General features: G+C 49.2%; 1 protein-coding gene across 2 annotated transcripts; it reads left to right on the top strand.

Moving 5' to 3' along the window:
* Nucleotides 1–8,810: 8,810 nt before the first annotated feature.
* Nucleotides 8,811–113,599, top strand: UCK2 (uridine-cytidine kinase 2). 2 transcript variants are annotated; one of them, XR_007148195.1, is made up of 10 exons: nucleotides 8,811–9,225; nucleotides 72,605–72,764; nucleotides 73,554–73,650; nucleotides 77,265–77,407; nucleotides 83,219–83,316; nucleotides 85,418–85,466; nucleotides 87,136–87,513; nucleotides 94,530–94,537; nucleotides 97,664–97,667; nucleotides 113,589–113,599. XR_007148195.1 is itself a non-coding variant. In XM_047840713.1 (7 exons), the coding sequence occupies exons 1-7, from the start codon at nucleotides 9,127–9,129 to the stop codon at nucleotides 87,273–87,275; spliced, it is 786 nt and encodes a 261-aa protein (XP_047696669.1). In that variant the 5' UTR covers nucleotides 8,811–9,126; the 3' UTR covers nucleotides 87,276–90,834. The 2 variants fall into 2 exon arrangements, 1 of the variants encoding a protein (XP_047696669.1); XM_047840713.1 differs by lacking the exons at nucleotides 94,530–94,537; nucleotides 97,664–97,667; nucleotides 113,589–113,599 and having other exon boundaries at nucleotides 87,136–90,834.
* The last annotated feature ends 8,297 nt before the right edge of the window (nucleotides 113,600–121,896 follow it).

Here is a 121,896-nt window from a genome sequence, read left to right as displayed (position 1 = left end):
CAGAGCATGAACGGGGGAGGGGCAGAGAGAGAGGGAGACACAGAATCGGAAACAGGCTCCAGGCTCTGAGCCATCAGCCCAGAGCCTGATGCGGGGCTCGAACTCACGGACCGCGAGATCGTGACCTGGCTGAAGTCGGACGCTTAACCGACTGGGCCACCCAGGCGCCCCTTAACGTTTATTTAAATTGGGGGGGGGGTGCAGAGAGAGAGAGAGAGGGAGAGAGTCCCAAGCAGGCTCTGTGCTAACAGCACAGAGCTTGATGCTGTGCTCTGTTTCACGACCGTGAAATCATGACCTGAGCAAAATCAAGAGTCAGATGCTTAACTGACTGAGCCCCCCAGGGGCCCCTAATTTTCCATTTTTTTGGTAATACGTTGCCAGATGTTAGTGGTAAAGCTGTGCTGCTCTCATAAAATGATGAGTTGTGCAGTGTTCCATCTTTTTCTCCTGTCTGGAAGAGTCTGTGTAATCTTGGTATTAACTCTCCCTTGAATGTTTGGTAGAATTCACTGGTGAAAGTGTCAGAGCCCAGAATCTTATTTCACTGTGTTTTATTTCACTGGGAAGTTTTCGGTTTTGCAAGAGGTGTCAGAGCCCATTTGGTGCAGGGGGCAAAGCCCCACGCCCTCGGCCAGCAGTGAGTGGCGGACTTAGTGAGGCACAGATAGGGGAGATTCTTGCTTGAGGATGAGAGGTTCTGGTTCAGAACACGCGGCGAAGCAGTCGGCAATCTAACTGGGGGATCCTGGAAGTGAGAGACGCCCACAAGGGCTGGGAGGAGCTCCTCACACATTTTTGGCTAAGTAGGATACTACACATGGGTGGAGGGGACCTCCGAGACCTGGGAGTCCAGGGAAAGGCAAAAGACAGGGGAGTCTTGAGAACTGGCTGGATCTTTGAATTCATTCCCCAATAGATAATTCAACAATTCAAGTTGGATATTTCCATACTTCGCTCTCGGTATGTGGTGGTCGGGAGAAGTCCTCGAAGATCTCTACCTACAAAGAACATAATCGACGCTGGCTAATGTGCCCTGAAATATGTTGTTGCATTTGCTCCCCGGCCACGCTTCCCCCCAGGCTAGTCCCAGCCGGTGGCTATGTGTCATCGGAATACGAAGGCAGGTCCGTTCCTAGAAGTTATGGGGTTCCTCTGGTCGCTAACAACTTTGACTTAAGGACTCACGACAGCTTGGCTGAGCCTTTCTTCGTCTGCATGGTAGTCTAGGATGCTTCTGCCCAACGTTCTTTGTCTCTGTACCTCTGCCATACTCAGGCTCAGGCCCGTGCTGCAGTCCAAACGACCTCTCTCTCAGGCTTTTCCAGCCCCTTCCTATTTCCTCCCGCAGCCATTTCCCCTAATGATTGTACATTTACTCCTAGTGGGATGTGCTTCGTCGAGGGCCCAGATGAGCACAAATGGTATCAAAAGTGGTCCACGAAATTGGTGGTCAGATGGGGTATTGGGGTCTGGCTCATCTACTGCCCAGCAGATGAGGAGGACGCTGGGAAGTGGGACGTGGCACCAGGTGGTGGCTCCGTTCTTTTCATAGTGAGGTTAAAGTGAGGTAAAGATTCCCCTGGTGGTGACCTGGGACAATGTCCCTGGAGAGGCGAAGGCTGTGGCAGGTGCGATGTTTCAGGCCTTTCAGAAAGACGGGGGACCAGTGCCCGCACAGACAGTGGTGTTGGCTTGTTGCTACTACATCTTAGTGATACTCTGCTGTTAGCAAGCAGTCAGGGGTTCTGTGTGAGAGTCAGAGGCCTCTGGTGGCTTCCAAAGAGGCCCTGATCTCTTGCAGAAGCAGGGCAGGCACGTTTCAGGAACAGGCAGAAATACTAATTGTTAGAGTCTCAGGGTTCCATCACTGTTTGCGTTGGTCAGCCAAGGCAGGAGGGTTGGGAATGTTAGAGCCCGAGGATCTACACAGTGGCCTGTGTAGCCACTGGACCCCTGTACCCTCCATACTCACAGAGGTGGCCCATATTCCCTAAGAAGAGCTAACACTTCTGAGATGCTCTCCTCTGAGGCTGCCCTCACCCCGACTTCATCTCCTGGCCACCAGACTGATAACGGGGGTTATGTAAGGCCTGAGTAAATTATACTCAAAATTCTCCTTGTGTGCATGTGTGGGCACGTGTCTTCCTGGGGAATCCATTGCTGTTGTTAGTTTTTTTTTAGTCTGTGACTAAAAATATTTCTGAAACACTAGCCCTTCCTCCCTTTAAGCCCGAAGCCTCCTTCCCACCAGGAACGGCTGTAATTTCATTACAAAGCAGAACTGAACTAATTTCCTCTCCTAATGACCCAGGGAAAGTTCACTTTGACATACCAAAATAACTTTATAGGAAAATACCACTTGAACCCTGAGCTAAGACTAATCGGCTGGACCTGCCAATCTCATTTGGCCTCCGGTTGGCACTTCGGCCCAGGATCTCAAGGACAGTCAAACTTGCCATCCTTGGCCACCAGACTAAATGTAGGTACTCCTCTGAGGCAGTTGCCATCAGCTATACCAATCGTCTCCTTCTCTTCTCGACAGTCACCTGGGCTGGGACCGGGATGAAGCAAGGAAGGCGCTTAGGGTCAACGCATAAGGAGGGGCTCCTTTTCAAGGCTCACCCTACACGTGCACTCGCTCCGTCTGACAGTCGGAGCCCCCTTACATCTTGCACCCTAGGGGGCTCCTCTCTCAACCCCTAGTCCCACCCCTGTACATCACCAACTACAGTGCATCGCTTACGGTGTGATGGAAAGGGCATTAGCCCCGGAGTGAAGGAGGGGGGACGAGTAGGTTGTTTGCAGAGAAGATGGCCCAGAGCTGACTGGGGGAAGTGAGGGAAGTCATTGCAGAAAAGTGGGAGAGCAAGAATTTAGTCTGGAGACAGGAAAAGAAGCGAAGGGTCAGACGCAGGTCTGGGAAAAGCCCTGTGAACAAAATGAAGCTAAATGTTTTAGGGGGCGCCTGGGTGGCTCAGTCGGTTATGCATCCAACTCTTGATTTTGGCTTGGGTCATGATCTCCTGGTTCCTGAGTTGGAGCCCTGAGTCAGGCTCTGCACTGACAGTGTGGAGCCTGCTTGGGATTCTCTCTCTCTCTCTCTCTCTCTCTCTCTCTGCCCCTCCCCCCTCAAAATAAATAAACTTTTAAAAAAAAGGCTTAGAATACGGAGAGTGAACAAAATGAAGTTGCCAGGAGCTTGCTCATATTGGGAGCCAGTAAGTTCTGGGAGAGACGACTAAACTTCTGGTTATACCCCAGTCTTACTTTCATACAATCATGCTGGAAAATATATCCTGGTTGGGGACAGGAGAGAAAATCAGAAAATCTCTATAGAGTGAAAATCTATATGTTAATCTTTTCAAAGTCTGGGAAGGCTTCTTAGGACATATGGGATTTCTGTAGTTGGGCCAGCTGAAATATAAAAGCCCTGGTGTGACAACTGTCTTTGTGGGGTAAAGCTGTATGCACAAAAGTCAATATGTTCAGTTAAACAACATTAACAACATTTGCATTTATGTAACATTTTATAGGTTACAAAGTCTTTTGACACCTTCTTTTTAATTCACAGTCTCTCTGTGCCTTTGCCCATTTCTGTCCCCAATTCCTAAAAATCTCCTTCTTCTCCTAGCCTGCTTGTTGAAACCTGGTTTTTGAAACGGCTTTATTGAGATATAATCTGCATACAATTCATGAAGGTAAGAACAAGTTCAGTGGTTCTTACGATTTTCAAAGCTGTGCAGCCATCAAGACAGTCGATTTTAGAACATTTATCTAAAAAGAAATCCTGGAGATGCCTGGGTGGCTCTGTCGGTAAGAGCATTTGACTCGATCTCAGGGTCTTGAGTTCAAGCCTCATTTGAGCCGGGAGCCTATTTAAAATGAAGAAAGAAAGAAGAAGGAATCCTGTACTCCTTCAGCAGCCACTCCCTGTTTGCTTTCTAACCTCCCCGGCTGTAGGCAACCACCAATCTCCTTTCTGTCTCTGCCCGTTTGCCTGTTCTAGATATTTTAAGTTTTACCTTAAAGGGACCTGGGGGATTAGGAATTCTTATCTCTGGAACTCCTAATCCCTAAGTGGTGGGACTTCTGTAATAAGAGCTGTGATTGAAGGGGAGGGAAATGGTATTTATTTAACAACTACTACATGCCGGTATATAGTCTTTATTTTCACAACCATCCTACAAACCACGTATCATTTAACAGTTGAAGAACCTGAAGTCCATAGAAGTTAAGTAACTTGCCATAGCTTACAAAGTAGTAGCAAAGCAAGGATGTAAACCTTGCTTTTCCAACTGGAGTCCATTGCCTTCTTTCCCCAGATCAGTAATTCTCAAACTTTGGTGGGTGGGTTCTGGAGACACCTGGAAGGCTTATCAAACACAGATTAATGGGCTCCACCCACAGAGTTTTGGATTCTTTTTTTTTAAATGTTTATTTATTTATTTTTGAGAGTGGAGAGGGGAGGAGAGAGAGGGAGTCAGAGAATCCCAAGCAGGCTCCACACTGTCAGCACAGAGCCTGATGTGGGTCTTGAACTCCCCAGTTGTGAGATCATGACCTGAGCCAAAACCTAGAATCAGACGCTTAACCAACTGAGCCACCCAGGCACCCCTGGATTCTTCACTTCTGGGATGGGGCCCAAGCTTTTGCCTTCCCTGATGCTGCGGATGCTGGGGTTTGGGACTATGCTGTATAACACACTGCCAACAGTATCTGAGAATGTGATTAACATCATAGAGCTAGACGTAAGGAGCTTTAATATCATCTGACCAGCATTTCAAAACAGTGCTTATGATCTGTCCAAGCAATTGCTGATGATAAAAGGCCACACGGGCCACCAAAATGTTTCAGAGACAAGCTAAAGTCTGTTGACATTTTTTTTTTTTTTTTCCTGGTTTGGAAATGTGATAGTTTCCATGGTTTGTGAAGCACCTAGAAGTAGAACTTTCCAGATGGAGACAAAATGTAGCGTTCCTTGTCTAGTTCAGAACTACAGCTACTTAGAGAGCAGGCAGGCAGACAGAGGACTGGGAACGGCCGTGTCTCCTTTTGTTCCTTGGCCACAGCTGCAATTGCACACTCATGCTGACTTTGTCCCCGTATGTTAACTAGGCCAGAACTTGATCAGACTGAAATCTGTACAGAAAGTAAAATTATCACAGATACCGAGAAAAATGGATTTCCTTGAATCTGTTCTAACTCCGGATTTTATTGAACATGTTTGATTTTTTTTTTTTTCCTTTAGTGCGAGGGGAAGGAGGAAGGTTGGAAATCACTTAGCTCAGAATCTGCAGTGGAATTGCTACAGTAGACTCAAACATGATTTGAACATCCCTAGCTGTGGGATTTGGTGACTGGGCTCCTGAGGGAGGATGACACAGCATAGGGAATGGCACGGACAGCCTGCCTTGCTTTATAGAGAGCAGAGATACAAAGTCCTTGTCGAGGTCACCGGTGCTGAGAATACTCTTAATGTAAATGGACTTGGGTGACTTCCTTACGTGGAGGTAAGGCAGCCCTAGGGAAAGAAGAGAGTGAAAATGGGAGAGCAGAGTGCAGCTGGATGTCCTTGCTAATTAGGCCTTACCTTTATATAGACAGCTTTTGTTTTTTTTTCAGAGCACTTTCATGTATATTCACGTATGCACGGAAGTCAAATTATGAAACAAGGTACAGCAGGGGCGCCTGGCCGGTTTGGTATAGCATGTGGCTTTTGCTCTTAGGGTTGTGTGTTCGAGTCCCACGTTGAAGGTAGAAATCACATACAAAAATAAAATCTCTCTCTTTTTTTTTCCATGAGCAGGGGAGCACCAGAGAGGGGGAGAGAGAATCCCAAGCAGGCTCCACGCTGTCAGCGCAATACCCCATGAGGGGCTTGAACTCATGAACTGTGAGATCATGGCCTGAGCTGAAATCAAGAGTTGGATGCTTAACTGACTGAGCCACCCAGGCGCCCCCGCCCCCAAATAAAACCTTTAGACAAGGTGCAGATAAGTGTAATGAATTAGCTCAATCAATGAGTTGGTTGGACTAGTTAATAGATGCACATACGAGACTACATGTAGACAGTTGCTTGGAATGCCAGGAAAAGAAAACATTTGGAAATAAGACTGGGAACCGTGTAAATACCATCGAGGGAACACCACCTTTCATTCCAAAACGGTGGGAGAGAAGTTTACTCCTTGGTACTTTTACCTCCTCCGCATTCTTCATTTGTTGATTCAATACATTCAACATGTATCGAGTGCTTCTTACCTGCCTGTCATTCTGCCCAGTGGGCCTTGGGAATGTAGAAATGAGACGTGGTGTTTCTTCCTTTATTCAACAAATATTTATTAAGGTCCTACAGGTGCCAGAAACTGTTTTAGGTGCTAGGGATATAGCAATTAAAAGAAAAAAAAAAAAAAGCAATGTACAAATGTACAAATCATTTTCCAGTAAGTGTAAAGGCAAACTAACAAGGTAAAGGCAACCCAAGTGCAACAATAAAAATGTGCTGGCTAGAGGGATGGGCACATGGCTAGTGTGATAGAGCAAGTGTAGTGCAATGTTCGTGGTGGAGTCTAGATGGTGGTTCCGTCAGTGTTTAAAACATTTAAACTCTTGGGGCGCCTGGGGGCTCAGTCGGTTCAGTGGCCGACTTTGGCTCAGGTCATGATCTCGCGGTCCGTGAGTTCAAGCCCCGCGTCGGGCTCTGTGCTGACAGCTCGGAGCCTGGAGCCTGTTTCAGATTCTGTGTCTCCCTCTCTCTGACCCTCCCCCGTTCATGCTCTGTCTCTCTCTGTCTCAAAAATAAATAAACGTTAAAAAAAAAAATTAAAAAAAAAACATTTAAACTCTATGTGTTGAAATTTTTGTAAGGAAATATCATGGGAAAAAAAGGCTATAGAAATAAGGAAAGTGGGCGGGGGCAGCGACTGGGTGGCTCAGTCGGTTGAGCGTCTGCCTTTGTTTCAGGTCACGATCTCACAGTTTGTGGGTTCGAGCCCCGCATGGGGCTCTGTGCTGTCAGTGCAGAGCCCGCTTCAGATCCTCTGTTCCCTTCTCTGTCTGCCCTCCGCCCCCCCGAAAGTAACTGAAACAATGAAATAAGGAAGGTGGAGATTTGGGGAAAATTCATAGAGGATGTAACATTCTTTCGCCCTCTTCTTTCCCTAGTTACCTAATATCCCCTTAGCCCTGGGTCCGTCAGGTTTTCCAAGTCCCATTGGGCTTCATCTTGGGCTATAAAGAACTCTGCAAAAGTCTTTGAAGACTGTGAGATCTCCTTAGTGGAGAAAAGCCTTTGGGGCCACGAGGCCGACTCCTGAATCAGCTAAAACCCACCCACCCCACAGCCACGTGGTAAGGCAGGCTCCTTCCTGCCAACCTCTCCTAAAGGCCTGCCTCTACCTACCCAGGTAGCCTACTTCCTCCATGTTAGTCTCCTGTGGGAGCGTCTGTGGGAGTTTGGTTTTGGATGGTGACATGAATATTTCAAAAGCGAAAAAAGACCATTTGTGCTTTCTAATACGCTTAATTTTCTCTAGCAAATTTTCTCGAAGTAATTCCAGAGTTGAGGTACTTTATGAAGTTTGAAACGAATGCTATCGACCTAAGCTGTCTTTTGGACTGTGGGAGCCCATCAGCTCATGGGTTGGAAGCTACTGGAGGAGTCCTACCGCTCCCCCGCTGCACCGCAACAAAAGTTCCCTTTCAGGCTTCAGCCTTGTAGGGCCCTCTCCCAACTCTTACGTGGGGCCTAGACTGTGCCAGCTGCTATTCTAAGAACTTTAAATACAACAATTCACTGAGTACAACAATCCCAGGGCGGAGTTGTCATTATTATTCCCATATAACAGATGAGGACACTGAGGCACAGGGAGATTATGTGACCTGCTCATGGAACTAGGTGTGAATGCAGAAATCTGCCTCCAGAGGTGGGGGCGGCTGTGAATCACCAGAAAATACTCCCTTTCTAATCAAGTGACTAATTGCCCACCTCTGAAAACCCAGCTCACTGAAAAGTATTAACTGGTCAAAATGACATTCATTACTATTCTAATGTTTTCATAAATCCTAACTCCGCAGGAACCTCAGTATTTGTGATTTCAGACTGGTTTGAAAGGGCCTTGCATTTTGGAGGGAGGGTGCCCTTCATTTAACCCCGTCCCATTACCCTTCTCTGGGGAGAAAGACTCTCGGGAGTCTCTTACTAAGGAGGATGGTGTTTCCAAGAGAAGAAATATTTAGAGCTAGCCGCTGACATATTTTGGCAAACGGGAGGGGGAAATTTTTTCATCTGGGGAAAACACAAGTTTTTAGCCTGAATAATGGGCAAACGACATTAACTCTTTGTTTCATCTTTTTATTTTATTTTATTTTTAAAATTTACCTCCAAATTAGGATAGAGTGCAACAATGATTTCAGGAGTGGAGTCCTTAATGCCCCTTCCCCAAGTAGCCCATCCCCCCTCCCACAACCCCTCCAGTAACCCTCCGTTTGTTCTCCATATTTAAGAGTCTCTTCGGTTTTGTCCCCAGTCTTCGCTTCCTCTTAACCTCCCGTGCTCGTTGGGATTTTGCTTCCCAAGCCCGGGGCGTTGCCAGTCCCCCCATTACCCGATCTGCCCTTGTAGCTCTTCGCCCCCCTTTGAAATAGACGGAGCACACCCCATGAAAGCGCCGGGCGCGTGTGTCCTGTCCCTCGGTCCGCCGGAGGTCGTCGGGGAAAGGGTTAACCGGGCAGCGGGGCGGGGGGAGGAGGGCCGGCCTCACACCTCTCCGGGAGACCTCGGGCGGCGGCGGCGGCGGCGGCGGCGGCGGGGCCCGGGAGGGGCGGAGGCTGGGGCTGGCCGCCTCGCCGCCTCCGCCTCGGCGAATAGCAGCGCGCTGCCCGCCCGGATTGGAGCAGCAGCATCACGCTGACCTCCGCCTGGGCTGTAAACCGAGCCGGCCGCTGCGGGCAGAGGCAGGCTCTCGGCGCCTCCGGGAAAGGCAGCCCCACGGCCGAGCTCCGCGCGGCTCGCAGGGACCCGGGCAGCGCCCCAGCCGCGGCTGCGGGGAGCGGGGGAGCCCGACGCGGGCGCGGGCGGGGAGCGTGCGTCCGTCGGCAGCAGCGGGAGGAGGGGCGGCGCCAGCCATGGCCGGGGACAGCGAGCAGACCCTGCAGAACCACCAGCAGCCCAACGGCGGCGAGCCCTTCCTGATCGGCGTCAGCGGGGGCACGGCCAGCGGCAAGGTACGGGGGGTCGCGGCGCCGCGCTCCCGGGCCCGGGCCGGGCGGCGGCGCATGTGGCGCGGCCGCGGGCCGTGTCAGTTGCTGCAGCCACCGCGTGGCCCGCGCGCCTCCGCTCCTGGCCGCGCTCCAGCGCCCAGTGTCTCCCCCCCCTCCCCACCCCCGCCTCTGCGCGGACTGCGGGCGGGGATTCCGGTCATCGCGGTCCCCCGGGGTACGCCGGCCACGGGTCGCAGGGCTGGCGCGCGCCCGCTCGCTCTTTTTCTCCGCTGCGGTAACTCGTGGCCGGGCTCCTAGGGGGAACGGGCAGAGAAAGCGGAGGCTTATTGTTTTGCGAGTCCGACGGTGGGGGGCGGGGGGAGAGGGCTTTAAGCGGGGTCGCCGGGGAGCCCCCGACGCGCCCCCTCCCCCAAGCCCCGCCTGGGGGTGGGGTGGGGTGGGGGAACTCGCCCCGCGGCGCAGCGCGGGCCGCGAGGGCGGGGCGAGCCGGGAAGCCCGACCTGGAGGGCTGCGGGAACGCGCGAGGCGGCGTCCCGGGGAGGGGAGCTCGTGTCGGGCTGGGGACTGCGGGGGTTTCTTGGGGGGAAAATCCTGAGCGCCAACTAGGTGCGGTGACATGGACCAAATGACAATACGGGCTTCCGTATGGCCAGGAGCAGAAACGTGGCCGGTTTCAATGAGAAAGTTGTTCTGGCTCCGCGCGTGCTCCTCGGTTGCAGGGGCTTTAGCGTCGTGGGCGCACGGAAGGGGGTCAGTCCTAGGGGCGTCCGACCCCCCTCAGGAGCCCGTCTTTGTTTTATCAGCCAAGCAAGAAAAAACGAGAGAAATGCTTTTTTAGCTTTACCCCGGGCCTTTCCTGCAGGTGGAGAAGGGTGGAGACCTCGCAGATGTTTCTTTCTTCGCTCCCCTTTACTGCATTTAAGATGTGGGTACTTGTTTCCTCGGCGTTTAGCAAGCTCCCATTGCGTTGGGAGCATGGGCTCCTCCTGGCGAGCCTGCGAGCCGTGGGCTGTGCGCGCCGCGTTTGGCGAGGTGGGATGCTGCCTCCCAGGGCCGGGGAGAGCGGAGCGGGGAGGCTGGTTGGCGCCATGAGGAGGGAGACACGAGGCTCTCGCGCCCCAGCCGACTCCTCCCGAGCCCCTCCTCCATTTTGGCTCCACGTTTTCCCCTCCGGGTCCCCGCGGGGGCCCAGACCCGGCAGCTGGCGCTGGGAAACTTATTTATTGATGGAGTTCATCTTGTCTCTCGCTCCCAGGGCGAGGAATCGGGCAGCTTTGAGGTCCCCAAAGTGGATGTGGCATTTGCCCCCCGGCCGAATGCGTTTTCAGGCTGCTAAATGTTCTCTGCCAGCGCTGTTGCTGGTTCTTAGAAGCAAAGGTAGAGGCCAAGCCCTTTCAGGAAGGTTTCCCTGTTCTTTTAGGATTATTCGTGCCCCCCTCTTTTGTGTAGCCTACGCCTGTTGCATGGGGCCTTTTTGTTGTTGATGGCTGCATTCCCAGCGCTCCTTCCTATATAGCACATTTCTGGCACGTAGCTCGCCCCAATCATTAACCTGAGGTTCAGTCCTCCTGGGAGGAGGGAGACTTAAACTGGCAGATGAGTGTGGCATTTAGAAACCATGTCCTTGGTAATCATCTAAATGATACCGTCACTCCAAACGTGGAAGCAGACCCTGGGCGGTGAAATAACTCCATTCTCCTTATTTTTGTGTCCATCGGTCATCACCTGGTCTCAATTGATACTCCCCGTAAGTCGTGTTACTTTTTTTTTTTTTTAATTTTGTTTAACATCTATTCATTTTTGAAAGGCAGAGACAGAGCGCGAATGGGGGAGAGGCAGAGAGAGAGCGAGACACAGAAACAGAAGTAGGCTCCAGGCTCCGAGCTCCGAGCTGTCAGCACAGAACCGGACGCGGGGCCCGAACTCACAGACCGCGAGATAATGACCTGAGCTGAAGTTGGCCATTTAACCGACTGAGCCACCCAGGCGCCCCAGTCGTGATACTTCTGTAATGTGTCCAATGGGAACTAGTAGTGAACCCGGCTCCTGGGGTTCTCATGGAGGAGGAAGATTTTAGCAACTCCGAAGAAGGAGTCTTCAAAACCAGGTTCTTGTATTTCCTCTGAAAGGACAGGTCTAGAGAGAACAAGAAGTCACACTGGAAGGGGAAAAAAAAGGAAACAGTGTAAAGCATATTGTACATCTTGGGCATTAATAAATACTGTGTCATTGTTTAAGAATATTATATCATTGTTTTGTTATTTAAAGATTTTTTTTTAACACCCATTTATTATTGAGAGACAAAAGGAGACAGAGCATGAGCAGGGGAGGGGCAGAGAGAGAGAGAGAGAGGGGGACACAGAATCCGAAGCAGGCTCAGCACAGAGCCCATGGGGCTCGAACTCACAAACCGCGAGATCATGACCTGAGTCGAAGTCGGATGCTTAACCACTGAGCCACCCAGGCACCCGTTATTTTAAAAAGCCCAAAGGAGCACTGAACTTCTGTAATTCCATATAGTAGTTCGTTTGCTGGGATTATATCTTGATTCTCTTATTCCAGGCCTTAGTGCCTTTCCTGAAAGAAATTCAGAGTATTTTTTTTAGAGGATGTGCAGCACCAACAGGCTGGACCTCCTTTGGAAGTCTGAAATCTGCACATAGTTGTGCAAGAGGATCTGGAAGCAAGATTGGTCCTCCGCTTCCTCGGGTATTTATTATGTGTCTGTTAAAAGGATTTGGGAAAGGCAAAGGGTCTCAGAACATCATCAAAAATGACAGTTTAGAGCCAGGAGGAACCTCAGAGTCCAGTCCCTGGAGCCCAACACTTAGTCTCATCACTTCTAGAATAGAAAAATGTATCCATGTGATGTACTTAGCGGCAGACCCAGTTCTGGACTGATGCTGGTTGATCCCCGCTGTTGCCTCGTTAAGAAAGAATTGACTGAGGACGAAGAGTAAGACTAAGGTGGGGGGGGTGGGGTGGGGTGGGAAACACATGTTTACAACCTTCGCCTTGGAAAGGGGCTGCGGGGAAATGGCCGTGGACTGGTTTCCAAAGGGAAATGGAAAGGCAGATTGCTCTGTACTCTTGGCCCAGCCCTGTAGGTCTTGGTTGTTCCCCCCTCCTGCACCCCTCCTTTATAAGAAACATCAACTCCCTGTTCAGCTTCTCTTGAGGGCTCAGATTTGTCTCTGTTGTGGCCGCCCTAAGTACAAAAATTGTGTCTCAGACTAAGTTATTTTGGTTGTACAAGGCAAAAAAAAAAAAAAACAAAAAAAAAACAAGTGATTGCAGTTCCATCTATCACACTTTTTAGTTTGTTTTATAAATGACGACGAATCAGAACTTGCGAGTAAGCTTTGCCAGGCTGACATGGTGAGTCATTGTTAAAGACTCACGGTAAAATTGTGGTGGGTTGAGGAGGTTATTCTGACCTATGTTACCCAGATTCTCCTGCTTTCCTCCGAAAGGACAGGTCTAGATGAGCAAGAAGTCACACAGGAAGAGGGGAAAAAAAAAAAAAGCCTCAACTTCTCTGCCCACATATATGTCCCTGACCGTAGATGCCATTCTGTCTTTTTTCAGTGGTTTCTTCCTTGACCAATTAAAGTCGCTTCTCAATGGCCGCCATCAGAGTGGGCTTCTTTGCCTATAGCTCTGATTATGTCACTCTCCTTTTTGGAAATCGTGGACTACTCTCCGTTGCCCAGACTACTGGTCAAATATTTCAGCCTAGTGCAGATCCCCTAATGTGGTCCCAGACTCTCTTTTTCCCCTCTTCTCCCCCAGCCACGTGCACAGACAGACACACGCACGGAACCTCTTTCACTTAAACTTTTGCTTAGGATCTTCTCTGGAATGGCCTCTAATCCTTTTAAGCCTTCAGTTCTGTAAATAACTTCCTCCAGGGGACTTTGTTATTCATTTCCTTAATCAGAATTGTTTTTTTTTTGTCTCCCGAGCTTCCATAGTCTTACCGACATTTTGCCTTGGCGGCTGGCTGTTTGTTGACTGCTTGTTGACTGCCTCCCCCACTGCACTAGAAGTTCTGTGAGAGCATCTCGAGTAGTTGGGCCTTCACGTCCCCGTCAGTGTTTAGTACGGTGCTGCTGTTTGGTGTTAGGTGTTCATTGAGCTGCGTTACGCAGACCAAGACTTGTAATTATCCTTTGTTATTTGATTCATAAGACTATTTGAATTAGGATCTGGAGCCACAGTTGAAACCACGTTTACCTCTGTGATGCATGTTGTAACGACCAAACTCTAAAAAAAGCTCCCTGAACCCTAATGCATTGGTATTGCTTAACCAGAGCCTAGCATTTATTTAGTATGCACTAAATAAGTATTTGTTGAATGAAGGTCATTTTGCAGAATACCGTATTAAGTGCTTCTTTTGTTGTTTGTTTATTTTTGAGAGAGAGAGAGAGCACATTCATGTAAGTGGGGGAAGGGGCAGAGAGAGAGGGGGACAGCGGAGAGCCCGATGTGGGGCTCGAACTGGCGAACGGTGAGATCATGACCTGCCTGAGCCGAGGTCAGACGCGCCACGGATTGAGCCACCCAGCCACCCCTGTATTAAGTGCTTTCGAGGAGAAGTTGGGATGTGAGGATATGTGAGAGAAAGTCTATCAGTATTTTGCAGTTGAATGTTGCTTAAACCACTTTTACAATGAAGCCAGATTCTCTTTTTCTTGTTTTGTTTTTTTAAGATTTTATTCATTTCTTTTTTTTTTTCAGCGTGTTTTTATTTTTTTTTTATTTTTTTTTTATTTTTGGGACAGAGAGAGACAGAGCATGAACGGGGGAGGGGCAGAGAGAGAGGGAGACACAGAATCGGAAACAGGCTCCAGGCTCCAAGCCATCCGCCCAGAGCCCGACGCGGGACTCGAACTCACGGACCGCGAGATCATGACCTGGCTGAAGTGGGACGCTTAACCGACTGCGCCACCCAGGCGCCCCCTCATTTCTTAAAGTAACCTCTACTGCGAACGTGGGGCTGAAACCTACAAGCCGAGGTCGAGTGCTGCACCGGCTGAGCCAGCCTGGTGCCCCGCCCCCGCCCAAGCCAGTTCATCTGTAAAGCATTTGATTTGCTCTCCATTTGAAGTCAGGCAGGCGGCTGTCTTCCCTGTTGATGGGAAACAAGGGAAGACATGAGGTTAGGAGAGTTTTTGACTTGACTGACGGTGGCTAGTAAGGGACACAGCTTGGATCGGAGTCCGGATTTCCCCTTTCCTAGATCCGTGTCTGTTCTGAGCTATCTTCCTAAGCAGCAAGGAGGTTGGTCTGACTGTGTGTGAGTAACACAGACCAAGAGGGCAAACGGCAGTGCCCTCAGAGGTCTGGGCTGTCACCTCCCCTTAGCTCGACCATGACTCATCTGCTTTTGGAGCATCTGGAATGTGCCGTGGGGCCTGCATCCCCTTGATTCCATCACCCTGTTCCTGGACCCTTCAGCGCCTGTGCCCCTCCCACTGGGCTGCTCACTCCGCACCCTCCCTTCTGTTAGGTTCTCCCAGAATTCCGGGGACTGGGTTGGTCCCACTGGCTTTCTCAGAGCTGGCACTGTGTGCGTTGTGCCGCCCCAAACTGCTGCCGTGGCCATCAACGAACGCCTGGCGCAATGTGGCTCTGCTGGCCTCCTGCCCCTCTCCCCTTTGCTCTCTGTGTTGCAGCCACACAGGCTGCACCCCACCCCTGGCTTTCCCTCTGCCCGCTGACGTTGTTGGTTGTGCCAGCGCCCACCACGGAGCCCGGTAGAGGAAAGGAGACCTAGCAGGTCTTGAGGGCTCCTGTGTGTTCCTCTCGTGCCGCCTGCCCGTTGTCCCCAGCTGTGCCTGTGTGGTCAGCTGCCTTCCTTTTCCTTCCTTGCTTGAATGTCTTTGAAGTGTGGCTTCTGATGCACACTCTCTGTGGTCACCTGACTCCGGCTGGCTCGGTGGCCCTTGCTGAGATCTTTTGCCTGATGTCCTTGTTTCTTTGTTGGGTGTTGCTTTCACAAAGTTCTGTGCTGGGGACAGATTGTGTTGGGAAGTTTCCCTGTTGAGGACCTGGTCTTTGTTGCTGGTGGGGTCTGAGACGGTGCTGTTGGACTACTCAAGATCTCTGAGGTCTTTTAGGTGTGGGTCTCCGTGTTTTAAGCCAGTGGAAAAGCTTGGAGGGGGTACCCTGTGTGTGTGTGTGTGTGTGTGTGTGTGTGTGTGTGCACGCGCGCACGCGTTCAGGTGTGTTTTCGTGTCCATTAAACCACTATTTAAAAATTTATTTTATTTTATTCATTTTTTATTTAATTTTAATTTTTATTCTTTACTTTTTTTTAACATTTTATTTATTTTCGAGAGAGAGAGACAGAGTGCGAGCAGAGGAGGGGCAGAGAGAGAGGGAGACATGGAATCCGAAGCAGGCTCCGGGCTATGAGCTGTCAGCACAGAGCCCAACATGGGGCTCAAACCCACAAACTGTGAGATAGTGACCTGAGCTGAAGTCCGATGCTTAACTGACCGGGCCACCCTGGCGCCCCTATTTTTTTTTTTTTTTAAATTTTAATTAATATCATCAAATCACTTTTATCAGTAAGCCAGCTTACTAAAGCATTTGACCATCTCTTTTTCATGATGTATCGTGTATATGTATATATGAATTACATGAACATAATCTCTATAAAACACAAAAATAAGAGCTATAAAACAAAAATGATATAAAGAGTTAAAATGATGGTTTCTTTATTTTTCATTTTTTTAAATGTTTATTTTTGGGGGGGGGAGAGAGAGAGAGAGAGAGAGAGAGAGAGAGAGAGAGAGAGAGAGACAGAGCATGAGCAGGGGAGGGGCAGAGAGAAAGGGAGACACAGAATCTGAGGCAGGCTCCAGGCTCTGAGCTGTCAGCACAGAGCCCGACACATGGCTAGAACCCATGAACTGTGAGATCATGACCTGAGCCAAAGTTGAGTGCTTAACCGACTGAGCCACCCAGGCGCCCCAAAACGATGGTTTCTTTAAAGGTATGAAACCTTTTGATTTTACTAAGATATTTTTTATTTGTGACTAAAGAGTGTTTTATTTTTAAAAATCTTGTTTCACACGTGGTGACTCATGGATGTTGGATGATCTTGGTGATATTAGTCTTGGTGACTACAAGGCTGAATGAAGGTTTGGTTCTAAGTTTAGTCTTTTGAATGCTGATTAAAAGACCATCCTATTTGAAAAAGTTACCTCCTTCAAAGATCCAAGAACAAGAAAGTCCCCGTTTGCAGTGTTTACCAAATCACAATAGTCCCCTCCCCCAAAACCCAACGAGAAAATTTTCACCTTTGTGCATCAGCTGTTTTTGCAAACCAAGGTGCTTCATTAACTAGTTGAATTCAAACTCCACTGAAAATCCTTACCTGGAGTATTTTACAAGTTCTTACAAGTTTCTGTTTACAGGTGCACACATAGTTTTTGGCAACAGTGTTGCTTAACAGTGGAAACATTTTCGAATCTCTTTACCAGATAATTGGATCGTTTACTTTTAATAGATGTATTTCTTTGCCTTCAATCCTACATAAAACAAGTCCAAGTTTATTTTTGAAAGAGCAGGATTTCTAAATGAACAAGTAACTGCAAAGATCGCATGAAAATGATAAGACAGGAGTGTCTAAAAGACCAGAGAAAAGGTGTAACAGCTGTCAGGTGTTGACAGAAAGTAACTAATCAGTGGGGCACTTGGGTGGCTCAGTGGCCATCCAGCCCTGTGTTGAGCTGCCAGCAGGAGCCTGCTTGGGATTCGTTCTCTCTCCGTCTCTGTCCCTCTCCCTTCCCCTCTGCCCCTCCCCTGCCCATGTGCAGGCTCACTCTCTCCCTCTCTCTCCAAAAAAACAAAAACAAAACCAAAAACAAACCAAACTAATGGGTGTTCAGGTCACATGCATGCAAGAGTTAAGCGAACATGAAAGTTCATACAGAGAAAGCCAAAGTAGTTACAATAAAAAAATTACCATCAATAGGCTACTTAACATAATAACCTGAAAAGTCTGAAGAATCCTAGAAAGCATTGAACCTTTGGGCCTCTCCTAAGCAGTAATTGGATTACATGGGGGGGGGGGGGCAGGGGCATTGGTTCTAAAATGGATCACGCATGCTTTGAGAATTTTGAATGATGATAGGAGACAGTAAGGCAAAAAAAAAAAAAATAAATATCAGTTTGCTTTGTTACCTGGCTATTAAAAATGGTCTTTCCATAGTGTAAGAAAAAAAGTAGTTATTTCCGCATGGTCACAGCCTATGAAACCGCAGGAGAAGTGTCTAGAGTGTCTCTGAACCTCCCGATACTTCCTGTAGTAACCTTGAGTACCCTGTGGAGCAGGTGGCCTGCAGTTTTATTCCTGCCCCATGTGGTCCCCCACCTCATAGAAGGTTCTGCCACATGCCCTTTGTGTGACTTGTAGAAACGGTATCCTAGGACTTGTATAAGACGCGGTAGAAGCATAAGAGTTTTATGTGTGCAGGTGAAGTAGGGTTGTGCTGCTTTAGTGCTTTAATCGGCGTGTGAGTATGCCATCTTGTCTGAAATGTTGGCCTTTCCCCACCTTAGCTGAAGGGCCATTCTGTCCTGTCTCAACACACACCCCCTGCCTGTCCTCTAGGAAGCCGCGGGTTCTGCAGGTGTCGCCAGGAATGCCTCCTTCCCCAACAGTGGAGGGTGAGCCCTGTCTGCCTTGTGCGGGTTGGTGGGTCTCAGGCTATAGAGAGAGAGCTTGTAGCATGCAATGCTAAGAGCCCTGACTTGTGATTGGGACTCTGGTCTTCAAACATGTTTGCATCCTTAACTGCTATGAGAAGCTTTGGAGAATTCTTTATCCCATTGCATCTATATATTTTTAAATTTATTTATTTCTTTTGAGAAATAGAGAGAGAGAGCGAGAGAGCGTGAGCAGGGGAGGGGCAGAGAGAGAATCCCAAGCAGGCTCCATACTGTCAGCACAGAGCCCAATGTGGAGCTCGATCTCATGAACCTCGAGATTCTGACGTAAGCCAAAATCAGGAGTCGGCTGCTTCACCGACTGAACCACCCAGGCTCTCCTCCCGCTGCTTATTTTTTGACACCAGTTTTCTTTCATCATGAGTAAAGAGTAGCAAAGGATGTATTTCTGATGTATTGTAAATAGTGACATTCTAAAATTTCTGATGTTATAAATATTGACATTCTGAAATAATAATTGTTTCGTTCTTTAAAGTGTATCTAGTGGGCTTCTAAATACTGGAGTAATTTGGCCTATTGTCATCCATTAAAAATATAGATGAATAAGCTCATATTCGAGTCGGAAAGCTTCATTTTTTTTTTTCTCCTTGAAATTATTTCAGTTCCACTTTTCCCACAAAATGTTAACTTAATTTCATCTATTTTTATTCTTAAATCTTTTATTGATCATTCTATCATCTTTTTTAATGTTTATTTTTGAGAGAGAGTGCACGTGTGTGCGTATGCACACATGGGGGAGGGGCAGAGACAGACGGAAACACAGAATCGGAAGCAGGCTCCGGGCTCTGAGCCATCGGCACAGAGCCCGACGCGGGGCTCGAACTCACAAGCGGTGAGATCATGACCTGAGCCGAAGTTGGACACTCAACCCACTGAGCCACCCAGGCACCCCGATTATTCTGTCATCCTTATGCGACAAAATGTATGTGCACACTGGAAGGTTTTTTCTATTCTTAGAAATCTCAGCATTAATTTCTTTCAGATTATGTTACTGTGGTTATTGTCATAAGTTAATCAGAACAAGTAGATACCCACTTTGATACATACTTAAGCGAAAAAGGTAGAATTTTGTTGGAAAGCAACTCGATGGTTATAGCCTGTATCGGGGTGGGTTATTACTGTTTAAGGCTACAATAAGATTTTTCTCTTGTATAGATAGAAACTTTGAGAAGTGCTGTTGACATAACTAGATGGGAATGGAAAGGCTTTTGTTCTATCAAGGTCGCTCAGTTTTTACATTCCAAAGTATGTGTCAGAATCCAATGTATTTAAAAAAAATTTTTTTTATATTTATGCATTTTTGACAGAGAGAGAGAGAGAGAGACCCAGAATCTGAAACAGGCTCCAGGCTCTGAGCCGTCAGCACAGAGCCCGACGCGGGGCTCGAACTCACGGACCGCGAGATCGTGACCTGAGCTGAAGTCGGCTGCTCAGCCGACTGAGCTACCCAGGCGCCCCAGAATCCAGTGTAGTTTTATGAGTCAACCAGCTTGCCATTCACCTCCTTTAATTTTGTCAAAGACAGAAAACTGGAGACCTTCAGACTTGTAAAAGGACTTATTACCCAATCATCAGACCATTCATTTTTCGGTATCGGCACTCGTATTTCATGTTGCCCCTTTGTTTGGCCACTGATTTAGGGATTGTGGGTTCCAGCCCAGCTTTGCCAGTTGCTTACTGGGTATCTGGATTTTCATCTACAGGAAAGGCTCTCCTTTCATCCCTTAACATCTTTCAATTCTGTAGCTAGCCTCGAGTGTTCTTGAATTGTTCTCTCACAACTGGTCACACTTACCAAGTACTTCTCCCACCCACACCTGCATAATGTGGTTGGCATTTGTGACCTTCTGGGGTGGGGGGGGGAGTCCTGAGAAACTGGTATTCCCTGCCACTTGCCAACATTCACTTCAACTGGGTATTAACTGGGTTTCCCGTAGATCCTGTGACCCTGTATCTTGCTCTCATAGATGTTGTTGCTTTTCCTAGCATCCCTCCCTCCCGGTACCTTCCTCTTCCTTACCTGGCTAACCCCTGCTCATCTTTCTGTAGGCGTCCTGTCATGGTCTTTCTTGGGAAGTCCTCTCAGGCATGATTGAGTGTCCCTCCTCTGTGTTGCTAAAGCATCAGTCATAGGATGTCCCCCATTCTGTGTTGCCCTTGCTCATTTAAGTCTGTCTTCCTCTCTCCACTGCTGTCTCAGGGACTGTTTCTCCTCACTGTCGCCTGAGGCTCACACACGGGCTAAAACTAAAACCAGTCTAGGTAGGTTCTCCGTACATATTTGTTGAATAGGCAAATATTAAGGGCCTCTTTTTCACAATCCTTGACATTTTCGCTTGGGATCTCAACAGGAACCTCAGTATGGCCAACGTTTAACTCCCGATCTTCCCCTCACATGGGTTCAGCCTGCAGCTCTTCTGCATCTCAGCTGATGACAGCCTTCCTCCTTGTGGTTGCTCTGACCTAAACCGTGGAGTCATTCTGGACTACCATCTTTCATTTGCACCCAGTCCGTTAAGAAATCTTGTTGGCCCTACCATTAAAGCGTGTCCTCAGTCTGCCCCTGTGCACCTCCACCGCTTCCCTCCGGGTCCAAGCCACCAACGTCTTGGGGTTGGGCCATTGCAGTAGTATCCTAGCCCCTCTCCCTGTCCGGCCTCTGTCCTTGTGCATTCCGTTCTCGTGGCGGCCAGTGATCCCGTCCAAGTAGAAGGCTGGATGATAATTTCCCTGCTCTGCTTAGAACCCCGAAGTAGCTTCCCATTTCACTCGCAGTAGAAGCCACAGTCCTTGCAGAGACCCGCAAGTCCCCAAGATGGGCTCTGCACTGGCTGTTCTTTCTGCCAGGGTAGCACTTCTCTCAGAGATCAGCGTGGTTAGCTCTCTCACCTCCTCATGGTCCCGTTGTTTAAAACTGCACCCTGTAGGCACTCAGTTACAGAAAAACCTTGGTTGGCGAGCATAGCTCGTTCCAGAAGCATGCTTGGCATCCAAAGCACTCATCTATCAAGGCGAATTTCAAGAACCGCTGGCTCAGCGGTGATCATGTGATGTTCGGCGTCACAAATGACAAGACCCCGCTTGTTTCTCAAGTTAAACTTTGGTAGAAATGATTGCTTGTCGGGGCGCCTGGGTGGCGCAGTCGGTTAAGCGTCCGACCTCAGCCAGGTCACGATCTCACAGTCCGTGAGTTCGAGCCCCGCGTCGGGCTCTGGGCTGATGGCTCAGAGCCTGGAGCCTGTTTCCGATTCTGGGTCTCCCTCTCTCTCTGCCCCTCCCCCGTTCATGCTCTGTCTCTCTCTGTCCCCAAAAAAATAATAAAATAAACGTTGAAAAAAAAAAATTAAAAAAAATGATTGCTTGCCTTGGGGAACACTCCCAGAGCAAGTTATAATCCAAGGTTTTACTGTACTTTTTGGATAAATGGTTGAAGAATTCATTACGTGTTTGCTAGGTTGCCTCGTCTAATACTAGTTTTCAGCATTTAAACCTGGTTGCTTTGGCTTTTGCTGGGAGATGTGGATAGTTGTTCCTTGACTGTTCGCATTTGTCCTTCCTTGTGAGGTCCCTTTACCTGGGTAGGATGATGACTAGTACCTTGTCCGTCACAGAGCTCAGTGTAGGGGTACAGGCTAGATGGCTTAGGTGCCTGTTTACGGGTGCATTTTTATTTATTGTTTTAAACTTTGTTTTGAGAGACAGAGTGGGGGAGAGGGACGGAGGGAGAGAGAGAGAATCCCAAGCTGGCTGCACGTTATCAGTGCAGAGCAGGACGTGGGGCTCGAACCCACAAACCGTGAGATCGTGACCTGAGCCGAAACCAAGAGTTGGACGCTAAATCGGCTGAGCCGCCCAGGGGCCTGATTTTGAATTTTTTTTTTTTTTTTTTAATTTAAAGTCTATTTGCTTTGAGATAGAGTGGGGGAGGGGCAGAGAGAGACTCAAGCTGGCTCTGCACCAGCGACGTGGAGCAGACCTGGGGCTCGAAGGGGCTCGAACTCCCGAACCGCGAGATCCTGACCTGAACTGAAGCCAACAGTCAAGACTCTTAAGCAACTGAGCCACCGAGGCGGCCTCAATGGTGCATTTTTAAAAAATACCAAATCAGCTGGAGGGTAACCTTCACATCTTGTCAGATTCTTATTAGGAATGACACCTTATTTTGTTTGAGTCGATGCTTGTGGATGTGAACTGGGTCTTTATTTTAACTCGAGAAATGCTGGAAGAGTAGCTCTTTGAAGCCAAAGTGGTTATCTTCCCTATCTTAGGGGGAGACCGAGCCATCGTCTTCGGAGAAAAGCTGTCTTGGCTTTGGGCAGCCTGCGTTAGTCTGAATAACCGGCCTTTTGTAGCTTGGATTGGAGCCAGGAAAGTGCTGAGCAGAGCTTTGGGTGAGGGCATGTCAGCCTTTTGGCTTCTGAGTTTAGTGTGGCTTGTAGGGAACCCGATGCATCCTTGTCGAGACGTAGAGAGTTGACACGGCACAGCCGCCTTCCAAAGCTGTCGTCCCTTTGGGATTATGGATGTTCTTTCATCAACACAGATGCTATATAATTATATGTATTATAAACTTTAGTTTCTGCTGTACAACAGCAGTGTTAAGATCTGAGATGCTTATAGATACTTTTTTAATGTTTTAAGTCTACTTATTTCTTTGAGAGCGAGAACGACAGAACCAGTGGGGGAGGGGCAGAGAGAGAGAGAGAGAGAGAGAGAGAGAGAGAGAGAGGGACAAGGATCCAAAGCAGGCTCTGCGCTGACAGCAGGGAGCCCGACGTGGAGCTCGAACTTAAGAGCTGTGAGATCGTGACCTGAGCTAAAGTCAGATGTTTAACTGGCTGAGCCACCCAGGTGCCCCATGAGATGCCTGTATTTAAAACGTTTTCTTTTTTTGATAAAAGAACCACAAACCCTGTAGACTGGACTAGTTATGGTCTTTACTGCTGAGGTAAATTCATGATAGGATTGGTCATGAGAAGTAGTTCTGAGCAGGAATAGAACTCAGAACCCAGGGCATATATCCAGGGGGCTAGGGGTGGCCCTGCCTCGTTTGTGTGGCTCGTGGGTTGGCATCTCTGACGACAGGTGCCTAGGAATCAGTGGACAGTTATTGAAGCAGCTATGGAATGACTGTCCTTTGTCTTTGTGGGGGTTTCTGAGGTGTTTCTTTTTTTTTCTTAAGGTTTATTTTTGAGAGAGAGAGAGAGACAGAGTGCAAACAGGGGAGGGGCAGAGAGAGAGGGAACCACGGAATCCGAAGCAGGCTCCAGGCTCCGAGCTGTCAGCACACAGCCCAACGTGGAGCCCGAACTCATGAGCCTTGGTGATGACCTGAGCCGAAGTTGGAGGCTTAACTGACTGAGCCACCCAGGTGTCCCTAGGGCGTGTTTCTATTGTGTGGCATATTGGTCGTCTGAGAAACTTTCTTCGTGAGTTGAATTTGGTGAGGAGATTGGCCAAGGGCCCTGCTGTTTAGGGTGAGGCATATCTCCTGAGGACCTGTTGATTTTTCTACTGAGGCAAAACATACTATTTTGACTAGTCAGTGGCTTTATTTTTCTCCGCTTCCTTGGTAGAGAGGGTAAATATTTGAAAACAGAATGAACAGAATAGCATTTGACACATAGTATTAAACACTGAGAGGCGGTGAATACTCTTGAATACTCTCAGTGAATACTCTCTTTAAGCAAGAGAGGCCTCTTCTGGAAGAAAAGGCAAGCAGGGGGTGCTTTCCTTGGCTGACTTTGAAGGACACAGCTGAGTGCACGCGGGATTGGCCCTTTGGTCTCTAGAAGCTATGATCAGGAGAGGTCATGCTTGAGGTGGAAAAGCTTGCATTTCTAGACATTTCTAGACATTTCTGGACATTTCTGGACATTTCTGGATGTGTCCTCTAAGAAGACCTAAATCCCAGGCCTGCCCTGAGGCTCCTTTTACAGGTCTTAGTGGGGATTAAAGTCTTTACGGTTGATAGACTCGAGGCTTTATGAGGTCTCTTCTTCAAGCAAGGATTGGAGCGCAGCTCCCTGGTTTCTTCTGGAAAGTGCTTTCCCGCTGCAAGGCCAGACAGCTTCGTGGGGTGCAACAGACACAGCCATGCTCATGTTAACATCCCAGCTCAACCACTCCTCATCTGTGTCTTCTGAACCCGTTTGTACATCTGGGAAGAGCAGGTTATGTCTGCTTTGGAGGATTGCTGGTAGGATGTGAGGAGAAAATGCACGCAGGGGGGGTTATCCGTGGCGGCGTTTCTGCAGCGGCCGGAACCCGTGACTCGTGCCCTGTGCTGCTGTCTGCCCACTTCCAACCAGCCCAGCTTCCTGGACGTGTGAGCCCGATGTGTCCAGGTGTGGTGGCACGGATGGCGATGGGGCCAGTTTGATTTCCATTTACTGATGTGATGTGATTTGCTTCCCTGCGGATCAGGTTCCCCAAAGGGTCAGATGCTGGCCACTCCCTCCCGCAGGCCACCTTTCAGTCATCCTGTTCTCTCGTTGCCGCAGGCCTCAGTGGTCCTTTCCTGCCGTTGTCAAGTTGGACCTCTTCTTGAAAAGATTTGGGCGGACTTGTCTCACAATGGGTGGTTACAGGGGAAGAAAAAGCAGCTTACTGACATTCCTTTTAAAAACTCTTCTAGGGGTGCCTGCGTGGCTCAGTCGGTTAAGCGACCGACCCTTGGTTTCCGCTCAGGTCATGATCTCATGGTTTGTGAGTTTGAGCCCCGTGTCGGGTTCTGGAATGACAGTGGGGAGCCTGCTTGGGATTCTCTCTCTCTCTCTGCCCCTCACCCACTCATGCTCTCTCTCTCTCAAAATAAATTAATAAACTTAAGGAAAAAAAACCCCCTTCTATTTAAAAATAGAACCCGTGGGGGGCCTCTGGGTGGCTCAGTCAGTTAAGCATCCGACTTGGGCTCAGGTCATGACCTCACGGTTCGTGAGTTCGAGCCCCGCATCGGGCTCTGTGCTGACAGCTCGGAGCCTGGAGCCTGCTTCGGATGCTGTGTCTCCCTCTCTCTCTGCCCCTCCCCTGCTCGCGCTCCGTCTCCCTCTCAAAAGTAAACATTAAGAAAAAGTAACAACGAAAAGAAGAACCCGTGGGAAAGCATACACGTTTTGTATGGCTCAGTGGACCCACCCGTGGAGATCCCCACCGAGTCAAGGAGCAGCATGCGACCAGCACATTGTCAGCCTCCCTACCTCTTCCGTCAGCGATTTGATGACTTTAGTAGAGACAAGGCATGTTGTATAGCTGGCGGGTTACCAAGACTTGTGTGGCTCTGGGAACTTGGTCTTGCGTAGAAGATACGTCGTCAAAAACATTTCAGCCCTCGTGTGTCTAGCAAAATCCTACCGCTCCTCAGATCCAGATCACAACTGTCTCCCAAAGCATGTACCCTTGTCTACCCCCGAGAGAGCAGGTCACGTCTTCCGTTCATTTCCTTCATCCAGCAAACGCTCGCTGGTTCCTTACAAAGTGCCAGGCACTCCGGCAGGTGCTGGGAACGTAAGAGTGCGTTAGAAAAAGCCCTTGACCTCACGGAGCTGACGCGTCTAGGTCTGACTCATCTCTGCTAACCCAGTGCCTCGCATAGTCCTTTAATAAATGCCTGCCAGACCAAACGAAATTTCCTTTTCTTTCCTTTTTTTTTTTTAATATGAAATTTATTGTCAAATTGGTTTCCATACAACACCCAGTGCTCATCCCAACAGGTGCCCTCCTCAATGCCCATCACCCACCCTCTTCTCCCTCCCACCCCCCATCAACCCTCAGTTTGTTCTCAGTTTTTAAAAAAAATTTTTTTTTTTAATGTTTATTTATTTTTGAGACAGAGAGACAAAGCATGAACGGGGGAGGGTCAGAGAGAGGGAGACACAGAATCCGAAACAGGCTCCAGGCTCTGAGCTGTCAGCACAGAGCTCGGCGCGGGGCTCGAACTCACGGACCGCGAGATCATGACCTGAGCCGAAGTCGGCCGCTTAACTGACTGAGCCACCCAGGCGCCCCATTTTGTTCTCAGTTTTTAAGAGTCTCTTATGGTTTGGCTCTCTCCCTCTCTCTTTATTTATTTATTTATTTAAAAAAAAAAAAAATTTTTTTTTTTTCAAACGTTTATTTATTTTTGGGACAGAGAGGCAGAGCATGAATGGGGGAGGGGCAGAGAGAGAGGGAGACACAGAATCGGAAGCAGGCTCCAGGCTCTGAGCCATCAGCCCAGAGCCCGACGTGGGGCTCGAACTCCCGGACCGGGAGATCGTGACCTGGCTGAAGTCGGACGCTTAACCGACTGCGCCACCCAGGCGCCCCTCTCTTTATTTATTTTTTTCCTTCCCCTCCCCCATGGTCTTCTGGTAAGTTTCTTAGGATCCACATAAGAGTGAAAACATACGGTATCTGTCTTTCTCTGGATGACTTATTTCACTTAGCATAACACTCTCCAGTTCCATCCACGTTGCTACAAAAGGCCATATTTCATTCTTTCTCATTGCCAAGTAGTATTCCATTGTGTATATAAACCACAATTTCTTTATACATTCATCAGTTGATGGACATTTAGGCTCCTTCCATAATTTGGCTATAAACTGCTATAAGTGCTGCTATAAACATTGGGGTACAAGTGCCCCTATGCATCAGCACTCCTGCATCCCTTGGGTAAATTCCTAGCAGTGCTATTGCTGGATATAGGGTAGATCTATTTTTAATTTTTTGAGGAACCTCCACACTGTTTACCAGAGCGGCTGCACCAGTTTGCTTTCCCATCCTTTACTTTCCTGTAGCATTCACGCTCCTCTATCGTGGTCGGCTGGCGGGTCTCCGATTTCTGGATTCCAGGACCCTGGAACGCAGGCCGTCCACCTTTGCATCCTTAGCCTTGTGCAGAGAAAGGACTTCATGCCGATTATTGAAGGCGTGACAAGTGGCATGTAAGTGGGGGGAGTCAGTAAATGCTGTCAGAGGTCAAAAGGAGTTGGAACGTGTTAACGGGCTAGGGTTAAGCTCTTCTTGCCAAAGTCACCCGTAGTCCCCAAGTCCTCTTAAAGCTACTGATCCTTTATCTTGCTTTCCTGTAACATTTGACAAGGACCATTTCTTCCAGGGAACCTTGTTTCACTGCCCTTGGCTGGCTTCCCACCTCTCTCGCTATTATTTCTCAGCCAACTGCCTGGGTTCCTTTCTACCCGTGAATGCGTCCTGCCTCAGGACCCCCTGCTTGGACCCGTGGTCCTCGCCCTCTCTGTCTCTGTATCCTCTGTTTGGCAGTGACTCCCAGGTTATTTCCTGTCCTGAGTCCTTTCCTGGGCTCCTTCCCCATTCATTCAGCAGTAAGAGGCGACCTCACTTGGTGCCATCCACAGACCTGCACTTCTGTGTTTTCTGTGCACACGAAGGCACGGGACAGAAACCCCGCGTCACCTCTGCCACGGTCCAGGTAGCGCTCCCGTGTCCTCGCTCATCCAGCCGGCCCCCCGGAGGGTCCGATCAGTTTTACTTTGTCCTGAAATTACCTTCTCCTCCCTGCATCCATCATTTCTTGCCTGGATAACTCTCCAGTGGCCGGTTTCCCAGCTGCCCATCTGGACCTTTTCCAAAACATTCTCCACATTGCTGTTGGAGCAATCTTTTAGGGGAAGAAAAATGCGGCTGTGATCAAGTCTGTCGCTCCCCTAACATTCTTTGGTGGTTCTCCTTTCATCTTCAGGCTTGTCGTCCACACTGCCTCCCCCCGGAGCCGGCCAGCGTAGTCCCTCCAGCCTTCCTTCCTGCCGCCCTCCATATGCCATCCTGTCCCTTCGCAAACTCATTGTCTGCTCCTTCCTGTTCCCAGATCTCAGAGCACTCACTTCCATTCCTCTGGACGTGTTGCTGCTTCTGCTCCCCATGTTGTCACCTCGTCTTTTGTCTGGTCACTTCAAAGCCCGAGGAGGTGTCTGTCAGTCCCCTGCAGTCTGAACTGAGGCTTCTGTCCTATGTCTTCCTCCCTCCAGCACCCCGTGTTGCTGTCCACTGCCTGTCTTTCCAGTAGACTGTGGGTTTTAAGAGCAGTGATTTCTCTCTGTACCCAGGGTGCTTAGAAGATCACAGGTGCCGGGGCACCGGGGTGGCTCAGCTGGTTGAGCCTCCAGCTCTTGACTTCGGCTCAGGTCATGATCTCATGGTTCGTGAGCTCAAGCCCCAAATCAGGCTCTGTGCCGACAGTGCAGAGCCTGCTTGGGATTCTCTTTCTCTCTCTCTCTGTCTCTCTCTTTCTCTCTTTCTCTCTCTCTTTCTCTCTTTCTCTCTTTCTCTCTCTCTTTCTCTCTTTCTCTCTCTCTTTCTCTCCCCCCCCCCTTCTCCCACTCATATTCTTTCCCTCTCAAAATAAAAATACTTTAAAAAAAAAGAAGAAAATCATAGGTGCTCAAAGATACTGGAGGGAGTGTAAAGGAGGTATTTTTCTTGCTACGAGTGTGGGATTGGGTTACATATGGGGTTCATCTGGCCTATTTATTTATTTATTTATTTATTTATTAACATGTATTTATTTTTGAGAGACTGAGGCACAGCGTGAGCAGGGGAGGGGCAGAGAGAGAGGGAGACACAGAACCTGAAGCAGCCTCCAGGCTCTGAGCCGTCAGCACAGAGCCCGACGCGGGGCTCGAACCCACAAACCGCGAGATGATGACCTGAGCTGAAGTCAGATGCTTAACCGACTGAGCCACCCGGGCGCCCTGTCATCTGGCTTCTTTGTTTTCTTTCATCTGAATTTGAGATCTGAAAAGTTAACCTCACATGTATAGTTCCGGGCTGACAATGCTCCCCATCTCCATGGTGGTTGCTCTGCACAGAGCTGAACGTTAGGCTAGTGTTGGTGAGAAGTGTTCGTGCAGGAGGCACACTTGTTTACATCGGGAACAGTTTGCCCTCTGTCCTTCCTGCCCTGTGAGTTGGGCCCGGGGAGTGTGTAGGTGTGTGGATGGTGAAGGGGGTAGGCATGGCCGGAGGGATGGTAGACGGTCACTGTTGCTTTGGAACACAGGACCAGTGCAGAAAACTTTGACCTTGTGAGATTAAAAACTGTTAGGTCATGTGGACGGTTCTTGTAAATTAAGTGTGGAAAAGCCAGCTTTAAATGGACCCTGCGTTTATATCAACAACCACATTGCTATTGAGCTCTCGGCAAATGTTTGAATTGAGGTGTTTTGAGGGGTGGCACAGATTTTTAATGTATTAAAAATAACTTTTATCATGCTTTACCATGTTTTCCAGACGGATACATGCTCTTGCAAAACACTAACATAATACTGGTGGAGCCCCTCTGCATTCCACTGCCTTATTTTATTTTCTTGTTATCATTTAATGACATCTTTATACCTATGTGTGTGTGTTTTAATGTTTATCTATTTTTGAGAGAGCGAGACAGAGTGTGAGCAGGGGAGGGGCAGAGAGAGAGGGAGACACAGAATCCGAAGCAGGCTCCAGGCTCCAAGCTGTCAGCACAGAGCCCAACGTGGGGCTTCAACCCATGAACCACGAGATCATAACCTGAGCATAAATCGGATGCTTAACCGACTGAGCCACCCAGGCGCCCCTGTATGTGTGTCTATTATCCATTTCCTTTCAAAATCTGTCCAGTGTCCAGATGAGGAAATCGCAGCCTAGAGAAGCGAAGGAACTGTCCCAGATGCCGATAGTACTAAGCCGTGGGGCTGGAATTTAGACTCCAGCCACGTCGCTGGAGTCCGCGCTGCTCTACTGAGCGTGTGCATAAACTTGCGTCACTGATCCTTGCTACAACCTGCTTGTTTTCCCCAACCAAAAGCTCTTTCTTTTCAGTTACAGACATGCACTGATACATAGATGTAGTGCCTCTTACATAAATGTTGCTCCTTTGGGAAACATATTTTTCTTTTCTCCACGACTCCCTGGGGGCCATGTCCCTTGAGGTAGGACCTTACCTATTTTTTGTCTTAGCAGGGGAGGGGCAGAAGGAGAGAGAGAATCTTAAGCAGGCTTCATGCTCAGTGCCAAGCTCGTTGTGGAGCCCAACACGGGGCTTGATCTCACACGGCCAGGATCCTGACCAGAGCTGAAATCAAGCATCCGACACTCAACCGACTGAGCCACCCATCACCCCAGGGTGTGACATTATCTTAACTTTGCAACAATGAACAGGATCTGAAGTCCTGGTTTATATGAGCTAAATGTCGGTGTCCTTGAGCTCTGGGAAGTATGGCAGCCGCATCAGCAGGATCCTGAGGACAAGGATGCTCTTGCAGACGGCTGCTGCCATGTCTCCGCAGTCGATTTTTACTGCTAGACATCATCCCCGTAAAGAAAGTTCGTGTTGGGGCGCCTGGGTGGCGCAGTCGGTTAAGCGTCCGACTTCAGCCAGGTCACGATCTCGCAGTCCGTGAGTTCGAGCCCCGCGTCAGGCTCTGGGCTGATGGCTCAGAGCCTGGAGCCTGTTTCCGATTCTGTGTCTCCCTCTCTCTCTGCCCCTCCCCCGTTCATGCTCTGTCTCTCTCTGTCCAAAAATAAATAAACGTTGAAAAAAAAAAATTTAAAAAAAAAAAAAAAAGAAAGTTCGTGTCACTGAATTCTAAGCATATGCCTTATTTGGAGTTTTGAGCACCCTGGTTACGGACTGGTCTTTTCCTGGTTCCCGTAATTGGGCTGATGAGAAAAAAGACTGATTAAATTTTGGGGCGATATTTTATAGTAATATTTGGAAGGTGGCGAAGTCTTGTCTTTCCTTCTCTTCCCCTCCAGTGGGGGCGCAGGGTTTTCCTGCAGGGCAGGGCTCCTTAGATAAGCCTGGGGTCCACGGATGGGCTTCAGAAGGGCCATCAATCTCTTAAAAATGTGTGCAGAATTTTGTCAAGAGTGCACATTTTGCTGGGACAGCATTCCATCCTGGAAGTGAGCGTGAGACATCAAAGAGCAGAGAGCCCTCTTTGAGGTAAATATTAACACACTCTCAGTCTCAGGCTGCAAGAGTCCTGGAAGCTGGTTTGACTGAGAGATTAGATCTCTTTTTGTCCTGTCCCAGAGAGGGCAGTTTGGACTTTTCTTCATGAAGGCACAGGGGTTCTTGCTAATAGTGGACTTACGGGCTCAGCCTGTTACAGGGGGCACCTATTCAATTTAAATAGTCACCTTCTGGTGCAGCAACACCATTATGCTTGCTTTTGGCCCCATCTGAGCCTTCTGTCATGTACACTGGAAATTGTTCTCACCCTCATGGGTAATTGGCCGTACTTATTTCCTTTTGTTTGTCGTCGCTTATGTATTTGTTTGGGGGGTAGGGGTGGGGCAGAGACAGGGAGAGAGAGAATCCCAGGCAGGCTTCACACTGTCAGCAGGAGCCCGAGGCAGGGCTCGAACTCAACGTGAGATCATGACCTGAGCTGAAGTCGGATTCTTAACTGAGCTACCCCGGCGCCCCTGGCCATTCTTATTTCCAAATGCTGCTGCTTACGTGCAAGTACGCGATTAAAAACCTAACCTGCGTATTATTACTTTGGGAGAAGTTTACCAAAGTATATAGTATAAAAAGAGAATATTGCCTCAGCTCTACCCTTGGGCAGGTCACTTGCTCTGTGCCTCATTTTCCTCATCTGTAAGATGGGTACAAAATAGTGCCTGCCTCTCAGAGGTTGTAAGGATTTCATGAAGTAGTACAGAGAAGGCAACTGAAATGCTGTCCGGTAAATGGGAAACAGCCAATAAGTGTTAGTTCTTACGAAGATGAAGGTGATGAGGACAGTTAGGACTATTACACCTGCTGTGAGGTCTGTAGCCAGAACCTGCAGGCCCCCTCCTTCATCCCAGCCCATTTTTTTCAGAGACAGCCACTTTGTTTCTTTTTTTTTTCTTTTTTTATTAAATTTTTTTTTTTCAACGTTTATTTATTTTTGGGACAGAGAGAGACAGAGCATGAACGGGGGAGGGGCAGAGAGAGAGGGAGACACAGAATCGGAAACAGGCTCCAGGCTCTGAGTCATCAGCCCAGAGCCCGACGCGGGGCTCGAACTCACGGACCGTGAGATCGTGACCTGGCTGAAGTCGGACGCTTAACCGACTGCGCCACCCAGGCGCGCCTCTTTTTTTCTAATTTTTAAGTGTTTGATTGATTGATTGATTGATTGAGAGAGAGGGAGAGCTGGGGAGGGGCCGAGAGAGACAAGGAGAGAGAAATCTCAAGCAGGCTCTACACTGTCAGTGCAGAGCCCGATGTGGGGCTTGAACTCACAGAACTGTGAGATTATGATCTGAGCTGAAACCAAGAGTCAGATGCTTAACCTGCTGAGCCACGCAGGTGCCCCAGAGACAGCCACATTCAGCCCTTTTGTTCTTTTCTACTTTTATTTGTCTCCATATTTCAAAAAATCACATTTATATGGTATTATTCTGATTTCCCCCTCTCAATATCGGCATTCCTTATTGACTTCCTATTGTAGGTCATTAGGTTTTAACTGGCACTTTCCCCTTCCCCACATGTCTCTTCTTCTATTATAATTGTATCAAGTTCAGTTAGAGTGACATTTACTGATTTACATTATTATCATCATATAAACGTCGTTCACAGCTGAGTCATGGAATCGAGTGTGGGATTGCTGGGCCTTATCAAACATTTGAACTGCAGTTCTGAATGGAAGAAAAATAGAACGGGAAATTGTTGATTTGCCTTTACTTATGAGTGAAGTTAAAGTTTGCCATGTGGCTGCTGTCTTTTTAGGCTTATTTTGTGACCTGCCCATTTTTCTCCTTTGATGTTTGGTTTCACCTCATTCATTTGGATAACCATTCTAGAATCTTATAAAGAATTGGTAGGAGTTAGCAGAACCCGGGTGGCTCATTTGGTTGGGTGTTGACTTCAGCTCGGGTCATGATCTTGTGGTTTGTGGGTTCAAGCCCCGAGTTGGGCTCTGTGCTGACAGCTCAGCCTGGAGCTTGCTTCGGGTTCTGTGTCTCCCTCTCTCTCTGCCCCTCCCCTGCACACTCTGTCTCTCTCTCTCTCTCAAAAATAAATAAACATTAAAATAAATAAACATTAAAAAAATATCTTTTTAATTTATTTTTTTTTTATTTTTTTTAATTTTTTTTTCAACGTTTATTTATTTTTGGGACAGAGAGAGACAGAGCATGAACGGGGGAGGGGCAGAGAGAGAGGGAGACACAGAATCGGAAACAGGCTCCAGGCTCTGAGCCATCAGCCCAGAGCCCGACGCGGGGCTCGAACTCACGGACTGCGAGATCGTGACCTGGCTGAAGTCGGACGCTTAACCGACTGCGCCACCCAGGCGCCCCTCTTTTTAATTTTTAAGAAAGAAGAATTGGTAGGAGTTAAACTTCTAGAAGAAACGTTGCAGTTTAAATAGACGGGGAGTTTGGAGTAGACATGGGTGGTCCTTGGGGCACCTGGTGGCTCAGTCTGTTGAGTGCCTGAGTCTGGATTTGCACTCAGGTCATGATCCCAGGGTGGTTAGGATCAAGCCCCACATCAGGCTCCGCACTGAGTGTAAAGCCTGCTTGAGATTCTTCCTCCCTCTTTCTCTCCCCCCCACCAAACCCCTCCCCCCACTCGTGTGCCCTCTTTCTCTCTGTCTAAAAATTTTAAAAAATGCAAAAAAGAAACGCATGAGCCTTAGGTCTCGATACCAGCTGCCCCTCACGTCCTTACCCTTAGGCTGATGTCAGCTGAGGCTAGAAAGCCTTAGCCACACGGTGGGTCATAGGAAGGCGCAGTGATGGGACTGTCTCGGCCGATATGGAACAAAATAAGCCCAGTGTGGGAAAAGGCAGGTGAATGCAGTTATGACAAGTCAGTCAGAATAATAGGGAAGGACAGAATCTTAAAAGTGCCCTCAGCAGAAGGGCCGGGCAGATTCTCACCGTTGGAATGTCAATATTGATTTACTTTTACTTGGTGCGGTTTGCCAGAGTGGGGGAGGGGCAGAGGGTAAGGAAAAAGAGAATGAAGGTTTGGCTCTTCTGTGTGCTTTACCCATGAGCCCAGTGGAGGAGGTCGGGTGGCCTGCCCTGAGAGTCCCAAGGAGAGGCGAAGCCTTGTGCCTACGCAGTGCCTGGCAAACCGGTGGGTTTTGGCTCCGGGAGGAAGTGGGGGGCACCCGGAACCAAGCAGAGTTTCTCTCTGGAGCCACACTGCCGGCACTCACGTGGTAGTTAGTGCTGGAGTGAACGTGGTCTGGGACTTTCTGGCCGCGGAGATTTCGAGGAAAAGGGGCCGGGCAGAGCGGTGGGGTGGGTGGTGCAGAAGGGAGAGGAGAAAGCCAATGCCCGGGGACTAATTGTACATAGTTTTAAACAAAGTGATAAGAGGAAAATGAGGTTAACTTTGGGCGTAAAAATAGTTCCTTTTCCCGTCTTTGGCTCTAAAATTTTGTGTTGGGTGTTCGGGGCCAGTTTATATAGGGCGGTGGTGGTGAGGGAATCTGGAATCTTTTGTGAAAACTGGAAAACCTAGTTTTAGACAGGAAGTGTCCCTTGGAATTAGTAGCAGAGTTTTTTTGTTAACTCCTTTCTTTCTTTCTTTCTTTCTTTCTTTCTTTCTTTCTTTCTTTCTTTCTTTTTTTCGAGTTTATTTATTTTGAGAGAGAGAGAGAGGGAAGGAGGGGCAGAGAGAGAGGGACAGAGGGAATCCCAAGCAGGCTCTGCACCCTCAGGGCAGAGGCCGATGTGGGGCTCGAACTCACGAACCCGTGAGGTCGTGACCTAAGCTGAAACCGAGAGTCGGTCGCTTAACCGACTGAGCCACCCGGGCGCCCCACGGAGAGTTTCCTTGCTCCAGGTACTTTTTCTTCCCTTTCTATTCTTGGCGTGGTGTCTAAACCCCACACATCCATCCAGCCTCTGCCAGGTTTTGTTCAATAGTTACTAGAGCCATCCGCGTCTGCAGCTTGGTCATCTTCTGTATAAAGTAAGCGTGATTAACAAGCACCCATGACTCAGAGAGATTGACTGGATTAGCAGGTAAGCGATGTGACGAGGGCGGCCCAGAAATGCTAGGAAGGGCAGGGAACCTGAGATCTCTCCACGTCCCAGAACAGTTACGTGGTGTTTACCAGGCTTACGTCCGAGTGATGTCATGGAAGCTTTTCCTCCTTCCCTCCACGCCCTGTGTCTCCGTCTGGAGTATTTCACACCCGGGGACGAGCGAGTTACCTTCCTGGGAGCTCTTCTTCATCAGTACAGGAGCCCAAGGCTCTGTGTAAACGGGGCTTTGGGAATGTCTGTTTATGGGAGTGGTGGTACTTAGTTAACTTGAACATAGAGGTTTCATCTTTTAAAGTTTCTTCCTCAACAGTCTCAGAATCTTGGGTTCCGAACCTCCACGAGCCTGCCCAGCCGGGTCCCGTGGTCTCTGGGGAAGTGCGAGAAAGCGAAGGCCCCTTTCCCTTCCGCCTTCATTTTGGCCCCCAGGGAGAGCTGGGAGGCAGTGGATTCTGGAATGGTTTTGCCTTGGCGGGCAATGGCAGGCTTGAGCACCTGTGCCCTCGCACACAAAAAGACTGGGCTCGGCCTCCGCACCAGCTAGGGGCTGGGGAACAGCTGCGGTCCGGTCAGGATGTTCATTAACTGTATTCAGGTGATTCCATGCAGCTTGCTATGGGGAAGGTAAGCTCTGGCTTCTCTGGTTTCTCTCCAGGACCTGGTCACTGGAAGAATACGAGAACTGACAGGTAGTGTGAGCCCCCATTGCTAACCTGACTGGGGCAGTTGTGTACTTGCGGGGTGGGGGGCAGAATCCCAAGCAGGCTCCACACCACCAGTGCAGAGCCCGATGTGGGGCTCGAACCCACAGAACCGCAAGATCAGACCTGAGCCGAGATCAAGAGTCGGATGCTTAACTGACTGAGCCACCCAGGCGCCCCTTAAAGATTTTATTTTTAAGCAATCTCTACACCCAATGTGGGCCTTGAACCCATAACTCCAAGATCAAGAGTCGCACTCAGTCAGCCAGGAGCCTCGGTCTTTTTTTTGTTTTTAATTTAGTGTATTTTTTGAATCTCTTTAGATTAAAAAAGAAATCTGTCTTTCCCTATGTTTATGTTGATTTTGGTTCTGCCTTTCACGCTGAAGCAGCTCTCCATTTAGCTTTTACTACACCACATCTTTCCTAGCCTGTAAATAATACCTTATTTTCTTTACTCCAGTTATCAAACTCTTTCCTCTGTGCTTCTGTTTTTCCTGCAGGTCCCCGACGCGTACTAAACCCTACTTTAAGAGAACATAATTAAAGGGGCGCCGGGGTGGCTCGGTCGGTTAAGTGTCAACTTTGGCTCAGGTCACGATCTTGAGGTTTGTGAGTTCAAGCCCCACGTCAGGTTCTGTACCAATGGCTCAGAGCCTGGAGCCTGCTTCAGATTCTGGGTCTCCCTCTCTCTCTTTCTGCCCCTCCCCTGCTCATACACTCTCACTCTCTCTCTCTCTCTCTCTCTCTCTCTCTCTCTCTCTCTCTCTCAAAAATACACAAACCTAGGGGCACCTGGGTGGCGCAGTCGGTTAAGCGTCCGACTTCAGCCAGGTCACGATCTCGCGGTCCGTGAGTTCGAGCCCCGCGTCGGGGCTCTGGGCTGATGGCTCGGAGCCTGGAGCCTGTTTCCGATTCTGTGTCTCCCTCTCTCTCTGCCCCTCCCCCGTTCATGCTCTGTCTCTCTCTGTCCCAAAAATAAAAATAAAAAAAAAAAGTTGAAAAAAAAATACACAAACCTAAACGAAAAAGGGAGAACATAATTAAGATTTTAACTGGGTGTGAAAAGTTAGATAAGTTCTCTTCCGAAGGTGTGTTAAAGAACAAGAGTTTAACCAAGTGAGTCTGAAGATCTCCGTGGCTTTATTACGTGATTCGTGAATCAGGCTGCCTCCCTTCTAGCAAGTCGAGGGGAGTTCCAAGGAGTAGTACACAAAATGGGAGGTTTTTTTTTTTTTTAATGTATATTTATTTTTGAGAGAGAGGGAGAGAGGGTATGTGTGCACAGGTGGGGGAGGGGCAGAGAGAGAGGGAGACACAGAATCCGAAGCAGGCTCCAGGCTCAGAGCTGTCAGCACAGAGCCCGATGCGGGGCTCGAACCCACAAACTGTGAGATCGTGACCTGAGCCAAAGTCAGATGCTTACCTGCCTGAGCCACCCAGGCATCCCCAAATGGAAGGGTTTCATAGGAAGGAGGGAAGGCAATGGAGTTATTAGCAAGACAAGAGAAAATATGGCTCCAGGCAAGGTCACCTTCTTTTAGGAGCAGGACTGGGGGTCTTATTAGGTGGGTGACTTCAGCTTCCTTTGGGGGGTGGAGAGGGCGCATGAGACACATTCCCTCGTTGGCACTTACCAGAAAATTCCCGACTGCCAGGTTAAGACTCCATTTCTGGAGAAGGCTGCAACTGTGGTTAGGTTAGGCCTTCAGCGTGGTTCGGTGGCTTGGCCTGGCCCAAGTGACACCGTTTTGGGCCTGCGGTTTTCTTTTTAACAGGTGTTACTAATAATTGGCGAAATACCTTGAACACATGGACACTGAAAAGAGGACAGAATCTGTAGAGTATCGCTCTGGGGATGATGGGGATTGCCATTTTTTCCAGGAAGCGGTGCGGAATGTGTGGAGCCTGTTTTGAACTGTTCTCCCTTGGTTGGATGGGCATTTGTAAGACACATGAAAAGGACGTTCTTTATCTCTGGAATGACGTAGATTGTAACTGGCAGGGTCCAGCTTAGCGCTCCTTAGGACTTCTTTCCGGAAGCAGTAGACCGTACCGTGTGAAGGTTGGTTGCCATGAGTCAGGCTTCCTGAATTCCTTGTCCAAATTTCTAGTCCTTGTCCAAATCTCCATGTATTTTGCAGCCGAGATGTCCCCACATCAGGCTCTCATATACAGCAGCAGACCTACATCCTTGGCGTCTTGTTTCAGAACACGGTTCAACAGACCCAGACCCCACCGTGCCTAGGTGCTGTCACTTACCCGTTCAGACCCTTCCCACTCCCTGCATCTTCCATGGCAAGCCTCTGCCCTGACTGGGGCCCACGTCGCCTCTGTCAGCTGAACTTCGTGTCGATGTCAGAACACGCGGGGCAGTAGGACCCGTGCTGTTTGGACCTTGCTTTGGGGCGCGTGCTGAAAGCCCGTCGTGTGCAGAAGCAGGAGCCACCTGTGACGTAGAACATGGGGGCTTCCGGGACAGCTGGTGGGTGCAGAGGTGAGGGTGGAGGGCCCGCGCGGCGTCCCAGAGCTAGCCCGGGGAGGGGGGACGCCGTGTCCTTGTCCCGGCCGGCACGGGGCACCGGCAGGAGTCACGGTAGAGGGGTCGGCACACCGTGCGTCCGTTCCCGCTCAGACTCTGGGTGTGCCCTAGTGTAAGTGGTCTCACCTCCACGATCTCTGATCCTTTCTGGAAAGCGCAAGAAGGTGTCTGCGGCACCTGGGTGTTGAGAGCGTGAAATGTGAAAATAGGTACGAAAATGGCTTTTTCAGTTTATTTTAGTTTTTAAGCTTATTTATTTATTTTGCGAGAGAGAGAGAGAGAGAGAGAGAGAGAGAGAGAGAGAAAGCGAGGGAGAGAAAGAACCAACAGGGGAAGTGCAGACAGAGAGGGGGACAGAGGATCGGAACGGGCTCTGTGCTGACAGGCGGGATGGCAGCAAGCCTGATGTGGGGCTTGAACTCGCAAACCTTGAGATGACCCATGACCTGATCCCAAGTCAGACACTTAACAGACTGAGCCACCCGGGCGCCCTGGTATGAGAATGTGGTGACCGGGAAAGAAGGATCCCTCGGAAAGCGGTGTCTGTGTGACCTACGGAGGGTATTGTGCCTTTCGTGTTCTAAACAATATGTTACAATATGTGACATGTTCCAAACAGTGTGTTACATATTCTCTAACATGTGTAGCCATTTCCACTTACAGTAGGTGATAAAACCAAGGCTTCAGAATGAAGCGTTTTAAGGCATGCTCACACAGCTAGCAGGTGACAAAGCCACTTCTCAATCTCCCGTTTGAAACCTGGTTTCTCCTAAGCTGATTGGGGTCCACTGACGTAGTAGGCACCTTATGTTTAATGCATTCAGCTATTCCGCAAATATTAAGTGCCTGTTGTATCCCTAATACTGGACAGTTTAGGTATCAGGTGAGTTTTGTTGGTTGTTTTTATGTATTTTTCCCCCCTTAAATAACTTGTAATGAGCTGATTTAAAGACTTGGAAACAAATCTTCTTCTTTTCAACCACTCCACCCACAAGTCTTAGCGTTAATTTCTTAGTTGACATTCTTGTGTGTATTTATTTATCTTGCAGCTGGCCAGAGGGGGTGTCTCTTAGGGAAAGAGACTTGGAATGACTTCAGTGAGCAAACGAGGAGTTGTGACATGTATCAGCTTGCTTGTCTTCAGTCGGCCCGCTGGCGACTTAACCGTTAACCTTCCAAACTCCAGCTTTGGCCTCCTCTGGCGGGAGCCGGAAGGCTTTAATAGATAAATCAATCGGAAACCACTCCCGGAGTCAAATGTCACTCCTTCAGCAGTCGCAGGTGTCAGCGGGGACCAGTATTCGGAGCCTGAGAATTAAGGATGTATGTATACTGAATACAGCTCTCAGAGGCTCTGGGGCTTTCTTTTTAACGTTTGGTCCTGTGTTGATGCAGACGAGACTCAGAAGCCAGTCATACACGTGTCATGGCTTCATTCTCCGCAGACGGGACATTTTCGGGGCTTGGGAAAGCATTTGGACTCAGAGCTAGTGGTTACCAGACCTCTCTGTCACACCTGCTTTCTCAGGGATCCCGAGGTCAACCGCAGTCATGGGAAGTAGGTGGTCTTGTTCGTCTCCCGTCCTTGAATACACCGTAGAATCAAGGTCGGGAATGACAGTGTCTTTCTTAAGCACACTTGGCACTTGGCCCCTGTTCTCTCGGAGCCCCCTGGCTACGAAGCTGATGAGCTAATGAGGCTCCTTCGGAACAGTAGGCAAACTGCGGTCCGAGGTACCACCCGCGTCACTAAGTGATCTGGCAAACCCAGAGTGCCCGTTACATCCCTAGAACTTGGTGCACTGAGACGAGGAAGGCCACAGGGGAGGACAGATAAAGGATAGGAGCGGTGGCTGGGCAGTTGAGTAAACTTGGCGTGACTCGTAGTGCAGTGCATGTCGGGAACGCCCGGCCGGAGACAGAATTGCAGGGGTGAGTAGCTGGAGAAGGCAGGCAGGTGACTGCGGTGATGCCTGAACTGGGGGTCGGAGGGATGAGCAGGAGGTAGCCAGGTTGGGGAGGCGGTGGGGACGTTCCGGGCGGAACCGGAGAGCTGGGGAGAGTAGCGCGTGGTCCCAGCCGGTTGGTAGCAGGGGTGAGAGGCAGGGTCAGCGCGACAGGCCCGTGTGCCCAGCCGAGGTGTTTGAATGATGCCCTGCTGCGGCACCACGTGTCCCTCACCTGCTGCCCTGGCCGTCATCTGACTGTCATTCTGTCCCCCCCACCCGCCCCCAGCTTCCTTTCTCCAGTCCACCTCTTAGCTTCTGCCTTAGGCAGTCCCTGTTGGCCTCGGCATTAAAGGGTTAGGGGCCACCACCAGGCCAGCCCTGTCTCCCGGGAGCGCTTTCCCTCTGCCTCCGCTGGAGGGATTGAGAGGGTGGTCCAGAGGAACTCCGAGGGTCTTGGCGTCTAGAATGAGCACTGTGAGGAAGCGAGGGAGGTGAGCGTGGTATAGGAGGACTGGAGAAAAGTGGTCGGTTCTTCCAGATGGTTACAAAAACTCTCGAGTTGGGATAGATCTATCCAGGTTTGTGTGTGAGGCACCACCAGCATTTATGGAACGTTGAGCCACTTTGCAAGATGCACATACAGATCAACACGTGCCCATTCGCTTGTGCCCCGAGGTGTTAGGCATTTGGCCTTCTGTTTCAGGGGATGGAATGGAGGCTCAGAGAGGCTAAGTAACCTGCTCAAGGTTGCTCAGCCAGTGACGGGTGGAGGCCAGGATTTGCACGTGGGTCCGTCCAGTTCTTCCTGCAGTCTGCTACTGCCTTGGGTGTCACGCAGCAAGTGACTGTGGTTCCCTGTCTGCCCCCTTGGCCGGCAGCCTTGCCTACATTAGCTCGATTTTGCGGACGGATGAACAGACAAGCAGCCAGCTGCTCTGATAGGTCTGGGGACTTGTCCCTGGGGAGACTGGCCAAGTCCGAGAAGGTGATATGAGGCTTTGCAGCAGAAGTGTCTGGACATGTCACAGGACCTGCCGAGTCAGCAGTTCCCGTGCTGACTCCCTGCCTGGTGCTCGGCCCTCAGCCCAGGAGAGGACCACCTGTATGCAGGAGGGAGCTTTCCGGACAGAGACTTTGCACCTGTGCTGTAGGAATGTTCCTCCCCTCCCCTTCTCCCCTTCTCTCCCCTTCTCTCCCCTTCTTTTTCCTCCCTTCCCTCCCCTCTCCTTCCCTTCCCTCCTCTCCCCTCCCCTCCTCTCCCCTTCCCTCCCCTTCTCTCCCCCTCCCCTCCCCTTCCCTTCCCTCCTCTCCCTTTCCCTCCTCTCCCCTCCCCTCTCCCTCCCTTCCCTTCTCTCCCCTTCTCTCCCCTTCCCTCCCCTTCCCTCCCCTTCTCTCCCCCTCCCCTCCCCTCTCCTCCCTTTCCCTCCTCTTCCCTCCCCTTCCCTCCCCTTCTCTCCCCTTCCCTCCCCTTCTCTCCCCCTCCCCTCCCCTTCTCTTCCCCTCCCCTCCCCATCTCTTCCCCTCCCCTCCCCTCTCCTTCCCTTCCCTCCTCTCCCTTTCCCTCCTCTTCCCTTCCCTTCCTTCCCCTTCTCTCCCCTTCTCTCCCCTTCCCTCCCTTCTGTTCTCTTCCCTTCCCTCCCCTCTCCTTCCCATCCTTTCTCTCCCCTTCCCTCCCTCCCCTTCCTTCCCTCCTCTCCCCTCCCCTCTCCCTCCCTTCCCTCCTCTCCCCTTCCCTCCCCTTCTCTCCCCCTTCCCTCCCCTCCCTCCCCTCCCCTTCCCAGAGAAGTTGTTCACAGAGGCCAAGCCAGGGACTCTTCTGTAAGAACAGATGAGTGACCAATGAGGTAAGGGTGACCTAGGCATTCCATCTGTGTTCAAAGCAACAAAGGTTACTGTGGGACCTGGTGCTGTTTTATGTTGATTAGTCAATTAAAAGGCCTGCTTTATTAAAACATTTTTTTTAATGTTTATTTATTTTTGAGAAAAAAGAGAGAGACAGAGTGTGAGCAGGGGAGGGGCAGGGAGAGAGGGAGACCCAGAATCTGAAGCTGGCTCCAGGCTCCGAGCTGTCAGCACAGAGCCTGACACCGGGCTCAAACTCACGAACTGTGAGCTCATGACCTGAGCTGAAGTCGGACGCTTCACTGACTGAACCACCTAGGCACCCATCCTTATTTTTTTAATGTGTATTTATTTTTGAGAGAGAGAGAGAGAGAGAGAGAGAGAGAGAGTGAGAGTGTGTGTGTGAGTGGATGGGAGGGCCAGAGAGAGAGAGAGAATCCGAAGCAGGCTCTGTGCTGTCAGTGCAAAGCCCGACGCAGGGCTCGAACCTGTGAACCTCGAGATTATGGCCTGAGCTGAAGTCGGATGCTTCACCGACTGAGCCACGCAGGTGCCTGGTGTTGTTTTCTATACCCATCTGTCTGAGGCCTTCCGGGACTGTTTGGTTAGCACAGTGAGTATTGAAAGGGTCGGGTAAGCCATGAATCAAATTCTCCAGGCCAGCATCTGCTGGATAAGTTCTGCCGGGATTATTTCTGTTGCTACGACATTTTTTTTTTTTTTTTTTTTTTTTTTGAGAGAGAGAGAGACAGAGCATGAGTGTGGGAGGGGCGGGGGGGGGGGGGGAAGACACAGAACCTGAAGCAGGCTCCAGGCCCTGAGCTGTCAGCACAGAGCCCGACACGGGGCTCGAACTCGTGAACTGCGAGATCATGACCCGAGCCAAAGTCAGACGCCCAACTGACTGAGGCATCCAGGTGCCCCAACTACGACATGTTTAATAAGTGTGTGTTTTGAAGGAGGAATGAAATAAAGCAGCTCACCGAGTTCGGACACAGGGAAGGTCTTCGTAAAAGGGCCTTCTTCATGTGTACTTGGAGCATCCTGGGACAGGTGTTCTGGGGGGGGCCGTCCCCCCCTGCTGAGGAGGCTGCTGGCAGTTTGAGAGTGGAGGTTGACACCAGCGGCTGTCCTGGAATTTGCGGGATGTCTAGGGAGAGGCCCTTAGCTGTCACTCTCCTCCTGTGTTGGAGACTCGCGGCCCCCATCCTTGGATTGGTTATGCTCAACTGCCCTCTGCTGTGGTCTCTTTTTTTTTTTTTTTTCAACGTTTATTTATTTTTGGGACAGAGAGAGACAGATGAACGGGGGAGGGGCAGAGAGAGAGGGAGACACAGAATCGGAAACAGGCTCCAGGCTCCGAGCCATCAGCCCAGAGCCTGACGCGGGGCTCGAACTCACGGACCGCGAGATCGTGACCTGGCTGAAGTCGGACGTTTAACCGACTGAGCCACCCAGGCGCCCCTGCTGTGGTCTCTTATTGCCATCCATGTTACATGTGTCCCAGCTCTCAGTCAGTCAGTCGTCTCTCCTCCCATCAGGGAGAGTCAGGTCCCATCTCTGAGCCCTCCCCTGCACTTCAGACCTAAACAGCACCCCGTTGACTGGATCAACTGGATTAAAAGTGAAAGTGAAATTCCCAAATAGAATTTGTGTCAACAACAGGCAGTAAAAGCGGATGAGCTTTGGTTTATTGACCATTTCCTATGTACCTGTAAGCTAGGTGTCCCCTACCTGGCCATCTTATGAAGAAACTTAGACCAAAGGAGGTTAACTCCTTGGCTCAAGGTCGCCTAGCCACATCTGGATGCAAACGCACATGTGTGTAACTGGAGCCTAATTTCTCTTCATCATGCTGTCCTGCCTCCGGGGGCGTAATACGAATTTCATGATCCCGCTTTTATAATGTCAGTAAGTTGTGTTACGTTTTCAGTAAACCGATAATTACCGGGTGGCCCTTGGGGAACAGAAGGAGCGGGGTTGAGGCCCTCATCACTCTTTATTCTCTAGTGACTGCCCCTTGAAGGTCGTTGCTGATTGGAAGGAAAGTCCTACTTACTCCGTTAGCCTTGACAGACATCCTTTAGTAAAGTAATACCTGAATGAGACGTTAGAGTCCCCTGCCCTGTGCCCTCCTGCAGTCTCTTTCTCTCCATTGCTGCTCCCTCCTGAGTGGTGTCAGAGAAGAAATCCCACGAAGCTAAGCCCTTCACCTGCTCTGGAATGTCCTGCTACGTCTCGGGAAGAGTGAACTTGCCCTTGCTAAGGTAGCGTCCATATCAGAAAATGTCCCTGGGGCTGTCTTCTGACCACGAGGTCCCCAGAGTAAACCACTCCCCCCCCCCCCATCCCCCTGGACCTCAAGCCACATGTTTCAGATAAGCCTCCTTTACGTCCTGACCCCCTGGAAGGCCTCGTTTTAGAGACAGATGATTGAAAAGGATTCCAGGGACCCTTGGTGTCCGTGAGGAGCAGTTTGTGAATGGAACAGCTACAGTCTGAGACTTAGGTCAGCTTTTTTTTTTTTTTTTTATTACTGCCTTAATAGTTCAGTCACGTGGTTGCTGGCTGTTGGCTGGGACTTTGCCTCCACTGATAGGCACCACCCAGGTGGGGTCTCACAGGTCACAGGTCTTAATGTTGCTGAGTGGCCTCGACCAGATACTGAAACTTTAATTGAGAATAAAATAGTGTCATCCAGAGGCACTAACGATTGTTACTGCCCCTTTCATTTGAAATCTGGAAGAGAAGCTTGTTAGATCTGTGTGTAAAAATAAACGTAACCGTAATTGAGCAGTCTCCACAGGCAGCAATAAACAGAGCTTTATTTAAATTAGGGACCTTGCGGGACACCTGAGTGGCTCAAGTGGTTAAGCATCATGATCAGGTCGTGACCTCACAGTTTGTGGGTTCGAGCCCCGCGTCCGGCTCTGTGCTGACAGCTCGGAGCCTGGAGCCTGATTCAGATTCTGTGTCTGCCTCTCCCTCTGCACCTCCCTGCTCGTCCTCTGTCTGTGTCTCTCTCTCAAAAATAAACAAACATTAAAAAAATTAAATTAGGGACCTTGTTAGGCATTTGGCTACTTTGAGAGATGGTTCTTACTGTCTGGTTCTCAGCTGCCCCAGCCCCATCTGGAACGTAGGAAACATGGATTCTCTGGGCTCCAGCATAGGAAAATGCACGGTTCCAGGGGTGTCCATCAGGGGGCACTGCCTTTTCCTGTGCCTGGCACTGGGCGTGCAGAGGTCTGCTTTGCACATTGACCCTAAGACCCTGAGAGGTGCGATGCGCTTGAGGGCTCACCTCTGGGGACACGCAGATGGGGGGGGGGGGGAGAGGCATGGAGGAGGTGTGCCGGTTGTGTGTTGAACAAGCCACGTTGGCCAGTTTTGGTGAGTGGCATGAAGAAGAAAGCTTCAGAAACCTCAGTCTTCCTGTACCCTCAAGCTCCAGCATGTACCCACTTGTACTGGTTTTCTTTTTTTGCTCGTTTTAGAATTGCAGTGGCACTGTTTTCTCTATTTTGTAGACACATTATCTGTATTTTGTCAGCATCATGGGTCAAATTGACATCAGAAGCTATGTTGTGGGGGGGACACCTGGGTGCCCGGTGAAGCGTCCGACTCCTGGTTTCAGCTCAGGTCATGATCTCCCGGTTCGTGAGTTCGAGCTCCACACTGGGCTCTGCACTGATGGCTGGGAGCCTGCTTGGGATTCTCTCTCTGCCCCTCCCGCACTTGCACGGTCTCTGTGTCTCTCAAAATAAAATAAAACTTAAAAAACTTAAGCCATCCTGGGATCCTAATTGTTATTCATTTGCACGGAAAAATGTGTTCCTGCTTTTGCACAGCCAGTGAACTTTCCGAGGACGGTGTGTCTGTAAGTGAGGGACTGCTCGTAGGGTATTTTGTAAAGAAAGAAACCTTCTTTTCAAGCCAGGGCCTTCCATGAGTTAAAGGGGAGTCGTCCCTGGAACCAGATACTAAAAAAGCATGCTTGAAATTGGTTTTGGAATTGACCTTGATATGGCTGAACCTAAATAACCTCGAACAGGGTGTTCTAGAAATGCAGAATATTAGTCGCGGAGACGTGAGGTCATCTAGTCTTCCTGGCTGCTGGATTACAGACTGCTTTGGTTTGTGGTAAAGGTTTTGTTTCTCCAAAATGTCTATAGAAAGTATATGTGATATATGTCAGTTACATTACACATTTGTTAAATATGACAGTCACGTTCGTTGCTTGTATTCTAAAAAGTCATCTATTGGGGCTCTTGGGTGGCTCAGTTGGTTAAGTGTCCAACTTCAGCTCAGGCCATGATCTTATGGTTCGCGGGTTCGATCCCCACACTGAGCTCTGTGCTGACAGCTCAAAGCCTGGAGCCTGCTTTGGATTCTGTGTTTCCTTCTCTCTCTGCCCCTCTCCCACTCATGCTGTGTCTCTCTCTCTCTAAAAAATAAATACACATTAAAAAAAATGAAAAGTCATTATTTTTTAAACTGTTTTTGTTTTATTTATTTTGAGAGAGGGAGAGAGCGAGCATGGGAGGGGGAGAGAGAGAGAGAGAGAGAGAGAGAGAGATCCCAAGCAGGCTTTACACTATCCGCGTAGAGCCCAATGTGGGACTTGAACTCCTGAACCATGAAACCTAGAGTCAGACACTAACCAACTGAGGCTCCCAGGCACTCCAAAGTCATTTGTGTTTTAGCATTTCCTGCCTTGATTTTTCCAGTAGCCAGGTAAGTGGCCTCTCATATCCTGGTCCTGGATCCACCTGTTTTTGTACATTCTTTGGCATCCGTAGAGGTCAGAGTCGGGGTGCCAAATGAGAGTAGGAAACCACAGAATTTTTCCCATCTCCACCCAAGCACTGTGTATCCTAGTGATAATAGAGGGGAAACCTCACCTGAGACCACAGTTTTTCCTCCCAGAAGTCCGGTTTAAGGATTGTAAACAGTCTGATTTTTTTTTTTTTTTTTAGATGACATTTCAGACACAAGTGTCATTTTATTATTTGTTTGAGTATCAGCATCTTGTGTATGGGGTTTTGGGTTGGACCTCTTTCGGCTTGAGCCATGCCATTTGGTGTATAAAAAATAATTAGGGGGCGCCTGGGTGGCGCAGTCGGTGAAGTGTCCGACTTCAGCCAGGTCACGATCTCGCGGTCAGTGGGTTCGAGCCCCACGTCAGGCTCTGGGCTGATGGCTCAGAGCCTGGAGCCTGTTTCCGATTCTGTGTCTCCCTCTCTCTCTGCCCCTCCCCCGTTCATGCTCTGTCTCTCTCTGTCCCAAAAATAAATAAATGTTGAAAAAAAAAATTAAAAAATAATTAGAATAGGGGCGCCGGGTGGCTCATTTGGTTAAGCGTCTGACTCTTGGTTTCAGCTCAGGTCATGATCTCACAGTGAGGTCGAACCCTGCGTTGAGTTCTGTGCTGACAGCACGGAGCCTGCTTGGGATTCTCTCTCTTCCTTTCTCTCTCTGCCCCTCCCCCACTTGTGCTGTTTCTGTCTCCCTCAAAATAAATACACTTTATAAAAAAAAATAATTAGAATAGTATAAAGAAAAAAGACCTATCCTTTGTTGAAACTGTTCTGTTTCTTTTTGAACTTTAATATGCATACAGCCATGAAACTTATTTGGTTTTTGGACAAGACTGAGAAAAAAAATAGTTTTATGTCATAATTTTTTAAAGTTATTGGGTCCTGAGCATTTTCCCTAACATATTAATGAATATTCTGTGTAAATTGGACTAGGTAGCATTTTATGTGTGCCAAGATTTATTTTATTTTTTACTTTTTAAAAATGTTTATTTAACATTTTTTGAGAGACAGAGTGTGAGGGGGGAGGGGCAGAGAGAGAAGGAGACACAGAATCCGAAGCAGGCTCCAGGCTTTGAGCTGTCAGCACAGAGCCCGATACGGGGCTTGAACTCACAAACTGCAACATAATGACCTGAGCCAAAGTCGGACGCTTAACCGACTGAGCCACCCAGGCCCCCCTATTTTATTTTAATTTTTAAATGCTTATTTATTTATTTTTGAGAGAGAGAGATAGCGGGGGAAGGGCTAGAGAGAGAGAGGGGGAGGCAGAGAATCTAAAGCAGGCTCTGTAGCTGTCAGTGCAGAGCCCGATGTGGGGCTTGAACCCATAAACTGCGAGATCATGACTTGAGCCGAAACCAAGAGGCAGGTGCTTAACCCACTGTACTAAGATTTATCTCACAAATCCCACCCCTCTCATTGTTGACATCAAGGGTTTTGCGATGATGGACGTTCTGTTCCGCTTTAATTTATTCCCTTAGGATAGACTCCTAAAAGTTGAATTATCGGTTAGAAGGATGAACATTTTTCATACTCATGCCTGGTGGGCAGATCTCTTCGTGCTCACTGTTGGTAGCACTGCGAGTGGCTTCCCAGGACAGCTGGGTCGCAGATGCAGCCGGCTGTTGGGGGTGGCCATGCACAGGAAGACACCCCCCTCCCCCCCCCCCCCCCCCCGACCCCACAGGCATAAACACTAGAACTGCTGTTTACATTTTCTCCTGTTTTGTGGGAGTGGGGGCTTGGTGTTCTTTCTCAGCCTCATTTATATGTTCTTTATGTTTCTCATATAAAAAGATAAGCCTATGTTCTATTGCCTTTTTAAACCTCTCCCACAGAAAAAAGAGAGCCACTGGCTCTCCATGCCATTTCTGCAGGAATCTCTTCAGTGCCTACCGTGAGAACATAGTAAAAGTGATCTGATGAGCACACTTCTTTTTTTTTTTTTTTTTTTTTTTTTTAAATTTTTTTTTTTTTTCAACATTTATTTTTGGGACAGAGAGAGACAGAGCATGAACGGGGGAGGGGCAGAGAGAGAGGGAGACACAGAATCGGAAACAGGCTCCAGGCTCTGAGCCATCAGCCCAGAGCCCGACGCGGGGCTCGAACTCACGGACCGCGAGATCGTGACCTGGCTGAAGTCGGACGCTCAACCGACTGCGCCACCCAGGCGCCCCTGATGAGCACACTTCTGATGGTAGCCAAGGACCCCATGAGAACACTGGGAGAAGGAAAGGGCGTGGTTAACTAGCATAATCCCGGCCGAAATAGCTAATTACAGAATACCCACAATCAGACTTTGCTGCCCTCAGTAGGGACAGAAGTCGTGGTTCTGTAAAGGTGCGACCAAGCTTCCTGCCTCCACATACTTAGCAGAAAGATCCAGCTCTCCTTCACTAACCTGTTTCTTCAACGCTTATTTGGTGTGTGGCTGGAAAAAGGAGTGGCTGGCCACTGTGGGCAGCGGGGACAGGAAGAAAAGAAGGTCTGGGAACAGAAGGCACCTGCAGGGAGCAATCTTTTAAGTGTCCCTGGAAAAGGAAGTTAACTCTGGGAGATTAAAGTATGTTCTGGTACTTTTCACATACTAGGAAGTAAGCACCCCTTAAGAGCGTGGTTTGAAGTTGGTAACTAGTCATACAGGCTGTTGATTTTTTAAAATTGTTTGTTAATGAGGGAATTGATCTCTGTAACTGACCGGAAGGTTATATGATCAGGGCTTTCCCTCCTCCCCTACCTCCCGCCCCTGTTGTGGGGTTAGGTGCTATGTCTCCGTCCTCTGAATCTGAATCTGAACCTGAACCTGGAGAACATCTTGGTTTTCGAGACTCTGCCTGAAAAGTGTGAGTTGGGTTCAGAATACTTTTATTGAATCATTGGTACTGGGATAGGTGTGCAAAGAGTAATGAGGTGAGATCCTTGTCCTAGATTTAGTGGCAGAGAAGAGAGTATTAATACAAATAGCTTTTAATTGTGGTAAATACGCATAAGAAAGTTACCATTGGAACCTTTTTAAAAAATGTTTATTGTTGAGAGAGAAAGAGAGACAGACAGACAGATAGACAGTGTGAGTAGGGGAGGGGCAGAGAGAGAGGGAGACACAGAATCGGAAGCAGGCTCCAGGCTCTGAGCTGTCAGCACAGAGCCCGACGCGGGGTTTAAGCCCACAAACTGTGAGATCATGACCTGAACTGAAGTCGGATGCTTAACCGACTGAGCCACCCAGGAGCTCCAAACTTTGTTCTTTTTGAAGGGTGAATAGATATTCCTTTGTATGTATATACCACATTTTGTTTATGTATTCATCTGTTAGTAGACACTTGGGTTGCTTCCATCTTTTGGCTCTTGGGACACATGCTGCTGTGAACACAAGTATACAAGTATCTATTCCTGCTTCGCTTCTTTGGGGTGTATACCTTCAACTGGAATTGTTGGCTCAGTTCAATGCTTTGCAAAGCCGCCATATTGTTTTCCGCAATGGCCGCACCATTTTACGTTTCCTCCATTGGTGCACAGGCTTCCGGTTTGTCCACACCCTCACTGACCCTTATTATTTTCTGGGCTTTTTTCTTCTGATAATAACCATCCTAAGTGGGTGTGAGGAGGGATCTCATTGTGGTTTTGATTTGCGTTTCCCTAATGATTAGTGATGTCGAACGTCTTTTTCATGTACTCATTGGCTGTTTGTATATCTTCTTGGGCAAAACAGCTGTTCAAGTCTTTTGTCAATTTTTAAATTGGTTTGTTGACGTTGAGTTGTAGGAGTTCTTTTATATATTCTGGGTACCAATCCCTTATCAGAGGAGATTTGCCAATATTTTCTCCCATTCCTTAGGTTACTTTTTTTTTTTTTTAATGTTTTTATTTATTTTTGAGACAGACAGAGTTAGAGTATAAGCAGGGGAGGGGCAGAGAGAGAGAGGGAGACACAGAATCCCAAGCAGGCTCCAGGCTCTGAGCTTGACAGCACAGAGTCTGACTCAGGGCTTGAACTCATAGACCAGGCGGGAGATCATGACCTGAGTGAAGTTGGTCGCTCAACCTACTGAGCCCTTCAGGCACCCCAGGATTTGATACTCTTAACAGAATATCCTGCATGGGGTGGGAAAAACACACCTTGGGTTTTAAAGAGAGATAACTTTCACAAGTGGCCTTCGTCTGCAACGAGCTCCAAACTTGCTTCTGGTTCCTGCTCTAAAAGGGGCGCCACAGGCCGGGGCCCTCACCGTGTATGCAGCTGTGGGCCTGCAGCCAGTGTCCCCTTCCGGAGGAATTCCAGAGGACACTGTCGCAGGCTTTTCTGTAGCTGTTTGTGTGCGCGCAGGAAGTTCCTTACAACCCACATCGCTAGACCTCATTTCCTTTCCAGTTGCTTGTCATCCGTGTCCCTGGGTGTCTGGCAGGAGACTGCTGGCCTGGCGCCCCCGTGGCCCCCTGTGGCCCTGCTTTGGTCCAGGAGGGATCTCGGCCGTTGGAGGCAAAGAAAGCGTGTGAGGGTCACTGAGGAGGAGAAATCGTAGCGGAAATTTTATTATAAATTTTTGTGTGAGGAAGTCCTTTCTAGCTATAACATGATAAAGACACAAATTTATCAGTCTACACAAACAAAATTTTTCTTCAGGAAACATCGGGGCGCCCGGGTGGCTCACGTCATGATCTGTGGGTTCGGGGGTTCGAGCCCCACGTCGGGCTCCACACGGGCAGTGTGGAGCGTGCTTGGGATTCTGGGTCTCCCCTTCTCCCTGCCCCTCCCCCACTTGCCTCCGTCTCTCTGTCTCTCTAAAAAATGAATAAACATTAAAAAAATATGAGGAGGGGCGCCTGGGTGGCGCAGTCGGTTAAGCGTCCGACTTCAGCCAGGTCACGATCTCGCGGTCCGTGAGTTCGTGCCCCGCGTCGGGCTCTGGGCTGATGGCTCGGAGCCTGGAGCCTGTTTCCGATTCTGTGTCTCCCTCTCCCTCTGCCCCTTCCCCGTTCATGCTCTGTCTCTGTCCCAAAAATAAAAAAATAAAAATTAAAAAAAAAATAAAAAAAAAAAAAATATGAGGAAATAGATACATGTAAATCATTGATGGTGGGGGAGTGGGCGGGGGCTATCTGGGCTTATGTATGGAAATTCAGAAAATGCAGATTCTTTGCCCTCGCAAATGCACTACTGGAAATTTATCCTACTGACACATACCAGTGCCCACACATAAAGCTTGTTTTAGAAAAAGCTAAGCACCATTTAAATGTCCATCAGTGGAATACCAGCTGCTGTATGAATGCTGTGAGGCTCTTAAAAAGGAGGTGTTCTTAAATGCACAAGTGAATGAAGGGGCAGACGGCATTGTGTTAGGGTTTGAACAGTTCATACACCCATAGGATTTTATTAAAACATTTTTAAAAGTTTTTAAAAATTTATTTGGAAAGAGAGAGAGAGAGAGCAAGCAAGCAGAGGAGGGGCAGAGAGAGAGGGAAAGGGTGAATCCCAAGCAGGAGGCCTCCTGCTGTCAGCGCAGAGCCCAGTGCGGGGCTTGAACTCACGAACCACAAGATCATGACCTGAGCCGAAGCCGAAGCCGAGAGCCGGACGCTTCACTGACTGAGCGACCCAGACGCTGCCACGTGCAGGATTTTAGATTCAGGGACCACCTCTGAAAGGATGTGCACAAAAGGGAAAAACAGTGGCTGCCAGGAGGTAGTCAGGAATTCGGCAGTTGGGACACGGGGTAGAAAGGAGGCCGACTTTGTGCTCTGTGCTATTTTATGCCTTTTAAATTTTGTACCGTGATGGAGATACTATCTCTGAAAACCCGAAAAGAAGGAAAAAACCTGACCACCTTGAAAAGAAAAGTAAATGGAAAAACTAGGGGGGAGGACTTTAAAAACAAAAAAAAAGACAGAAAAGGGGTACAAGGTGGTTAAGCATCCGACTTTGGCTCAGGTCATGATCTTGTGGTCCATGAGTTCGAGCCCTGTGTCGGGCTCTGTGCTGACAGCTCGGAGCCTGGAGCCTGCTTCGGATTCCGTCTCTCTCTCTCTCTCTCTCTCTCTCTCTGCCCCTGCCCCACTCACACTGGGTCTTTCAAAACTGAATAAATGTTTCCAAAAAAAAAAAAAAATCCAGAATTTCAGTTCAGGTTTTATTTATATTTATTTATTTATTTATTTATTTATTTATTTATTTATTTATTTATTTATAAATTAAAAAAATTTTTAAAAAAAAAATTTTTTTTTCAACGTTTATTTATTTTTGGGACAGAGAGAGACAGAGCATGAACGGGGGAGGGGCAGAGAGAGAGGGAGACACGGAATCGGAAACAGGCTCCAGGCTCCGAGCCATCAGCCCAGAGCCTGACGTGGGGCTCGAACTCACAGACCGCGAGATCGTGACCTGGCTGAAGTCAGACGCTTAACCGACTGCGCCACCCAGGCGCCCCTAAAATTTATTTTTGAAGGAGAGAGAGACAGAGCATGAGCTGGGGAGTAGCAGAGAGAGAGGGAGACACAGAATCCGAAGCAGGCCCCAGGCTCTGAGCTGCCAGCACAGAGCCCGACGCGGGCCTCGAACTCACGAACCACGAGATCATGACCTGAGCTGAAGTCGGACGTCAACCGACTGAGCCACCCAGGAGCCCCTCAGTTCAGGTTTTAGATCACCAAGATTGGACGAATTATAGAATCCTGAGCTAGAGAATATCGTTTTGATAGATATGAAGAAAATCAAGCATATGGGCATGAAACACAAAGTCTTCAACTGAATTACACAATGAAAGCTTCTTGATAGGCTGTTTCCAAGAGATATCTATAACAGTGAAAATTTGAGGGGTCTTAGGGAACAGAATAATTTTTATAGAACACGTATTCTGTTAGCCACTGACTGGTGTGTATCAGGCCGTTAGCACCCAGCACCCTTTTGTGGAGGGGACACCAGTCTTCACTGCTACGAAGGCTTTTAACAGACGGAGAGGTTGAGTTGCTTGAGGGGTGACTGGTGGGGCTGTGGTAACATCAGGAATCAAGCCAGGTCCTGCCCAACCTGTCTCCGGAGGACCCACTTTTCGCCTTTTGAACTATGTGGTAAGCGGGTAGCTTTTTTCGCCTTTTAGAACTATGTGGTAAGTGGGTAGCTTTGGTCTATCTTCTTAAAAAATCTGTCTTGGGGCGCCTGGGTGGCTCAGTCGGTTGAGCGTCCGACTTCAGCTCAGGTCACGATCTCGCGGTCCGTGAGTTCGAGCCCCGCGTCGGGCTCTGGGCTGATGGCTCAGAGCCTGGAGCCTGCTTCCGATTCTGTGTCTCCCTTTCTCTCTGCCCCTCCCCTGTTCATGCTGTGTCTCTCTCTTTCAATAATGAATAAACGTTTAAAAAAAAAAAATCTGTCTTGCTCAGAAGCTTATGGGCATTTCTATCAAAATGCAAAAGTTCTCTTGAATGACACTTTTACATATCTGCAGCCTAATAATTGTTTTAATTTTATTTATTTATTATTTATTAAAAAAAATTTTTTTTTAACGTTTATATGTTATTGAGAGACAGAGAGACAGAGCATGAGCATGGGAGGGGCAGAGAGAGGAGGAGACACAGAATCGGAAATAGGCTCCAGGCTCCGAGCTGTCAGCACAGGGCCCGACACGGGGCTTGAACTCACGAACCACGAGATCATGACCTGAGCTGAAGTCAGACGCTTAACGGACTGAGCCACCCAGGCGCCCCTAATTGTTTTCATTTTAAAGCCCCTAAAGCACATGGCTGGACCTAGAAGCAATTTCTTCGTCCCCAGGTCAACTGCAGATTCAGTCCAGTGCTGTGCAGTTTTAGTTTTTTTTTCTTTCTTTCTTGTTTTTTTAATTTTTTTTTTTTTTTTTTTTGGAGAGAGTGTGTGTCTTGGGGGTGGGGGGCAGAAGGAGATGGAGAGAAAGAATCTTAAGTGACACGGGACTCGATCCCAGACCCCACAACTGTGAGATCGCGACCTGAGCCGAAATCCGGAGTTGGGCGCTCAACCGACTGAAACACCCAGGAGCTTCAGCATGCGGGGTAATCATTAACCAGGCTATTGGATGAAGTAGACACCTGAAAATGCCAGCGAGCAATAGTTTACTGTTAGAGCAGACGCCAGGAAAAATTCTGTAGGAAAAGAGTATAAAGTGAAATGAACGTCCTTATGGCATATATCCTCTGGAAGAAGAAAAAAATTGGGTCTAGGAATATATAAAAATAGGAGTTGAGAGGGGCTCCTGAGTGGCTCAGTCAGTTAGCGTCTGACTCTGGGTTTCAGCTCAGGTCATGATCTCATGGTTGCGGGAGTTCGAGTCCCACATCTGGCTCTGTGCTGATAGTGCAGAGCCTGCTTGGGATTCTCCGTCTCTCTCTGCCCCTCCCCTACTCACACTGTCTCTGTGTCTCTCAAAATAAATAAATAATGTTAAAATATTAAAAAAAAAAGTTGAAGGTGCTCAAATCCTCTGTGATTAAAAAAGGAGAGGGGCGCCTGGGTGGCGCAGTCGGTTAAGCGTCCGACTTCAGCCAGGTCACGATCTCGCGGTCCGTGAGTTCGAGCCCCGCGTCGGGCTCTGGGCTGACGGCTCAGAGCCTGGAGCCTGTTTCCGATTCTGTGTCTCCCTCTCTCTCTGCACCTCCCCTGCTTGTGTTCATTCTCTCTCTCTCTCTCTCTCTCTCTCTCTCAAAAATAAATAAATGTTAGATTTTTTTTTTTTAAAAAGGAGAGAGAAGGAGCACCTGGCCGGCTCAGTTGGTAAGAGCATGTGACTCTTGATCTTGAGGTTGTGAGTTAGAGCCCCATGTTGGGTCTAGAGATTACTTAAAGTAATTATTGAAACAAAACAAAACAAAACACGAAATAAAGTATTGACTGATAGGTACGTACTTTAAAAAAGAAGTGAGAAGTTGAGCCCACCAAACAGTGACAGGTGCATTAGTTTCCTTGGGCTGCAGTAACAAAGAACCACAGACTTGGTGGCATAACTTCCTCTCGTACAGTTCTGGGGGCCACAAGCCCCAGATCTAGGGGTTTGTCAGTATTGCTTTCTTCTGGAGGGTCTGAAGGCAGATCTGTTTGTTCTCTGCTTTCCTCCTGGCTGCTGGTGGACCTCATTGGCTTATAGATGCCTCCCTCCAATTTCTACCCCTGTCTTCACATCGCACTCTGTCGTGTGTCTCTGTTTTCTCCTTTTCTGTTTGTTTGTTTGTTTGTTTGTTTGTTTGTTTGTTTCTTTCTTTCTTTCTTTCTTTCTTTCTTTCTTTCTTTCAATGTCTATTTATTTTGAGAGAGAGAGCATGAGGGGGGTGGGCAGAGAGAAAGGGAAACGGGCTCAGCAGAGAGCCCCATGCAGGGCTAGAGCTCATGAGCTGTGATATCATGACCTGAAGTTGAACGCTTAGCTGACTGAGCTACCCAGGCGCCCCTCCTTTTCTGTTTCTTGTAAAGACACTTGTCCTTGGGTTCAGTGCCCATCCTGATCCAGGATGATCTTATCTTGAGCCCCTTAACCTTAGTTACATCTGCAAAGACCTTTATTCCACATAAGGTCACATTCTCAGGTTCTGAAGGTGGGGACATAGTTGTATCTTTTTTGGAGCCACGGTTCAACCCACAACAGTCTGTTCTCCCCCTATCCCCCTCAAACTCATGTCTGTCCCACACAGAGAATACAATTGCTCCACACCAATTAATTATTTGGGGTTTGTGAGGAAAAAAGAATTTTGAAAGGTGAGAGCTTGAATTTCTGGTGTTAAAAAAAAGACATTGCAGAAGATGCATGGTCATCTTTTTGTTTTTGAGGTCATTGTCAATTCACGTACAGTTGTAGTAAGTGATACAGAGGGATCCCACGCACCATTTACTCAGTTCCCCCAATGGTAATGTCTTGCAAAACACAGCCAGGATAGGGCCAGGATATGGATACTGATACAGACAAGATACAGAACATTGTCATCACTTTGAGGTCGCTGCCTCATGCCATGCATTGGTTGCCACCCCTGCCCTCTCTGTGTTACCATTCCACCCCCCCATCCCTGCCAACCACCTACCTGTTCTCATTTCCACAATCGTCATTTCTAGAATGTTCTATAAATGGAATCATACAGGATGTAATGTTTTGGGTTTGCTTTGTTTTTCCTTAGCAGAATTATCTGGAAATTCATACAGGTAGTAGTTTGTCCCTTTTCATTGCTAAGTAGTGGTCCATGGCATGGAGGTACCACAATTTGCCATTTACCCCTTGAAGAACATTTGAGTGGTTTCCTGTTTTGGCTGTTACGAATAAAGCTTCTATGAACATTTGTGTACATGTTCCAGGGTGAGCACGTTTTCATTTCTTTGGGATAAATGCTCGTGAGTGCAATTTGCAGGAACTTACGGTAGTTGTATGTTTAGTTTTTTAAGAAAGTGCCAAATCGTTGGGGGTGTCCAGCTGGCTCATTCGGTAGAACAGATGACTCTTGATCTTGGGATCATCGGTTCAACCCCAACGTTGGGTGTAGAGATGACTTTAAAAATGTAAAATAATTAAACAATAAAAAGGAAGTGCTAAATTGTTTTCTCGAGTAGATCAACTATTTACATTTCTACCAGCAGTGTATGACTGATCTATTTTCTCTCCATCGTCACCAGTATTTGATGTTGCCGTTTTTTTTTTTCTTTTAGCTATTCTGATAGGTAGTCCTGATTTTCAGTTATATTTCCCTGATGGCTAATGATGTCGAGCATCTTTTCGTGTGTTTATTTGCCATCTGTGTACCCTCTTCATGGGTGAAAAGCCTCTGCATGTCTTTTGCCCATGTTCTGATTGTATTGTTTTCTTACTGTTGAGTTTTGAGAATCCTTTATGTATTCTAGATACTAATCCCTTGTTGGACATGTGTGTTACAATTATTTTTTCCCCCATCTGTAGCTTGTTGTTTCATTCTAAGTGAGCATGTTTCTACAGAGTATATTTTATTTATTTTATTTTATTTTATTTTTAATTTTTTTTTTCAACGTTTATTTATTTTTGGGACAGAGAGAGACAGAGCATGAACGGGCGAGGGGCAGAGAGAGAGGGAGACACAGAATCGGAAACAGGCTCCAGGCTCTGAGCCATCAGCCCAGAGCCCGACGCGGGGCTCGAACTCCCGGACCGCGAGATCGTGACCTGGCTGAAGTCGGACGCTTCACCGACTGTGCCACCCAGGCGCCCCGAGTACATTTTATTTTTGATGAGATTCAGTTTATCAACTTCCCTTTATATGGATCATGCTTTTTGCGTCAAGCCTGTGAACACTGTGCTAAACACTAGATCCTGAAGACTTCTTCCTGTGTTTCTCTCTTAATAAATTGTATAGATTTTTGCTTTACATAAGCCCGTGGTCCATTTTGAGTTCATTTTCATACAAGCTGTGAAGTTTAGGTCAAGGTTGATATGTCAGTCTGTGGATGTCCTTGTTCCAGCACCATTTATTGAAAAGGCTCCCCTTCCTCCATGGAATTGCATTTCGTGCCCTTGTCAGATCCACTGGACATATTTGTGTGGCTGTAAAATAGAAGCTTGTCCTGTATTTACTGATAGTAGCTTTCGTTCCACAAATTAGTAAAAGAAAATCATTGTCTTCAAAGGATGTTTTCTTTAACTCCTCTTACTTGCCCGTAGCAGATTAGCCCTGACAATTTATGGTGACTTTCACCGTGGTAAACTTACCGTCCTTTGTAGAGTAACATGGCCTGTGTAGTTTCTATTTTTTGAGTCCAGAGGAGTTTTGAGAGCCCCGGGGGGAGGGGGGGGGGATGAATCCATCAAAATCTAGAAGGGATACCTTGAAGGAATTGAGTCGAACAGAGATTTGAACCCCTTTCTTCAATGGTTTGAAGAATAAATACTGAGTTTTCAAAGACACTAAAAGAGACTTTCAAAAAGGAAGGGAAGTGGGTTCTTGGCACATGTTTTCGGTTTCCTTTCCCTGGTGAGGCATGGGTGCCGGAGGAGACCTAAAGAGGAAATTAAAAACAAAACCCCAAAACTTTTGATAACCCGATTCTTTGACTTCTGGTTTTCCACAGCGTGGATAAGGACTGCTGGAAAGGAAGGGTTAACCCAAATATAGTTGGTACAACAGAGCCGAGTTGGGCTGTTAAGTCCTCATTGAATGTTTACCCACGTGTGGCCTTCAATTTGGAAAGATTCAGCAGAGGATCCAACTGGCATACTGTGCTCTCCTTTATCCTATTCATTTTTTTTTTTTTTTTAAACGGGGGGAGAGTCAACTTTCTGTGTCTGTCCCTCAGGAGGAATTTGAGTCCTGGGTCATAATTTCTGTGATGGGCAGTATTATTCTCGCTCAGTAAGCCAGACTGCAGCAGGTGGGTGGCTGTGGGGTTGCCTCGTCCAAAGATGTCGTTTGGACGTTTTCCTAAGACAAGGGGCTTGGTTTGCTGGGTCTTGACCCGCAAGTGAAAGGGGAAGGAAATAGATTCAATCTTGCACGCACGGGGCGGGAAGAATTGAGCGGCCAGCACGCTTCCTCTTTGCTCCCACCTTTCCAAGAGGGCTTCATAAGCAACAGTCATCAAAGCTAGAGTAATCCTAGATACTTTCAAGAGACTGTGTGTGTGTGTGCGCGCATGCGCGTGTGTGTGTTGGTGCCTTTTGTACTTACCCTGTGGGGGATGCAAAGACACATCCGCAAATTCCATATTCAGGCTCAGAATCAGCCAGAGGAGGCTGAAATCCGTCATTGTTTTGTACTGAATCATTTTAATCCAGTTGTGAGGCCTGGTTGCCACTTGAGTTACAAGCACAGTCCTATCTTGCCTGCTGTTTGCCCTTTGTTTGGAGGCAGCTGTTAAGTAGGCTGTGGAGAAAACTAGCACTTGGCTGTATGTGAGGAGTATGGGCGCCCCTCCCCCTCGCTTTTTTCCTTTAAAAGGATGTCCAAGAACCACGGGAATTTTCAGTTTTGACCAATTTGCCTTCCAGATTTTCCTCGTCACGTTTACCTGTGCTTCTTACATGGTTGTAGCCCTGGTGTGCACTCCAGTCTGGATTCTCTTTTCCATGCACACACTCCTATTCCTGTAACCCTCACTGATCTCACTGTGAGTTTGGTACCCGGTAAGAGGGTAGGAATTTATGACCCTTTCTCTGTACTGATTCTGAATCAGGGGTTTGCCAGCTCATAACACGCCAGTGTGCATGCACCTGTTTTCATGTGGCAAGGTTTTATTTGTTAAGAAGGTTTTTTTTGGGGCGCCTGGGTGGCGCAGTCGGTTAAGCGTCCGACTTCAGCCAGGTCACGATCTCGCGGTCCGTGAGTTCGAGCCCCGCGTCGGGCTCTGGGCTGATGGCTCAGAGCCTGGAGCCTGTTTCCGATTCTGTGTCTCCCTCTCTCTCTGCCCCTCGCCCGTTCATGCTCTGTCTCTCTCTGTCCCAAAAATAAATAAACGTTGAAAAAAAAAAAAAAAGGTTTTTGTTCTTTTTTTTAACTTGGATTAATTTCATAGTTCACAACTCTTTTTTTTTTTTTTTTCCCTTAACGTTTCCATTCTGTTTTTGAAAGAGAGACAGACAGAGCACGAGCAGGGGAGGAGCAGGGGCACAGAGAGAGGGAGACACACAACCCGAAGCAGGCTCTGGGCTCCAGCTGTCAGCACAGAGCCCGATGCGGGGCCCGAACTCGTGAAAACAAGATCGTGACCTGAGCCGAAGTTGGACGCTCAGCCACCTGAGCCACCCAGGCGCCCCGTCATGTGGTGAGGTTTTAAAGACCTTGCTCACTTCTGCTCGAAAACATCTGTATGGGCTCACCTTTTCCGCAGAGCATCAGTCTGGCCTCCATTGGCTTGTACTTAAATACCATTTTCTCCCAAAGAATGAATCGTAGGGGATCAGAGGTGATTTGTCTTGCCCTCTTCCTAGTAAAATATTTATCAGAAAAATTAACCTCTTTTTTTTTTAATGTTTTATTTATTTATTGAGAGAGCGTGTATGAGCAGGGGAAGGGCAAGGAGAGGGGGGACAGAGGGTTCAAAGCAGGCTCTGCGCCTACAGCAGAGAGCCCAACGCAGGGCTCGAACTCCTGACCCGTGAGATCATGACCTGACCCAAAGTTGGACAGTCAAACGACTGAGCCACCCAGACGCCCTAGAAAAACGAACTTCTAAGGAAGCCTGTGCTTTACAGAGCCCGCAGGGACGAAATTGCAGAGCCTTGCTGAGAGCATCGTGTTCCTGGCAGCTCTTGTTTATTGTGATTTTTGTTGGTGCTATACCTGCGTGGGTAAGGTCATTGTGGCCCTTGGGAACAGAGAAGGATTCCGCCTCTGGTGTGGCAAGGCAAGGCAAGGCAAGGCAAGGCAAGGCAAGGCAGTATGTGTTCCGGTTAAGAGCATGTATCCTGAGGCCAGCCTGCCTGAGTTTGAAGCCTGAGGACCGTCTCAGCTGCTTCCTAGCTGTTTGATCTTAGGCTGGTTGTGTAACCTGCCTACCCTGTGCCCATCGGCTGCTATGTAAATGGTGGTAATGAGAACACCGGCCTTCTAAGGCTGGTTTGAAGATTAAATAAGGGAGTATCTATAAAGTCCTTAGAACAGTTGCATTGGGTGCGTTTTGTGCAGCTGTTAAGTGTGAGCTGAAGGGCTTCCCTCCCCCAGTTGATTCTAAAGCATTTAAGCGGTTAGTAAGTGCTCATCGATGGGCTTTGTCAGTAAGAGCTCGTGACTTCAGGAGAGCAGGGCCAAACATGTAATTTTATGAACCCAGAGGTGAGTCCTTAAAACGAGTCTTTCCTAGGAATGGGGCTTAATGAGATGGACAGGGCACCGAAAGGTCTTGGGAACATGTTTATTTTGGTGACTGTTGATCAACCAGAATTTTTCTCACGCAGTCGAATACCTGGGTTTTTTTTCTAGGCTAAACGACCTTTGCAGCCCCAGCGGAAGGGTCGGGAATTAAAACTGAGAGCTTCTATTGTGGAGAATTTCTTACCTGGTACTGTTTATAATTTGGGTTTCCGCCTCCTGGGTACTGCTTCCTCTGTGGATAGCTCAGCCTGCAGCACAAACAAGTACTGAAAAGTGGGGAGATGTTGAGTTCTGCCCTGACACGTCAGGGCAGACACATAGAGGCTGGCAGGTGGCAGAGAGGTGCCCAGTGGTCTGGGCACATTGGTCAGGCAAGTGGTCCTCACTCCACCTTTTAAAACTCACATGGACTTGGGTGATGAGATGTTTGTGGCTCCTGTGATGAATAAGGTAGCCTCGTGGCCCAGGATGGGAGGATTACCCCAGCTCTCTGGAGAACATTTACACTGAGGTATACTGGGTATGTGGGGGTGGACGTCAGTATTAGGGTCATTTCAGTTGGAGATGACAGAAAGCCATAAACGACAGGGTTTAAACAAGATGATTGATCTCCCATCCTCTCTCAGTTCTGCCATTTGAGTCTGGGACTCCTTTATTTAGCTGATCCACTACCTTTAGTCGGTGTGGCCTCAGTGCTACAAAGTGGCTGCTTATGCTCCAGCTGTCCAGTCTTCATTCCAGCCAACAGGAAGGAGAGTCAAGAGGGACCCTGATGCTTTAAAGGAGATTCCAGGAAGCTCCTGCTTCACACTTCTGCTCATTGAATTGGTTCGAACTTAGCACAATCACCCAAGAGCCGCGAGGGAAGCTGCTGGGAATCAGGGCCACGTGTCCAGCTAAAACTCAGGGACTGAGATTTGGGTGCGCAGCTAGCTGGTCTGTGCCAGAGTGCGTTATGTCCTTTAGGACAGAATTGAGGCTGGTGCAAAGAATGAGCAGGGCATGTTATGCTTTTAGAAACTCCAGCTCTGAAGGAAGAAGAGGTCTGCTCGATAAATTCAGAGATTTTCTGTGGTAACCGTGATACACATTTGAGTGAGCACCCCCTCCCCCTGCCCCCCCCAAAGTCCTGCCAGACTCAGGGAGTAAACGCTGAGTCACAGGTGATCTCTGTGCTCCAGGGGTTGTACGTTGGATTGACCTGTGGCTACTTTTTTGTATCTAAGACCTTTTTATTACATAGCAATTCAGTGAGTTTCTGGTGTGTGTGTGTGTGTGTGTGTGTTGGGGGGGGTGATAGAGAGGTGGTAGTCACTGTATTCTAGCTAGGAGAACCCACTTGTAATGCATGGGTACTGGGGCCATCCAGGACCCCAAGACTGGATGGCCTTATGGATATTACCAGGGAGCGTTGAGAAACCCCTCCCTGTTGATACCATGCGGTCGGGCTGGGAGTCAAATCAGCATGTATGAGCCGTGTTTTACCTTTAAAAGAAATTTTTTTTAACGTTTATTCATTTTTGAGAGACAGAGAGAGAGACGGAGCGTGAGCAGGGAAGGGGCAGAGAGAGAGGGAGACACAGAATCCGGAGCAGCCTTCAGGCTCTGAGCTGTCAGCACAGAGCCCGATGCGGGGTCGAACTCACGGACCGCGAGATCATGACCTGAGCCGAAGTCGGACGCTCAGCCGACTGAGCCACCCAGGCGCCCCTTTTTAAATTTTTTTTTTTTAACGTTTATTTATTTTTGAGACAGAGAGAGAGCATGAACAGGGGAGGGTCAGAGAGAGGGAGACACAGAATCCGAAGCAGCCTCCAGGCTCTGAGCTGTCAGCACAGAGCCCGATGCGGGGCTCGAACTCACGGACCGCGAGATCATGACCTGAGCCGAAGTCGGACGCTCAACCGACTGAGCCACCCAGGCGCCCCTGAGATGTGTTTTATCTTATCCAGGCCAAACCACTGGCGTTTTGGTTCTCTCATGCCCGTAAATTAGAGCTTCAGCACTGTGGGGGGAGAAACCCCTGCCCCCAAAGGAGTGAGGTCATGTCTGAGGGCCGTGCTGGACACCATGTAAGTTAGCAGTGTATTTCTGAGTTCATGGTAGTCACAGAAGGCTGCCAGCAAGAGTAACTGGGGTGACCTGCGAACAGTCCCCGAGGGAAGGAGCCAGAGGGGGCCCCCTGCTCGAAGAGGCTAATAAGCATCTGGCCTTCTTGCTCGATTAGCTAATAGTGGTGGCAGGTTCGAAGCAGGTTGTTAACTGACGTCCCCATCCCATTCTTAAGGCTGCGACATGAGGAGTCCACTCACTTCTCCTGGAGCTGGCTGGCTCTTTTAAGCCCTGGCTCGGGTGGTTACTAGGCTTTTCTCCATCTCAGCAGCCCTCTGCCCGATTCTGAAGCAGCTTACCGAGAGTGGGACAGGCACCTTGGTGGGATTCCTAAATGCAGGGCAGCCTGTCCCTTTGTGTTCCGTAAAGTTGCCCGTGCGAAATACTGGCCCATTCCTCCGGGGACGCACCCAGCATGAAGACACATCCAGTCTTGGTGTCCTGGATGGCCCCAGTACCCACGCATTACACATGGGTTCTGCTAGCCATAATATAATTACTACCACCCCCTCCATCATCACCACACACACACACACACACACGCACAAAGATCTAAATCAGAAACTCACGAACTCCTCGGTGCTGAGTTAACGTTACTCTGAGCTTTCTGGCTCATCTCTGTCCACCTTCCCAGCAGCTAAGGGCTGAGATGGAGAGTTCTTGGCAAAGAAGCGACCCAGAGTTCAGCCGTCCTGTTTGGTTTGTTTCTTTTACTTATTCGGCAGCGTCGGAACTGGACAGAAGACCTGAAGAATTAGATGTGTGTATGTGTGTTGAACACACACGCACGCTAGAAATAGCAGTTGGTGTCTGGGCTGTCTGAGCCACTCTCTCTGCAAGAATCCTTTTTTAGAGAAATAATCCTTCCTATGGTAGTAAGTACAAGGAACCTGTGGCCTCAAGGAACCTGTGGCCTCTCAGCTGGAACCGGCCGGCTGGAAGGGCGTGTTGCCTGCTTGCTCCCGGGGCTTCCCGAATGGGAAGTCTGTCTCTCTAAGAGTCGAGCACACTGTTCACATCTGGTGAACTGGCCGGATCAGCAGGTCCAGCGTTGGCCTGCTCTCAGAATTACACAGCCTTTGGGGCTCTCCTAGTTCCTGGCTTCTAAACAGCTAGATTGTTTTGAACAGACTCCAAGTTTAGGTTCTAAATCTCGAGAACAGTTGCATGTGTGTATGTACTTTCGGCTTCTTTTCAATACATATATCACTTGCCTGCCTTTAGTTAATCTGAAATTCTATGAAATTTACCATTATGTGGACTTTAATGACGCAGCGGGACAGAACCGTCCTCTATTTCTAACGAGTTCCCTGCCCCCATCACTGTTCTCCGAAGGTAAGTACGTACGTTTATGGAGAGTGTCGGGGCTTTTGTTCTGGAAGAGTGAAAAGAATTGGGCATTTGAAGTTAGAAGACCTGAGATTTGAGATGCAGCTCTGTGACCTTGAGCAAGGCATTTAGCTTGATGGATTCTGTAAGCTTCAGGTTCCTCATTAGATTAAAAAAAGAGATAAGATATCAACATCTTGTTGTAATGGAATTGAAGGGAATGAGGTCTTCAAAATGCCATTCAAGTGAAGAAATTGTACATCCCCTTTACCGATTATTATATAAACAAATATATATTCCTCCCCCACCCCCTTTTCTAAAGATAACCTCATGTTGACCTTCACTTTGTATTCAGACAGCAACCCACTAGCTGGCTAGCTTATTCACCTTTAAAATAATATGCTAGAAGTGGCAAGAACCAAATATATTCTGGATACATTGCGCTGAATCTGGAGAGACCATGGAAAATTAAGCTCCGCTCTGGCTCCCGTGGGCAAAGTCTGTTTGCCTGAGAGGGTGCCAGCCAATAAGAGGGTGAGCTCTGGGTTAGACCGGCTGGGCTGATTGCATCCTGACTCTACTACCCATGCCCTGGGCAAGTCATGTAACCTGTTGATGTAGAGAATGTTGGGGTTTGGAGCCAATGTCCAAGAAAGAATTCTTGAAGATGTCTTTGGTGCAAAAAGGTGGTTTTATTAAAACACAGGGACAGGACCCATGGGCAGGAAGAGCTGTCCCAGGATTGTGAGCAGTGACTGATTCTATACTTGGGATCTGGGGGGGGAGGTAAAGGCGAGGGAAGTTTCCAGAAGGACTTTCATATGCTAAAGAAGATTCCATGGATCCTGGGGGCCTAGCAGTTGTCAAGCTAAGGCGGTTTCTTCCTCTAGCAAAGCATTAACGTTAAGACAGTTGAGAGATCCTGGAGGAATGTTACACTCTGCCTGTCTCAAGTATTTGTCAGTGGCTGGCTTGCAGATTATAAGAAAATTTAATTTTGGCTGCCACTTCCTTCTTTGTTTCCCACGCATCTTCACGTCGGTGGAGTGCATGTGATAATAATTTCTATCACCTAGGGTTGTAATAAGTAAATGAGATGGTTTCCAAATACTGAGCCTAGTACCAGTAAAGAAGAAACAGCCCGTTTTGCTCTTGTTATAATTAATAATGATGATTGCGCATAATGATTGTGGTAATACACCTGTTTCATAAAATTTACCGCCTTAGCCATATTAGTATCCGGTGTAGTCCCATCTCTGGGCAACGAATCTCCAGAAATTTTCCTCATGTAAAAGTGAAACTATATCCACTGAACAACTAACTCCCCAGTTCCCCCTCCCCCCAGCCCCCCCCCCCCACGGCCTCTATTCTACTTCGTTTCTGTGAATTTGACTACTCTAGAAACCTCCTATAAATGGGATCCTGCAGTATCTGTCTTTCTGTGACTGTAATGCTTTTTTAAATGTTAGCCCGCTGTTGCGTCCTCGCCCACCTTTAGCTTTCTGTAAGCTCACGACCGTCTCCAACGCTCATCATTAATGAACTATTTCTTTTCTTGAGGGAATGAGACACCTCGCAATTCATTTCGTCCTGTCGAAGAAGGCAGGGTTAGGGGAAAGGGGTGTTAAAATGAAAGAGACATAAGAAGAGGACCTTAGATAAGGCAAAGACCACTCACTCCTGGCAAAGTGGAGCCTCTGTGCGCAAATTCAAAGCCATCCACAAGTAGAGGAAAACTGGAAGGAACTCCTGTGTACCTGCTGCCCCTGATTCAACAGCTGCCTAGGTTTTTTAGGGGCCGTTTTAAAAAAATGTTTATTTATTTTTGAGAGAGAGACAGCATGAGCAGGGGAGGCACAGGACAGACAGAAGAGACACAGAACCCGAAGCAGGCTCCAGGCTCTGAGCTGTCAGCACAGAGCCCGACGCGGAGCTCAAACTCATGAACTGTGAGATCATGACCTGAGCCGAAGGCGGACCTTAACTGACTGAGCCACGCAGGTGCCCCTCTAAGGGCCATTTTAAGTAAGTTCCACAAGGAAGAAAATACAGTAAAACCTAGGGTTGTGAGTAACTTGTTCTGTGAGTGTTCTGCAAGTCAAGCAAACATTTCTTTTCATTAAATTTTTTTTTTTAACGTTTATTTATTTTTGAGACAGAGAGAGACAGAGCATGAATGGGGGAGGGGCAGAGAGAGAGGGAGACACAGAATCGGAACCAGGCTCCAGGCTCTGGGCCATCAGCCCAGAGCCCGACACGGGGCTCGAACTCACGGACCGTGAGATCGTGACCTGAGCTGAAGTTGGACGCTTAACCGACTGAGCCACCCAGGTGCCCCTCAAGCAAACATTTCTAATAATCTTTTTACAATGTTTTTTCATTCATTGAGAGAGAGAGAGAGAGAGAGAGAGAGAGAGAGAGAGCAAACAGGGGAGGGGCAGAGAGAGAATCCCAAGCAGTCTCCACATTGTCTGTGCACAGCCCCATGTAGGGCTCGAACTCCGGGACTGTGAGATCATGACACGAGCTGAAATCAAGAGTCCGACGCTTCACTGACTGAGCCACACCAGCGTCTCGACATTTCTCATCAGTTTTAATCTGATGAACAAGCGACGTCTTGCGGTAGGAGTAGTGCACGATGCCGAACGCCACGTGATCCCCACTGAGCCAAGGGTTCTTGAAATTCGCTTTGATAATTACCAGTGCTTTGGATTACAAGCATGTTTCCGGATGAATTACACTCGCAAACCAAGGTTTTACCGTCCTAGGAAAATCTAGATTGACCTAGAGGCAAGTGTTTCTGTGCTGGTGCATGCAGTGGTGTTGAGGATTTCTGCCTTGGGACTTCTGACTACCTTTTAGGTTGAGGGGAAGAAAAGAACCAGGACTGTGGGCAAGTCTTCTCGCCAGCTTCCCATGTCCGTGAAGGATGGCACTTGTGACTTACAGAGGTGATTGTGATGGAGCACTGGGCCTAGGATGTGACTTAAATAAACCAGTTATAGGCAGTGGTGGTGGCATATTTGTAGCAAGCAGGGTCGCCAAACAGGTCCGTGAAAGAGCATGGAGCCTACGACATGTAGCTGTGCACCCAAACAGCCATATTTTATCCTTGCTGAGAAGTCGTTGTAAACACTGGCTTTCCAGAGGTGCCCATTAACCTGATTTGATTGGGGTTACATCCATTTGTTCTAGGTTGTACCTGGGTGAAGGGAAATGACTGTTTACCTGTAAAATTAGGCAATGTCACTTCTTTATATATACTTTTTTTGGTAGAAGAGAGATTACTCTCTGTATTTTAAAAAACATGTAGTGGGTTTTAACTATAAGTAAAAAATACCATGGTTTGAATCACCAGATATGTTAAATATAGCTGGTCCCATGAATCCCTCTTTTCATTTTTGTCCTTTGGACTTGCAAAAGTAATTCTATCTACTAATAAAAGGTGTAGGTGTAGGTTTTACCACCCACCCCCCCCACCCCCGCCCGGGCCCCCCTTAGCCTTAGGATGTAAGAACCAGATGGAACGGGGCGCCTGGGTGGCGCAGTCGGTTAAGCGTCCGACTTCAGCCAGGTCACGATCTCGCGGTCCGGGAGTTCGAGCCCCGCGTCGGGCTCTGGGCTGATGACTCGGAGCCTGGAGCCTGTTTCGGATTCTGTGTCTCCCTCTCTCTCTGCCCCTCCCCCGTTCATGCTCTGTCTCTCTCTGTCCCAAAAATAAATAAACGTTGAAAAAAAAAATTAAAAAAAAAATAAAAAAAGAACCAGATGGAAGTTAGGGAAAGGAAATTATGGGCTCATACCTGTGTAAAAACATATAGTTTATAATTGTTTAGAGCCTTTGATTCTCATGATGTTTTCATTTTTGAATCTAGCTTAAGTCATGTGCAAGTTTTACCTTTCTATGATTTTTTCTTTTTGCCGACATAGCTCCTGTTCCACAAATCCTATTTTAAATGTTTTTCTATTAATGTGCAGAGTTGTCAGAAAAGTAAAGTAGTTCTCAAATAATTAAGAATTATCAAAATATTGTTCTCTCAAAGATCCTTACGTTTTTTTAATTTTAAAAAAATATTTATTTTGGAGAGAGAGAGAGAGAGACAGAGAACAAGCAGGGGAGGGGTGGAGAGAGAGGGAGACACTGAATGTGAAGCAGGCTCCAGGGTCTGAGCCGTCAGCACAGAGCCCAACACGGGGCTCGAACCCACGAACTGCGAGATCATGACCTGAGCCGAAGTCAGACGCTTAACCGACTGAGCCACCCAGGTGCCCCTAAAGATCCTTATTTGGTTGTGTGTTACAATTTGTCCAACAGGAAATATTGTGCAAAACAGTTTCACATGGATTGACTAGGGCAACAGGAATGGCCGGTTCTCCTTATGCTTGTACGAATCAAATGCACAGCTTGTGAGAAATGTAACTTTTTATAGTTTCCTGTTTTACCTTGTTAAAGCCAGTTGGTAAAACAGGTTCATTAGTGAAGCTCCCAAGACCGAACCCAAGAAATCTTTATGCCACTATTTTCCACCTCTTGTAATTAGGTCAGCCAACTCCAGAAGGGGGCGTGGCTATGGCTTGCAGGCTTTTTTGGTAATGTAGACATTCTTATTTTTATTTTAATTTTTTAATGTTTATTTTTGAGAGAAAGAGAGAAACAGGGTGTGAACAGAGGAGGGGCAGAGAGAGAGGGAGACACAGAATCCGGAGCAGGCTCCTGGCTCTGAGCTGTCAGCACAGAGCCCGACGTGGGGCTGGAACCCACCAGCCGTGAGATCAGGACCTGAACCGAAGTCGGACGCTCAACCGACTGAGCCACCCAGGCGCCCCGACATTCTTACCTTTAAATTAATCTCTGTATAAAATGGAAAAAAAAGAAATGAGCTCTTTGGTAAATACTGTCCTTCACTGCCTCATTCTTTGGAAAGTGCTTGTTCTTACGCTTTTCTCTTTATGAAGTGTGTATATTATTGGAGGGGAAAAGGTAGATATTAGGTTCTATACCCAATTCCAATTCCATTGTGTGTGGGGGAGGGGCTTCCCCACATCAATAAGCAATTCTGGGACACCAGCAGGGTATCTGAGAATTCACCTCAATAAGTCTTTTTTAAATTTTTTAAAATGTTTATTTTAAGAGAGAGAGAGAGAGTTTGGGAGCAGGGGAGGGGCAGAGAGCGGGACATAGAGAATCCCAAGCAGGTTCAGCACTGTCAATGCAGAGCCTGACTTGGGGCTCAAACTCACGAACCGTGAGACCAGGACCTGACCTGAAATCGAGAGTCGGATCTTTAATCAGCCGAGCCCCCCCCAGGTGCCCCCTCACCTCAGTAAATTCCGACACTGTCTACCTGGAGACAGCATCATGTCCCGCAGGTTAAGGGCTCAGCCCTGCAAGACCGCCCTCCACCCCCTCTGCCCTGACTTCAGGCATCAGTGGGCAGCCCAGGTTGTCCCCTGTGCTCCTGGCTGACTGGCCATGGATCGAAGGTTCCACCGGCCCCCTCCTTGGGTTTGATTAATTTGCTAGAGCAGCTCACAGAACCCAGACATTTTACTTCCAGAGTTACCAGTCTGTTATAAAAGGATGTCACTCAGGAACAGCCAGGTGGCGGAGATGCTTGCACAGGGCGAGGTGTGGAACGAGAGTGCAGCTTCAGTGCTCTCTGAGTGTGCCACTGTCCCCGCACTTGCACGTGTTCACCAAGCAGGAAGCTCACCAAACCCCATCCACTCGGGTTTGTATGGAGTTTCATTACATAGGCATGACTGATTCTGTCCTTGGTGTTGGCCATTGACTGAGCCTCCAGCCCCTCTCCTCTCTGCTCTCCTCTCCCTGGAGGTCAGGGTGGTGGGAGTGAAAGTTCTAACCTGCTAATCACGTGCTTGGTCCCCCTGGCAACCAGCCCCTCTCCTTTGGTGCTTTCCAAAGGCTACCTCATTAACATAACATAGACACTTGTCGCCTGCTGCTCTTCCCTGAGGAAATGCAGGGGTTTTAGGAACTCTTGGCCAGAAATAGGAGGACTAAATCCATGTCTCTTATTACCTGTGACAATGTTACAGGTAGATTTGTGTCTTGCGAGCCACACAACACAAAGCATGTAGGTTTGAGTTCCTTCTGGCTCCCCCATTCTGAGCTGGGATACCCCAGTGTTTTAGGTGTTGGTGATGTTTTGTGTCCCATGTCATTCCAGTCCGTAAGTAGTGGCAAACATCTGTGAAGAAGCCTCCACCGTGAGTGTGAACAAGTCCACGGCTATGCACTAGAGCAAGAGTAACCCACTCAGTGGGCTGAAAGCCGTGACCTTGGCCCTACTGCTAACTGGCCACGTTATCTGGTTGCGGTTTTGATTCTACATGGACGTGCCATCACTTCATGAGGCCCGTTGCGCATCATCAGTGTGCTCTCTTTCAACTTTCTATCTGTTTTGTGTATCTATGCCAGAGCACAAGCAGGGATAAATAAATTTGCGTTCGTTTTTATTAGTGGCTCTAGAAAAGACTTTACAGAAGAGGAGGTAGAAATGACTGCCCTCCTCTCTGCTGCTGTCCCTGAAGACACCTGAGAGTAGTAAGCTGTGTTTAGCGTGAGAAATGAGCCCACCGACCCAATCAAAGGAGGGACGTGGAGACTCGGAGCACAGTGAAGCGAGGCTTCAATCATTGTTTTGCAAGAGCAGGTGTCTGATGATGGACAAGCAGTTACAGCAGACAGTTTATCTCCTAGCGTGTAAGTCCCTCCCTTGGTTCCTCATTGGCTGAGTACTACAGAGGCAAGTCCCTCCCCTGGTTCCTCATTGGCTGAGTACTACAGAGGTTACAACTGACCCGGAAGTCCCCTATGCCCACGTAAGGCAAGAAGTTGTCTGATTGTAACAATGTACATTCCCTGTGGTGACCCAGAGACTTTCAGCCCCTCCTCCCTTTGTTCTTTGGCGCATGCTCATTGTATGGCCTGTGAAACTAAGTCCGCAAACAGAGAGGGAAAGAAGAACCAGGGGGGCGCCTGGGTGGCGCAGTCGGTTAAGCGTCCGACTTCAGCCAGGTCACGATCTCGCGGTCCGTGAGTTCGAGCCCCGCGTCGGGCTCTGGGCTGATGGCTCAGAGCCTGGAGCCTGTTTCCGATTCTGTGTCTCCCTCTCTCTCTGCCCCTCCCCCGTTCATGCTCTGTCTCTCTGTCCCAAAAATAAATAAAAGGTGGAAAAAAAAAAAAAAAAAAAAAAAAGAAGAAGAACCAGGAAGTGAAGTGTCTAAGAGTTGGATACCCATTGTTGGCGGGATTCGTACATATTTCCAATAGGTTGTAAACCTACCGTTAACTACACAGCACAGCTTTTTTTTGGTATTTCTGAAAATGAATCATCTCCCTTACTGCTCACATTTAGGAAAGGGAGGAAGAGACTCTGGGACCTCCAAACTTCCCTCTCAGCAGGCTGTCTCTCTCTTTTAACCTTCTAATCCATCATACAAGATGGTAGCCTTTGGAGTTTTCCTTCCAGAAGGCCTTGCTTAGGGCATGTTCATGAGTTAGTGACTCTGCACTCCTCTTTAATCCTTGGTGTTCTGTTCTCTCCTCCAGTCTTCCGTTTGTGCTAAGATTGTGCAGCTCCTGGGACAGAATGAGGTGGACTGTCGCCAGAAGCAGGTGGTTATCCTGAGCCAGGATAGCTTCTACCGTGTCCTCACTTCGGAGCAGAAGGCCAAAGCCTTGAAGGGCCAGTTCAATTTTGATCACCCGGGTGAGTCAGGAGTTGAAGGTGTGTTTGTGTGCTGGTTCACTGAGGGAGTTGTTTAACCTCTTGGAACCTGCTTCCACCTGTAAAAGGGAGGATTACTAAATACCTTGCGGGGTTATGGTGGGGCTCATATTAAAGAAGCCATTTTGAAACACATCACACATTGCATGACTTTGTAAATACTGATTGAATCTGCATCTGAACGAGGGTGACTCCATAGGAGTCTGTTATTTGAGGTTGGCCAGACACAGGCTAGCACAAACACATCTGCCTCCTCTGACCTGAAGCCTGTGTCACACCCTCCTCCCCACCTGCACACACGTGTGCGTGGCATGGTGTGAAACTCACTGGCAGAAAGGACTAAGGAGGGTCCAGGATGTCTGACGGAGTGATTTTTGCCCTGATGGTCCCAGATCAGCACATTGCCCTTTAACTGGTTTGGGTCCTTGTAACCAATGGAATCAAAACCTGTTGCCTCCCCGTGTCGCAAGTGTGCTTTCCAGGTTAACTTATGCCAGTGCCCAAGGCAGCAGCTGAACTTGGAGGAGAGTGAGGTCTGAAGCCAAGGGTGGGATAGAAAGGTAGAAGAAAAGCAGGGTCTCAGAACTCACTCATGTGTTCTGTTTTGAGTCACGGAGAGTTTGCCTTCTGCTTTGGGTAGAGATCTGGCTTTTTGGGGTGGGTGCATATGCTCCTCTAGGGTGTGATATACATACATGAACTGCATGTGTAAGATTATAGGAGAAATCGTTTTAAAATCGAGAAACATTTTAACAGTTTGGTTTCCTTCAGATGCCTTTGACAATGAACTCATCTTCAAAACACTCAAAGAAATCACTGAAGGGAAAACAGTACAGATTCCCGTGTATGATTTTGTCTCTCATTCCCGGTAAGTGACCTGCTCTGGGCTGGGCGTTGTTCCTTGTAGTTCCCCGAGCATTCCCGTTTGTCCAGAGTTGCAGCCAGGGTCCTCCCCTGTGTGGTACCCACTGCAGCCTGTTAGCATGTGCGTGGGTGGCCACCGCTTGGGGACTTTACCCAGCGCTTCCTGGGACCGTCTGCTCATCACGATTTGCTAACTCTGAAGGGACAAGTTCACGAATTTGGGCTCAGGTGAGGGACTACGTATTTGTCCTGATTCACATCCCTGAGCTGTTGTTCCTGGAATAAGATGTAAAGGGGCTGGGCAGAGGACACAGGAAGAAGAACAAAGGAAACTGTTCTTTCTTCTCTCCTGGTTTACTTTGAGTTGGACCGTGCAGAGAGGTGTGAGGGCTCTGAGGTCACCAGAGATGGGACACTGAACTCTCGGGAGAGCTTCTCAGTCCTGTCCCTTCCGCGGCTCTGTGTTTGTGCTCCTGACTAGGAATGGAGGAGTGTGGCTTGACCTCCGTCCTGTCTTCCTTCCCTCTGCGTGGTTGCAGGGGGCTCCTGGCCAGACCCCTCCCCCCCCCCCCACAAATTCCTTCGAGCCTCCAGGGACTCTGCTCACTCAGGACTTCCCAGGCAGACGCTAAACTTCTGACTGGTATATCAACCACACGTAGTCGCTCCATATTCTGGGCTACAAATCGCTCAGTAAGTGTTGTTTTCAGCCCTTTGCTGTTTTGAAGGCTTCTCCCACCTGGTTATCATTCCGCCTTCTTCTTGATTCCTTGACTTCGTTCTCTCCAGTGGAATTTTTTATTTATTTATTTTTTTAACATTTATTCATTTTTGAGAGAGAGAGAGAGAGAGAGAGAGAGAGAGAGAGAGAGAGCATGAGCAGGGGAGGGACTGAGAGAGACGGAGACGCAGAATCTGAAGCAGGCTCTAGGCTCCGAGCTGTCAGCACAGAGCCTGACGCGGGGCTTGAACCCATGAACCACGAGATCATGACCTGAGCCAAAGTCAGGCGCTTAACTGACTGAGTGCCCCTTGGGTGGAGTTTGTTTTTTTTTTTTTAAATGGGAAGTTAGATTTCATCTTTTACTACCACATATTTCTATAATTTTGTTTTGTTTAATGTAGTTTATTTTTTAAAATTTAAGTCCAAGTTCATTACCATATAGTGCAATAATGATTTCAGGAGTAGAATCCAGTGATTTATCCCCCGCATAGAACACCCAGTGCTCATCCCAACAAGTGTCCTTACTGCCCCTCCCCCATTTAGCCCATCCCCCACTCAGCACCCCGCCAGCAACCCTTAGTTGGTTCTGTGTATTTAAGAGTCTGTTATGGTTTGTCTCCCTCTCTGTTTTTATATTTTTGCTTCCTTTCCCTTATGTTCTCTGTTTTTTATCTTAAATTCCACATATGAGTGAAAACATTTTTTTTTGTCTTTCTCTGACTAATTTCGCTCAGCACAATACACTCTAGTTCAATCCATGTTGTTGCAAATGGCAAGATTTCATTCTTTTTGATGGCCGAGTAATATTCCATTGTATGTATAAATCACATCTGTGCATTCATCTGTTGATGGCCAAATGTTTCTATAATTAAAAGCCCATCCTGAGGCGCCTGGTGACTCAGTCAGTTGAGTGTCTGACTCTTGATTTCGGCTCAGGTCATGATCCTAGGGTTGTGGGATCAAGCCCGGCACCTAGGTCCACACTAAGCACAGAATCTGCTTAAGATTCTCTCTCTGCCCGTTCCCCCCATCTTGTGTTCTCTCTCTCTCTCTCTCTCTCTTTCTCTCTCAAAAAAACCAAAACAAAACAAAAATCTAGAGTTCTATCACTGTTCTAAGAGAATATCTTCTGACCTTACTCACCTGGTCCTTTATTGCTGTCATTTACACCCTACATTCTGCCACTTTGGCATTGTTCTAACAGTGTCTGCCTTGGAAATTAGACAGGAACCCAAGGGTCTAAGCTAAGAAGGAATCGAGGAGTGTTTATGGGAGGGAAGTTCAGTGCATCCTCTTGGGTTGGTAGCTGCTGGCTTCCCTGTGTTTGCACAGATAAACCTCTTGTCCTTTCTCTTTTATATAAAGTTTATTTATTTTGAGAGAGACGGAGATGATGTGAGTGGGGGAGGGGCAGAGGAAGATGGAGATTCCCAAACAGGCTCCACACCGCCAGTGCAGAGCTCGATGCGGGGCTCGAACCCTTGAAACTGTGAGGTCATGACCTGAGCTGAAACCAAGAGCTGGACGCTTAACCGACTGAGCCACCCAGGCGCCCCTATTGGCTTTTTTTGGTTTTGTTTTTAGTTTTATTTATTTATTTATTTTGAGAGAGAGCGTGCGAGCCAGTGAGCATGAGCGGAGGAGGGGCAGAGAGAGAGGGAGAGAGAGAATCCCCAGCAGGCTTCGCACAGTCAGCATGGAGCCCGTCTCGGGGCTCGATCTCACCAACCGTGAGGTCATGACCTGAGCTGAAACCAAGAGCCAGACGCTTAACGGACTGAGCCACCCAGGCGCCCCGATGGACGTATCGTCTTAAGGAACTTAAAAAATAATGCTTTATTCGGTTTTATTCACCGATGCCCGCGTGAGGAGTAAACCTTGCGGTGGTAATCAGGACTTCCCTTTCAGTGACTTTGGAGCAAGAGGCAGTAGGTGACAGTGCAGCGAAGGGTGGTTAGGACAGAGTCAGATGGTAAGAATGCTCTGAAAATGCAGGCAAGGCGCCACTCGGCCCACAGCCTCCCTTTAGCGCATTTGGCAGCAGAACCCGCCCCGCCTGCCTTGCTTTTGAAAAGCCCTCTATTTGCTAATATCTGCCTTGGGCTACCCAGCCCTGTGGGGTAGGTGGTGATGCAGGACCCCTGCATCAGTGATGAGGGGGAGGGAGCAGCGCCCTGCAGCCCTGGACCCCACAGGCCCTGACCCACGGCCACGGCCACAGCCACGGCCACGGCCACACCATGCCACGCCACGCCACGCCACGCCACGGCGCTTCTGCTAGCTGTAGGGGCCGACTCCACAGAGCTCGGGAGTCTTTCCTTCCCTGGAGATGCTTCCTCCCCTCTCTTCTCTTTACAACTTCCTTTCGCCTCCCTCCCTCCCTCCCTCCCTCCCTCCCTCCCTCCCTCCCTCCCTGCCGGCCCTTCCTCTCCTCTCCAGTTGCCTCAGGACAGTGGGGAAGGGGTAGGGTTGTTGGGAGAAAACTGTGAGGTTCTGTTTGTGAAAGCTCCGGGTTAGGTTCCATAAATGCCCGTGCACGAGAGCATTCCCCCAGACGCCTCCGGAGAAAAGAAGAATTTGCATCTGCTTCTGTCTGTCTCTGTTGTGCGTTCAACAAACAGCAGGCTGTTTATTCCAAGGAGAGGGATGACGGGCTTCGGTTTCTGCTTTATGGCCGGAGCCCAGAAGAACTGGTCAAAGGGGACCTTTGCCCCGGTGCTGCTGGCCCTTTGGTGGGTCTTCAGTGGTGGTCCGAGGGCTCTGCCAGGCTGTGTTAGCTCTACCCCCTTTCGGTCCTGCTGTAGGAGAGGACCCCAGACTCCCAGACAGATGCTGTTCCTGCCCCGTCGCCCACCCTGCCCGGTTCGGCCCGTCATGCGCTCTGTGTTTTGCAGGAAGGAGGAGACGGTCACTGTCTACCCCGCAGACGTGGTGCTCTTTGAAGGGATCCTGGCCTTCTACTCCCAGGAGGTACGAGACCTGTTCCAGATGAAGCTTTTCGTGGACACAGATGCCGACACGCGGCTCTCCCGCAGAGGTGCGTTCTAGAAAGCCTCCAGTGGCCGCGTGGGTGGCCCAGCCCAGCCGAGTCCAGTCAGCTCCAGGGCATCCTGCTGCCCAAACATTTGGTGACCTCTGAGAAGGGATTAGTCACTGTTTCGGATAACGGAAGGCTCGTGAGGTCACGGAGGTGAAACGAGAGGCTGGTTTCTCTGGAAAAAGGTTTGGTTAAATGCCCGGTTCTCACTGGTTTTCCCACAGGCATCGCAATCTACACCGGAGCTAACTGTAGGAGGTGTAGGTGCAGGAGTGCCCTGTGCCTGTGGCACCAGGCTGCTTCTCTAGCCCTTGATTTTCCAGAAAGCTCTGTGGAGGTTTTGTCATTCTGTCCGGCCGGCTGTGGAGCAAAGTCGGTCGGTCAGTTCCTCTGCAGGGCTATTTGGGAGTGTGCCTGTGCGAGTCCCCATGCCGGGGGTCCCAAGGACACAGAACTGCCCTTCGGTGGAGAGGAGAGCCCTTGCCTCCACCAGAGGGATTGGGAAGCTTCATGCAGGGTGTGGTAGAGTGATCTCGAGACAACCCAAGAAGTCACATGGTGCAAATATAGACACACGGGGCTCGTGCATTCATTTCTAGAGACACTAGAAATTGCTTGATGCAGATTGTGGGGACTGTGGCTTCTGATTTGCTTCCCGGCAGAGGAGGGGGAGGTACCAAGGGGTTTTGAGCAGGGGTGGGGAGGGGGGGGCTGGGGGGGCTTTGGGAGGGGTGAGAAGGTACCAGCAGAGTTAGGAAAGGACACCCCCCATGGGGGCGGCGGGTGGGGGCGAGGAAGGCTTCGAGTCTGCATCGTGTGGAAGAGGAACATGACCTAGGAAGTGACAAGATGGCTGGCTCCTAGTCACAGAGCAGATCCTGGGCACTTTGGAGTTTTGTAAGCTCCAACCCAGAGCCTTCTGACCTCAGAGCCTGTGACATTTTCTCTTCTCGGTTCACAAAACCAACTTGGAGTTTATCTCCATCAGTCCTCTCACGGCAAGAACTATAAGTGAAACCAGCCGAATCCAGGGAAATGAGTTTTGCCCTCCCAAGTAGTAGTGTCTACACTCTACTAAGTGAGTTGTTGTTACACTTCCACTCCCAGGTGGGGTGGGGGAGGGGTAGAACTCCATGATGGATAAAAGGAGACTAGGAGGCCCGTATTCTAGCCCCATAGCCTCCAGCTACCTTTGTGACTTTGGTGGCCCTTGTGACTCCTGTAACCTCCCAGGCTTGGGTTTCTTTATGAGGGAGGCAAGCCTGTTTTTTGGGTCAGGACTCTGGCCAGGTAAGAAGTTCCGTGGTCTTTTTTAGTAGATAATCGAGGCCTGAGGCTGACGGTCCATCACACAGCTGTCCCAGGGCCTGGTTTATCACCTCAGTCCCCAAAGCCAGGCCTTGCCTTGGGTGACCTGTTGGATGTCCCCATCAGTCTGCCAAATCAGGGAAGCAGTATGATGCTCCAGGGGAAGAAATTGGAATCAGAGGAACTGGACTTAAATCCTGATCTCACCATTTCGTAGACGTGTGACCTTGGGCAGGTTACGCATTAACTTCTTTGCCCTCATAAATTGGAATCACCCCAGTGGTCGATCATGTCAAGATCAGGACCCCTGGGTTGTGATGATCAGAGGTAACGTGGGTAGAATGCCGGGTGGCGCATTAGTTGGTAACAATTGCTGGGTTAGATCGGAAGTCCGCTTTGATAGATGGGGTAGGTGTTCTGTTTTCCTGAGTTTTCCCGGTGGGACTAGTCGGAACCTGTGAGCGGTCACATTCTCACGAGCTGGGATGCGAGGCTGATACCATCATTTGGGGGCTGAAGTTATGCTTGAGGGAGCAGGATGTGTGAGGTGTGGCACAGGGGATGAGGACCAAGATTTGGGAATAGAGAATTCAGCGCCCTTGGAAATCAGACGACCGTGGCCTTTAATTCAAACAGATCATCATGGCGCCGATGACACAGAAAATTCTCCCTTGCTCTCTGGTGCTGGGATCCTTCTGTGACAGTGAGGATGGTGGCCTCCTGTGGGGTTTCTCTGGGTCGGTTCAATGACCCCTGCAGGGAGGCTTCCACTTTCTCTCCTATGCCTTCCGTCTTCTCAGGTCACCCGCTGGAGAGTTATTCTCCTGGTGGACTTTCAGGGCCTTTCCACATGCTGTTTCTACAAACTCTGTCCACATAGGACCAAAACCATGCCTGGCATGTGCTTTGGGGGATGGGAGGGTGTGGGGTAAGGGAGAGGGTGGGTTAGTCAGGAGCAGCTGCTGGGCATAAGAACATTCCTGGAGACTTGAGTTGGTGCCGCAGTTTCACCCTTCTGTGTGTCATACTTTCTGGGCCGGTGACCCTTATGATCAAAGTTGGCCTTCCTGTGGGAGGGGGGGTTTGCCTTTGGTCCACGCAGCCTTGGAAAGACCTCCCTCCATCCCATGGGAACCCCTTGTACTTTGGGGAATTGGCTTCTTCCAGCCTTCACCTTCCCTCTGTGTGTGTTATTGACTCCCACCCACCCTTGAACTCGGGGACAGGGAAGAACCGAGGCAGGGGTCCAAGGTCCCCTGACACCTACTCTCTCTCCTGCCATAATTCTCTATGTCCAGTTCCCATAGCATCAGGGCTCTGGTGGACGGTCAGTCTCTTCTATTGCTAGAGTAACACATCTCCTCAACTAATTAAAACAAATTTTTTTTTTAATGTTTATTTTTGAGAGAGACAGAGCACAAGCAGGGGAGGGGCAGAGAGAGAGGAAGTCACAGAATCCGAAGCAGGCTCCGGGCTCTGAGCTGTCGGCACAGGGCCCAATGTGGGGCCCGAACCCATGAACCGTGAGATCATGACCTGAGCCGAAGTCGGACGCTCAGCCAAATGAGCCACCCAGGTGCCCCTTGACTAATTTTTAAAGTGAATTGGCTTAACCACCAAGGAATTGTATTTATCCTGGGGCCTTCTGAATTTCGTTCTTGGCTTTGGCTGACAAGAAGGAGCACTTTGGAAAGGCTGCCGTGGAAGCCCCAGGCGGGGAAGGTGGGCGGACGTGTAGTGAGTTTCCTGCTCTTTACCCCCCTCCTCTGAAAGGGTCTTTCCTGGCCAAGCGAATGTGCCGAGGTCAGAGCGATCATCAAGGAGCTGGTTTGGAGTCCCTGCAGTTTCCGGTCTGTGCCAAGACCTTGTTGTGACTCAGTGCTTGGCTTGGCCCCGTTTCCTGACTTCGCCCGAGGAGCAGGGCAGTTCCGTGCAGTGTTGTCTGGGCTCAGGGAGGGGTCTCGGGCTGTTGAAGGCGATAACGCGGTGGAAGCTTCTCCGAGAGCGGAGGTGGGTGATGCCTTTTGAATTTGCACATTCCCCGTGTCTGGGCAACATCCTCACCCATTTCCTGTTTCCTTTTCCAGGGCAGAAACTGTAGGAGGGCTCCTCTCCGTCTTCCCTGTTGCTCCCTTCTCCGCCGTGTCTTCCCACGTGTACCTCTCCCTGTGTTCCTAAGTGATGACTTTGAGAAAGTCTCTGCGTATCACTGTCTCTGTTTTCCAGTTCAGGAAAATGAGGTGCAGAAAGGTTGAATAACTTGTCTAAGGTCACAGAGAGGTAAGAGTGGGGTCAGGATTCAAGTGCAGGGCAGTTTTGCCTGCATTGCTCTAGATGGTGGACGGGGAGGCAGCTCTGGGCCGCAGAGCTGGCTCCCCGTGACTCTCCTGCTCCATCCGCTTTCTCCCTGGCCCTCACTCAGTGACGCTGCGGGTGAAGCTCTGTGGTCTGCCGGTTACAAGGGAGCTGCAGGCCGGGGCCCAGGGCCGTGGCACAGCTACGGGAGAGCCCGTGTGCCCGTGTGTGCACGTTTTGGGGGGAGGTGGGGCAGGACAACGGTTCCCAGGCTGCTTAAAGCCGTCAGCACTTGTGTGATGCTTTGCATGGGAAACAAACCCACATCGGGCTTTTGCAGGGCTTTCAAGTAAAAGCTGCCCAAGTGCGGGCGTGTGTTTGTTTTTTCCCCAGCTCTGATAACCCTTTGCTCCGGCTTCCTTTATTCTTTGTACTTTACCTGGAGACGTGAAGAATTGGAGGCCACGCCGCCTGTGTGTTTTGGCCGAGGGGAGATCGTTAGCTGGCGTGCCAGGGCTCTCGAGGCCTGTGGGGGTGAGCCACGTGGCCGCCCTTGGGCCTTCTTCGTGGCCGAGCTGCCGGGCCCCGAGTCAGAATGCCCGGGAGCACCACTTCCTGGCTGGGGAGTCCCGGGGGGGCAGTGGGCGACCAGGAGGGGCTCTGAGGCAAGTGGTGACGCATTAGCGGCCAACCAGCCATCTTGTGACCAGGGCTCAGGCGGGAAAACGTCCTTGTAAGTTGCGGAGCTGGTGGAAAGGTCAAGTGGTGGTAGCGGTATCACGTGACTCTCTGGAGCGTGGTCTTCGAGACCGTGTTCTAGCCATCTAATCTCATGGACATCATGCCAGCCCGAATCCTAACCACGACCGCCCTTGCCCTGTGCGTGCCTGTGTGCGGGGTGCGCGGAAGCACAGAATTATCTGGAGACGTGGCTTTCCAGAAGTTCACTCACAAGTGTTCCCTGGTTTGTTTGCAGTGAGTTTCATCCCTTGCTGTGTCTGTAACTTGAGAAATAGTTGAGTCGAGGGGCCTCTGCAGATGGTTGTTGATGGTAGGACCCCGCCTTGGGGTGGGGGTGGAAGATGGAGGAACTGGGGGGGCTAAGATTTAAGATGGCACCTGTAGGGCGGGGCCGTTTTCACCGTGAGATTCTCCTTCCAAACTCTCACTGCTGACTTCGGGGGAAACTGAGGATCAGGGTGGTTAGCGATGGAGCGGAAAACTAAGATTCCAGTCCCTCAGGGGGTCAGACCTTTTTCTGCTTTGTTTTGTTTTCACTTTTTAAAATGTTTATTTATTTTTGAGACACAAGAGACAGAGCACAAGTTGGGGGAGGGGCAGAGAGAGAGAGGGAGACACAGAATCTGAAGCCGGGTCCAGGTGCTGAGCTGTCAGCACAGAGCCTGATGTGGGGCTCGAACCCATGAACTGTGAGATCATGATCTGAGCCGAAGTTGGACGCTTAACCCACTGGGCCACGCAGGCGCCCCAGACCTTTTTCTGTTTTTTTGACAACAGACTCTGTTTGATGAAAGCCCCTGGCTAACACTGCCCGAGAGGAAGAAGGTAGGCGATGATGAGTCCCTCTGGGTGGCCACACCATCTCTAAAACCATGCTTTTCTCATCTTTCACTAAGTGGTTTTCTCTTGGCAAACCTCTATGCTGGAGGTTAGCAGGAATGGCCGACCCAGCAGCTGGACCCTCTGCCTGCCCTCCACCCTTGGGGGGCTGGAAGGTGGGGGGAGCCGGGTGTGTAAGGTGGTACATCAGTAGGTCAGTGGCCTGTGCACAGGTAAGTAAGTGTGAGGGGACGGCTCAAGGTGTGCGCGGGGCTCCTTTGCTGGGGAGTCCTGCCACCTCTTGGGGCCCCATCTACTTCCTGTTACGAGCTCTGTAGGACTGTCCTGCTTTTTATGTCGTTCACACTAAAATTTTATTCGGGTCCAACGCTGCTTGAAACACGAAGACTGTTGGCTTAGGCTGGACGGCCTTTGGTCATAGCCACGTGCGACGATAGCAATAAAAATGTAACTTGTTTTTCTTGAAGCTGCTGCCGACCTGCTCTTGGTCAAGTCTCTCGGGAATCCGGGCTGTGAATCATCCAGATCAATCGTGGAGTCCGTGTGAGCTGGGTCTGCCTCCTGAAGGGCAGACATGTGTTGGCTTGTGCACCATTTTCTTGATTCTTGTTTTTCCTTTTCTTATAGTATTAAGGGACATCAGCGAAAGAGGGAGGGACCTTGAGCAGATTTTATCTCAGTACATTACGTTCGTCAAGCCTGCCTTTGAGGAATTCTGCTTGCCAGTGAGTTGCGTTCTTGGTTTGTTTTTTGTTGAATTTAGAATGTAAAACCTGATTGTACCAGTAAAGCTACATAAGTTGACGGAGCCCCCAGCCTGAATCCCATTCCTCTCTGAGTGATCCTCTATCCCGAAGTCCCATGAAAGGGCAGCCTTTGGGGCTCTGTGTGCTACCACTGTGTTCCCCAGGAGCTGTCAGAGTGGTCCTTCAGGGTCCCGCTGTCTGATTCCAGCAAGCTCTGCTCTCGTTGCTTGGTGGCCTCAAGGTGTGAGGGTGCGTCATGTCTCAGCACAGACTCGGCCATCTGGATCTTCAAAAGGTCTATGATGGTTGCCGTGTTGGTGCAGGGAGGGCTCAGCTACCAGATACTTCCTTCTGAATCTCTTCTGCCACGACATCGAGCCCCCGCTTTGAGCTTGTCTTTGGCCCCTGTGTAAGTTCCCATATGGGAAGTGTCCCACCATGTAAGCTTCCATACTTCTGCCCTAGTATAGATTCATCTTTCCTCCTGTGGCAGCTGGGAACTCTCTGGGGGGGGTGGCTTTCAGAGAAGGAAGGTTGAAGATATGGGGAATTTTTAGGCGTTAGTGAATCAGCCCTCAGCTTCCTGAGGACAGACAGGTGAATGTTGAGAGGCGACCACCAGGGACAAAAGGTGTGGAGTGGTGGGAGGTTAGTGGTGGAGGAAAACGCAGGAGATGACGTCGTTTGACAGGGAGAAACGTTTAACTCAGGAGACTCCTGCACCTGTGTCATGTGTCTTCCCCGGGTTGGCCTCCCCATGGTCTAACTCCCTAACAATTTAATCATTAGGCTGTAAGACAGAGTGGGGAGATGTTGGGACTTAGTCTGATCTTGGGTGATCTCTTTTGAGAGAGTGGAATATGAGGGCATTGAGAAGAGGTGTAGAGTGAGGCTGAGTGTGGGAATTTCTCTGTTTCTCCTGGTAATTAACTTCTTTCTTTCTCCTGGAAAAATAGGATCTCCAACTATCTGTTCCTTTAAGTCTGTTAGTGGGGTTTTGCGTCAAAGCAGACAAGACTTTTTGTTTCAGATCGGGGACAGGTGGACTTTCTGAGTCAGCCTAAGTAACGCTGATGCCCTATTCGTTCCCCCAGAGAGGATTGGGTCACAGGATCAGGTTTCTGGGTAGAGAGCACAAGGGGCTGAGAAGCCAGGAAATTCTATCCATCCATCTATCTGTCGGAGGACTTCTGCTCTTTTCAACTTAAAAATAACCCATGGTAAACTTGTGATTGTACATAAATTAGAGGTAACTGCCAATTTTCTGCTGTTTAACTTAGTTGTAATGGAGCTTAAAGTTCTGCACGTTTCCTGGGTGGTTTCTACTTTTTCCGGCCACTCTGTGCTCAGAGAAGATCAGGTCATTCCCACGTAAGCCAGGAGCTCGGACCTGATAAATTACCTCCTTCGGGTTGGGTTTGGGCCGGACACACATGAATCTGAATGGTTTCTGTGTAGAAGCTGCCTGGAGTAAAGATGTCCATGGTCTGAAGTCATGGTCATGTGGTCTTAACCTAAACTTGGGTCATACACCAGGCCATAGTTATTTGTAAATTGGTCCACAAAATCTCAGTAAAATAAAAAAGCAAAAACAAAAACAAAAAAGGGAATGCTTCGAATTGTGGGTTTACTCCCCCCCGCCCCCCGCCCCCAAGTGTGATAACAGAGCCAGTGAAAGTGGTCATCAGTGGGGGTTGTTTTTCCGGGGTTTACCCTTGTGTTAGGGTTAATGGTGTCACCTCTCAGACTGTGTCCACACGTCCAAGGTGAACTGCTTCCCTTTTCAATTGGGTTTTTCTAATTCATATTTTTCTTAGTAGGGAGAAAGCAATTACGAGTTTCGTTTCAAAGACCACGTTCTCTGTGTAGGTCATAAGCTTAAACTATATTAAATGTTAGTAATGAGAAATCAAGAGAAAGCTGAGGTAGTTTAGAGAAAGGGACTAGAAGATAATTACGCTACCGTGTGGGGTCAGTAGTAGGAAGGCTGACCCTTTCCCCTTAGCCTCACATTGACAGGGGCGTGGGCCCGCTTCTCTGGAACCCCCCTGTAATGCATTGTGAATATCTTTCTCCACAGACAAAGAAATACGCTGATGTGATCATTCCTAGAGGTGCAGATAATCTAGGTGAGTGCTGGTCGAGGGTCCTCTCGTAGGGCATCACTTCTATTCTACCCTTTGTCAGTCAGACTTTGGGACAGGATGTGGTGACCAGACAAGGCTCCATGGACAGGGCCGAACCACTGGTCTGCTATTGGGAGCCAGAAAGAAATTTCTGCCTACATGCCTGGCCTTGGGAACAGGCCCCTTTGCATACGTGTGTGTGTGTGTGTGTGTGTGTGTGTGTGTGTGTGTGTGTGTGTGTGTATCTGTGTGTGCACAGCGACAAATGGCAACTCGTGCTTCTCTGGTAGAAACCAGAGGGCTGGAGACTGTCTCTTGCTGTCACTCCCATGACAGTGGGATGACACTCGATGACAGAGGCCTCCCATGGAGGCCACCCTTCAGCCAAAACACAGTCCCTTAATTTAATTCAGAGTGACCGACTATCCAGGTATCGTTTATCTGTTGGTTTGGATTGGTCTAAGAAGTAGGGGTAGCTCTGGACTGAGGCAGGCTGGGGCACAGTTGATCTGTAAGAAGACTGCCTTCTCATTCTCTTTTTCATTGATTTCAATTTCCCCCCCATTTAAACAGTTTTGTTTTTGTTTTTGTTTTTTTGCTGAGCCATTTGGGAGTCCATTACAGCGATAACTGTTTCACAGTGGGTTTTTTTTTTGTTTTTTTTTGTTTTTTTTTTTTCTTTAGTAATATTTATTGTCAGGTTAGCTAACATACAGTGTATACAGTGTGCTCTTGGTTTTGGGGGTAGATTCCCGTGATTCATCCCTTACATACAACACCCAGTGCTCATCCCAACAAGTGCCCTCCTCAATGCCCATCACCCATTTTCCTTACTACCTCCCCCCCCCCAATCAACCTTCAGTTTGTTCACTGTAATTTAAGAGTCTCTTATGGTTTGCCTCCCTCTCTGTTTCAGACTGTTTTTTCCTCTTCCCTTCCCCCAGGGTCTTCTGTTATGTTTCTCAAGTTCCACATTTTAATTAAAAAAAAAAAATGTATTTTTAATGTTCATTTATTTTTGAGAGAGACCGACAGAGTGCAAGTGGGGGAGGGGTAGAGAGAGAAGGAAACACAGAATCTGAAGCAGACTCCAGGCTCTGAGCTGTGAGGCTCAGAGCCTGAGGTGGGGCTTGAACCCACAAACCGTGAGATCATGACCTGAGCCAAAGTCGGACGCTTAACTGACCGAGCCGCCCAGGCAACCCGTCACTGTGTATTTCTTAAACGGGAGGGCATTTTCATTCATAGCCGCAGAACACCCATCACATTCTGGAAAGAGAACATGGGGATAATCTCTTTCGGCAGTTCTGAGGAGAAAGGCCCCGTGGTTTTGTAGAACGGCCCTCGGTTTGGGTTTGTTTCCTCATGATTGCATTCGCTTTCTACCACCTGGAGAAGACCGCACAAGAGCTGTCCTGTTCCTTGTGCATCGTCTCAGAAAGCACTTGATGCTTGTTCCAATTTTGGTGACGCTGACACATTAATCACTTGCTTGAGACGTAGAATTTATTTCTAAAGCGGAGAAAAGAGAGTCCCATGTTGCATTTCCTTTGGAGGAAAGCACCTTCTGCGGGCTCAGCCTCTTCGGGATGGGGAGCTGGTGGGTTCCCTGTTAGAAGGGTTGTCTCCTCTCTGCCCTGCGTCCCTCATGCTGCCACCCTCTGCCCCACAGTGGCCATCAACCTCATCGTGCAGCACATTCAGGACATCCTGAACGGAGGGCTCTCCAAACGGCAGACCAATGGCTATCTCAACGGCTACATCCCGTCACGCAAGCGGCAGTCCTCGGAGTCCAGCAGCCGGCCGCATTGACCCCTGTCTCCCCCCCGACCCGGCCCCTACCTTCAAGAGACAGGAGGAGGGATCAGGAGGCGGTGTTCATCTGTACACGTGGTTTCCTATGACATTGCTGTATTTAAGAAAACACCATGGAGGTCACATGCCTTTGGTTTTTCTTTCTCTGTTCTTGTTTCTTTTTGTGCTTTGGAGCGGCGCAATGAAACCGAATTTGACCCTGAGCTTAAATGACAAACTGTGCCAACTACTACTGGTGATGCCTAATTATGAATCCAACGTGTAACCAGTTATAAATACATATATATATATATAAAAGGATCTATTTTTGTGTAAATGTACAAATACTGTAAAGCTGTTTGCTGTAAGTATTCTGCAGGAGGGCCTGTACTTGAGTGGGGGCTCGAGCTGGAGTCTGGGTCCAGTGGGGATTGCCCTTGTGATGCCCTTGTGATGGATCCAGGCGGGGCAGGCTCAGGCCTCGGTGTGGGAGGCTCGAGTGGCTCTGAGTGCCTGTGCCACTCAGTGACAGTGGAGTTGGGAGCCTTGGGTTGTCTCCCTGCCACAGTGCCACCTTCCCGGAGCAGGAGCTCTGTGACACGTCGACAAGAGATACCCCCTTCTTCCCTCCTTCTTTTTTTTATTTTTATTTTTTGAGTGGAAATTAGGCAAGACCTCAGCTCAAAAATCAAACTCAGGGAAGAGGCCCACTGAAGAGAAACAAGTCTTCTGTGTTTTCTTCTTGCCCGATGCCCCACCTCTGGCCGCCTGGTAGCTCAGGGCCTCCTTCCTTAGCCACCCAGGCTCTCCGAAAGCCAGCGCCGCCTCTCTCTCCTTCCCTGACACGGATTTGATGGGATCATTTCCTGGTAAAATATGGGGAGGAGAGAGTAGCAAGGCACCTACGGTAGCGTCCGAGGAAACACTGGTTCCTCCCGCCTCCCGGGGACGTCTACGGTTAGATTCCCTGGGCCTTTTCCCAGATTGCAGAGCACAGGTGGCCTCTTGAGTTCGGGCTTCAGAGGAGGGCTTCTGCCAGCAGCAAGACACCTGGTGGCCCCTCACAGGGTGGCGACAGCCCTGCAGGGGTTATTCACGAGATGCGGGGCTTGGCTGCCGGATGAGGACAGCATGCACTTTCCAGCAGGAATTGTCACTCGCAGCATGACAGTCGCCATAGTTACTGGGTAGAGAGTTCCACCTTTCCCGAGGGCTCCCTCTCTCGGAGAAGTACAGATCCCTGATGATCCTTGCTGGATGGGGGGCAGGAAGTGGGGGGGACTAAGTGAGACCGAGACTGAGGAGTGTAGAGTCCTAAAGCCTCAGCTTTTAACTGCAGATGAGTCAGAGGCCTGCATTTCTTCCTCGACCTTCTCAGTGCTTGGGAGGCCACGGCCCGAAACGTTTTGGGGAACCCTCTCCCTCCATTGCTGTCCTAGCCCATTGGAGCCGTTCAGGTAACCCTGACACAGCCACTCTCCCGCCACCACCGCACTGCCCCCGAGACTTAAACCGCCGTCCAATTTGATTCCCCCTTTCTGGGTTCCATTGGACTCTAACGCTGTTTTGCTGTTTCAAGAGAGTCAAACCTCCTCCCTGGCAGAGCTTTGCCACCCCTGAGTCATCCAGGAGACCGCAGCAGGCTCTGGAGGGAGCAGGGGAAGGCTCTCCGAGGTGCCCACGTTGAAGGCCAGTTCTGGATGTCTCGGAGTCCGTATTATCTTTCTCGTCATGCCTTCGACAGTTCTGACATGAAGCGTGGGTGGCAGGCCTGGGTTAGGATCCTGAGGACCCAAGGCCTCGTGCCTTGATGGGGCCTCTCTGTGCCCAGGGGCAGCCCACTCCTGTCTGGGGGAGCCTTGGCCTTCCGGTGGGTAGCACATTCAACTTTACTTGAAGCTCCCAGGTGCCAAACCATTTAGTGCCTTGGCTGTCTGTCCCACTGCCTTGGAAGATGGATTCTTCTCATCTCTGAGCCTTGACTTTCTTAGCTGCTTCCTCATCTACCTGTGGTGTTGGGACCAAGCCTCCAGTGTCTCCGCTGGGAAACAGTGCTAGGCCTGCCTTGCCTCCAGGTAAAACTGTCACCAGGTCTTGGTGGCTTGGCTGGGGGCACTGGGGCAAGGGAGGGAGGAGTCTGCCCCTGTGTGGCCACCCCAGCATTTAGTCAATTGAGTATCTGAGCTTGAGCCTTCTATCTGGCAAATCCTGGACTTGGTGTGTTGAGAGCCCTGGGATCTCTGATTCCACTGGTGAGTCAGGGGTAGGATCATGAGGCCAGAGACCGTGACCTGAGTCCTGTGGGTCTTGTCTGCAGCCCAGGGAGAAGGGACCGACAAGCAGGGTGGGGATGATGTTGGTCATGTGTGCACGGGAGTCCCGTGGCTTCAGAGCTGCCCAATGGTGCTTGCTTCTTTTCCCCACCCCTGCCCAGGTATTATCCACAGACCAAGTGTTTAGGGAACACACATCCAAGCTTCGTGTCATGGGAAGGCCTGACCTCCTGCTCTTTCACGCTAATAGAACTTGTGCTGACCCGGGTTTCTTTTCCTTGGGCAGCCGGAGGCCAGTGGGGACAGAGAGGTTGGAGTCTGTGTAAGGAACACGCAAGTGTTTGGACCTCAGGTGTCCTTTGGAGTGCCTAAGGTAGGCCCTCGAGGTGGGCCCCTGAACAGGCCAGGGGGCGGGTGCAGGGAAGGGTCTCCTGTTCACCCTTCAGAACCAATCGTTCCCGCAACAGCCCGCTCCGGTCTCAGCCGCGGATGCTGCCCACCCGCCCCTGCTGGGCTCAGCACTGGACACTTGTCCCCAGGCCCAGGGTGGGTTGCCAGTCTCTCATGAGGTCACTAGGTCAGGCTGAAGGCTTGCGTATTCCCCCGAGCAGGTGGGAACCAGCAGGGACTGGGGCCCAGTTGGTTTGTGGAGCCCCTCCTTTGCTGACCTGGTACAGCTTCCCCGATTTAGCACCCCTGAGCTGTGCTGGCACCGAAGGCCCGCGGAGGGAACTAGTGGATTCTTGCAGGGAAATGTTTCTGCCCTGGAGTCTCCCACCTGCCTGTCAGCGACTCCAGCACCAAGGGACCGTGCTGGGGTCAGTAGCCTAGGGCAGGTTTGGGATCACAGGGCTGTGCTTCTGGGAAGGACCGGCTGGACTTCGGTCTAACGCTGCCTTTCCCCTGTCTCAGGGTGGGGTGGGGGCAACAGGCTTGGTGTCAGTGAAACAAGGGAGACAGCAGGTTGGGAAAAGGCCTGGAGTCGGTCTGGGGCTCAGAGTGCTCTTTGATCTTTGGTCTCTGGGCCCCATGCTGCCCTCCTGGGCCTCCAGGTGGCTGGCCTTCAGATCAGCTTCCTTGCTGCAGTTAGAGGTCACGAGTGCCTAGCTGGTCCTGCCTCAGGAACAGGGTGAGTAGCTAAATAAAGACGTAGGCATTTTTCGTTTTGGGTTTGTTTTTTTTTTTCTTTCAGATACTTGGTCTTCCTCCCTTTCTTTCTACCGCCCTGCCTTTATTGTTAGTAGTTAACAAAAATGACCGCATACTATGTACTTTGCTGTAAATAAAGTCTGAATGGAAAAAGAGCCAATTCTTGTCTCCTTTGTGAGGTTTGGGCAGGAGGAGCGGTGACTGAGGCCAGTGGCGGAGGGCACGCGGCCTGCCGTCACTAAGCCGCTCAGTCCCCGGCAGTCCTGGGCCGGACCCCAGACCGCAGCTGGCCTGGGATCCTGGACAGACGTACACTTGGGCATTTCTCCTGGTCCCTGTCCCTGTCCCCGAAAGCCAGGGCCAAGCTTTCTGGGAGGCTTCTGATCTCTGGGATGTTCTGCTTCTGAGTATCCCAGTCAGTGCAGCTCCTGCCTGGCGGTCTGCCCTGGGTCATTCGCCACCCCTTCCTCCACGCCCACATTGAAACTCCAAACAACCTTCCAAATGTAGAGAACTTGATGGGGGTGGTGGTGGAGGAGGTTTGTTATAACAATGTGGGAAACTTCTTGGGGGTGTGTGTGTGTGTGTGTGTGTGTGTGTGTGTGTGCACACTCTAAGCGATACAGCTATTGATACATATTAACCAGTGCAGATACAGTAAAAGCTTGAGTTGCCAGTAACTTGTTCTGGGAGTGTTCTGCAAGCGAGCCAATGTTTCTAATACATTTTAACTTGATAAACAAGGGATGTCTTGCCATACGAGTACTACGGGGGTCACATGATTACAACTGAGGCAAGGGTTCTTGAAATTCGCTTTGATACGCGAGTGCTTTGGCTGACAAGCATGTTTCCGGGAGGAACTCTGCTCGCGTCAAGGTTTTACATATATCTCCCTGTTCTTTTAAAAATTTTTTTAACGTTTACTTATTTTTGACAGAGAGAGAGAGAGAGAGAGAGCAAGCACGAGTGGCAGAGGGGCAGAGAGAGGGAGACCTGGAATTCGAAGGAGGCCCCAGGCTTCCAGCTGTCAGCACAGAGCCTGATGGGGGGCTCGAACTCACGGACCGCGAGATCATGACCTGAGTCGAAGTCGGACGCTCAACCGACTGAGACACCCAGGCTCCCCATATAGCTCCCTGTTTTTTAATTTTTTTTTTCTTAAGTTTATTTATTTTTGAGACAGAGAGAGACAGAGCATGAACGGGGGAGGGTCAAAGAGAGAGGGAGACACAGAATCGGAAGCAGGCTCCAGGCTCTGAGCCATTAGCCCAGAGCCCGACGCGGGGCTCGAACTCACGGACCGTGAGATCGTGACCTGAGCTGAAGTCAGACGCTTAACCGACTGAGCCACCCAGGTGCCCCGATAGCTCCCTGTTTTTAAATGACTAGGTCACCCACCACCAAAGATTGTAAGATAATTGGCCTTTGCGTTCTTCTTGGCTCCCTGCCCCCCCCCCCCCCCCACCTCTGCGCCCTCTAGGATTCCATCCCTTCACCCCTGCCTCCCAGACACTGAATCACCCTCATTAACGTGCTGTGAACTTAATAAAGGGAAACATGGGCTACAATGGAGTCAGGAGGTCTGGCAGGGGTGGGTGGGGTGTATATACGCACCCTACGGCCTTACCACTTGTCAATTGCAAATCCAACCGGAAGAGAGGACCTTGCAGGGAGATCCTACTGGACTCTCCCCCTGGAGGAAAAAAGGCTTACCTCCTTTCCCGCCGGCAACAGCCCAGCCAATGGGAGGCCACTATACTTCCCACCCCCCAGTTTGCTCCAATGGGCTTGCTCGTAACAGCCTTCCCAACTTCCCCTTTCTTCTATAAGAGACCATACCTCTCTGTTCTGGCACTTGCCTGTGGTTTTGCTACAGGTAGCTTATCTTGGCTCCCCGTTCTTTGCTATTTCCAAACAAATCCACCTTTTGCTGGTAAAATAACTGGCACTTGTATTTTTTATTAAATAATTTTTTTTTTAATGTTTACTTATATTTGAGAGAGAGTGTGAATGAAGGAGGGGCAGAGAGAGGGAGACAGAACCCAAAGCAGGCTCCATCCAGGTCCTGAGCTGGCAGTGCAGAGCCTGACGCAGGGCTCGAACCCACCAACCGTGACCTGAGTGGAAGTCGGACACTCAGCCTACTGAGCCACCCAGGTACCCCAAGACTGCTGTGCTTTTAAATAACACCGAAGCCCTTAGCAAACTGGCTTTGTTTCTCCACCCTCTGTCACAACATCCTCTGAGCCAACAGAGCCAACCTCCTCCCACACAGCTCGGAGACACCGCTTTGGCTGGTGCAGCTTTAGTTAAACCCTTCATGGGCTCAGTTGAAAATAAACCTATTAGGACCTGCTTGAAGGTTCTAAGGAGTGGGGAGGGGTGGAGAAGGGGACCTGGGAGGTGGGAAAATTCTCTTTGAGATGGATTTCAATCAACTTCTGATGGTAGAATATGGGTTTTTTTTTTTTCTTTCTTTTAGGACTTGTTCTTTTTTTAAAGTTTATTTTCAGAGCGAGCGCAAGTGGGGGAGGGGCAGAGAGAGGGAAAGAAGAACCCCAGGCAGGCTCCGGCTGTCAGCACACAGCCCAACACGGGGCTCGAACCCACGAACAAGGAGATCATGACCTGAGGCGAAACCAAGAGTCAGCAGCTTAACCACCCAGGCGCCCCTTTAAGATTTCTGTTTTCGAAGCTGAATTTTAAGAGATCACTTCTTAACATCTATAATGAAGTCAACCCACTTGTTGAATCTTCGGCTATGCCTGTGTATATACTTAATATTTTCTTTCAATGAACTACGTACCTAAAATAACAGAGCCAGATGAAACAGCTTGAGTTAGGAGTAAACCTAGACATATGTTCTCCATTAAATGACTGGCGGTGAGGGGGCAGGAGAACTCGAAGCTGCTTCGCACAACCCATTACCCTGCAGGCCAGCTGATGTTCCGAGATTTGTCTGGGCGACATCAGTGGCTCCTCTGACGCGTTGCAGAATGGCAATGGCTTGGGGTTCAGTGAGTGTGTGTTGAGTCCTGGCTGCCCCCCGGGGCCAGGGAACGCCAGCGTGGCCTCTGCCTACAAATCCCACGCGTCTGGGTGGGTTTCATGCGGAAAAGTCCGGGATCCTCTCATGTCAGGTAGTAACACCTGTGGATGTTTCAGGATTCCTCCCCATCAGCGCCCTGTACTTTCTTTTCAGTTCCTGAACTTTTCGGCTTTCATGGCGGTAATAGTCACTTCGGACTTGCCCAGCCTTCAGGACACCTTCACTGCGCTTTAGCAGTCCCGCAAGGTATGTAAGGAATGCGGTCCTGCTCCGCTTTCCAGGAGGGGACGGATTTGAGCCAAAGCTGCCGCCGCCTGCCATCTAGCGGTGGGACGCAGATCCCGACGGAGGGCGGCGTGGAGTGGCTGGGCTAAGGTCGTTTGCTTGGCTCCTGTGGTTCTAAGAGGGTTATCAGAGCGCCCCCAGAAGTCTGACTGCTGAAGTGATCTCGCTTTTGTGTCTTCCTGGAAAGTCTTTAAAAGAGCCTTCTTTAGGGCCGATCGGAGCTGCCCCCTTTTCTCTCCCGCTACAATCTGTTGCAAGTGGTTCTCCAAGCTGCTCGTTACAGTCAAAGTGGGGGGGGGGGGTGGTGTTGAAAAGGGCGGTCCATTCCTGAGAATTTTGATTCTGTAGGTCTAGGGAGAAAAATCCTTTGTAACACACTGCCAGGTGAATCAGGCACACAGGCAGGGCTGGAAACCGAGGGGCTCGTGTATTGAATCATATGGACCATTCAGATCCGTGGTGTTCATCGTACTCGGGTGCCCGTTTCGTCCAGGAACGTCGTCTGTGCTGTTCAAGTCTCTTCTGTGCCTGTGTGGGGACTGGAAAGAAGGCGCGAGTCTGCTCTTAAGGCCATTCAAATCCAGCACTGCCCTCTTAGGTTGCAAGACCCCGCCCCAGGAGATGCTAAACTATGGTGCCCCCGGGAAAGTGCCTTAGGATGTCCTCAGAGGTGGGCACGTTTTTTAGGAGTCACCTTCAAGCAGGTTTTGGTCACAGCGCCCTTTGTGACATCTTACCTGAAGTCTCAACAGAGAAAAGAAAAATGTGGTTAAAGTTGGCAAGAGGGCATCTCGAGAATCATGCAGGCTCTTCCTTGAGGATTCTGAGTTTTCTTTGAAACCGGGAATCCAAGCCCCTCATGTTACACACGAGGAAACCAGGGCCCAGAGGCCGAGTGACTGGGTCAAGATCCTAGCAACGTGGGCTCCAGGTCTGCAGTGGACTCGATCAGGGCTTTAAAAAGAGAATTCCCTCCTCCTGGGTCTCATCTTGGAGCTTCTCCAGGGGCAGGCATTGTTGGCAAAAGTTGGGGTGGGTCTCTGCTCTTGGATTGATTCTTTTTGGCAGGAAGAATGACCTAAGTAATACTCACTTGGTTTGCAGAAGGCAGAAGAAAAAGGAGAGAGAATAGAATGCCTTTTATTTATTATTTTATTATTACCATTTTTTAAAATTCTTTAAAAAAAGTTTAATGTTTATTCCTTTTTGAGAGAGAGAGAGAGAGAGAGAGAGAGAGAGAGAGAGAGAGCGCGCGAGCACAAACAGGTGAGGGGCGGAGAGAGAGAGGGAGGGAGACACAGAATGTGAAGCAGGCTCCAGGCTCTGAGTTGTCAGTACAGAGCCTGACACGGGGCTCGAACTCATGAACCGCGAGATCATGACCTGAGCCGAAACCAGACGCTTAACTGACTGAGCCCCCCAGGCACCCCTTGAACACCTTTTAAAAATTAGGTTTAGTTGGTTGGTGTCACCTGAATTTTGCGGAAGGGGTTCCACCTCTGCTTAATGATTTCCGCGTGGTCTAGCTTCCGCTAAAAGGAGAGACAGCCTCTTGGGACAAACAACTCTGCAGTCAGCAGACCTAGCTTCACGCGTTGGCTCCTTCACATAACAGCTAGGTGGTCTTGGGCAGCTGTATCCTAGGGGCGAAATCCCCTCCTTGGCCTAGAGTACTGAATGACAACGTGTGGGCAGAGAGGCAGGACTGTGCACGGCGGTATAAGGTGCCCAGTGAGTGGTGGCTGTGGTGTTCTTGGTAATTGGGCTGCACAGGTGACACTGAATTCTGGAAAGGCCCTTTCTTCTCTGGAGCTCAGGGCATCTGGGAGAGGCTGGCTGGCTTCAGGGAAGGTTCCTAAACTAGAATTCTCTACAGGCACTTCTAGAGCCTTGCCCCCAAGCTCACCTCATCTATTGGCGGAGGAGGGTTTAGCAAAACCCAAATGGGCTATTTTGATGTGGAGATATACCCAAGGGGTTCAGAGCCTTAGCCGCCCCAGGGCTATGAGCCTCCCAGGCTGAGACTCACCCCTTTCTGGGCCTCTCCTCACCCCCGCTGCCTCCCCTGGTGTCAGGCTCTGTGATGAGAGTTGGATTCTGGGACAGAGTAAGGAAAGACACCTGCATAGGTATTATTGAGTCATTTAAAATGGATCTGATGGGCGCCTGGGTGGCTCAGTCAGTTAAGTGACTCTTGGTTTCGGTTCAGGTCGTGATCTCATGGTTGGTGGGTTTGAGCCCTGTATTGGGCTCTTTGCTCTTGGTTTGGAGCCTGCTTGGGATTCTCTGTCTTTCCTTCTCTCTCTGCTCCTCCCCCACCGTCTCTCTCTCAAAATCAATGAATAAACTTAAAAAAATTGAAAACCCAAAGGACTGAAAACTTAATGGTGTGCTTCTTAAGGCCTGAAAATAATGAGTGTCAGACAGTCGTGGCATCAAAATGAAGGTGTCAGATACGGTGTCCTCGGGTTCTGCATCTGAAGAGTCTGTTGTGCGACGGATCGGGGGTGGGCACAGGGCATCTTCAGTGGGACCGCCTGCGTCGTGCCTGGCACTCGCTTAAGGATGACGTCCCCCTCATCCAGGATGTACCAGGCTGATGAAACAGCTCTCTTTTTTCGATTAGGGATTTTGTTTTGTTTTGTTTTGTTTTATTTTATTTTATTTTGTTTTGTTTTGTTTTGTTTTGTTTTATTTTGTTTTGTTTTATTTTGTTTTGTTTTATTTTATTTTATTTTGTTTTATTTTATTTTGTTTTGTTTGTTTTATTTTGTTTTGTTTTATTTTATTTTGCTTTGTTTTGTTTTATTTTGTTTTGTTTTATTTTATTTTGCTTTGTTTTGTTTTACGTTATTTTGTTTTGTTTTACGTTATTTTGTTTTGTTTTATTTTATTTTGTTTTCTTTTGTCTTATGTTTTGTTTTGTTTTATTTTATTTTATTTTGTTTTGTTTTATTTTATTTTATTTTGTTTTTTTATTTTGTTTTGTTTTATTTTGTTTTGTTTTATTTTGTTTTGTTTTATTTTGTTTTGTTTTATTTTGTTTTATTTTGATTTGTTTTGTTTTATTTTATTTTGTTTTGTTTTATTTTATTTTATTTTGTTTTATTTTGTTTTGTTTTATTTTATTTTGTTTTGTTTTGTTTTATTTTATTTTGTTTTGTTTTATTTTGTTTTGTTATTTTGTTTTGTTTTTTTGTTATTTGATTTTGTTTTGTTTTGTTTTATTTTGTTTTATTTTATCTATTTATTTATTTATAAACTTTGTAAATGTTCATTTTTGAAAGAAAGAGAGAGAGAGTGCAAGTGGGGAAGGGGCAAGAGAGAGAGAGAGGGAGACACAGAATCCGAAGCAGGCTCCAGGCTCCGAGCTGTCAGCACAGAGCCCGACGTGGGGCTCGAACCTGTGCACCACCAAATCATGACCTGAGCGTGAGTCGGACACTTAACCAAATAAGCCACCCAGGTGCCCCCGATTAGGGTTTTTAATCTCTTGTTGTCCCTAGCCCCCTGCAGCAAGTGTGCCTTCTAAGGATGCCCTCTCAGGGTAATGTTTTTACATACATGAAATCACACCCCAAAACATCAAAGGAAATAAATTGTAGTAAAACAGTTACCCAAATATAAAAACAAGCACGTGCTGTGGGAAGACACGTGCTTCTTTATTAACCCGTCAAATGACATGAGCCAGGGTCAAGTCTAAGAACTACCACAGTTAGGTAGCATTAATGAACCCAAGCGATCCTGTGACATTCTGTAACAGTGAGCGCGTGTTCTGAAAATAACTGTGACTTCTGCCAGCAAACAGGTTCACTTACAGCTAATATTCCTTTAAAAAAAAATTTTTTTTTAACATTTATTTATTTTTGGGACAGAGAGAGACAGAGCATGAACGGGGGAGGGGCAGAGAGAGAGGGAGACACAGAATCGGAAACAGGCTCCAGGCTCCGAGCCATCAGCCCAGAGCCCGACGCGGGGGCTCAAACTCACGGACCGCGAGATCGTGACCTGAGCCGAAGTGGGACGCCCAACCGACTGAGCCACCCAGGCGCCCCCACATACAGCTAATATTCCTGTGCTTTGTCGCCTGCATTCATAACATAAGGAAATGCTGCCCTGAATCCTCAGACTAAGAACCCCTGGCTGAGATCCAAATCCTTCAAGTCGCCTGGTGACTAAGGTAGACGGAAGTGTTCCCTTTTAAGACGTGTCCTGGTGAGCCGGGCCTGAGCCACGGCGCCGGGCAGGCTGTGCAGGATGGGCGCAGTCGGTGAGGCAACCTCACTCTGGCCTCAACTTCCCCGCTTGCCAGTGAGGTTGGCAAAGTCACGGCACTTGTCCTGCCGGGCTCTCCATCTGCGAAATCAGAGTGTAACCTCTGCCATCCTCAACCTAATGCTTTGCTACATGATGGGAAAGAACGCATGGAACCTGAATGAGAAACAGTAAAAACTTAATATAAACATCAAGTGTGCTATTTATTTTCAGTGCAAAGTGTAACTAGGCCCAAGTGGTGTTTAAAAATGATCAACTTTGGGGCACCCCGGGGGCTCAGTCGGTTGAGCGTCCGGCTTTGGCTCAGGTCATGATCTCACAGTTTGTGAGTTCGAGCCCCACGTCGGGCTCTGTGCTGACGGCTCAGAGCCTGGAGCCTGCTTTGGATTCTGGGTCTTCTTCGCTCTCTGCCCCTCCCCTGTTCATGCTCTGTCTCTCTCTCCTTCAAAAATAAATCAACATTTAAAAAAAAGATCAACTTTGACTCAGGCCGAGTGTCGGTGAGGAAGATAAGAGGTCTGTCCACAGCCAGAAAGAAGATTAGGGCAAATGAAAACAGGAGTCAAAGCCTGTCTCAGCCACTCAGAGACCATGGCTTTGGGGCAGCATCCACGAACCATCAGGAGCCACGAAGGCAGCGTTCCTTTCTCTACCTCTGGTCACAGGGGTCTGTGATCCATTTTGAGTTAATTTTTATTTATGGCGCGAGCTGTAGACAGAAGGTCATTATTTTGCATGTGATCTCCTCTTGTTCCAGCACCAGTGTTGAAAAGACACCCCTCTTTGAATGGTGCTTGCACCTTTGTAAAAATATCAAAGGGCGCCTGGGTGGCTCAGTCAGTTGAGCATCCAACTCTTGATTTCAGCTCAGGTCATGATCTCACGGTTCGTGAATTCAACCCCTGTGTTGGGCTCTGTACTGACAGTGCAGAACCTTCTTGGGATTCTCTCTCTCCTTCTCTCTCTGCCCCTCCCCTGCTTGTGCACTCTCTCTCTCTCTCAAAATAAATAAATAAAAACTTAAAAAAAATTAGCTGTTCATACTTGTGGCTCTGTTTCTGGACTCTGTTCCACTGGTCTTTTTGTCTATTTTGGGGTCAATAGCACACTGTCTTGATTACTGAGGCTCTATAATAAGTCTTGAAATCAGGTAGTGTTAACCCTCTAAATTTGTTCTTTTCAAAATAGTTTTGGCTGTTATAGGTCATTTGCATTTCTGTATAAATTTTAGAATCACTTTGTTAATTTCTACAAAAAGTTCTGCTGAGCTATAATTGGGATGTTGTCGAATCCATAGATTATCTGGGGACAACTGACATTTCACAACGTTGTGTCTTTTGACCTCTGAACAAAGTCCACCTCTCCATTTTTTTCTTTCTTTCTTTTTTTTTTTTTTGGTGTTCTTTCACTTCTCTCAGCAATGTTTTATCATTTTCAGTTTACAGATCTTGTACATCTTTTATCAGATTTGTCTTTATGTACTTCATATTTTTGATGCTATTGTAAATAGTATTTTAAAAAATTTTTTTAATGTTCATTTATTTTTGAGAGAGAGACACAGAACATGAGCAGGGGAGGGTCAGAGAGAGAGGGAGACACAGAATCTGAAGCAGGCTCCAGGCTCTGAGCTGTCAGCACAGAGCCCGACGTGGGGCTTGAACTCACAAACCGCGAGATCATGATCTGAGCCTGTCGGTCACTTAACCAACTGAGTCACCCAGGCGCCCTAGTAAATAGTATATATTTTTCTAAATTCCAAGTTCTAATGTTGTTGCTAGCTGTACCTTTCACCACTCATCTTTATCTCTGTTCTCTCCCTCCAGATATGCAGTTACATGTATGTAGGAACCCTTATTCTCTCCTCTGAGTCTTTTTTTTAATTTTTCACATCTTTAGCTTCTCAAGGCTACATTTTCGCTATTTCTCAGGTCTATTTCCAGTTCCCTTATTGTCTCTTCAGCCATGTTTAGCCTGCCATCTAAAACCCTTCCATCGGGCGCCTGGGTGGCGCAGTCGGTTAAGCTTCCGACTTCAGCCAGGTCACGATCTCGCGGTCCGTGAGTTCGAGCCCCGCGTCGGGCTCTGGGCTGATGGCTCGGAGCCTGGAGCCTGTTTCCGATTCTGTGTCTCCCTCTCTCTCTGCCCCTCCCCCGTTCATGCTCTGTCTCTCTCTGTCCCAAAAATAAATAAACGTTGAAAAAAAAAATTTAAAACCCTTCCATCGAGTTTTTAATTTTGTTGACTTCATTTTTAGCTTTCAGAAAAAGTACTTCATCGTGTTACAAAACCTGCTTGTTGCTTTTCTACAGTGTCTTATCCTTATATTTCAATTCCTATTCTTGACTCCTATAAAATGTCTTCATTTTCTCATGTGCTCCCCTATGCATTAAGCAGGACCTTTATTATTATTTTTTTTATTTTTAAGAAAGATTTTATTTTTAAGTAATCTCTGCACCCAGTGTGGGGTTCGAACTCGTGACCCCGAGACCAAGAGTCGCACTCTCTACTGACTGAGCCAGCCAGGTGCCCCTAAGCAGGATTTTTAAATGTTTCATCTGGAATTTCTGGTAAAAATCATGGTAAAAATGTTTCCATCATGGTAAAAAATAAATATAAAAGCATGCCACTGGTTTTCTCAAATTTTTTGCTTCAGGAAATTTTTGCTTTGCTGCGGAGTGTTGTTACTCCAAATCAAACTGTAGGCTCTTTAAGGTCAGGGATTGTGAAGTATGCTTTTCCTGTATTTTAATGTGCTATAACATACACTTGTCCATGTAATCAATGCCTAACAGTTGGCTGATTTCCTTATTTAATTTTTTTTTTTTTTTGAGCCAGGCCCTGTGCTAGCATGAGATACACGTATGTTTTTAGAGTGTCGTGGAAATCTGTGTGTGAATCGTTCCTGACCAAGAAGAAGGGTGGATCGCTGTCTAGGCGTGGCCCTGCGCTGTTGGCCGATTGGCTGATTGGCTGGGGAAACAGCTCTGTCTGGTTTCTCAGAACTGGTCACTAGATGGCAGCAGTGAGCCACAGCACAGTCGAGTCCTGCTTTAACCTTCAGGACAGCTGGAGAACAGTCGGTTCAAACATATTGACCATTCATTCTGTGCCAGGTACTGCGCCAAGCCCTCCCTGCCCTCTGGGACCTCATATGTGGCCGGTGCCCCCTCATGTATAGACACAGCACTTATGTGAAGGAGAATGGAGCAGCCACAGAGGGGGATGATTCCAATTCCTGGATCTAGGGGGTCTCAAGAAGAAGGAACCATTGGCCCCTTCCCAGCAGAACTCAGATTGGTCAGTAAGAAGCAAAGCTACAATCCCTGTGTCACCCGCTCTGGCCCATCCAACGCCCTCTGTGGTTGTTTCATGTGAACACGTCTTAGTATTCTCATTAGCTTTTCCTACTAGAGGTCTCCTAGGCCTGGCTCTGTAAGTGGCTGCTTGTGCAACCCTGGAGTGACTACTTCTTCAGCCCAGTTGCCTTATTTTTGGGTGACAGTGTTGGTCCCGACAGCTTCACAGGGTTGTCTCATATTTAAGTGAAGTCATAAAGGTTAATGCTTTGAAAATTCATTAGTGGGGGCACTAAAATAATTGTTCATATAAATCTCCCTAAAGTTTCTCGAGGGCAGGCTGGGTCCATCGTGGCCATTTATTGAGTTGGTTGGAATGACTCTTCCAGAAGAGGAGACTCATAACCAGTTTGATGTATGTCGGGCTGGTTCTGACCAACCTCAGAGCCGAGAGGGGAGGTGTGTCGTTGATGTGCTGGGATTAGCATCAGGCACTGATGCTCGACGGGCGGGTCTAGCCTGGCACTAGACAGGGGGTGTGGTTCCCACAGCAGGTGCTCCTGTCTCAGGCCCCAGGGAGGGGGCCCCAGGCAGGGCCCTTGAGGAAGAGGACACGGGGTGGAGTTGGGCTGGATGGGTACAGTGTGATGCTGCCCTAAGCCCTGAAACAGGCTGCCAACAAGAAAGCCACAGTCACTTTTCAGGACCAGTGTGACAAGAGCCAACTGGCTAGTGGGGACTTTCCCATCCCTGCTCACTCTTGAGGGAGGGAGACTCCTCCAGCTGGTGGGGCCCCTGGGAGGAAGGGAGAGGAGGACAGCTGGAGAGAGGTCACCATGCTTAACTTCCTGCCCCACCAGGGAACACCTGGGAGCCTGCTGGTCCTTCTGCCACCGGAGTGGATCTTAAAAACAATCTGTCAATTCGATCACAACGAATGTTTTTAAAACTTCAGCTTAGGGGCGCCTGGGTGGCTCAGTCGGTTAAGTGGCCGACTTCGGCTTGGGTCATGATCTTGCGGTCCGTGAGTTCGAGCCCTGCGTCAGGCTCTGTGCTGACAGCTCAGAGCCTGGAGCCTGTTTCAGATTCTGTGTTTTCCTCTCTCTGCCCCTCCCCTGTTCATGCTCTGTCTCTCCCTGTCTCCAAAATAAAAAAAAAGTTAAAAAAAATTAAAAAACAAACAAACAAAAAACTTCAGCTTAAAGTGAGATTTCCATGCAGACATTTTGGTGTGTGTGCATGCACGTGCGTGTGAGTGTGCGTGGGGACTGCCGGGGTGGGAGTGAGCACCGCAGGAAAGGCTGGTTTACAAGAGCATCTCCTCTGAGATGGTTCTAATCAGTTTTATGTTAGAGATTTATTTACTCTTGCAAGGATCACTCAGTCAGCAACAACATCCTCCAGTTTACTAATCAATATTCTAGAGCATGGCTTCTGGATGTACTTGGATCTGGAGACTTTTCTCTTGGCTGCATTTTTGTGCGTGTGAGCACAGGGAGAAGGGGTTAATACACGCTTGCCTCTGTGTGCTGCTGTAGCACTGAGGAGGACTGGCAGAGGTAGCTTCTGCGTGTGTGTGTGTGTGTGTGTATATGTATAGGTGTGAGTAGGTATGAGTGGGTATGTGTGAGTGTGCATGTATGTATATTTGTGAGTGTGTATATATATATGTGCAAGTGTGTGTGTGTGAATATGCGTGCTGTATGTGTGAGTGTGCATGTGTATATGTGTGAATGTGCATGTTTAAGTGTGTATGTGTGAACATATATGTGCATGTGTGTGAGTGTACATGCGTACATGTGTGATTGTGTGTATGTGTGCATGTGTGTGTGTGAGTGTGCAAGCGAGTGTGTATGTGTATGAGAATGCATGTGTGAGTCTATGAGGGTGTCTGTGTATAGATGTGTGCGTGTGCATGTGTGAGTGAGTGTGCATGTGTATATGTGTGAGTGTGCACGTGAGTCTATGTGTGCGCGTGTGTGAGTGTAGGTGGGTGTGCATGTGAGCGTGCACATGTGTGAGTGTGCATGAGCCCACATGTGAGTGTATGTATGTATGAGTGTGAGTATGCGTGAATGTGTGTGCATGTGTGTATGTATGAGTATGCATGTGTGTATATGTGTGAGTGTGCATGTATGTGTGTATGCATGTGTGCATGTGTGTATATGTGAGTGTGCATGTGTGTATATGTGTGTGTGCATGTATATGTAGGTATGAGTGTGCATGTGTGTATATGTGTGAGTGTGCATGTGAGTCTATGTGTGCGTGTGAGTGTAGGTGGGTGGGCATGTGAGCGTGCACGTGTGTGAGTCCACATGAGTGTGTGTATGCATGAGTGTGAGTATGCGTGAGTGTGCGTGTGCATGTGTGTATATGTGTGAGTGTGCATGTGAGTCTGTGTGCGTGTATGTGCGCGTGTGTGAGTGTAGGTGGGTGTGCATGTGAGTGTAGGTGGGTGTGCATGTGAGTGTGCACGTGTGTGTGTGCGTGAGTCCACGTGTGAGTGTATGTGTGTATGTATGAGTGTGAGCATGAGTGGGTGTGCCTGAGCATGTGTGTAGGTATGAGTGTGCATATGTGTGAGTGTGCATGTGAGTCTGTGTGCGTGTATGTGTATGTGCGCGTGTGTGAGTGTAGGTGGGTGTGCATGTGAGTGTGCACGTGTGAGTGTGCGTCCACGTGTGAATGTGTGTGAGTGTGAGTACGTGTGAGTGTGTGTGTGCACGCGTGTGTGCATCGGCCAGAACACACCCGGCAAATTACACCATCTCCCGTACGCTCTTCGTTCTCCAAAGCGCCGGGCCTCACAACTCCACCAGGAGGCGGAACTGAACATCCCCCCCATCCTGTCCTCTGTCAACCCTCACAGGCGGCCGGTGCTGTGTGTCCGGCACCGAAATACGTTAGTTTTCAATGTCCCTTGACTTCCGTGAGGTGGATCATATTACCTCATTTTATGTAAAAGGCACCGAGGTTTAGGAAAGGTCAAGTAAGCTACGTCAAGTCAGCAGTGCGTGGGGAAGCCGGAAGTTGACCTGTGTCTTTCCGATCGCGAGACGCAAGCTCTCCCTGGCTCCCTGGCACCCCTCCTGTGTCCCAGCACCTCACAGGCGGAGTCCCGCCTTCCCCCCCTCCCCACCTGGGTGTCCTCGCAAGCGCCCTGCTCCCCACCGACCCTGACCTGCTCACCCAACCGGCAGGTGATCGTTCCCTCTGCCTCCCGGCCTGCGCCTCCGGTCCCCACGCGGCGTCCCCACGTGGGACCGTGGCATTCACACCTGCGTTTGAGTCGGCCCTTCGGGGGCCGCTCCTTGGAACCCAGTAGTCTGCAGGGGAGGGGGTGCTGCTTCCTCCGACTGTTCCCCACACGCGGCACTTGAGACAGGACTGGCAGGTGAGGGGAGCAGGACCGTGAGGGCTGCTGCCCGAGAAGGTCTGGGGCTGATCTTGTCCCGAGTGCCAGGACGCAGGGGGACTAAGACTTGCCGAGAGGACTGTGCGGTGAGGACTTGGCCGGGATGAGCCTGGGGGCGAAGGAAGCAGCAGGCGGGGTAGGGCTTGTGTTACTTGGAACTCTAGAAGAGCCCAAGCTAGCCATCCAGTCGTGTTCTCCGCGAAGTTCATGCTTTTTTTTTTTAAAGTTAATTTATTTATTTTGAGCAAACGAGATCATGAGTGCATGCGCGTGAGAGGGGGAGGGGGCAGCGAGAGAGGGAGAGAGAGAATCTTAAGCAGGCTCTGCACTGTCAGCGGCTCGATCTCACAAACCATGAGATCATGACCCGAGCTGAAATCGGGAGCTGGACGCTCAGCTGACTGAACCACCCTGATGCCCCTGTGCTTTTTTTTTTTTAATTTTCTTTGTACCAGAATGCAGATGGTGTGTGTGTGTGTGTGTGTGTGTGTGTGTGTGTGTGAGGTGAAGGTGGGGGCATGAGTTTTACTGTCCAGCTGAAGGACTGGAATCTTTGTATTTTATTTTGCAATGACTATAGAATTTTCTTCACATCTCACAAATTAAAACCCTTAGCTTTGAGAATATGGTTAAATCTATTCAAGGACACCGCTCAGGGCTATTGATTTACACTCTCCAAAAGGACGCACTTGTCTTTAAATCACATTTTTCTGAAGATGGGAAGTGGGACACCTCAGGTGCTGACTTGCAGTCTAGCGCGTGTCCATGTCGCCGAGCACGGGAAGGGACTATTCTAGACAGGACGCTGGCGGCTCCCGCGCTGGTTTCCGGGACTCTCTTTAGAGTGGTCATCTGTCTGCCGCTAGGCATGAGGGAGACAGCAAGGAGCACTGCACAAATCGGGATGTGGTCGGGAAAACAATGCTGGCAATGGTATGCAGACCTAACCAGACTGGGAAGTCCGTCCACGTATTATTGTGCCCGCTCAAAATCCTGGCCTCAGGTTCTCACAGACCTGCGGGCAAATCTCAACTCCAAAAAGAAATCTATGGGGTCAGAAGTCAGGATAGACCAAAGTGCTTACCTTTGTGGAGGAGGGAAGGGAAGGGCTGGGGAGGAGGGAAGGGAAGGGCTGGAAGAGGGCAGGAGAGGGGCTTCAGAATGGTAAGATTCCGTTTCTTGAATCGGGTACGTGTATCCTCTTTGTAAGAATCGCCCGCTGCAAGGTTAGGGTCTCCAGTCATTTCTGTTGTGCTTCAGTAAAAAAAAAAATTTTTTTAAATCTATATTTCTCATCTTACTGTGTGGTCTTGGTCAAGTGACTTAACCTCTCTGAGCCTCTTCAGTTAAGCATCTGACTTTTAATTCCGGCTCAGGTCACGATTGCACGGTTGTGGGTCCGAACCCTGCATCGGGCATTGCTGAGCATGGAACAAGCTTGGGATTCTCTCCCTCTCTCTCTCTCTCTGTCTTTCCCCCTCTCTCTCCCTCCCTCTCTCTGTCTCTCTGTCTCCCTCTCCCTGTCTCCCTTTCTCTCTCTCTCCCTCTTTCTCCCTTTCCCTCTCTCTCTCTCCCTCCCTCTCTGCCTCTCTCTCTGTCTTTCCCCCTCTCTCTCCCTCCCTCTCTCTGTCTCTCTGTCTCCCTCTCTCTCTCTCTCTCCCTCTCTCTTTCTCCCTCCCTCTCTCTCTCTGTCTCCCTCTCTCTCTCTCTCTGCCCCTTCCCCACTCACACTCTCTTTGTCTGTCTCAAAATAAATGAGTAAACATTAAACTCTCTGAGCCTCAGTCCGCTCACCCTGCCTCCAGGCGCTGTGAGGACTCCGTGAGCAAATGCCTCCAAGGTCTTCGCCGGGGCCCCCCTGGCGCGTGGCTCAGCAGATAGTCTTGTCTCTGCTGTGGCTGCTGTCGCGGGGGCCACACCAGACCCCCACGCCCTGGGCTACCCTGCCAGGTTTCTTCATACCCCGTGCCTCCTTTCGCACGTTGTCCTGCCCACCCACGATTGTCCCCACCTACCCACGGTCACCAGACCTCGTTCAGGGTGCACCCCGAACACTTTTTCCTCGTCCCTTTTCCTCAACCCTAGATTCGTCCTCGCTGCTTCTCCGGGGGTCTCGCGACCTGTCTCCCACCACCAGACTGAGAGCACAGCACCCTGTAACGTCCCACTTGGCACCTCCGCAAGCCCCTGGGGAGCAGGCGGTCGGGAACGTGTATGGAAATGGAGCGTCCCATGTGGAAAGGGGACGGAAGGCCTGGCCGCCTGGATGGGAGGGCTCTGACGTGCCTCCCCCCGGAGTTGTGCCTTTGTCCCACCGTCTTGCATGAAAGTGGCGCATGCTGTGTTTTCACGACGGGGAAATGTCCTGTGCAAACCGTGCAGCGGATGTTAGATGGTGCATCTGGCCTGCCGTCTTGACGGGGGCGGCTGAGGAGCCAAGGGCGTTTCGTGGCCGGTGCTGGGCCTCCCGCCGGACACGCTGAGGGGTTCCGCTGTCTCCAACGCAGGGGGTCCCTGGCCAGGGTCGGGGCGGGGGGCGCTGCTTCCAGCGCAGGTTCAGGCCTCCTGATTGGTCACCCCGCACACTGCACACTTACCCTCCTCTTTCTGTTCTGGGGCTCTGGGCTCCCTTTTTTGTTTCTGGGGATGACCTCACGCCCTCCCACCCCCACCCCGCCCGGCCCCCGTCTTCACAGGCAGGTTGTTAGGATCGCAGTCCTATTAACTCCCTTCCAAACAGATCCCGAACCAGCCGCTTCTCACCATGCCTGCTGCTTACCTTCTGGTTCCAGCCACCCTTGTCTGTCAGATGCAACAAGCTAGTAGCTTCGTCACTGGACGGGGCCCCCTGCTTCCAATTCACTGCCATATTCTAAGACTATAAATCAAATCAAGCCACTCACTTGTTCCATAATTCTCCAGTTCTTGACACGCTTATGAAGAAAACCTCAAATCTTGTTGTCCTGTGACCAACAAGGCTGACTGTCCCAAGACTCACCCCCTGTCTCCAGCTCTAAGACCCCACCTCCAACCACCCTCCTTCTTGCTGGTTCTCAGCCATGATGTCTTACTTCCTAGTGCTAGGTCCCTGCATGGCTCCCTTCTTGGGAACTTTGCGTTGGCCCTTCCCTCTGCCTGGAGTGCTCTTCCCCCAAGAGTCACATTTTCTGACTTCACTTGGGTCTCTGACGGATGTGTTGCTGAGGGCAGTCATCCTTGATGACTCAGCCTGTCTTCAGCCCCGCTTTCATTTTTCCAGTGTTTATTGATTTATTTTGAGAGGAGGGGGGGAGGGGAAGAGAGAGAGGAAGAGAGAGAATCCCAAGCTGACAGCGCAGAGCCTGATGTAGGGCTTAATCCCACAAACTGTGATATCCTGACCTGAGCTGAAATCAAGAGTTGGACACTTAACTGACTGGGCCACCCAGGTGGGCCCTAATTTCATTTTTGAAAGCTGTCTATTTATTAATTTTTAAGAGGGAGGGAGGGAGAGAGAGAGAGAGAGAGAGAGAGAGAGAGAGAGAATCCCAAGCAGGCTCCTCACTGTCAACACAGAGCCCAATGTGGGGCTTGAACTCACGAAATGTGAGATCCTGACCTGAGCTGAATGAAGTTGGATGCTTAACCAACTGAGCCCCCTCGGGTGCTCCATTTTAAAACTGAGATTACATTTAGGTCTGTCTCCATCTACCTTCCTCCTCCTCCTCCCCCTCTCCCTCCTCCTCCTCCTCCTTCTCCTCCTCCTCCTCCTCCCCTTCTTCTTCTTCTTCTTCTTCTTCTTCTTCTTCTTCTTCTTCAAGTTTATTTATTTATTTTGAAAGAGAGAGAGAGTAGGGTAGGGGCAGAGAGTGGGAGAAAGAGAATCCCAAGCAGGCTCTGCACTGTCAGCACAGAGCTTGATGCAGGGCTCCGACTCAAGAACTGCGAGTTCATGACCTGAGCCGAAATCAAGAGTCGGACGCTTGACCGACTGAGCCACCCAGGCGCCCCTGCCTCCCTTTCCTTCTATGTGGATAATTCTTTTGTGTCTGTTTCTTCACTAGAATGTAAGTTTTGTGAGTAAGGACTTTGTATGGTTTCTAGATAGATTGTCTAGCACACAGACATGTTCAGTATATATTTATTGAACAGGTGAATGAGCGAAAGGAGATAATGCGTGTGGAATCACCCTGAAAAGTGGAAGCATCACCCCTAGGTTGAGGTTGTTGTCCCTTGCTTCTGCCTCCTGTGGCGGTAAAGTCACCTGCTAGTTGAGCCCTGGTTTCTCCCGGGCTAGCAGTAAAAGCCCGGGCTTTGGAACCAATAACTTGGTTCAGATCCCAGCTCTGTGACTTGCTCACTGTGTGGTCTTAGATAAGCTACTGAATCTCTTTCAGCCTTCATCTTCTCTTCAGTAACTAATGCCAATCACGCCTGCCTCAGGGCTGATTGATGATGCTCAGAGATATAGGCAGTATGTCCCTTGGCCCAGAGTGCCACTCACACATGACTTCTGCCTTCACATCTGCATTCAGGAGGGACATAATTAGGGATATAGTAGGTCCCCCACCTTGGCCATAAATTCAGTCAGTATTCTCCAACTCAGCTCTTCCAATAAATTTGATTTAAAAAAACCCTATTTCATCACTTTTTAAACATGTTTATATATTTTGAGAGAGCGAGAGAGCGAGAGAGAGAGAGAGAGAGAGCGAGAGAGCGAGAGAGTGAGCTGGGCAGGGACAGAGAGAAAGGGAGAGAGAGAATCCCAGGCAGGTTCTGCACTGTCAGCACGGAACCTAATGCTCGATATCACAAACCGTGAGATCACGACCTGAGCCGAAATCAAGAGTCAGTTGCTCAACCGACTGAGCCTCCCAAGCGCCCCAAAACCATTTCATCTTTGTCTCTTTTTTTTCAATTAGTTCTGAACCCAGGAGGGGCATTATTTATTTGCCCCCTACATGCATGATCTTATTTGACCTTTGCGGCAACTCTGTGAGACAGGGCAGGTATTAGTTTCCTCTCCCTTTCTCAGCTGAGTAAACTAAGGCTTGGGGATGGCATGTCCTGAGTAAGACCACACACTTAACAAGTGGCAGAGCTGGGAGTCCCCGCCGAGCCACCTAGCTCAGAGCCCGAGGTCCTTTCCGTTTGGCCACGGGCATGTGTGGGCGAGATGTGGTCCATCCCACGTGTCAGGGGAGGGGATGGTGGAGGATAGGACCAGCAGGTCTGCTCCGGTGCTGCTGGGGGCGTCATCGTCATCGTCAAAGGCACTGGGCTGGAGACCTAGAAATCCAGTTTGGGGCGGAGGAGGGTGCCGGAGTCAGGGGGAGGGAGCAGAAAGGGCACTAGGGACTTTCAGTCCCAGCTGGGGAAGAGCAGAGGGAGCCCATTAGCTGGAGCCCCAGCTGAGGCTAAGCTGCCTGGCTGGAAAGAGACAGGCAGGGGGCCCTGAAGCCAGCCCTTCCCACCGCCAGCAGGAAAGCACTGAGAGCCAGCCTTAGTGGGAAGTCTTGCATAGGAGCAGAAGAACAGCACCTGGGGAGTCAAAGACTTTGTGGGGTCTAGGAAAGGCCCCGCTTGCCTCTCACAGACTTACGTGTCCATTTCTCCAGTGCAGCAATGTGAGGATGGGGGTCAAGATGTTACTGTGATCCAGGAGGGCTGACATTTCCAGCCACGGCCAGCCGTGAGGCTGGACCCTGCTTCGATCGGCCCCCAGGACTTAGTAGCGGAAGGGTGCTCCAGAGGGCCAGCTGTCCCAGTCGGAGCTGGTTTGGACCCTGTGTTTCGCGCCCTGGATCCAGGCTGTGGTTCCCAGCAGAGAACGCCTGTCTCCCAGCTTCACTGCTTCCTCTGATGGCTTCCAGCTCCACCCCCAAGGGATACGGCTGCGGGGTCTAGGAGCAAAAGCGGGCTCAGGGCAGGTGTTGGGGAAGCCTCGCATCTCCAGGCTACCCCACCCCAGGATTCCTTGGCCGGCCAGGCTTCTTTCTCGTGGACGACCTGGTCCACTGCACGAGTCCCCCTCCTCCTGTGGGAGGTGACGGGCTTGAGGTTTTAGAGTCAGAAAATGCCAGTGGGCTTTCTGCTGGCTCGAGAAAGTTCCTTAAGGTCTCTCATTCACAGATTCTTCCCTTGTAAAAATGTGCCTCAGTAATATTCATCTCTTAGGGTCACTGTGACCCTAGCAGGCCATCACAGCGGTAAATGCATGTTTTCATCCCCCCGACCCCATACCTTGCCTTTACTCCCCCTGCATTTTTTACATGGTGTGGCAATTTTTCACATTTGTTGTTTCCTTGAGTTAAGAAATAGTCTCCAGAAGATCTATATTCTATTTTTGAGATAGAGTGCAAGCAGGGAGGGGCAGAGAGAGAGGGAGACAGAGAATCCCAAGCAGGCTCCCCACTGTCAGGGCAGAGCTGATGCAGGGCTCGAACTCACAAACTGTGAGACCATGACCGGACCTGAAATCAAGAGCTGGCCACTTAACCAACTGAGCCGCTCAGGTGCCCCCTCCAGAAGATCCATAGACCAGAGTGTTGCAGGGAGGGGCTACACTGGTAAGAGGCATCCACTGAATCCCAGCCCTGGGGATAGTTGATCACATGTAGTTAGCTAAGGTGTTTTTTTTTTTTTTTTTTTTTTTAATGTTTATTTATTTATTTTGTGAGAGAGAGAGCAAGTGCACACAGGGGGAGGGGCAAAGAGAGAGAGGGAGAGAGAGATCCCAAGCAGGCTCTGAGCTGTCAGCACAGAGCCCAACATGGGGCTTGAACTCATGAACCGTGGGATCATGATCTGAGCTGAAGTCGGACACTTAACCGACTGAGCCACCCAGGTGCCCCATACCTAGTTAGCTATTGACAGCAGGGAGGGGACAGGCTCGGTAAGCATCGAAACATGTGGGTGGAAAGGCCCAGAACATGGGAGAAGTCTTACCTTAGGAGAAAGAGGTGACAGGAAGAAGCAGCCTCGTGGCCAGACAAAGCTGTGAAAGGGGACTCATGATGGAGGAGACGAGGCAGACACGCACAGGGGTCGGCTTAGGGCTGCTGGCCCCAGCAACTGAACCCGTGATGTTGAGCCTGCAGGGACTCCGGACCAATCTGCTCTGTTGGCCGGCCAGAAGCTCACAGCCATCTTCTGGAAGACTTCATCCAGAAAGTGTTGTGGCTCTCGGCAGTCCTGGGGCAGCTCTGAGCATCTACTGCAGAGCCATTCAGCCCTCACCCCGAGTGCCGCTGTGTCCCCAGTGCCCAGCCAGTGCCTGGCACAGGCATGATTGTGCCGGTGATCAACACCTGGCCCTGCCCCCCGGGAGCTCTCGGCAGGTCCCAGCAAGACCAGGCTTCAGACACTAGCCAGCCTCACCTCCTGCCTTGGTCACACTGAGCCACTTTGTCTCCTGCAATGTGCTGCTCGGGGTAATGAAATAGTCATAATGAAACCCTGAATATTTAAAGCTCAGAGAGCCGCAGCCCTGTACCATGCTGAGCTAAAAATAAATCATCCTGGAGAAGGCCTCAGTGGGCTCCATTTTCTCTGCTTTACCCGCCTTGCCTGTTGGAGCTTTACTTTGTGTGTGGATTGGAGGCCGTGTTTGATAGATCTCTTAGCACTTCCATTCATTTTCCTTGAGTAAATTCAACAAAAAATTTTGAGGGCCTACGCTGGGCCAGCCAGCCAGGGATTTCTGTCTGTTTTGTTCATGGCTGTAGCACCAATGCTTAAAATGTGCTGGCCCGTAGAAGGAGATCCATAACCTGTCGCCTCGGATGTAGCCCTATGACAGGTCCGTGTTATTCTCTTTTACATAGTGTAAGCCAAGGTCACCACGTGCCCCTGTAGGGGCCCCCCAAGATGTTATCCTAAATGGACAGCCCACTTTGCCCATTGGCCGAATCCCTGTACATGTTTCTGATATTTCATGGTCCACTTGTGGGGAACAAAATGGAGGGAGCAGTAAAATTAGGGGTAGATTGCCCTCCCAATACTTTTTTTTTTTTTTCAACGTTTATTTATTTTTGGGACAGAGAGAGACAGAGCATGAACGGGGGAGGGGCAGAGAGAGAGGGAGACACAGAATCAGAAACAGGCTCCAGGCTCTGAGCCATCAGCCCAGAGCCCGACGCGGGGCTCGAACTCACGGACCACGAGATCGTGACCTGGCTGAAGTCGGACGCTTAAACGACTGCGCCCCCCAGGCGCCCCCCCAATACTTTGTTTTGAGCCTTAGGAGGACTGTCCTTAGTTTCTTTCAAAAGTGGATCTACCTAAACCTAAGGCCAGATGTATCAGGGATATTCTTCATGATGGAGTTGACTTCCTCCACCTTTTTTTTTTTTAAGTTTATTTATTTTGACAGAGAGAGAGAGAGAGAGAGAGAGAGAGAGAGAGCAAGTATAAGCAGGGGAGGGGCAGAGAGAGGGAGAGACAGAATCCCAAGCAGTCTCTGCCCTGTCAGCGCAGGGCCTGACGTGGGGCTTGAACTCATGACCCATCAGACCATGACCTGAGCCGAGATCAAGAGTCAGATGCTTAACTGAACCACCCACGTGCCCTTCCCCCCCGCCCCGCCCTCTTACTTCTGCCTTCTGTTAGATCTGACGCTGTCACGGGGCATCATGCCAATTCCTACCTGGGAACCAGCAAGTTTTGATGGTATTGGGGGTTGAAGATAAGGAGTCGTTGCCTCCTGTGAGAGGCGAGGGGGGAGCAAGGCATGTCATGGCTGCAAGGACCTTGGACCAGTGGTTCTCCAAGTGCTTCCCGAGACCAGCAGTGTCAACACCACCTGGGGAACTTCTTCCAGTTGCAGAGTCTCGGGTCCCACTCTGGACTTGCTGATTGAGAAACTCGGGGGAGGGCCCAGCTGTTTGTGTTTGGACAAGTCCTCCACATGGTTCTTGGGCACACTAAGCTTGCCCTGGACCATGCTGCTGTGGACCAGGGTCTCTCGACATCAGCACCACAGACATTTGGGGCCAGGTAATTCTTTGTTGTGGAGGCTGTTCTGTGCATTGTAGGATGTTTAGAGCATCCCAGGGCCTCTCCCCACTGGGTGCCAATAGCACCTCCCCATTGTGACAACCCAGAGTGTCTCCAGACATTGCCAAATGTCCCCGATGAGGCAAAAAGCATCCTTTTGAGAACTAGGGGTCCAGCCCCTTGCTTCGGAAAATGTGGCCAGTGGCCCAGTAACATCGACCTCACCTAGGAACTTGGTAGAACATCTCGGAACTTGGTAGCCCCCACCCCAAATATCCTGAATCAGAACCTGCCTTTGCCAAGGTCCTCAGGTGACCTGTCTGCAGTTGGAGGTTGGCAAACACTGACCTAGAGGGAGCACCTCCTCAAGGTCATGTCTCCGAGGTCACGTCCGGGTGCTTCTTTGCTTTGGTTATTTCTGAAGTTTGACAGACTGCCTGCTGGATCCTGAGGCCACAGTTTTCGGGGGCCCCTGGCTCAGAGGGACCCCTGACGGTGAGCCAGACTTTCACCTGCCACGGGGATGGCAGTGTCTGATGTTTTTCTCATGATCAGATTGGGGTCTGGGTTTGGTGGGGAAACCACAGAGATAAAGGGTCACTTACCTCGCGTCGTGTCATAGGGTAGTTTTTACTTCTTTTCCCCAGTAACTGATTATATTTTCCAAAAACCAAAATGCTCAGGTGCCCACTCCCCCCAGCAGCAGAGTAACTTTACCTTGTCTTGCTGGTTGCAAAGCAACTCTTGTATAATAAAGTGCTTTTGCAGCGTTCCAGCATCTTCTGCCCAGAGTCCCCTACGGGCCAATGAAAGCAGCCAGGCGCTGTGAGAGCCGAGAGGTGACACCAAGTCCCACCTTTCTTTCGTTAATGGGGAGTGATAGGCACAGCCCTTCTCTAATGAGCAGCCAGCCGCTCAGCAATTTTCCTTTTACGGTTCCCGTTTCTGATCACTGCACCATACTAATTAGGCAGGTTGACAGCAGGCTCCCGGAGAACAAAGGCTGGTTCCATACAAAGGCGGTAAGAGGATTCGAAAGCCCTGTGAGGGGTGAGGTCCCCGCGTGGTACATTCTGGCCTGGTCTCCTCGGGTGCCCGGGGCAGAATCTCCTCCCCGGTGCAGCAGCGTTAACCGCCCTGGGAAATTCTCTCCAGCAGAACACTTTGTTGCCTTTTCGATGAATTTCCAACAGCCCTTCCTTACAACACCCTCCCTCTCACGCCCTACGGAGAAGGCATCAGATGAAAACATCTCCCCTACTGGCCCGACAGACTTGACCAAACTTCCTCTGCTTGAAGAAACACCACTGAGTTAAGATAGTAAAGATTTCTGTTCTGGTGCAAATGTTGTGTGAAGTCAGTGTATTCGTTTTCCGTGGCTGCTGTAACAAATCAGCACAAACTTAGTAGATTAAAACTTTGCAAATCTGTTATCACTGCAGTCTGGAGGTCGGAAGTCTGAAATGGGCCTGATGGGCTAAAATCAAGGCGTTGGTGGGGCTTCGTTCCTTCTGGTGGTCGGAGGAGAATCAAATCCCTTGCCTTTTCAGCTTCTAGAGACTGCTTGCGTTCCTTGGCAAGCATCATATTTCTTCCCTGACTTGGATGTTTCTACCTCGTTCTTGTAAGGACCCTACGATTCCATTGGGCCCCCTCAGTGAATCCAGGATAATTGCCCCATCCCAAGATACTTAATCACATCCGCAAAGTCCTTTTTGCCATGGATGGTAGCATATCCATACGTTCCTGGGATTAGGATTTGGACATCTCTGATGGGGGCGTTGTTTGGCCTGCCGCACCCGATTTATTCTTCTGATTAATGGCAATAATAACAGTATCTATAATAGGCACTAAATTGTGAGTTCTAAATTAGATCCTATATGTCCTTTGTTTGCCACAGACCCTGGAACATGGTAAGCCCTGGTAACTGTTAACGAGTTATTATTGGAATATTGAGTACGCTATTATTGGGATATGGAGTATTGGAAATTGAGAGAGTTCTCTGTCATTGCCACGTTGGTGGTAGTTCCATTGGCCAGTTGTTTGGAAAGGCCAGGAGGTGATCGCAAACGGAGTGGGTCTGGTTTACCAGGGGACCTGGGGAGAAGCACCACGAAGGTTGGGAATGCGGGAGTTGTCTAGGGTAGGACAGATCTCAGCGGGGCTTTGTCAAGAGCAGGCGCTGGGTAACATGGGTGGGGAGAGCGAGATATGCAGGGCTGTGTGAGGCGCACCGTGAGGAGGGGAGGGATGAGACCATGCAAGAGAATCGATGTTTGCTTAACTCTTCGACTCTAACGTTTTTCTCAAGTCTCCCTGACCGCTAGTTGGCGATGGCTAATCTCAGATGCCTGCTGCCTTAGCGCCTCGCTCCTGGAAGCTCCACTGCAACCTGCTTGTCCTTCAAGGTCCAGCTCAAGCATTGCCTCCTCCAAGAGGCCTTGGCTAATCATTCAGTAAGCAGGCTCCTTTCTTCTCCTCCAAACACCAGCAATGCTTTGCTCCGAGCCACTGCTGTGGCAGGCCCTAGTCTAGTTTTGAACAACTAGATCATAAAACACTTTGTGGGCCTTCTGTGTCACCTTCGGTGTCCAGCTCGAGGCGTGGTTGGCAGCTGTCAAAGTGACCCACACTGAGCTCCCCTCCACTCCCCTCTGCAATTCAGCATCCGCCTGTGGTTTCCCGTTCTGTGTTTAAAACCCTCTTCCTTTCCAGCCCCCTAAGCATGAAACCTCCATCCCTTGTTATCCTGCCCCCTTTATCCTCCATAACTCGGTGGTAACAAAGTGTTGATGATTCTTTCTTCTTAACAAAGATACTGGGTGAGTTTGGCACCCAGGCAGGTTTGGGAAAATGCTGGCATAGCGAATGGCAAGAACGGTCCTGAGAATCCGGACTCCAGGGGGGCTGGTCCCTTTTCCACCCTCACGGAGTCACGTGACCGTGGGCCAGCGCCCCTCCACCTCTGGCCTCCATCTTCCCCTTCCCTCTGTACATCAGGGGAACACTGCGCTGGGTTGGCTCAGAGGCCCCTCTGGGCGCTTGCAGCCTTCCTTCCTGTGTGCCCGGCCCACTTAGTGCCGAGGCCCCATTCTCAGGTCTGTTGACGGCCCACTTGTCCCTGGGGAGGTGGGAGAGGACAGAGCTGGGTTCAGACATCTTAAGTTAGAGCCAGGCTTTCTCTCTGCAGAGGATGAAGTTACTGATTAGGGAGCAATTTGTTCAGGAGACACAGAGGATAATTAGCAAGAGAAGAGGCAGTGCATCTGGAAAGGAGTTTTTCTAATCCCTTAGGCATTGATCAGTCAATTCCAGGAGCACTACACTGGCTGGGCAGGACTTCGGTGGGGAGCTAAACTCAGCAGCTTTGGAGGCACTAAATAGATTACTGCGAGGAGGCAGATCTTGGTTGAGTTTTCCCTGGGGGCTGTTCGGCACCCAAGAGGAACAACTGGCATGTTCTTTCACTCTCCTTTTAACATTTATTCATGCATGAGAACAGGTTTGAGTGCCTCGTATGTAGAAGATAATGTCAGTAGCAGAAGCAGCCCCACTGTCTTCCCTAACTGGTAGAAACTGTGAACACAGTGGGGCGCCTGGTGGCTCAGTCAGTTAAGCTTCCAACTTCGGCTCAGGTCATGATCTCATAGTTCGCAGGTTTGAGCCCCGTGTCAGGCTCTATGCTGACAGCTCAGAGCCTGGAGCCTGCTTTGGATTCTGTGTCTCCATCTCTCTCTGCCCCTCCCCTGCTCACACCCTGTCTCTCTCTGTCTCAAAAATAAATAAACATTAAAAAAAAAAAAAAAAGAAAACGGATGATGTTTGATTTTGTTTGGAACACAACGCGCTACACAACATGAAACAGAATTAGAAAAACGGGTCAGTTTCAGCTTGTTTGAGACCCAAAAAGATGTTGGATTTAATTTGCCAACAATGGGGCGACACTGAAGTTTCTTTGGGGCACAGAATAGCATGACGTGTAGAGTTCTACATCAGTTAATGAGCGAGAAGGAGCGTACTCCCATCTTGTTCTGAGATGAAACCAAGAAACTGTACAAAAGGCAAAGGATGACGGTGTCTCACATTCCTCTGAGTTCTGTGAAAAGTAAGAACTGGCCAGGCCCAGCTCCGTGCCCCCATTTCTGAAATCCCTCAGGGTTCCCTGGGCTGTGGAGCGAGGGGAGGTGTGACAAGAAGCTGTTTTCCCCAAATCACTCAGCTGCCAGGTGCCGCATGCATCTGGTTCAGAGAAACAAGCACATGGAGAGCTGTTTGTTCCCGAGTTCCCTCTAGGTGGCCAGAAACAGCTCCGATGATGGTGCAATGAAAAAGAAAAAAAGAAAAGAAAGAAAGAAAGAAAGAAAGAGCATTTCAGAAGTACTCAGCTGCTTAGCAGTGTTTGTGGCTGTCCGAAAAGATTTCTTCTGAGAGTGTTCAAGAGGAGAAATGCCTGGGTGGCTCAGTCGGTTGAATGTCCTGCTTTGGCTCAGGTCATGATCTCGCGGTTTGTGAGTTCGAGCCCCGCGTCGGGCTCTGTGCTGACAGCTCGGAGCCTGAAGCCTGTTTCGGATTCTGTGTCTCCCTCTCTCTCTGCTCCTCCCCGGCCTGTGCTCTGTCTCTGTCTCTCTCAAAAAATAAATAAACTTTAGAAAAAATAAAAGAGGAGAAATGCCTAATCCTTTCGGTGCCTAGCTCTTAAAGGCCTGGTGGAGATTCTGGGTAGTGGGAGTAACATCCGCACCAATTAAAACCAAAACCACATCGCAACCAAGCTAAACACTGTTTGCCGATGAATAGTCCCTGGGGTTGCAGATGTGCTTATTGGAGAGCAATTTCCTCATTTTTCTCTCATGTACCGCGTCTCACAAGAGAGACACAAGAAAGACACAAGAAAGAGGGACACTGGATCTGGGATGCTCAGCATTGACAGGGAAGAAAAGTGGCCCCAACCAGTCAGTCCTGGTCAGTGTGCTCTGTGTAACCCCTCATCCCTTCTGATTCTCCTGTAGATGAACTAACAGAGCTGGCTGACACAGGGTGTCTGGTCCCCTGGAGACTCAGGAGGGGGTGGGGGTGGGGACAGTGATGACCAGCGTAACCCCAAACAACCACAGGGGGGCAGTGAGTTAAAGTTGCTCAAAGCAAAAAAAGAGAAAGCCAGAATTCATTTAAATTAGTGAGTTTTGGGGGCGCCTGAGTGGCTCAGTCAGTTAAGCATCCAGCTTCGGCTCAGGTCATGATCTCATGGTTCGTGGGTTCGAGCCCCGCATCGGGCTCTGTGCTGACAGCTTGGAGCCTGGAGCCTACTTCGGATTCTGTGTCTCCCTCTCTCTCTGCCCCTCCCCTGCTTGTGCTCTCTCTGTCTTTCAACGTTTATTTATTTTTGGGACAGAGAGAGACAGACCATGAACGGGGGTGGGGCAGAGAGAGAGGGAGACACAGAATTGGAAACAGGCTCCAGGCTCTGAGCCATCAGCCCAGAGCCCGATGCGGGGCTCGAACTCACGGACCATGAGATCGTGACCTGGCTGAAGTCGGACGCTTAACCGACTGCGCCACCCAGGCGCCCCATCTGTCTTTCAAAAATAAATAAACATAAAAAAAAAAAGAAGAAGAAAGTAGTGAGTTTTGAAAGTTTGGATGAGTGGAAGTGGTTATAACCCATCAGATTTACCTGCAGGTTTAACAAAAACTTTTTATGATAGAAAATTTGAAACATATATAGAATAAACAGGAGTGATGTCACTAAAAAGGACAGGATCGTGAACTCAGAAACTTTCTTGACTAAAGCAATGAGTAAGCAGACAAAAGCTGCAAGAATCAACTTTTTCAGACCTCTGGAACCCTAATAAAATACTTACAATGGCCAGGGGAGTGCTTAGTGAAGAAAGAAGCTGCTGAATTTCGGGAAGAGAGCACTGTGTTGTGTTAAGTTACCCATTTCCCAACCCCCGCTCCTCAGCTGGGCAGCCCGTGTGAGAGGGTGCAAGCAGACCTTATTTTCAAAAGGTTGGGGTGTATGATTTGACCTGTCTAGTGCCTTCCTGAAGAGAGGCTGAATGATTTTTGTTTCTCCTGCCTTCTCAGGGCTGAAGCGGCTTCCCTGGGTGGTGGTTGTTGAAAGCACTCAAAGGCAAATATACTAGCCGCAGCCGCCCACCGCAGGAGATAACATTCAGGGCAGGCAGAGATGGAGAGAAAATCCCAGAAAGGAAAAGACTGGGGAAGGAGATACAGAATAAGGGCTTTGAAAAACCTCTGTCTACTGGGGCATGTAGAAGGTCACACACATGCCCAGGGCTGGACACACGCTCAGAAAAGACCTGGGAAGTCCCTAAGTTTTCACTGCTGCAAAGCTAACTTTTAGGTTTCATCCTACAGGAAGTGAAGGCTAAGGCAGAGTTGTAAATGCCCAGCTGAGTCCTGAAGGAATAGCACACTGTCAGTATGCAATTTTTCTTTTTTTACATTTTTTTCCCCCTTCAGGTGTTTAAGGACATCTCGGTCAAATCAGGAGCTCAGCCCTAAGCCAACAGAACAGACTTCAGTGGCCACACTTTACAAAGAATGTAGTCTTGGCATTTACATAGCAAATAAGATGCTACGTTTCCATTACCCAGTGTCAACAGTGATCAACACTTTGCCATTGCTGTCCTTGCTTCATCCATCCCTCTACCTGCTCCTCAATTTACACTCAGTTTTATTATCCTTTTATAGTTGTAACATTTATATACAACAAAATGCATACATTTTACCAGTTTGCTTTGACAGATAAATACGTCCCTGTAACCCAAATCCTTATCATGATATAGAACTTTTCTATCCTCCCAGAAAGTCGTTTATGGCCTTCCTAGTAAACCCCTTGGATTTATTTTTTCATGTGGCACATGCTCTAATCTCTTATCTTGTCCTCTGCCTTGTACCTGCCCCTCCACCCAAGACTGGCAATCACTGCTTGAAGGAGCCACTGTTGCAGATGGGAATGTGGGAAGCCTCTTACGTGTCTGTCTGACACATCCACGGTTCCTTGTACAAGTAGAGTAAATATGCATGAAAGCTTTGGGGGAAATGGCCAGAAGTAAGCAGTGTGCCGAAGAGATTTGGCAGATTATGTCACGGTAGGGTATGACTGATGGAAGGATAGCGATAGCACTGTCAGCTGCAGCAGGGGGCTTCTAAATGGGAAACATTGGAAGCAATGTTTGGAGACCCTGGAATGGTTTAAATCTTTCAAGCCCTTTCATATACCATTCCTTTTTTCCTGTATCACCTCTTATCAGACTACCTCTTAATTATTCCTCAAGACTTAGCTCAGCATTCCTGATTAGACCAGATAGTCTCCTTTTTACTCCCAATATGCATTTCTATTAGGATGGCACATCATATTTTTATTAAAAATTTTTAAATGTTTATTTATCTATCTATTTATTTATTTGAGAGAGAGAGCTGGGGAGGGGCAGAGAGAGATAGGGAGAGAGAAATCCCAAGCAGGCTCTGCACCATCAGTGCAGACCCCGATGCGGGGCTCAAAACTCACGAATTGTGAGATCGTGACCTGAGCCGAAACCAAAAGACGCTTAACCGACTGAGCCACCCAGGCACCCCGATAGCACATCATATTAAAACTGAATATATTGGTGTCCTGGAACAGACAAGCTTTTTGAAGTCAGGATCTCAGTCTTCTTTATCTTGGTATCTTTTAGCCTCTAGATGGCTGGTACGTAGTAAGCACAGACTACATGTTTTAAAAATGGGTTCATATTGCAAATGTGGCTTTTTACCTTACCTCAGTCAACACGCCATTTCGTGGGTTATCTCAGACAGCTGTATTGAAAGAGCATGCCACTTATCACAAGAAGATCTTGATGAGTCTATGGGTCTGAATCAGTTTTTTTTTTTAATTTTTTTTTCAACATTTATT

The sequence above is a fragment of the Prionailurus viverrinus genome, chromosome F1 (assembly GCF_022837055.1).
Source record: "Prionailurus viverrinus isolate Anna chromosome F1, UM_Priviv_1.0, whole genome shotgun sequence".
Lineage (NCBI taxonomy): Eukaryota > Metazoa > Chordata > Mammalia > Carnivora > Felidae > Prionailurus > Prionailurus viverrinus.
This window is presented reverse-complemented; position numbering and strand designations above follow the sequence as displayed.

Excerpts from the sequence above, each read along its gene's own strand:
- UCK2 (XM_047840713.1), top strand. The coding sequence starts at position 9,127 with ATGGCCGGGGACAGCGAGCAGACCCTGCAGAACCACCAGCAGCCCAAC. Across the intron at positions 73,651-77,264 it reads GATTTTGTCTCTCATTCCCG|GAAGGAGGAGACGGTCACTG; the intron begins GTAAGTGACCTG and ends TGTGTTTTGCAG. Across the intron at positions 77,408-83,218 it reads CACGCGGCTCTCCCGCAGAG|TATTAAGGGACATCAGCGAA; the intron begins GTGCGTTCTAGA and ends CTTTTCTTATAG.